A 140,862-nucleotide genomic window follows, 5' to 3' on the forward strand; every position below is an offset into this window, starting at 1 on the left:
TAAATCACAGTTATTGCACTGTACATTATGCTTTTCATTCCTTAGTAACATATTACTATGATCCATATTCTCAAATGCATAATGCTTTCAGGGAGGAAAGGAGCGTTTTTGGATTGTGGCTCTTGCAAAAATATTTTTTCGTCAATGTGGCTCCTGATTAGGACAAGGTTGAGTACCACTGATCTAGAGAATTCAAACAGCTCTTATCATGGCTGCCACTGAGGTACTTCCGGGTCATTCCACTCCGTTAGGAACCTTCCTCAGATAAACTGACAATTCCACCGCACCCCATGTGGGTCATTCCTAGTATTTGGTGCCATTTGAGTCCCATTGACATAATATGGTATATTTTGTGTACAAATGGGCTTCTACTTATTTCTAAACCCTTTTCTTGTATGCTTAACCACCCTCTACCATAGGACACAATTATATGTACACAGGATAAATGAATTTAAAATAAAATAGTCTGATTTTAGCACAAGTACACTAAAATACTATGTCCCCAGACTTGTTTGTGTGACTTCAGTTACATATATAAGTAAGGAAAATCTAATAAATTCAAGGTTTTTCATCATTTCTGTATTGTCTTATTTAAAGTATTTCTCACCAGATGTTATTTTCTGTTATTAATGCATTTTAAATGCTTAAAATCTTTCAAATATGTTATGTCCCTGAGTCAACTGTCCCCCCTGTTACTCTGATGAGAATTCCATAGAACGCATCATCTGACTATACTTTTAGTCACATGACTCTCTAATGTAACAATATTTTTGGAGGGAAAACATTCAAGAAGAAGCAGAGTAAATACCACTCTTTACTCAACATTTATTTCAATGTTTTATAAAGGTTTACTGATGAGGTCAAGCATAACACGTCCACTCTGTTATGCTTGTTTATAGTGGGAACTAATATTTGTTTGTAATTTTGATAATATGGTTAATAAACATGTTAAAAATCGTTGTCAGTGATCATCATGTACTAGCTTGTTGTTCATCAAATTAGCAGTAATGGCTGACTTTAGCATAAAATGTCCCCCGTTACTATCCCTCCTGTTACTGTAATGCACGGTAACAGGGGGGACACATAGTAACAGGGTCGATATAAGATTTACATTTTGTTTCTTTAAGTGTGAATTGGTATGTATTATTAACGTATTATGTATTAATTTGCTGTATACTTCCAAAAAAGATGATTTGAAATAGTATGCATGTATTTGTCAGGGAATGGCGCCATTGTCTGCAGCTGAAAAGCAGCGGCGCTACAGGGCACGTCGTGACACTGACCCTGAGAGAAGAGAGAAATATCTCAATAATGAGAAAGAGAAGTGGAGAAAGGACAGAGAGGAAGGAAGAAAAAAGAAAGTGGCAGATCTCAGTGAAAGACATCAGAGAGCACAGAGAAAGAAATGGCGAGAAAAGAAAAGAAAGCAGAGGGATAGTGCCAAAGGCAGGACGGCATTTGAGGCAATGACCACTCCTCCTCCAAGTCCAGATAATCCCCCAGAGCCAGAAAATGCCCCACAACCCGGACCCTCAAGGTTAGAAGAAAGTTGACAGTTAAATGCTTTGTTGATTTGGTAGATTCTAATTTGAATGATCAAACATGATCTTGCCCTTACAATGTGTGTGTGTGTGTGTGTGTGTGTGTGTGTGTGTGTGTGTGTGTGTGTGTGTGTGTGTGTGTGTGTGTGTGTGTGTGTGTGTGTGTGTGTGTGTGTGTGTGTGTGTGTGTTCTGTGTGCTGTGTGTGTGTGTGTCTGTGTCTGTGTCTCTATCTGTCTCTATGTATGTATGTCTCTGTCTAATGGTCTTCTATCCTTGAACTGGTGCATAGACATTTATCTATAAAGAGTGATTGTTAATTGTGACGATACTGTATGCTTTCTGTGTTTTAGACAATCTGTTGTTGGACGACGGAATGTCAGACAGGGGAGGAGGAGGCTCAATAATGAAATTGAACAACTAAAGGCCTCTTTGCTGAAGGAGAAGAGAAAAAAAGAAAAATACAAAAGGATGCACCAGCGTTTGGGAGGGGGGAAAGGAACAATGAAAATACATCAAGTCCTCAGTTCCTCTCCGGGAACAATTCAATACCGGGACATAACTTGCCTTTGCCAGGCAGACAAAGGTGTGCTGGACTGTGCATGCTATGACCTGAAGGAGGTGAGCATGGGTCAAGAGGCAAGCATGGGTCAAGAGGCAAGCCTGCATTGCACCGAAGGACCATCACGGCCTGAGAACATCTCAAAAGGCAACATTGGTCAGTGGTGCATTATCAATTATGATGGTGAGCCCTACCCAGGCATCATCTTGGAGGTTGAGGATGATGTACAAGTAAAATGCATGCACAAGAATGGCACCAACAAGTTCTACTGGCCAAGTCCACGAGAGGACATTTCATGGTACAGGGATGACCAGGTTGTGTGTCTAATGAAAGAGCCACAACCTCTGAATAAGAGGTCAGTTCAGCTGGAGAAGATGGTGTGGGATTTTGTTGGAAAACACATGGGTTGCTGGTCTGTTCCATAACTGTCTCCGTCTGTGTCTGTCTCTGTCTGTCTTGTTGTTGCATAGTTGAGAGGTGAGAGGTGTGAGTGATTTTTGGTGTACAGAGAGTTTGTTCAATGTGGACATGCATCTACATGAGTTTGTTGAGAGGTGCTAAATGTTTCTTGATGTTGTTCACTGGTTTGATGTCCACCCTGTTACTTCCTGTCCACTCTGTTTCTCCTCTGTCCATCCTGTTACCTGTGTGTGTTTTTTATGTTAATTAAATCAAATCAACAAATGTAATGCATGTCTCTGTGGTTATTTGAAGGGAATGAATCAGCAAAATAAATGTACTTAAAAATGGGTTCAAATTCCATTTATATTCCTTTTAAATCTAAAAGAAATGTGTTGAAATTACATTGTGCCTTAAACTGAACATGGCCTCTTTCAATATAATGCTTGTTTATGCATACTTTCTGAAAATATCCTTGCAGGGTGAAATGAGGGACATTGTAGCTCTTAGAAAATGTAAATATTACTAAAACTGTGCATTCAAAACAGTTATCAAGAGGAATGAGAATGTCCCATAACAGGGTGGACATTTGGCTTACGTCATGTGTGAAGAATTTGGTAAAAAAACATTACAGTATAATATCCATAGCTGGACCAATACATTTTTCTTATAGTTTGAAAATCCCTCTTTCAGATGAAATGTTAAAAACATCAAACATTTTGTATTTTTTGATTGAAAGTTACCATGCTGAAATGGCACCGAATAGTAAGATTGACCCATGTCTGTTTGTTTCCACCTGATAGATTCCTGTTCTGTTTCTTTGAAGCTGTGACCAAAAGCTCTGTAGTTGGTTATGTGGGTCGGTCAGTCAACACACATGTACCTACAGGAGGATCCATTTAGAAAAATGTGAGGGCTTGGAGAACTCCTGGCCTTGGGTCTCTGGTAAAGTGGAAACACTTTAACAGAATTATGCGAATAAAAGCATGACAGGAAGCTCTGAACCATGTTTCCATCTGCTGGAACATTTCCAGCAGCCAGACGTCAAAGGACATTCTGCCTCTACTTTTATCAGAAGGAATTATGTGTGTTCATTAATGTGTGTGAGCTCTTGAGAAACAGACAATAAAACGTGTCATTTCCTCCTTCAGAGGCAGTGATGGGAAAAAAGATAAGCCGCTGGAGCCTTACAGGAACGATGAACAGACTTTAGACTTTCTTTATTCCACTGATGTCCTTCAGTGCTGCCCTCCACACGCCCACATGAGCGTGAATGTGTGTTCCAAGTGTTTGTATAAAGAGCGGGGAGACCTGATCCTCATCACTGCATCACTGAGCTGACACCTGGAAAAACTTCTCCTCACATCTACCTGACAGGTAAGACCCCTGCTGTGTTTCTGTTCAGCGCAGCTCGTGGTTCTGCTCTCCCTCCGGATATTCATCTGCACTTGTTTGTTCTCCACACAGAACAACCAGTTGTTCATCACCATGAAGACTCTCGTGGTCCTCTCCGTACTCCTCTGTGCTGCATTTGCAGGTCAGCGATTAGACAGAACACACACACCATCACACACATGGTCATGAGTCATCAGCAGGCCTCTGACTTAGTGTTCTGCCCTGTGAAGAAGAAGCGTAACTAGTGCACTAAAGTTACTGACAGTGTTATGTTTTACTCTGCAGCTCCAGCTGAAGAGAAGGCTCCAGGTCAGTACTGAAGGACTTTGCTTTAACACACACACACACACACACACACACACACACACACACACACACACACACACACACACACACACACACACACACACACACACACACACACACACACACACACACACACACACACGCAACATTTGGCACTAACAGATAAAACTAATTATCATATTTCAAAATTGAATGTCAAAATCTAATAAAGGGGAAACTTGGAAATGTATTTTGTATGTACTTTTAGTCATGCTTATTCCCATGAGCCTCAGCTGTACTGTGTGTTAGTTATTTGTATTTAATGTTAGCATGATACTGTAACATGCTAAACTAAAAAGGTAAAAATACTTGCTACATCATGAGCATGTTAGCATTTAGGTTAGCAACTGTATACATTTCCTATGTGATACATCTGATCATTATGTTCACTCTTTCTCTGTGCAGCACCTGTGTTTGAGGAGGTAGCAGCACCTGAATGTAGGAGCTATATCACAGTTTTAAACGATTAAATGAAAGTCAAACAACTTTCTTGAAATATCACAAAGAAATCTTCATTCAAACAAGTGAAAGCTCTCTCTTCTGTGTGTCTGCAGCTCGCTTTAACTTCTGTCCTGATGGCTGGTACAGCCATAACTCTCGCTGCTTCATCGTCGCCAATTCTGCCACCGACTGGTACACTGCTGAGGTAACACTACTGCAACACTTCCACAGTTATCGACAGCAGGCAGACACAGTGAGCTTGTATGGGGCTTAAAGAGTGTAGCTGATCCTGTCATCTGATTCACTTTAGTATTAATTCAGTTAGTTACCCCAGAGTCCCATCAGTCAATGAAAGGATGAGCCTTTTATACACTTGTTAGAAATAAATGAAATCACACAGCTGCTTAATTGTATACCCACAAAGACCCCTATGTGCCCCTCTGTCCTACAGGAGCACTGCACCAGCCTGGGAGCCCACCTTGCCTCTGCCACGAATGCCAGAGAGTACGCTTTCCTGCAGGAGATCACAAGGAAAGCCGGTCTGAGCAATGCATGGCTGGGAGGCTTCAACCTGCAGGTCTGCATTTAGATAGAAATACCAGCAGCTAGTCCACATCAGGCCCAGGACCCAGGACCTGGTCCAGAGGGGGTCCTCTGTGACAACACTTCCTTACAGCCATGCTCTTTGTGTTTCAGAGCCGCTGGATGTGGATTGATAGTCAGGGCTTCTACTACCAAAAGTGGTACTCCCAGTCCACCTCCAGCAGCTACGCCTGCGTCTACTTGAACACCGGCTGTGAGTACACCTGTTTGACCTGGCTGCTTACATTCAGTAGCTGAAGTTTTTGCTACTTTTGCCTGCTTTCTTATGTTATTTTCTCACAGTAAATATAACATCAACATAGTTATTATCTTTGCTATTGTGTTGCTTTGCGCAGAAATGTAGGATGTAGCTGTCTACACTGTACTGTAAGTTTGACTAACACATAACGATGCTCTCCATCTTTTTTCAAACTACATGTCAAAATACATGTGTACAAAGAGTTGTGAGAGATGTGAATGTTATACTTTAATTCCTGTATTGTTCTCAGTGAGCAGATACCTGTATATGTCTCCATAAGGGACGATGCCTAGATCAGAGTCAACTCCAGTGAACATTATGGTGCTGTTAACTTTAAACCTGGATGTATATTTAACGTTATTTCCCCACTGTGTTTAAATCACATTTCAGATGGTTGGTCTAACTGCCCATGCACCTCTGCTCGGCGCTTCATCTGCTCCAAGAATCCTTTCAGCTGTTAACATACAGGCTGAACATCTGGGCTCTATTCCTCTGTTTAAAGCCAACCCATGTCTTACTGAATTAACCATTGTGTATATATCACTGTTCCTTAATAAAGACTTACAATAATGGGATTTTTTGTGATCTTTCTTTTAAGGATTAGTTTAAATGGGTTTGTTGAAGTCCAGCTGTAGTCTGAAGATGAATGGTTATTCATATCAGAGTTACTGGAGTCAACAGCTCTCGGTCACAGAGCAAATTCAACAAAACAATTCAAATACTGTCCAGCGAAAAATGTCAGTACTCATGCTCTGACCATGTGTTTTGGTGAATTCCAATAAATCAATTAGGATTTGACAATGTTCTTAGAGCGATAATATAGGGTAAAACTAAAAATGGAACTCTTAACATTGTCACACAGAGCCTGTTCACACCAAGTGTGTGTGCTATATGCACAACTATTGATAGTGAAATTGCTGTGATGTTATTGTTGTTGTAAGAGCCAATTAAGCACACAGTCATATTTGGGGAAACTGTTTGTGCTGGCTTGACATATTACATGGTGCTAAATATTATTTCATTTATACTCTCATTTTTGTATAGTTTTGTATACAGTGATATAGGTCGATTATGCAAAGGTTATGTTTCTGTTTACTACTTATTCATATAAAATGCTAGGTTTTCCTATTTCAAACGTGGAATTAGGGCCTTAAATGCAGCTTTCAAGGCAGAGTTGTAGGAGCTATGCTAGGCTAGTTACATGCTGGAAGTCTGCAAGATTGGATCGCAATACGTTTTTGATCATGTTAGGTGTTACGTGTTTACTGTTACGTGTTTATGGCAAGCCGTTTGAGTATTTATTCCAGATCCTTGATATCAGATGGCAGTTGCCTACACTAGTTAGCTCTTTGACAGAACTTGTTAGATATTTGGTCACACTAGTTTGGCACTTTGTTTTACCAGTTGAACAAAACATTTTACCAGTCATTATTTTTCAGCAACTAGTGGCACTTTTGTCCGACTAGCTCCTACATAAGCCTTACAAGTGACGCCAGGAGCTGCACTAGTAGCTCTAAAGTCCCAACGTGTAAACTTTTTGATGAACTAGTGGCCCTGTGACCGTACTAGTGACGCTAAAAGTCTTACTAGTTAACTAGTGTGCTGCAAAAGCTCTGACATGTTAACTAGTTACAAAAAAGAAGCAGAAAATTGGCTCACTAGTTAACTAGTGGCATACAATTTCCTGCACTAGTTAACTAGTTACACCCAAAATGGCTCACTAGTTAACTAGTAAAGGTAAAAGGTTCACTAGTTAGCTAGTTGACGGTTCTTTTGACCTTACTAGTTAACTAGTGCGGCTCAAAATGTCTACTAGTTAACTAGTGAACCTTGTGCCCTTAGTTAACTACTGAGCTTTACATTTAAATTCAACTAGTTAGCTAGTGGGTGCAAAAGGTTCACTAGTTAACGTGTAGGACATATGTAGTGCATACTAGTTAACTAATGCTAATTTTATCTTTTTATATGTTCTTTTATATTTGCACTGTGGGACTGCCAGAAACGGTATTTCAATTTTCTGTATGTATAGCACATGTGGAAACTTTGACAATAAAGTGGACTTTGACTTTGACTAATGAGGAGAAGGGGACAGAGTGCGCTTGAGGTCTCCTATTGGCCCTAAGCTAGACTGCCCGCCAGCCCACATTTTAAAATAGGTTTTTAAGAATTGGAGCTTAAATACACTGTGATTTCTAAATATGATCATATTTACAAAAATATAAAACAAGTATTTTGTAACTATGATCATATGACTGTATATAAATTAGGTAAGAACATTGAAGAGGCTGTTAACATTAGAAAGTTGCCTTCGGACTGCAGACAGAGATCCTCTTCAAAACATGTTATCAAGGTGCAATTTGAAAGATGCTTGGATTAGTGTAGCACGGTGAGAGGGACTTCAATGATGGATAGAAAGATGGAATAACCGAATCACAGCTTTTCTTATGAGGAAGAGATATCGCCATGACTTCCGTAAATATTAAGTCTAAGGCACTCCGTCTGGAAGAAAAGGGCACAAAAAAATATATGCTTTAGGACAGTTGTATAATAAAAACATTACAACAATCAACTTCAAGTGCTCCAAACTTGCCTGACCCATTCGTCATGGGTGCATGTTCGCCACGCACCCGACATAGCTCAGACAAATCATCTGTTGATTACAGATAGCCATGTTATTGGCTGGAATAAATAGCACTTGCATGACAACTGAAAACAAAGTAGAAACCAACCCGTTTCCTTGATGAGCTGTTGGGCTATGTCCATTCGCAGATGGCTGATCCCTGCTCATCAAAGGGACCAGCCACCAGTTTCATCAACAATCGACAAAATAAGTCCATAATTACCAGTTTCCAGAGTGTCAAGTGTATTTCTTGTACTTGTGCAAATGTAGGGCTGGACTGAGGTGGGGATGTGGACTGAGGTGGGGATGGGTCAGTAATTGCGGATGGGGAACCAGTTTGCCATTTGTGCGGCACACGTGGTGTTGGCTCTATGGCCGAGTTGGTCTAAGGTCTTGCCCTTCTTTGACATTATGTCGGCACCTTTTCCATCCACGCTGACGATTATAAATGACCCGTCTAAACAGCTATACATATATCCTTTGCCACCTAATTAGCTAATTGACTTCATCCAGTTATCAATTTCAATGTCATTGTTACTGTTTTTCCCAATTGTTGGGAACAGCTACAAGAAATTTGTCAATATGAAATATTCAACTTGCTTTTTCAACGTCTGAACAGTAGCTCAGGCCATTAGCGGTAAGGCAGTGGATTAATACCTTTTGAAAGCATGACTGGGTTCGTATCTCACAGCGGCTATTTTCATAGCGTTTGATATGTGGGTCATTTCAGAATTGCGGTTACATTTGGTGTCCCAGCAAAAACAATGTTAATTATTTTCTCCTAAAAAAATATTTTCAGACCCTGCTTTCAATATTATCACTAAATAGACTGTATGTAAAAAAAAAAACAATGTTTGGAGTACATTTTTGCACAATTTATTTGTTAAATATTCATCAAATAATTCCCACACCCTCCAAAACCATCAAAATTGCCTGTCCCAGGACAGAAATTCACATTTTCAACTTGAATAAATATTACATAATTCACCAAAATTTGCAGATTTTTTATGATAAATCTATAAATATGTATATAATCAGTTGCACCGAATGTTATTTTCCTCTAACACAGCTGATCTTGATATTTAAAAAATAAAAAATGTACCTGTCCCAGAGCTCTGTCAACTCTGTTATGTCTGGCATAAAACTACATAAAAAAACCCTATAGCATTCAAATAAAACCATGTGACCTGCACCAAGTGATGTCACTCCCTTTTCCTCTCTTCCTTGGAGGGAACAATGGTATGTTTATCTTTCTCTCTTAATAATTTGTGCAAAATGTTGAGAACAAACCAAGAGTATATTTATTAAGCGTCAACTCTGTTTGTGTGATGTTTTAGTGAATCTCTCCATCATTTCTTAAAAAATATATATATGATGGATATTCATAAAGTTGTGGTTTTAGTCATGGCATGTGTTGTCTGGTTCTAAGATAGCACATGGAGTTAGACACAAAATGGTGGAAAATGTCAACTCTGTTATCGTCAACTCTGTTACATTTTCATGATAACAGAGTTGACAGCGACTAACAGTCACGTTTTCAGTTACTTTTGACCATTTTGCTGTATTTAATATATCATTGAGAGTTATTTTTCTGTAAAGGTGAGATGTGTGATGTCGCTTTCCAGGTCATTAAAATGTAATTGAAGATGGTGTCGGCAGCAGAAAGGCAACGGCAGTACAGGGCACGGCGAGAGGCTGACCCTGAAAGGAGGGCAGCAAATTTGAAAAAAGACAGGGAGAGATGGATGAAGAGAAGGGATGCAGGGTCAACTGGCCAAGTGGCTACTCTGACTGAAAGGGGGAAGAGGCAGAAGAGGAAATATTGGAGAAAGGCTCAGCAAAGATGCAGAACAAGGAGTTATTTGAAGCAACACCAGAGATTTGAAACACCACCGCAGGTCAGTGAAGGAAAAGACATTGCAAATGCCAGGCAATTGTATGACAGTCTGTTAACGGCCCAGACCTCTGTACAGCTGTTCTACATTGAGGAGGAGGCTGTGAACAAAGCAGTGCAGAAGATGCCAAAACAACTCCCTGTGGTTCCATCCACAATGCGCCTCCATCAAATGATCACTGAATCACCAGGAAAGATCATCTACAGAGATGTCAGCTGTCCCTGCTCCACTAGAGGGACTTTTGAGTGTACATGTTACAACTCACAGAAATTTGAATTTCCTGTTCAGCCTGTCCTCCCTGATAGCACTGAAGAACAACCCATGCCAGTCTCCTCTGATTGCACTCAGGCCCGTCGCGTTCAGGTAGGCATGGTAGGCAATTGCCTAGGGCCCCCGAGTAGGAGGAGGCCCCCCAAAGACGACAGGTTAAGATTTTTTTTTTTTTTTTTTTTTTTTTTTTTCAAAATTCAAAGAAAAGTCTGATACAAATGCAACATGAATCAAACAACATGCATACCAATAAGACAGGTCATGTATTCAACAGCAATGGACGATTTTAAATAGCTTCATAATAATAAGCAGTCATCTGTATATGAAGGGGCTCTGCTGCGACTGCGAGGGCAGCAACAGCGCCTCCTAGAGCATGCAAATTCCGAAAACGAAAACGACCCCATGTTAGTTCCCAAAATCCCCCCAGCTCGAGGGGGCCCCCCTTTTTCCCCTGCATTAGGGGAACAGCGTCAATGCAATAAAAAAGTGAAAATTAAAAAATAAAACAAATTATCTCCCGGCAAAAAAAAAAAGGGAAGAAAAAAGGGGGAAGAGGGGGCAAAAAGAAAACAAGACCCCGGGGTAAATTTAGAATATAAAACAATAAACCCAATAAAAAATTGTGCCAGGGGGGGTTTATAAAAAATTTGGGGGGGGGAGAAAACGAGGTTGAAAACGACGACTACTGGGAACCAGGGGTTTTGGGGGGGGGCTAGCCTCCCAAACCCAAAATTTAAAAACTGCTACCTTTGACTTCACTATAAAATTTTCAAAAACGAATCAGCTGGCCAAATTGGGCCAACAAAAAACCCCCTCTAAATACCCCTAAAAAAACTTCACAAATGTTTTCAGTTTTTTAGACCCTTTTGAGCCAACCAGTGAAATAGTTATTCCTGAAGTAGAAAGCTATTAATAGGAATTAACATGGGATTTTTAACAAAAAATTTTTTGGGGGGCTAAATTTCCCAAATTGGGGGGGGTTTTTTAACTTATTTTATTTACTTTTTTAACTTTTTAACCCTCCCGGCGCAGATCAGCCAAAAGGAAAAAAAACAGCCACTTTAGTGCAATTAACCCTTTTCTAAACCTATTTTTGGTTTTTTGTTGTTTTTTGGTCTCCATGATAGCGTAAATACCACGGACCCCCCCTTTAAAAAAACGGGAACCGAAGTTTTTTGAGCTTTTTCTATGGGACACAAACCGTACACAGACAAAACAAAAGACACCCCACGGGTGGGGGGAAAGGGCGCTGAGCCACTCACAAATTAAAATTTCGGGAAAAAAAAGCTCGTCTTGGGGAACTGTATTTTCTTTTTTAAAAAACCCCAGGGGAAAAAGGGGATTTTTAAAAAAGATTTTATTTTTTATTTTTTTTTTTAAATTACTTTTTTTTTTGGTGAAGCAGTGCTTCCCTGTATTTCCGTAAAAAACCCCCCTAAACCCCCCCTTGTAGGAACTTTGTGAAAATGCTTTTAAAAATCAATTTCCCACAATTATCAGATTTAAAAAATGATAGTTTTTCAAAAGGTTTTGAAAAAAACCCCAAGCAAATCATACCCCTTTTTCTTTTTTCCCCAAAGGGGCATTCCCTGAAATTTTCTTAAAATCCCGCTCTCCCAAATTTTGGGGTCTCGGGTCTACTGAAGGTAACGTTTTTTTTACCTATTATTAGTGCCTTCTACAACACCTTGATGTTATCAAAATGATTTTTAAAATTTTTCTTTCAAGCCCAAATTTGTGGGTTTCTTTTCCACTTCCCCCACGGGGAAGCCCTTCCCGGGAATTTTTCAAATATGTGGGACTTTCACTAATTTTAATAAATTTAACTGATTTGTTGAGATCAATCATGCAAAATGTGCAATATAAAAAAAAAAGAATATTTTTTATTTAAATTTATTTTTTTTGCACCAGGCCTTTCAACATCGTCTTCGCACTGTTTTTTTGAGGAGGAAAAAGTGGAAGACAACTTTTGCGGCGCCAAAACCACTTCCCAGCAGGGGGTTTTCAACAAAGGGTTTCTTTAACCCCGGCAAAATTTTCAATTTATCACCTATCAAAGTGACCCAAAGTTATAAGCAAAATTGCTGTGAAAGTGTATTAAAAGGGACCATTTGGCTTTTAAAGCTTTTAACACAAGTGCCCCCACCATACCTTAAGCATTTATTGTCGAACTTCACACTGAAACTTTTCCATAAATTAATTTGAAAAATTACAAATTTTTTTCCACCCAGTCCCCATCAAACTCCATCCCCGACTTAAAAGGAGGAGCAAGGGGAAAAAGCATCCACCCCCTTTTTCCCCCAGCAGGGGTTTCAACAGAAGGGCATTTAAAAGCCGCCCAATTTTCAATTTAAATCACCAAAACACCCATGTGCTATGAAATTTGTTTTAAAGGGGGGGGGGGGGAACCCTTTCTTTTTTAAAGATTATCCAAGTAGATCACCATTCCCTAGTTGTTTTGTACTTACCACATGGAAAATTGGTTAAAATTTAAATTTTGGGCAACTATATTTTTCAACAGTGCCATCAACTCCATCTCCACTTAAAGGGAGGACAAAGAGGAAGATGACATTGACATGGCAGGACCCCCCCCACCACCAGAACTGGGGTAAACCCGAAAGGGATTGCAACAAACCCCTTAAAGGGGATGACCCCCGGATGTTGGGCCCAGGTCCTAAAAGACAGTAACCCCTTTTGGAAAAAGTCAAAAAAGGACCTTCAATTTTATGGAATTGAATTCCCGCAAAACTTTTGCCCAAACCTCCTCGAAAATTAAACCCAAAGGCAGTTACAAAAGAACCAAAGGGAAAAAAGGGGGAGAATAAACATCGTCGTGGCGGTGTTTTCCATCCACACAGATGGGAGTGTTTTTTTTCCCTTTTTAAATGTTTTTTGGAAGCGTTTAGCGGGCAATGCCTTAACACCTTTTTGGGTACGGGGGATGGAAAAAACCTTCCTTTCGCCTAAAAAAAAAAACGAGTGCACAAAAGGGGCACTGTGACAAAGTGAAAAAGTGGCACGACCTTCAGAGGGACTGCAAACCCTACCTGGAAAAGAACAAAGACAATGGAGTTTTTATGCAACTTTAAGTTGAACACTGGGAAAGCGTGATTCGGGGAGTGATTGCCAAGTTTCCCATCTGGCAGAACGCAACCAGGCCTTTTAAGGAGGAAATACCAAATACCCGGGGAAAAGATCGCCAAAAAGGGGGAAATTTTCTGGCCAAAGAGGGGAAATCCCCAGCACAGGGGGTTTGGGGGTCCGGGAATGAATGAACACTAAACAACAATACCCAAAAAAAAGAGACAAAAGGGGCATTACCGAGTTTGGAAATCATTCAGAAAAAGAAATCATTCAAACTGGTCGGAGACAAAATCCTACCGGGGGATTGCAAGAAAAAGTTCACAAAGCAAAAAAACTTTTTCCGTAAACATGGGTTGCAACCCTAAAATCCCGCCCCCCAAGGAACCCAAATTTTTGTTGTTCCCCAGGGTTGTCAACTTTAAACACCTGTTTCTTTGTGAGCATTTTTTGGGGTTTGTAAAAAATTTGGAAAAAAAACAACTGGTAAAAGGGGTCCGTGAAACCTGCTTACCAGTTGGGGAAGCACAACCTCAGCATTTCAGAATTTCCGTGGGCATCAAAAACGACAATGGCAGCAATATGTGGGGCCCCAAACAGGGGTGGGCAGAAAATTTTTTGAGCGAACAACAAGGCGCTATGCATTTCCCCCCCCCAGGGAGTTTCCCCCACTAAATCTGGGTTTTGGGCAATTGGGTGGGCCCAATCTTTAGTGTTTTCCCCTGTCTTTTTTTTTGGGATCGCAAAAGACTGGGTTAAACCTTTTTTAAAATTCCTCTGTGCACCGCTGGGGAATTTTTTAAGAGCATGTGAAGGGGACTCACCCTTAAGCCAAAATTTTAGGACGAGATGGGAGGCCCGAATTTACAGGTGGGAAAGGTTTGTGGGGGGTTTCCCTCCCTGAAATACAACGGGCTGTCACACTGGAAAAACTTATGCTACAGAAAAGGGGGAAATCAAAAAAAGACCAAAAGTCCCAGCCAAAAAAAACTTTTCATGGTTAGCTTTTAAAAAAATGGCCTTTTTTTTTGGGGGGCACAATAACCTTTAACCAAAGTTTTTTTAAACATTAACCATAAAAGAGGCCCAAGGGTCCCTTTTCCCGGCCCCCAAATTTTTAAAGCAAACACTGAAAAAAGGGCCCCCAGGGGTGCAGAGTACCTTTTTAAAATTTCAGGGAAAATTGGGGCCGCATCAAGCCAAACGGAAGCAATTTGGGGATTGGGGAGAAGTTTGGGAAAATTTAGAAAAAAATTTCCTGAGAAAAGGCAACTTAAAAAAAAAGGGGTTCCTTTAACGGGGGGGGGGGGGAAGGGGGTGAAAGCCCCCAAACGAAACCCCGAAGAGGGCCCTTTAGAAGGGACTTCTTCCTTTCCTTTGGGGTTTACAAATGGGCCCTCACCAAGCTAAAAGACAGATTTTTTCCCAGACCCGGAGGGGGGTAAAGCCCTGTAAGACTTCCTGTTCAGCATTTTATATCATGAGGCCACAATCAAGAAATGGAAATTTCATTAAAAGAAACGGAAAGTGGAAACAAACCCTCCATGATTTGATGGGAGACGACTTGGCATTGGAGATCAACTCTGCTGTCCCCACCTTTCCCCTGAAGTATCCAGGGGCCCATTTTTAAAAAGCCGGACTTAAAATATACAGAAAAAGCTGTTTTGGGCCTTACAAACAATTTAAGCATTGGGACGCGCCCCACTTTTTTTACCCTTTCCCGTCTCGGTTGGGGCCCCCGGAAAAGAGGGGCTTTTTCATCTCTGAAGCGCATAAAAATTTTCATGAGGTCCCCATGAGCCCAAAAGGGCTCTCTGGACTGGCACCTTTTCAATTTTAGAGGGGGAGTCCCGGGGGGGGGCTTTTTAAATTGGGGGAAATTTTGTCCCCATTTGGGTGAAAGGGCCCAAGGGCCGCAAGCAGCAGTTTCAGTAGGAAATAAAAAAAATAATAAAGGCTACTTTTCAGTGTATGTTTGACCTCTTTTGTGATTAAAACGCACAGAATTGCGGAATTTTTTTTTTTAAAAGGCCCCCAACAACTTCTTTGCCTAGGGCCCCCAAAATCCTAGAAACGGGCCTGATTGCACTGAACAGCAAACAGCAGAAATCAAGTGGGGGAGCAAAGACATGATGATTGGACAATGGTGCGTCATTAAATATGACAATGACGTTTATCCTGGAACCATTCTTGAGGTCAATGAGACGCATGCAAAAGTCATATGCATGCACAAGGCTGGGAAAAATAGGTTCTACAGGCCAATTCATGAGGACACTTTATGGTATCCCTTTGATGATGTCCTCAGAATCATCCCACAACCTACCCAAGTGACAGCGCGCCATGTTGAAATAGACAAAGAAATATGGTCTGAAATTGCTGAATAATTCTTACTGCAGGGACTGGGGGCAGGGTGCATTTGTTATTTTGTTGCATTCTTATTGATCAAATCAATGATCAAATCAATGATTTTATAGATGAACAGGATGGTGGGGTGGAGGGGGGTGTTATATTGTGATTTTGTGATATTGACAACATGTAAACAAATTAACAACTTAACATTTTCAACTTTATAGATGTTCTGATGCAGTCTACCAGTTAATGTACGATGTGTTCACATTTTTGAAAGACAAGTTTTTACAATTGCAATGTTACTGGTTTGGACTTTAGTTCATGGTGTGTCAACTCTGTTATGTCAACTCTGTTCGAGTCACGTCAACTCTGTTTGTCCTATGTTTTGTTAAAAAAAAAAAGACAATTAAATGCATTTTATTGTCAACCAAAAAACAGAAGATGTGTCATGACTAACTTACTCATTACAGGACATTTCTAAGCATTTGATTAATTTTTAAATCTATAATTATGAGAAAATGAAAGGGCCCTTGGCAACTTTTCAATGAAACGTCTCAGTGTTTTAACTCCTGAAAAAATAATATTAATCCTAGAAAGCTTAAGTTTTAATTAATTGATATAGGGACAAATGTTCTCTCAGGGAAGACATCATTTAAACATGTATTGCATTTTAGTACAATAAATATTCAACCCACTTTGTCCATAACAGAGTTGACAGATTTTACTCTTAGTTCACCGATTATCTGTTAAAATATTAAAATTATTACATGATTAAGCGTGGCAAATACTGGAAGAGTAAAATATAAAGTATTCTCTCTGAGAAATGAAAGAAAAAAATACAGAAAAAAACTTTTTTTTTTCACTCTTGTCTAAACTCAAAATGTACCCACAATTCTGAATTGACCCATGTGCTGTGTAATGGTCACTATATGCACTTTTTAAGGCTAAAAACAAACCGATATCCTTTCAGATGGCCAAGCTGGTGTTTTGTCCGTAACACATGGCTTTTGCATTCGTTTTTGAGGCTTGCGTTGGCAGCGTCTGCCTGTGTCATATTGTGAATATCACCAGTTAACATGGGTGGGGTTTATTTCATCCATGTTAAACGGTGATTTGTAAACAGCTGACAAGAGCTGACAAGACTTATATGGTTCAAGCACGGTATTATTCGAACCGTTCTGTGGCGTAAAGAGTAACATTCATGGCTGCGATTTATATTTTCATATTTACGGGTTCGAATCCCGTCGGTGGAGTTGGAATGTTGTATATATATTTTCTATTTCTTGGCCAGCATATTTTGTGTTGTTGTCTGTAGGTGATCTCCACATGCACATTTACATTAAGTGATGCTTACGTTTTTTCGCCGAGGTTTTTTTTTTTTTTTATGATGTCTGGTCACACTTCAGAGACACACAAGTAAGGTGAAAATGACGAACCTGGCAACCACATATGATTCGGCCCGTACAGCGTCATATGACGCTCAAGGAGTGGAAAACGTAAACAAACGCCACCAGTTGAACCGGAATCCAGTTAAACTGGAACACCGGCACCCGCGACACAAAGTAGAGGATATGATCGAGGCACATTTGAGCAGCAGTGCTCGTGAAATTAATAAAGTTGAAACACTGAGCATCTCTTAAAATCAGGTAAACGATAGACCCGCATAAACAACCTCTCCATATTTGCCTTAGACTTACAATTTACGGAAGTCACGAAGAACTCTCTTCCTCATAGGAAAGCTGTGATTCAGTTATTCCATCTTTCTATCCATCATTGAAGTCCCTCTCACCGTGCTACACTAATCCAAGCATCTTTCAAATTGCACCTTGATAACATGTTTTGAAGAGGATCTCTGTCTGCAGTCCGAAGGCAACTTTCTAATGTTAACAGCCTCTTCAATGTTCTTACCTAATTTATATACAGTCATATGATCATAGTTACAAAATACTTGTTTTATATTTTGTAAATATGATCATATTTAGAAATCACAGTGTATTTAAGCTCCAATTCTTAAAAACCTATTTTAAAATGTGGGCTGGCGGGCAGTCTAGCTTAGGGCCAATAGGAGACCTCAGCGCACTCTGTCCTCTCCTCCTCATTAGCATACAAGTGCACACTAGTTAACTAGTGGCACTACATATGTCCTACACGTTAACTAGTGAACCTTTTGCACCCACTAGCTAACTAGTTGAATTTAAATGTAAAGCTCAGTAGTTAACTAGTAAGGGCACAAGGTTCACTAGTTAACTAGTAGACATTTTGAGCCGCACTAGTTAACTAGTATGGTCAAAAGAACCGTCAACTAGTTAACTAGTGAACCTTTTGCCTTTACTAGTTAACTAGTTCGCCAATTTTCTGCTTTTTTGTAACTAGTTAACATGTCAGAGCTTTTGCAGCACACTAGTTAACTAGTAAGACTTTAAGCGTCACTAGTACGGTCACAGGGCCACTAGTTCATCAAAAAAGCTTACATGTTGGGACTTTAGAGCTACTAGTGCAGCTCCTGGGGTCACTTGTAAGGCTTATGTAGGAACTAGTCGCGCAAAAGTGCCACTAGTTGCTGAAAAATAATGACTGGTAAAATGTTTTGTTCAACTAGTAAAACAAAGTGCCAAACTAGTGTGACCAAATAGATAGATAGATAGATAGATAGAAAGACAGACAGACAGACAGACAGACAGACAGACAGACAGACAGGACAGACAGACAGACAGACAGACAGACAGACAGACAGACAGACAGACAGACAGACAGACAGACAGACAGACAGACAGACAGAGAAGAGATAGATGGATAGATAAAAGATAGATAGATAGAATCGGAGGATGAAACCCTCTTTATTAGTCACATACAGTGGGGCAAAAAAGTATTTAGTCAGCCACCAATTGTGCAAGTTCTCCCATTTAAAAAGATGAGAGAGGCCTGTAATTTTTATCATAGGTATACCTCAACTATGAGAGACAGAATGAGAAAAAAAAATCCAGGAAATCACATTGTAGGATTTTTAATGAATTAATTGGTAAATTCCTCGGTAAAATAAGTATTGGGTCACCTACAAACAAGCAAGATTTCTGGCTCTCACAGACCTGTAACTTCTTCTTTAAGAGGCTCTTCTGTCCTCCACTCGTTACCTGTATTAATGGCACCTTTTTGAACTCGTTATCAGTATAAAAGACACCTGTCCACCACCTCAAACAGTCATACTCCAAACTCCACTATGGCTAAAACCAAAGAGCTGTCAAAGGAGACCAGAGACAACATTGTAGACCTGCACCAGGCTGGGAAAACTGAATCTGCAATAGGTAAGCAGCTTGGTGTGAAGAAATCAACTGTGGGAGCAATTATTAGAAAATGGAAGACATACAAGACCACTGCTAATCTCCCTCGATCTGGGGCTCCACGCAAGATCTCACCCCGTGGGGTCAAAATGATCACAAGAACGGTGAGCAAAAATGCCAGAACCACACGGGGGGACCTAGTGAATGACCTGCAGAGAGCTGGGACCAAAGTAACAGAGGCTACCATCAGTAACACACTACGCCGCCAGGGACTTAAATCCTGCAGTTCCAGACGTACTGGCTTAAGCAGCGGGACACATGTCCAGGCCCGTCTGAAGTTTGCTAGAGGGCATTTGGATGATCCAGAAGAGGATTCGGAGAATGTCATATGGTCAGATGAAACCAAAATAGAACTTTTTGGTAAAAACTCAACTCGTCGTGTTTGGAGGAGAAAGAATGCAGAGTTGCATCCAAAGAACACCATACCTACTGTGAAGCATGGGGGTGGAAACATCATGCCTTTGGGGCTGTTTTTCTGCAAAGGGACCAGGACGACTGATCCGTGTAAAGGAAAGAATGAATGGGGCCATGTATCGTGAGATTTTGAGTAAAACCTCCTTCCATCAGCAAGGGCACTGAAGATGAAGCGTGGCTGGGTCTTTCAGCATGACAATGATCCCAAACACACCGCCAGGGCAACGAAGGAGTGGCTTCGTAAGAAGCATTTCAAGGTCCTGGAGTGGCCTAGCCAGTCTCCAGATCTCAACCCCCATAGAAAATCTTTGGAGGGAGTTGAAAGTCCGTGTTGCCCAGCGACAGCCCCAAAACATCACTGCTTTAGAGGAGATCTGCATGGAGGAATGGGCCAAAATACCAGCAACAGTGTGTGGAAACCTTGTGAAGACTTACAGAAAACGTTTGACCTCTGTCATTGCCAACAAAGGGTATATAACAAAGTATTGAGATGAACTTTTGTTATTGACCAAATACTTATTTTCCACAATCGTTTGAAATAAATTCTTTAAAAATCCTACAATGTGATTTCCTGGATTTTTTTTCTCATTCTGTCTCTCATAGTTGAGGTATACCTATGATAAAAAATTACAGGCCTCTCTCATCTTTTTAAATGGGAGAACTTGCACAATTGGTGGCTGACTAAATACTTTTTTGCCCCACTGTACATGCACACAGCAGAGCACACACAGTGAAATTTGTCCTCTGCATTTAACCCATCCTAGTGCTAGGAGCAGTGGGCAGCTATTGTGCAGCGCCCAGGGAAATATCTAACAAGTTCTGTCAAAGAGCCAACTAGTGTAGGCAACTGCCATCTGATATCAAGGATATGGAATACATACTCAAACGGCTTGCCATTCGTGTTATATCAAAACTTCAAGTCGGTATTGGACCAGACAAATTGTAATGTGGATGAAAATCACGTAACGTTGTACTTATTTTGAATAAACCGTCGTTCAAGTTTTACCTGCTTCCCGTGACTACATTTTGTCTTCACCAAAGGTTTGGAATTAATTGGAACACGAGTCAGAACCAAGATACATTGCAAACTATGTGGCCTAGGAACTTTGGACATTATTAAAACGGCCACTATAGTTGTGTGTTACTGCTTATTTTGCAAGTTAAATTTGGACGAGCCATGTTAAAGGTAAGAGTATATTTTGTATACCAAAATGTCTATAATATGTACCACCGTATATAGCACCTGCCTCTTTCTGAGGCTTCAAACCCAACCACATAATATTGAGGATTTTATCGCACTCAAACAGAAATGGTATTTGATAACAACTACTATAATTAGAAAATTGTTTTAATGAGATGTAATCAGTATTATGCTGCCCTTATGCGGTGCAGCAGATTGCCAGCCAATGTCTAGCTTTTAGCACTCATATATGAGATGGACATTACAAAGGTAGTTTATCAGCAAAAAAAATGTTTCAAAATGAAGAAAGCCACTTGGACAGAAAATGCAGTCACATTACAAGAAATTAGCTACTACTAGCAGTTTTTTAGATGACAGTCATGAAACAGGAACAAGCTTTGATGCTACCACAGAGCTAGCAAGCGGGGCAGGCACAAGCGAGGCTAGCACCCTGCCTCCCACTATCTCCTCTCCCCTGTCCTCCAACAACACAGAGCCGGGCAGAAGTTTGGATATGTAAGCTGCCCTTCAGCCTTCATTTTGGAGATTTAAGCTGTGTAATTCAAGATGACCTAGGAGTGGATGAACCAAAACAGCTAGCCTACTCCTGAATTGTTTTCCAGCTTGGCTCTCAGGGGGAAAAAAAAACACTTTTGCCGCTACATGGTACCAATACAGACCCTTGTAAACAGTTAAAAGGCTTCAGAGACTGGAATCAAGCCCAACAAAAGATAAGGGACTTAACAAACACCACTTAACAAGGATATATAGTGTGTGAGAAACTTTTGAGAGAATGCAAAGTGTGTAAGTAGGCCTAAGCCAGGAACATATCATATAGTGGAGACTGGGTTGTTGTCTTCCAGCTCTTATGCGGATAAATTATCGGATATTTTCCAGTGATTTTTTTAAACTATGAGTTTGCCAGTATCATTAGCCGCACACAGTTTTTTTCAGACACATTTTTTCGCCTGTCACTGTTACGTAAGTAGTAACGTAAAGCTGTGTAGGCGCGGAACTCAAGCATCAAATTTGCAAGGCGGCGTCACAGAGCCAATCAGCGTTGAGAATCGCTGACTGTCTTACAGGACAAAAGTATGAAATATAAAAACCACAGACTGTCTATGCAGCTGAATAAATGAATAACTTTTAGTAACTGTTAGGGGCCCAAGCGCAGAAGTGTTAGACATTGTCCTCTGCTGTCCCTGCAGCAGGAAAACTGTGGCAAAGTAGGCCTGGACGTTTTTACCGCTGCAGGTTTAACGACAAACTGGCGAAGACTGTAGATGAGAATTGGGATTTTATACAGGTGCGGTGAGTAGAGGCAATCAGTGGGATGAGCTGCAGCTGAGGAGGTGTAGAGGCGGTAATCCAAAAGTAGGTAGAACACGCAGCCAGGGAGACATAGACAAACAGACAGACAAACACAGAAACCAACAGGGAGGCAGTACTGTGGATCCTCGCACCAGTGCCGCCGCTCCCATAACGCGCATTACGCGCTGTGCGTAGGGCACCAAGTGTCGAGGGGGCACCACCAAAAATAGCCTAATGAAAAATCGTCATAATAATTATAAGGCCGAAATTATTTCAGTAGGACTATAGAAATATGAGGCACTTTTTAGGCATACTACTCAAAGGTACCGATGGTGCCCCCCTCTCCCCTCCCCCCCTCCCCTCCCCACTCACTCATCACAACTCATAATGTTTTTTATTGGGGGGGGGGGGGGGAGGGCATCATGAAGGAATTATGCTTAGGGCACCAAAATGGCTAGCAGCGGCACTGCCTCGCACAAACGAGTGGAGTGAATTGTCACATGGCGTCCGGTGTGAATGCACCATGAGACTTAAGCCCCCGACAGCTGTGTATGAATAGTAAGATTTATTATGGGTTAAAATCTTTAAAGTTATTTATCATTCTTATTCACGTAATGTGACCCAAATGCAGCAGAACAGTATGAGTGTAGGTCGGAATTTATTTTTTAAATGAAACCTGATCTATTACGTGTGAAAATGAGATGACATTACAACCTGCTAGAATAAACTCAGGTTTCTGAACTGTGTGTGTGTAACAGTCACAGAGCTTGTTTATTGGGAGAAAGAAATCCATAGAGGTCCAGGTTATTGTTCATTTTGTTTCTACTATATCACTGCTGGTCCAAAACCGGGACAACATATTTGCTTTCTCCAGAAAAAACAACAGCATTTCGTTATGTTTTTTAATATTAAATGCATGGAAAATGTGCATCATAGGTGTATGACATGAGTAAGAAAAACCAATATTTTAACTTAAGAACCCGTTGAAATAATTAGTCGAATGTGGCACCATTCACTTTTATGTTCTGGCCTTTTTTTTTTTTTTTGTCGTTATTTAATATTACATATAAATACACTCCCCAATTCAGATGGAAAGGTTAAGAAAATCAGGGACACATACAGTACTCATCAGGAATGTAAAGGATGACAAGGATCGATATCGATATTGATACTTTTTTAAAATGATGTGTTTAAGACTTATTTCCAGTTCCTCTAAGCAGGCAAATCATTGCTATTGCAGGTATTTTTAATTGTTCACAAATAAATGTTTTTTATTTAGGGTTGGGCAACAGTATCTCATTTCCCAGAAGGCAATTCTACTGATGAAGTTCAGGGAAACTTTTTCATTGCTATTTCCTTAACTGAGTCAGCCTCATTACACCAACACTCTGAAGATGGAACAGTAAACATTACAGGGGAGATGGTGTAGGAACTGTTTCTTATTTTCCATAAGGAAGTCTCAATTCTTTCCTGTAAAGTTATATTCTGCCTGTTTCCTTGTCTAAGTCAGCCTCATTACAGCTTTTAACTACACCCTGAAGTTGGCACAATAACTGTATCGGATTTTCGAGAAGGAAGCATCAATGAATTCTTTGCTGAAGCTCATGCAGATTTACTTAACTGTTTCTTTGTATGAATCAGCCTCACCTAACGTAACTTCACTAACAATTTAATCAGTCTTATTCAAACAAAATATTTTCATTCCTAAATGTTTCCCTCTTTAACAGTATTCTTGTTATTTTTATGTCTGTCAGTTAATGCAAATGGGAATGGAAGAAATACATGGAATGGTGTTTCACAAAGCTTATTTTTTTACCAGTAATTCAGGTGTTTAAACCTTTGTGTTATCCTGACTGCTGTATTAAAGTCACTGACAGAGCCATACACAGACTTTAGTAAAAGCTAATAGCTAATGCTAATTAGATTTTTCATGTTTGTGTGATACATGTTTATTAAATGTATTTATTTAACCTTTATATAACCAGGTACGTCTCATTGAGATTAAAAAACTCCCAGATAGGCAGCAGCATGGTCACAAAAAACACATAAAAAACAAGAACACAATACCAGTGCTGCCTCTGGCCAAATTGGGGCCCTACATGAAATGTTATTATTGCCCCCCCAGTTCAAAGTCAAAAGTCAAAGTCCACTTTATTGTGTTTTCGTACACAAAACTCCCAATCGCACCCCAAGGTGAACCTGATTGGCAATATTGCAAAAGGTATAAAAACTGAGCATTATGAACTGTAGTATGGGGGGAACCTCGGACCTCGGACCTCGGACCTTGGGCCTTATGGCGGGGAAACTGTGGGCCGCATAATTGCGACGCATTTGCGCATAAGATGAGGCCCCCAGCGCAATATGAGGCCATACGCACTTTGCGTGTTCTGCGTATAGGGAGAGGTGGCCTTGCAAAGAACATACTGTTTATGGTCACAATCAGAAATAACCTCATAAACAGCATACAGGCAGAGTTTTGTCCAATTCTCAGTCAAGAAGAAGCATCAAACTGAATACCCTTTTCCCCAGCTCAGTGTGGACTTAGTCAGTAAAAACAAGTCATCGGAGCAAGCCAATGAAGTCAATGGAAGTATCTCTTGGTCAATTCTTTTGCAGATCCATTGTTATTCCACAAGATTTGAGATTTCTTTATTCTGGTGAAAGGGTTAAACAGAGGATATGTACGCTTTCCATGAAAGGTAAGCAATTTCAACACTCAATTTTATTTTTCACCCTCTTTGATGGGAAGTGATGGATAAACATTGCTGTCTTCCTGCAACAAAACTAACGCAAGAGGTAAAGTCCACATGTTTTATTGTTCACCTTCACAAAAAGTAGATGACTCAGTGACTGACAGTGTGTATAAAGATACCAGAGCCTCCTGTCTGATACCTGAAGAACCTTCACATTTACCTGGATGCTGCTTCTCTCTGTAAGTCACTTTACTTCAGTGTTGCTTTTTCTCTGTTAGTTTATTTTCTTACCTTTTCCATGCTTTACCCTTTCAGACCTGTGAGCATTCACCTTCCTCCAGACGTCACCATACGGTTTCATCATGAAGATTCTTCTGATCCTCTCGGTCATCCTCTGTGTCACTCTGTCCATCAGGGCTGCGGCAGGTGAGACTGTGATGCACTACTTGTACAATTTATACAATTGTGAAAGGTATATTATATATTGAAAATGTATGTCTAAGGAGAGAGATCTTTAAAATAAAGGTAATGGGATGGGGACTGGGAACATATTTGGTCAACTAATTTTAGATTTGCTCATAGTCTTAATTAGGTCTGGTTGATATCGAGAAGGTTATATATCCCAATTGTTTTATACCAATGCCTTTGATCACCTTTTTGTGACTATGTTGTAGGGTTGATTGTTGGCTTTTACAAAAATATTAACACAATGCATTGAGTAATAATTCATCACTTGTATTGTGGATATATTTACTAACTGAGTAAAGGCAAATCAAAGAAGTGTCTGTTACTACTTGAGTGAAAGTAGAAATACCAGAGTGTAGGAATACTCTGTCACAGTAAAAGTCCTGCATTCTAAATGTTCCTCCAGTGAAAGTAGAAAGTACTCTCATCTAAATGTACTTAAAGTAGCGACAGTAAAAGTAGTCATTGTTTGATTGGTCCATTTCAGAATAATATCTCCTATATGTTTTATAATTATTGATCATTAAAGTGTTCTCAGAGCTGGTAAAGGTGCAGCTAGTTTGAATGGCTCTGTATACTGCAGGGTAGCTGCTGGATTTACTGCAGGTGAACTAAAGTCTGATTTAAGGGCTGATTATATTTACCATCATTAATCCAAATCTGTAAAGTAACTAAAGGGGTTAAATAAATGTAGTGGAGTAAAAGTACATGATTAACCTCTGAATTGTAGTGGAGTAGAAGTACAAAGTAGTTAAAAATTGAACTACTCAACTAAGAACAAGTACCACAAAATTGTACTTCAGCATAGTACTGGAGAAAATCTACTTAGTTACTTTATATCACTGCATGTAGTTAAGTCCTGATTGTCCTGGGATAATATTGAGTGGAAACGGTGTCACAGATATTGTTGATTGACATCAGTATTGGAATTTGGGAGAAATTAGAATAGTCGTTTGACATCCCTGATACGTCTCTGGTCCTGTTCTCAGGAGTTCTCGCTTAGAAAGTACCTTTGTACCTGTAAACCACTGATCTACATGACCTCTTTACTTTCCCTCAGTTGTTACCGCTGATGCTGATGCTGCTGCAGTAAAAGAGGAAAACAATTCTTCACTAAAATCAGGTTTTTCAACTTTTTTTTTTAACTTAAGTTCATCAGTCAGTTTACAGACCAACTTTTTGTAACATGAAACATATTATATCATCACATCAGCTGTTTTAAATGTGTTTTTGAATTATTCCTGTGAATCAGTAAACTGAATATCAACATTTTACAGTACATAATTACCTAATTCAGTCTGCATTTTTACAACTAATCTGCCCCTGCTACCGTAGCTGGGCAGGAAGATAACAGCTTCCCAAAAAAAACTCTGCTTCAGGACTTCCGTTAAAGTTTTAAGCAGAAAGCACTGTAAAACTGAACACACAAGAAAATGTACATTAGTTTCATGCAAACAAATCATCACACTTCCCACGTGTGATAACTGCTAACAACTACATAATAAACACATTAACTTCATGCTAACCTATGCTATGGGAAATTACATTGACACGCTAGCGGTTAGCATACATAAATGTAACTATGAATTTACAGCAGTATTTCCATTATTTATCAATGTGCCCCTCACACAAACTCTTTATAAACAACACTGAAATAACAGAGCATGAACATACGTATAGGCATATGTTTTCCTAGACAACAATGAGAAATAGAAACGTCTGAATGCGAGACTTCTGCATAATTACGGCAACACTGAAAGACAGATAGAACTCAAAGCATTGTAATTACCACTTTTGCCCACTAGGTGTCCTTTTGACCTACATAAACGACTGGGCAACACCATAACTAATATGTCTGATAAGCAGTCTGCTGCTCTTTATCAACTGTAATTTCAACGACGTTTCGTTAATGATGCCATGTTCAGGAATACTTTCAAACTGTCCAATAAACTGATAGAAAAATGAAACACACTTACCTCTTGACATTTACGTAAGTTTAACTTTTTACCGAACTTTGTCTAAACGTCATTGTAATGTGACAAGGGCAAGTTTATTTATATAGCACCTTTCAACACAAGGCGATTCAAAGTGCTTTACAAACATGAAAGACATTAAGAGCATTTAAAAATAGTGCAGCTGAAACACATTATAAAAAGGCATTTAAAAACAGTCATTTAAGAGCAAAGATAATGAAATAAACACAACAGGTATAAAATACATGAATAAAAGTCACAGTGCAGAATAAAAGTCACAGTGCATTGTTAGATCAGAACAGTTCAATTCAAAGCAGCGGCAAAAAGAAATGTTTCCAGCCTGGATGTAAAAGTAGTAAGAGTTGCAGAGGACCTGCAGGGTTCTGGGAGTTTGTTCCAGATATTTGGAGCATAATAACTGAACGCTGCTTCTCCATGTTTAGTTCTAATTCTGGGGACAGAAAACTGACCCGTCCCAGATGACCTGAGAGTTCTGGATGGTTCATAATGTAGCAGGAGATCATAAATGTATTTTGGGCCTAAACCATTCAATGCTTTATAAACCAGCAGCAGAACTATGAAATCAGTTCTCTGACAGACAGGAAGCCAGTGTAAAGACTTCAGAACTGGACTGATGTGATCCACTCTCTCAGTGTAAAGACCTCAGAACTGGACTGATGTGATCCACTCCCTCAGTGTAAAGACTTCAGAACTGGACTGATGTGATCCACTCTCTCAGTGTAAAGACTTCAGAACTGGACTGATGTGATCCACTCTCTTAGTGTTAGTGAGGACTCGAGCAGCAGCGTTCAACACAGCTGACAAAAAGAACACCTAAGTGAACCTGACAGACTTTACGTTGCTTGGTTTGACAGGGATGAATGCTGACACGGCTGTTCTACCTCAAGGTAAAATAATCTCCCGACAGTCGTGTCTGATTCTGAAGAGATCTTCTTTTCCTGAGATTCCTGATCAATCCCCTAAAATAATCACAGGGTAAAATATGTTTAAAAACATTTATCTTTTTTTCATCGTTCCAGCTCGTTTTTCTTTCTGTCTTGATGGCTGGCTTAGTTTCCGTGGTAACTGCTACTACTTATCCAACAATGTTGACACCTGGAGAAATGCAGAGGTAATGCGAAGTGAAATAATAAGTGTGAAGCTCTTTATTAGAGCTGCAACAGTCAAATATAATAGGAAAATAAATGAATTAAAAATGGTCTCCTCCTGCAGAGCTTCTGTGCTGGTTACGGTGGCAGTCTGGCCTCCGCGCACAACATCTGGGAGTACAACTTCCTCCAGCGTGTAGTCAACACGGGGGGGCACACTTTTGCATGGATTGGAGGTTACTTCTTCGAGGTTTGTTAACAGTAAAAGAATGTTACACCCCAAAAAACTACATCTGACTTGAAATTACTTAAAAATAGATTGAAAAATATATGTAATGTTGTACTCAACTTTAATTTAAAGTAATTTGGTACACCACTGAAGAATTTGGTTTAGTATACGTTTTTTTAAATTGAATATACTATGATTGTATTGATCATATTTTAAATAATTCACATTGTTTGTAGTAAAGTTAAACTATTTTAGTGAAAATCGATGCAGTTCTTTTTTTGAGTTCTTGGAGTCGTGTGCGTTAAGGTCACACACATTTGCTTTAAACTACGGTGTACATGTAGACACTGAACACACACTGACTGTGTTTGCTAGGGTGACTGGAGGTGGGAGGATGGCTCAGAGTTTAACTTCCATCACTGGGAAACATTGAGCTCTACTGACCATTACCAGTGCCTGCAGGTCGACTCTCAAGGTGACGATAGAAAAACACACACTGTCATTTACGGGTCATGATGGAAAAAAAAAAAAAAACAAGACACAGGACCATCAGGCCTGTTTCTACTTTACTTTGTTGCTGATGATGCTGATTTCTTTTTCTTCAGGGTCCAGAGGCTGGTCCAACCATGGCTGCAGCATGAGCTTCCCCTTTGTTTGCCAGGTGAAGCCAAACTGTTAGTCATCACCGCAGCAGACACTGGAGCGGATGTTGGTTATTCAAAATAAAATCATGTCACTGTCAAGATATTACACAATGTAGAGGTTGTTGTTGTTTGTATTATCATTGTAAAAGGCTGTATCTTTTCTTAAACAATAAAAATGAGTAATAAATATTCATTTGAATGTAATAGTTATTATTAGAAGTACAAGTAGTGGTTTATTACTCAGCCTAGATAATAATAATTATCTAGGCGACACACACGCAAACACACACACACACACACTGACTGACAGCTGCTTATAGGGTAAAATAAAGAGGGTTCAACGTGGGGATAGCTGCTAAATGTCTGACAATATTCTAACTGAATTATAATGTAAATCAGGCAATATTCTAACACTATGATGACATAATTCAGACAATGTGCCAACCCAGGACAGAAGGAAAATATATCTACATAGAGTATATATTTATAAATATATACATATAGCCTATATACATCTCGAAATTGGTTGGTATGGCCATGACTACATCATGCCCAGACTATCCAGGTGATGTAGCTGCTACAGGGACTGCAGTGCAGGGGATGAGTCTGAAAAGCTTTTAACTCCTTGTCTAATTCTAACAGCCAGTGGCTCCGAGCAAACAATGAAATATTAGTTTTTTTTAACATTTGTATTGTATCTTTCAAAGCACTACTATGTTTTATTGGACATGATTTGAAGCTGGACTTCAACAAACACATTTAAACCAAGCTCTAAAAGAAAGATCACACCAAATCCCATTCTTACAAGTCTTTATTAAGGAACAGTGAAGAATACAAAATGATAAATTCAGTAAGACATGGGTTGGCTTTAAACAGAGGAATAGAGCCCAGATGTTCAGCCTGTATGTTAACAGCTGAAAGGATTCTTGGAGCAGATGAAGCCCAGAGTAGAGGTGCAGTCTGTGTTCATCCAACCATCTGAAATGTGATATACAACAGGGGGGAAATAACATTGACACTAAATCCACCTTTGAAGTAAAAATACACTATGAGGTTTTAAAAAAAAATATATAACAGCATTTTCCTTTTTAAACGAAAAATGTAGGTAAAACTTCAGCTACTGTATGTAAGCAGCAAGATCAAACAGGTGTACTTACAGTCGGTGTTTAAGTAGAGGCAGGCGTAGTCGTAGTAAATGTAGTACCAGTTTTCGTAGTAGAAGCCCAGACCATCAATCCATATCCAGCGGCTCTGAAACACAAAGAACATAGCTGTAAGGAAGTGATGTCGCAGTCTCTTTATTTGCTCTGGTGTAATCTCAGGACCCCCTCTGGACCAGGTCCTGGGTCCTGGGCCTGAAGTGGACTAGCTGCTGGTATTTCTATCTAAATGCAGACCTGCAGGTAGAAGCCTCCTAGCCATGCGTTTCCCAGACCAGGCTGGTACAGTGCTCCTGTGGGACAGAAGGGACACATAGGGGTCTTTGAGGGTATACAATTAAACAGCTGTGCGATTTCATGCCATCATAGACTTATACCAAATGGAATCAATAGGAAAAAGTCATCCTTTCATTGACTGATGGGACACTGTGTTAACTAACTGAATTAATACTAAAGTGAATCAGATGACAGAAACAGCTACACTTTTTAACCCCATACAAGCTCACTGTCTGCCTGCTGTCGATAACACTGTGGAAGTGTTGCAGTAGTGTTACCTCAGCAGTGTACCAGTCGGTGGCAGTATTGACGACTGTGAAGCAGCGAGAGTTATGGCAGTACCAACCATCAGGACAGAAGTTAAAGCGAGCTGCAGACACACAGAAGAGAGAGCTTTCACTGAATGAAACACACTCTGTACAGCCTGCTGCACACACACAGCTGCTCTACTGACACCAGCATCAGTCTGTGTGGACCTCATGTATTTAGAGAACAGTTAGCAGGGCAGTAAAACTAGCAGTTATTAGCCTGACATGCACACATACTGCTGTGGTGCTTAGAACATGATGAATTAGTGGACTTTATATATATGACATATTAAATTAAATATATATAGAGAGAAGTGCTTGACTTTTATTATAATGTTTTCTTTTTGAATTGTAACATGCTGTAGATGTTGCCATAACAATCTCAATCTTGAAGGGCAGATAAAGAAAACATTAAACCTGTGTGCAGAGTGTTGGTTTAAACGCCTTATTAACCTTGTTACTATTACAACTATGTGGAACAGAGAGTTAGAAGAAGTATAACTGATAAATATGTACATTAGCTCTAAGTTGACTCTGAGACACAGTTTATTGTGAGTGACCTGAGTCTTTGTGATTACCGTTTCTGGGAACAGGGACAGAATCTTCTGGAACAAACTCTTCCTCAACTTTCTTGATCTCAGCCTCTGAAACAACAACAGCTTCATCAGATCTCTTTTTAGATTTTAGAGATGTTTTCAAATCAGCTACATTAAATCACAACTACAAAAAGATAAAAGATGTATGGTGTAAAATATATTAACATCAAACTGGCAAAAGTAGAGCCAGACTAACACCTACAGCCATGCTAGCAGGTCAAGAAGACATTGCTAACCTACATGCTAATGTTAGAATGCAAACATGCTCAGACTGACAATGATAACATGCATTTTTACCACAATTACCATTGTAGTTTAGCAAGTAACAGTATCATGCTAACATTTCATTAAAAGAACTAACACAATGTATAGCTGAGGCTGATGGGAATTTGATAAGCCAACATTGCCGTCCCTCCAAAAATGCTGTAAACGTGACTAAAAAGTACATACTATACACTTCTAAGTTTTCACCATGCCACAATTTTACATTTAATAGTAACCATAATGACTGCTATCTTATCTTTAAGTGTCCAAATGTCACTATTTAACGCATCTGTATGGTTTAGAACAGGGGTGCCCAACCAGTCGATCGCGGTCTACCAGTCGATCGCGGGCTGAGTTCCAGTCGATCGCGAGAAAATGTTGTGTGTAGGCTATCCTCCTACCGTTGTGTAAAATAGGCTTACATTAAAACTTCCAACTTAAAACATCTTAAATAGGCACAATGAACTGCTGATGACGTGAAGCAGTGTGTAGATTTGTACAGCTGTAGTAAAGTAGATCAGGCATAATCAAAGAAAAAATCTCACGTGCTTCTTTCTATCTGCGCGCGCAGGGTATGGTTGCTTGGTTCTAACTAAGGACTCGGAAGGGCGCGAGAAGCTTGACTAGAGCGAGTGGATACTACCATGGCGGCAGAAGCGAAAACATCTAAAACTTATAATTTTCATTCAGAGTGGGAGGAGGATTATTGTTTCGTGTATTCCAATGCCAAGTCCATCTGTCTTATCTGCAATGCAAATGTGGCTTTACCAAAGAAAGGCAATTTGGAGCGGCATTTGAAGACGGTCCACAAGAGCTACGATACAAACTTCCCAGCTAAATCACCACTGCCGCCCGAAAAGTCAAGGAATTGAAGTCAGCCAGCAACACCACAGTCCATTTTTACCAGGCCCAATACCACGAGTAAGGCTGCAACTATAGCTCCTTATCGTGTCTGTCGTGTTCTTGCAAAAGGAAAGAAATCTTTCAAGGATGGTGAGATTGTGAAAGAAGCGTTCATGGAAGCCGCAGATGCGCTTTTTGCCGATTTTAAAAATGGAAAGGAGATTGTGTCTGCTATTCAGGATGTGCAGCTATCAAGAAATTCTGTTACACGGCGATGCGAGGGATGGCGGAGGATGTTGAACAGCAATTGAGGAATGATATTGACACATGTGAGTGTTTTTCTCTGCAATTCGATGAATCCACTGATGCTGTGGATGTGGCTCAGATATGTGTGTTCATTAGAATGGTTTTCGACAATATGGGAATTCTGGAATCTAATGCAGAAAGAGAAGTACCTCAACCTCAGACAAACTGCAAAGAATTGGATCAACATTTTGTGTGAGTCTGCCTTTTCACATATGAAAATCATTAAGTCAAAATACAGATCCACCATGACTGATGACCACCTTGCGGCCTGCTTACGGCTGGCACTGAGCTCCTACTGTCCGGACTATGAGAGACTAGCTTCCTCCTCTCAGTGCCAGAAGTCCCACTAAGGTAGAGAACCACTTTTCCAACTTAAATTAGGCATTGTATTAATTGGGTTGTATGTTGTTGTGTTGTTATGGGCCAGTCCCAGGCCTACTTGTGCTTATTCTTTGCACGACGTACATTTACTTCAATAAATGTATTATTATTGTTAAAACTTGATCTTTGTGTCAGAACATTGTGTTATTATATAGGTGCACAATTAATTGTGGCTACGCTATGGCTTTCGATATGGCTTGGTAGATCTCGACACACTATCAACTTTAAAAGTAGATCTTGGTTCAAAAAAGGTTGGGCACCCCTGGTTTAGAAGATGACAGAAGATAAAGATACAAACTGACAGAAGTTACAACAACTACAGCCATGCTAGCAGGTCGAGGAGACATTGCTAACCTAAATGCTAACGTTAGCATGCTAATATGCAGATTTTTAGTTACAACATTTTTAGCATTATGTTTACCTTTTTTTTTAAATAAAAAGAGGATAAAAACCTGATTTTAGTAAGGAATTGTTTTCTTCTTTTACTGCAGTATCCACAGCCGGAACAACTATGGAAAGAAGGGCAGAGTGGTCATGTAGATCGGTGGTTTAAAGTCACTGATTTGTGTTCTAAGCATATACTAGATAAAAGACCTGTCTCATGGATTTCTTTTCCTATTCTAATTTCTCCCAAATTCCCAAACTGACAGTTAACAATATCCACGAGCATGAGGCAACTCAACTACATGAATCAAATTTAATCCAAATCTCTGTCTCTCTGAAAATAATTACAAAAATGCGTGGAAGATGTCATTTACATGAAGATGCTAACAAAATGCGAATAGAGATTGGAGACATTGTTCAATTTCTGTTAAGACGGGTGACTGCCGAAAGGCTGACCCATCCGAGTTGTTTATCACCAAAACACACACACACACACACGCGTTACCCAGCACTGCCCTAGTGGTGGATAAGATATTTGGATATTTGATTTTCTCCATATCAGCCTGCCCTAATTAAGTTTAGGATCTCCAACCCTCATCCCATGATGACCCATATTTTCATTATCTCTGTCCTCAGACATTATTTTTCAACAAGTTACGGTTCATATATGTGTTGAACTTTCCTGTCACTGTCCCAGACCGTAGTCGAGGAGAGCAGGGGAAGACTCTCTGTAGTCTTCCAGGGTCGAGGTTCAATAACCCACTTTGCAAAATAAGGCAGGGAGGCTAGCTTTTCTTGGGAGGCCGTGGCATTTATTCAGGTTCTTAACTTACAGGAAAAACACTTCATGGACATACTTTTTCTGCTGCTTCCTTTTTATCTTCTCCAACACAACCAACCGACGCTCGCTCACCCCTTCCTCTACCATGCCCATCCACACATGCACGCGCCACACCCCTCTCTCTCTGTTAAAGGGATAGCAATCTGACTGCATGACCCTTATAGCATAACAAGATGTATAAATTGTGTAATTGAAACGGTATGTTAGTAAGTTAGTGCATCCGTCTCACCTGTCGCAGCCCTGATGGACAGAGCGACACAGAGGATAACCGAGAGGATCAGAAGTATCTTCATGATGAAACCGTTTTAACGTCTGGAGGAAGGTGGATGCTCGCAGGTCTGTGAAGTAGAAGCAAAGGTAAAACAAATAAATTAAACGCTACACGCTACACTCAAAATGACTTATAAAGAAGAAGCAGCGTTAAGGTCAATGTGAAGGTTCTTCAGGTATCAGACAAGAGGTTCTGAGATCTTTATACTCCCTGTATGTCATTGAGTTCTCTACTTGTGAAAGTTAACAATAGATGGGTGGACTTTACCTCTTGCGTTAGTTCTGTTGCATTAAAACAGAACTGGTTATCTGTCACTTCCAACCAAAGAGTAAATAATTAAATCGATTGGGTCAACCGAATGGTGAAGTTTTCCAGCCTAATTTTCATGGAACGCATCCTCTGTTTAACCCCTTCAATGGAATAAACAAATTTAACATCTGGTGGAATTACAATGGATCTGCAGAAGAATAAACAAAAGGATACTTCCACAGATGTGTCCGTTCAGTATCGTGCTTTGGTTGATATTTTGGAAACATGTCCTGTTTTTCTTTCGAAGTCAGAAGGAGACATCACTTAATGGTGATGTTTGTATGAATGTATCATCTACTGTATATTCGTACGCTCTTTGGATACCATCTACCGTGGGCATTGAGGTTAATTTCAAATCTCAAAACCATTCCGCACCTTTGGTCCTCGTATGCTCGGGTTGGATGATCTGCTCGAACCATTGTCACACCCTTATTTTTAAGGCTATTCTTGGTGCTTTTACCTCTTATTTGGGCCTGTATTGAAACTGTATTGTATTGCAAATGCACTTTATTTCTATGTTGTTGTGTTTTTCTTTTTATTAGCTGTTATTTTTTGATGTATTCATGTGCAATGCCAATTTTAATATTTAGTAGGTGAAGTCACATTTAATGGGAGTGAAACTCACACAGGCACAGAGGCAGCTCAGGGGTCCTTCAGGTGAAACGCAGTAGAGACATCACTCATTAGACAGTGCCGAGTGTATGCAGCTTTGTGCAGTGATGTGCTTGTGCTTTTCTTAGTTTTTGAATGTTGCTTTAATGTAAGTGTGCAACAACCACATGTTGGAAAAGTAAAGGAACCCATCTGCCTGGCTCTTGGAACTGGTTTTTACTAACTGTCCCCATGTCCACACTGAGCTGGGGAAAAGTTGGCTGCCCCATTTACTTGGAACCAGCTGCAACAGGAACTGAATCTCAGGGAGCTGGTCTCTCTGGACAGATTTAAAGTACTTCTTAATGACTGAGAAGCAGACCACTCTGCCCGTAGATGCTTTGTGTGATGACGTTTCTGGTTGTGACTACGATACGTTCTCTGTTCTTGTTTTTGTTCTATGTTCTGTAACCGTGTTGCTTCATGTCTTGGATAGGACTCTCTTGCAGAAGACATATTTGATCTCAATCAGGCTTTCCTGGTCAAATGAAGGATTAAAAAAAAAAATGTTTAAAAGATGGTTACACATAAAGATGAAGAATAATAAATAAATAATATCAGATTACCATTAGCTATTAGCTTTTACAGAAGTCTGTATATGGTGTTTAGGTAATATTTTCCTCGGCCCATAACTTTGCACCAGTATCTGTTTCTACTGCCCTCGCTGAGCACAGGCCTGTGACCTTGGGGTGCTCAGTGTTTTGTCTCCTTACTTCTGCCTGTAGGCGTCTGCTGATAGAGGGGTTATAGTCCTTTGCCTGTTTTATCTTGTTATGCAGCATGTTGATTATTCTCTCAGAACCAGCTAAATACATGGGACCGGGGTGAGAGATCTTCAGAATTGGTCGGGAAACTGCTGTGTCACCTCATGTCTGTAGCACATGTCTTGTCAATTCTCCGGCCGTTAACTTCATAATGAACCTTCAGAACCTTCATCAAAATCTTTGAACAATTATAAAAACCTGCATTAATATGCCTGTGGTAGCTTACATGGACTGGAAATAAGTGTTCAACACAACAATGACGTATAATCACTTTTTAGTTTTTACAGTAAAAGCAGCAAAATGTACTTCAATTACCAAAAGTACCAATTAGATTAATATGTGCTTTATCACCATGGATTTTACTACACAAACAACTTAGAGGGTGAGAGTAAGGTGTGTGAACTGATTGCCTCACAAGTCCAAGTACATTTATATTTCTAATAGATGCACATTTCTACATTTTTCTTATTATTAGCCCTGCTCCTATAGTTGTTCCGAATGACAAACATCTGTAAATCCACATTTTTAAGCTGATATTTGAAATAAAAACATTAGTTCTAAATTAATTGTCATGCGGATCAACTAACCTCTATACCTAAGGTGTTAGAGGCTAGCAAATCATTTAGCTTGGAAGTAATTGGACTGAGTTAAGCTAGTTTGCTATATCTTTTGACTCCCTCTATTATTTTAGGCTCTGTCACTTTTGTTTGAAGACCTGTAAAAATCAGTTCACCATACGATTTTAAATCAATACTCAGGATTACATAGAACTTTTAAAGATGGACATCCTTATCTCTTTCTCTGGAGGATAGTGTTGTTTTAAGAACAAATGTTCTCTCAAGATAGCCTAAATATTAACTTAGTATCCTTCAAATCCCACAATACTGGTGTCAACACTACATTCTCGCAATGTACATGTATGATAAAAAACATAGCTCATGCCGAGTAAATAAAGGAGAAATGAGTTTCCTCAAATTATATTTATATAACAAATTTCACACAAGATTGGCTTAAAGGAAAGATATTTACAGATAATAAACCCATGTCTCACACATCATTGTGGAATGGTCCCAAATCTGTTGCATAAATAACCAATGATTGTTTCTCAGTGTGGTTAAAAATTATGCACAGATGGTTGGGCAGTTATTTTTCTCCTTTCATGTACACGAAGGGGGGAAAAAAAAAAAAAATCAGTCTTCGCAACAGGTGGCAACCAGTTTATCAAACATGAACAGGGACATGACACACAGCAGATGGTTCAAATTGTGAATTACATCATTATTTCCAATTTTAGAAATGATAAAAAATTAAATCTAAACCAACTTTTTTTCCTGGCTTATTTGTAGTAAAATTGTATGATTACAAAAATAGTCAAAAGGTACCAATAAAGATTGCCATAAACATCTGGATAAAGACTTGACCATGGTTTCAGGCGTATATTAACATCTTAATAATAATGGGAACATTTGTTACGAGACTTGGGGTGCACCCTGGGATAACGTCAGGTTACACAGCTGTCTACACAATCCCCATAATAGAGGGGTGTAGCAGTGCAGAGGAACAACTTCAAGCTCCTCTTTGGACCTTTGTGATTGTTATATTTGGCAGCCATTAGCTCCTAGCAACATATCAAATATCATTTTGTTTCTCTAGGATTTAACATACTTTCTATAGCAGCAAAATCAGGTCATACCATTACTTTTGAGATGTTTCACTGGACATTATTTGTTGAATTTCACTATATGACCCAGAGCTGTTGACTCCAGTAACTCTGAGATTAATAACCATTCTTCTTCAGACTACAGCTGGACTTCAACAAATACATTTTAACCAAGCTCTGAAAAAAAGATTACACAAAATCCCATTCTTGTAAGTCTTTATTAAGGAACAGTGAAATATACACAATGGTTAATTCAGTAAGACATGGGTTGGCTTTAAACAGAGGAATAGAGCCCAGATGTTCAGCCTGTATGTTAACAGCTGAAAGGATTCTTGGAGCAGATGAAGCGCCGAGCAGAGGTGCATGGGTAGTTGGACCAACCATCTGAAATTTTAAGGAAAAACAAAACAATAAATATTTAATTTAACAAGAGATGCACCACAATGTTTACTGCTATGTTTTTCCTCTCCAGAAAAAAAGTTAGTAAGTCAGCACTCAAAATGATGGTCTCTATCTGGACACATAAATGCATCTACTCTCTCGGACCAATACAAGAATCCACATGTTTACCATTCCATTTCCCAGCTCGGACAAAAAAATATTACTGTATCACTGCAGTCAAATCTGACATGAATTGATGCTGCCCTTTTTAAACAAAACAGCAAGGCACAACATAAACATATAGTTAATAAACCTAACTAGCACAATGGCAAAGGTAATATCTAAGTTTTATGTAAGCAGCAAGATCAAACAGGTGTACTTACAGCCGGTGTTTAAGTACGTGCAGGCGTAGCTGCTCGAGGAGGCCTGGGAGTACCACTTTTGGTAGTAGAAGCCCTGACCATCAATCCACATCCAGCGGCTCTGAAACACAAAGAACATAGCTGTAAGGAAGCGTCTGGTTTTATCTTGTGTGGGACCCCCTCTGGACCAGGTCCTGGGCCTTTCTCTCTAAATGCAGACCTGCAGTCTGAAGCCTCCCAGCCATGCACTGCTCAGATCGACTCTCTTCGTGATCTCCTGCAGGAAAGCATACTCTCTGGCGCTGGTGGCCGAGGCCAGGTGGGCCCCCAGGCTGGTGCAGTGCTCCTGTGGGACAGAGGGGACACATAGGGGTCTTTGTGGGTATACAATTAAGCAGCTGTGTGATTTCATTTCTTCATTTACTTCCTTAAACAATGGAAAGGATATGAAAGTTCATCCGTCCTTTCTAACTGAATGAATACCAAAGTGAATCAGATGACAGAAACAGCTACACTTTTTAACCCCATACAAGCTCACTGTCTGCCTGCTGTCGATAACACTGTGGAAGTGTTGCAGTAGTGTTACCTCAGCAGTGTACCAGTCGGTGGCAGTATTGACGACTGTGAAGCAGCGAGAGTTATGGCTGTACCAGCCATCAGGACAGAAGTTAAAGCGAGCTGCAGACACACAGAAGAGAGAGCTTTCACTGGCTGAAACACACTCTGTACAGCCTGCTGCACACACACAGCTGCTCTACTGACACCAGCATCAGTCTGTGTGGACCTCATGTATTTAGAGAACAGTGCAGTAAAACTAGCAGTTATTAGCCTGACATGCACACATACTGCTGTGGTGCTTTGAACAAGTCATGGTTATACTCAGTAATTTACATCTACATTTTCTACATGGAATTTGTGATATTTTGAGAGAGTTGTTTGACTTTTATTTAATCTTTTTAAATTGTGCCATTACAAACATGAAAGGAAAATAAAGGAAAGATTACAACTATTGTTTGGGTCTTACATTCCGGTGCTTCTGCTTCCTCAAACACAGGTCCTGCACAGAGAAAGATTCAACACAATGATCAGATGTATCATGTAAACAAAAAAACATATGTAGATACCGTTATCACATTTTGTTAATATTGGGTGCATATTGCTGTTTAAAAATGTCTTTATGAAAATTAATATTGTTACTAATAGGCTACAACAATAAGTGGAACTGTAGATCAAGTATAACTAATAAATATGTACATTAACTCTTAGTTGACTGACAATATATTTTTAGTGACGCGAGTCTTTGTGATTACCGTTTCTGGGAACAGGGACAGAATCCTCTGGAACAGACTCTTCCTCATCATTCTTCAACTCGGCCTCCATCTCTGAAACAACAACAAAGTATTTCACATCAGCTAAATTAAGTCACAACACTTTTGCTGTATCAAATGTACATTTCCCCGCTGTGGGAATAATTAAGGATTTCTGAACTACATAACTTAAGGATGTATGGCGAGAGTTTTTCAATCTTACAATAATGACACCATGCTAACCTACAGCCATGCTAGAGACGCTACGGGCATCTCTAATGTTAATGTTAGCATGCTAAGATCTATTATAAATTGTATTTCAAATTGACGTCAGCTACATTATATCACAACTACAAAAACTCAAGGATGTATGAAAAATAACATTAGCATCAAACTGACTAAAGATTACTATAGGCTCTATGAGGTGGTATTAAACCACATGCTAACGTTAGCATGCTAACGTGCGCAGAACAACGGCTAACATACTGATGTTCAGCATGCATTCTTACCATGATTACCATTTTACGTTTGCCTGTTAAGGTATTATGCTAACATTATATAAATAACTGACAGAGCTAAGGCTAGTGGGAACATTTCTGTCCCTCCAATAAGGCTTTAAGCGCTAAACTAGACAAGCTATACACTTGCGGGTTTCCCCTATGCCACAATTTGACATTCAGTTTGGAATTATGATAGTTACTTTCATCTTTCAATGTCCACAGGTCACTATTTAACTTGACAGAATCTGAAGGAAAAGAAACCAAATACACTCTGATGTGTCAGATATAAAGTCAGTAACAGCAGATCTGGTGGGGAGTTTCAGACTCCACAGAGATCCTCTCTAAGAGCCTCAGTAGCTGCTGTAGCTATCATGAACCAGAGCAGCTGGAGTTGTTCTGCTCCCTTCTGCAAAGGGAACTGCTGTATGTCAACATGTGTCAGGATTAAAATCCAACACAACTATCTTGTTCTGTTCTGATCCTTTATTTAGTTAATTTTCTCACATAGCTGAGTGCAAGAGGTAAAACCTGAAATAAAGAGGACACTAACCAGGTGCAGGAACCATCTGCTCCTTCAGGGCAGCCACTGCTGCTTCTGTGGATCAATCACATTAATGTTGTTGTGAGATACATTTAGGGTTTACTGTGTGAGTGTGTGTGTGTGTGTGTGTGAGTGTATTAAAGCAAAGTCCTTCAGTACTGACCTGGAAGATTCTCTTCAGCTGAAGCTGCAGATAAAATCACAATACTGTCAGTGCCGCACACTAAGTCAGAGGCCTGCTGATGACTCATGAGCATGTGTGTGTGATGGTGTGTGTGTTCTGTCTGAATGCTGACCTGCAATTGCAGCACAGAGGAGAACGGAGAGGACCACGACAGTCTTCATGATGATGAGCAACTGGTCGTTCTGTATGGAGAAGAAAAAAGTGCAGATGAATATCCGGAGGGAGAGCAGAACCACAAGCTGCAACCTGCACTGATGAACAGAAACACAGCAGGGGTCTTACCTGTCAGGTAGATGTGAGGAGAAGTTTTTCCAGGTGTCAGCTGAGTGATGCAGTGATGAGGATCAGGTCTCCCCGCTCTTTATACACACACCTGGAACACACAGTTACGCTCATGTGGGCGTGTGGAGGGCAGCACGTGCCTGTGTTTGTCTGTGACTCAGTCCTCTCTGCGGGAACATGATGCCGTGGGTCCATAAAGATATAAACCATAACTCTGATATGTGTCCTTACAGCAGCAGGTCAACAGTTTGCACAAAGCTCTGCATTGTTGTTGTGAGGTGAGGTTAATGGGTTAAGAAATCAAACTGGGCCCAATACCAACACACAAAGTGTATGTATTCTGCTGTTGTATTTTAAAAGACACATTTAATGATAAAGTTACTATACATTCTAAATTATACTTGGGTAAAAGTACAGAAGCATAAGCAGCAACATATACCTTAAGTATCCTGTAGTATTCATCATTACTTTTTATGAGGAATGGTTCCTGTGTATTAATGTAACAATATACATGATACTATAGCATTATTATTACTGATGCATGTGACATTTTATACATGCAGCTGGTTGCGGTAAAATATATATATTTTTTCTGCTGGGCAGTTTAATCCCTATAGAGTGGTGCGGTGATGACGTATTTTTGTAGGCCAGCTCCAGAAGTCAGCATCGCAAGGGCACCTGTAACAAAATCCAATGGAATGTCCCCATTGGAAGAAAATAAGCTTTGTGGCAAACACACAGTCATGGTACCTACACGTTTTGTTCAGCAGGATAATCTCCACATTTTAACACCACTTGGTGATTTTTGAAGTGAAAAATGCAATTGACAAGTGTGTTCAAAAGACTGTTGACAATCAGCAGAAAGAAGTCGGCCAACCAGGCTTATCATTCTTCCCATCTCTGCCTGAATCCTTGAAGGAAGCAATGACATGTTTAATTGTCTGTTTCTCAAGAGCTCACACATTTATGAACACACAGAAAAGTAGAGCAGATAACAGATCAGCAGTGAAGGACAATGGATTTCAAGGTCAAATATTTACTCGTATAAAGAACAATGAAGGACTTCCAGTAAAACATGATATACTTTTATTTTATGCTATCTACGAGGGCTACTTTTATGATTCCCAAAGAAAATAAAACATTTCCCGCATTAGATCTAAATGGTCACAATCTCTCTGAGAAGGGTTCCAATCATCATGTCATTGTGCTGTATCAGTGATTCTGCCACTGACAGTCTCACTTTTGATTTATTCACTTTTAAAGTTTATGTGCAACCTAATTCCTATGGTGGCGGACAGGTGCAAACACGCTACAACAGTCCAAAACAATTCCAACAAGCATCAACCCTTCATGACAAGCATCTTCAGTACTTAGTAGAACACCCTGTAGCTGTTCTGACCTGCTGCAAACGTGATGCACAGCCACACACAAGCTTCTGACAGCGTTCCTGAGGAAACTTGGCCTCCAGTTAAGTAATATTCTTGGTCGTGTTTACCATGTGCACCGCTAATAAAGACTCACGTAAATGATAGTTCAGTCAGACAACTCACATGTTTCATTAATACGTTTATTAGAAACAGTTTATCATTTGAGTTTGGCCTCTAGGCTCGGGCCTCATCACTCCACATATTAACATAGAACATAGGGCAGCTATTGTGCAGCGCCCAGGCTTTGCCCCATATATTTGAACTCACGTGTATTAGTAGATAACACAACAAGCGGGACCCCCTGCGTAACAGGTGTCAGCAGGACCCCAGACAGGTCAGAAACAGGAGTCGACGGGACCCCCAAGGGAACAGGTGTCTGCGGGACTTCCGACGAGACAGGAGCGGAGACGGGTGGGCCACACCACCGACAAAGCATGGATACTGTGACCGGAGCTGGAAATATGGCTTCTGGGACCGGAGCTGGAAGTATGGCTTCTGGGACCGGAGCCAGAAGTATCACTGCTGAGACCGGCGCCAGAAGCTAGGCTGCTGGTTCACGGGCTAGTAGAGGCTTGTCTGCTGGATGCATGGCTACTGGGGGCATGGAAGCCAGGGCTGGGGCTGGGCCTGGAAGCATGGAGGCTGGGGCTTGGGCTGGAAGCATGGCTGCTGGATGGGTGGAGGCCAGCAGTCTGGAAGCTATTAGGTTTGCGATCCACAAAGTCCTTTAACCAGCTGGCAAAAAGGGTATGGCTTTCATTGAGCCTCCCGGCGTGCCAGTCTTAAGGCTGCTCTCTTGAGGCCCTAAGTTGGGGCCTTCTTCCACTCCCCGTGCCAGCATATGAGGTAGTAGGACAGCTCAAAAACCTCCTCTTCAAACAACTTGTGCGATGGGTCCATGGTGTTTGGTGGGATCCAATCATCACGTCATTGTGCTGTATCAGTGATTCTGCTTCTGACAAAAATCCAACAAAATGTCTCACTTTTATTTTATGCACTTTTTAAAGTTTCTGTGCAACCTAATTTCTAGGGTGGCCGACAGGTGCAAACACGCTACAACAGTCCAAAACATTTCCATAAGGAGAAACGCGCTGCAGTTTAAAACCACTGTAAAGAGAACAAATAAAAAATACAGATGAAGACGAAGAAACAGCTTCACCAACTTGACGGAACATACGCAGCGTTAACTAAATGTGCTGCATGCAGTTGTAATCAAAAGGATTCAACCCCCATTGCACGTTAGGATTACTGTCAAAATACAACATTTTTGCAATAAACAAATTACACAAGATCTGTTTAAGTAGTTCAATGAAACTAATAATCCAAGGGTTTTATCCAAATTCAACAGAAAGTGCAACTTTAATGACTACTGCTGTCTCCAATTGATTCAACAAGCATCTTCAGCTTCTGACAGCGTTCCTGAGGAATATTAGCCCATTCCTCATGGGCAATGGCCTCAAGTTCAGTAACATTCTTGTGCATTTTGCAACCGCCTTCTTCAAATCCCACTAGAGATTTTAACAGTACATGAAACACAAAGTGTGATAAAACCTGCAAAATGATGTTCAGATTTGAATTTATGATCAGTTGTTCAAGGGTGTGGAGTGTTGGGAAACAATGCGGTGCTGAAGAAAGAGCAGATATGAGATCTTAAGTGTCAGACAATTAAAGAAAAAGTTATAAACAACAGTGAACAACTTCCAGTAACACATGTATCCTTCCATTTTACAGCTATGATAACTGATAAGCTGTCTATTTCACTTTTTATGATTCCCAAAGAAAATAAAAGTGTTTCCCTGAGTAATTTCGCCGCATTAGATATAATGTCACAAACTCTCTGAGAAGGGTTCCAATCATCATGTCATTGTGCTGTATCAGTGATTCTGCTTCTGATTTTCCAAAACATACGTGTCATTTTCACATTAGTTTAATGCACTGTTTGCTGTTTATCTATTACCCTGCTGTAATGAGCTGTAGCTTGATTTCCTTGCAGCAGATTTAATAATGAATAACAAAGTATAGATATCATAAATCACGTATAAAAGGTTACGAATGGTTGTATTGATTAACAGAAAATAACAACTTGTCATAACCATAATTTGATTGCCATATTTAAAGTAGTCCCATAATGTGAAAGGTGCTATTGTTAGGATCTCAGTTGTTGTATTTATAGTTTACTGTTTTATTTTGAAATGTATCTTGTTTTGTCACTTCCTGTCTTGTCTAGATTACTTCCTGTCTTTAGTTTCCCTCCTGTCTGATTGTCTGATCGTGCTCACATGTTGCCCCTGTGTTTCACCTCTCCCTTCCCAGCTCTGTCTAGTCCTGTGATTTGTCCTGGTGTATTTAGTCCTGTCTTCCCTTTGTGTTCCTGGTGGTGTCATCTTCAATATATGGTCGTCACTCCTGTAGGTACCGGTCCTGTGATCCCCAGTCTGTTCCGCCCGTCAGCCTCCCTTGACCCGGTTTGTTCATTTATTTGTTGCTTTTGTTCTCTGGCCTGCCCTTGCTGTGTTCCCTGTTTTTTATGTACAGCTTTTAATAAAGCTCGCTTTTTGTTGGAACCCCGCCCTGTTCTGCTTACCCTGCTGCACTTGGGTCCTGTTAACGAACCTTGACAGAACCGTGACAGAACCACAACACCAGAAATGAACCCAGCAGTATTATTTGAGGATGCCGTCCAAAGACAGGAGGTCATGATATCTACATTAGCCACCAGGCAACCCCAACCCATGTACAAGCAGTGGCTGACATGGTACAACAGCTAGTCCCCATAGTTGCTATTGTACCTCCGCCCGCAGCTCCGGCACCTGTTCCAGCTCCTGCCTGACCGGATACGCTCCGGAGCCTCGTGCGGGAACGGCGGAACGCTACGCTGGTAAGCCTGAGGGCTGCAGCCCTTTTCTCACAGACTGCTCCATGACGTTTCCAGGCCTTGCCCCAGCCCTTGACCCTGCCTCCCTGACGTTTCCAGGCCTTCCCCTGGCCTCCAATACCTTTCCAGGACATGCCCTGGCCTCCCTGAAGTTTCCAGGCCGAGCCTCGGCCTTCACGTTCGTTCCAGGCCGAGTTCCAGTCGCCACAATTCCAGGCCCATGCCCGGCCGCCATGCTTCCATCTGCGGTCCCGCCGACATCGGCTCCTGTTCCATTGGGGGTCCTGCCGTCACCTGTTCCGATGGGAGTCCCACCAACACCTGCTCCTCTTTCGTTGGGGGTCTCGCCGTCACCTGTTCCATTGGGGGTCCCGCTAACACCTGCTCCTGTCCTGTTGGGGGTTTCATGGAGGCCTGTTATGCCGGGGGTCCAGCCGACATCATGTCCTGCTCCGTTGGGGGTCCTGCGTTCACCTGTTCGGATGGGGGTCCTGCCAACATCTGCTCCTGTTCCATTGGGGGTCCAGCCGTCACCTGAGCCACCTGGGGTCCCACTAACACGTGCTTCTTGTCCGTTGGGGGTCCTGCCATCACTCGTTCTGATGGGGGTCCCACCAACCCCTGTTCCTGCACCGCCTGGGGTCCCACCAACACCTGCTCCTGTCCTGTTGGGGGCCCTGTGGTCACCTGTTCCGATGGGGGTCCCACCAACCCCTGTTCCTGCTCTGTTGGGGGTCCCCCCATCGCCGGTTCTGATGGGGGTCCCACCAACACCTGCTCCTGTCCGGTTGGGGGTCCCGTGGTGACTTGTTCCTCTGGGGGTCCAGCCGACATCCTGCTCGTCACCTGTTCCGCCGGGGGTCCTGCCAACAACTGTTGCTGGTCCATTGGGGGTCCTGCCAATACATGTCCCACCGACTCGAGCCCCTGACTCGTCAGTGGTCCGCCTCCTGCTCCAGGTCCTCCACAGCGGTCCTGCACCCCTCCAGGGCCGCCCTCCAAAGGGGTCCCACCGCTGCCTACACCGGCCTCCTGCCTGTCCTCCAGAGGGGTCCCATCGCGGGTTCTGCCGCCCTAAGGCCCGTCCTCCAGAGGCGTCTCACCGTCCTCGAGCATGGTCTCGGCGTCCTCCAGCCCGTCCTCCAGAGGCGTCTCGCCATCGTCCAGCCCCTCTTCCAGAGGCGTCTCTTCGCCCTCCTGCGCGGCCCCCAGAGTTCCCCCGCCGTGGCCTTTGGCCCTGTTTCCGGCCCTGCCTCCGCCCCCCAGAGTTCCCTAGCCTCGGCCTTCGCCCCTGTATCCGGCCCCCAGTGTTCCCTCGCCATGACCTACACCCCTGTCTCTGGAACCTATCGGCCTCTGCCTTGCTCCCGGGCCATCCGCCCTTTCCTGTTCTGCTTACCCTGCTGCACTTGGGTCCTGTTAACGAACCTTGATAGAACCGTGACAGCTATGGAGTTATGGCCCGCTGTACAGGGACTTGGTACCCACACATCACAGGATCAAGCTCTTAAGGGATTTTTGTAAAAGGTTTTAACCCAAAAAGTAAACTATTAAACAGAAAGATGAATGTTCAATAAATGAGTACAATGAATACTAACAATTTATGAATGAAAGTGAACCACGTGAGACCAGGTAGAATCAGGGATTGATATCTCTGTTTGAGGATAACTCATTCAATTTACCTTTATTAGCAGGGGTGTAAAGTAACTAAGTACATTTACTCAAGCACTGAACTTAAGTTCAATTTTGGGGTACTTTTACTATTTGCGACTTTGTTCTTTTACTCCACTACATTTATTTAATACCTTAAGTAACTTTGTAGATTTAGATTAATGATGTGAAATATAATCTTAAAATCTTAAATCAGACTTAAATTAGTACTTTTGGTACTCTAGTAAATTTTGATGCTAATACTTTTGTACTTTTACTTGAGTAACATTTTGAATGCAGGACTTTTACTGTAACAGAGTATTCCTACACTCTAGTACTTCTACTTTTACTCAAGTAGATTACTACTACTAAGTAGAGTACTCCCGATTCTGTTTATGAGATTAATGCAGAGAGGAGGGTTTAAGAAGGACCGTGAAAGATTGTGGAGCAATTCTAATATGAATTCTTCTTTTTGGGAGTTTTTCGTTTAAATTCTTGCAATTAACTGGTCAAAGAGTATTAAATTATATTTTGCAAAACAGCTTACACAAAGCAATGTCTCCACAGTCTGCTTTAATAGTTACAATGAATACATGCTCAGTCATGAGACACTGACCCATGACCCTGTCAAAGGACAAGAGACCCATGATCAGATCAATGGCCACCCCCTGTGTGGTCACATGGCACCTTGTGACTGACCATCTACCTGCATTCTGTTCTTTGGTAATCATAATTTCCATTACAGGGTATAGACCTGATGAATGTTAGTTTAAAAACATAAATAAAACATCTCATTTTAAGGTGAAGAATCAACTCAAGAATGAACATGTATTCTATCAGCTTCTGGTTCTGATAGCCAGATGAAGTTGTGTAGGTCATCTCACCCCTTGTGTTGGGGGGAGGGAAATAGTTGCAGGTTTGTAGCTTTGAAAAGCAGAGGAAGAACAGCCAGCAGTCGAAGAGGCAGAAGAAGAGTGTGTGAAGTGAAATACTTTTTAGGCTTCTTACCAGTGGGTCCAGGGTCAATGTGGAGAGCATCTTTTAAACGTTCTGATTTGATTCCTTCATCTTTTCAAAATATAAAATTTCATATGTCTTTGTTATATATTTACCTGTCCAAAGAATGGTGCAATAATTTGATTTGATCCAAACCACTGATTTGATGGATTAAAAATGCATAAAAAATAGAACAGAGGCCAGTCGGTGTTCTCATGAGTATATAAGTCTATAAATGCACATGTATAGATCCATGCACATAAGTGAAATACATGAAAACAATGCAGCATGGCTTGGCTTCAGGGATCTTCACGTGTGGACAAAGGAGAAAGATGAGGAGGGAGAGAAGGTTTGACACCTCCATGAATCGTGATCCTGTCCTGTTTCAAACTCCAAAAGTTAAACTGATGTTTCTGTTATTAAAACTATTTAGATTACAATTGAAATACTTTTTATTTGCATTCAAACTCGGTTTCTTTGTTAAAAGTTGGGAATGACCCATGGATGGTTTTTTTGTTTTCAGTTCAGGAATGAGTGAGGGTCATAAAAGGGATTTTTAAGCAATTTGTACCTAAAAAATGTTCCTTCAGTTTCTGCTGGCCTGTCCTGAGGAATAGCTGAATATTCTATAAGAATGAAGCTGCAGTCACCAACATCCGCTACCAAAGAAATACATCAATTCAAAGATTCTCTCAGACCTGATCTTAGGGAGGCTGTGGCACAGTGGGGAAGACCAGTGCACTAGATCAGTCAGCTGGTCTTCAGATCAGGGGAGCACTGGTTCAATCCCCACTGCAGTCAGCATGTCATTGTATCCTTGGGCAAGACTCTTCACCCCAAAATTCTCCTCCGAATGTAGGTAAAAGTAAAAGCATCTAAGAAGTGAAAAGCATCTAAGAAGTGAAATGCTACTTGGTATTGCAACTACAGAAACTTAACAAATTACTACTTTAATTGTTTCTCTGCCCTCTGAAGACTGATGATAATTTGTGTTATCTGCTGAGTACACTGTTACAATTCTTTATCTCTACATGTATGGCAGCCGAGGGGTTAACCATGTGACTCACTGACAATAACCCGGACTGCACATCAAGCCTGCACTTTTGCACGATAACTTTTACCCGTATCAATCAATGTAAATATATTCAACAATCCGTATACTAAATGTTTATATGTTCACTGAAGTCCTTAATTCCATTTTTTGTCTTAACCTGTACATCATTTTAATCGTTTTATTTTGGTTTTTATCCTGTGTGAACCACACTGTCCTGTTTTTCATTCTTATTCTGTTGCTGCTTTAACTACTGAATTTCCCCACAGGGATAAAGGAAGGTTCATCTTATCTTATCTTATCATATCTTATCATTCCAGTCTCTGATGAAATTCAACGCAGAGAAATGTTATCAGTAGTTTATAGAATACAATAAAAATAAAAAAACATTTAACTAAAAGACAAACCTATAAATAGTAAAACCAGAGAAAATGATAATGCTGAAGTAGTCTCTTAATTTTTTCTGGGGCTGTATATCCTTGCTGGAAGAGTATTCACCAGCTCCATGATTGGATAAGGTTTAAACATCAATGCTGGTGTTAATGTTGCTCTTATGGTTGGAAAAAACTAAAACATTATTAAGTGTACTACACATTTTAATTTCATTTCAAAACGTTTGCACACATGCCCTTCTTTGACATTCATTCTTAGTGTGAAGTGTAATTACAGTGACCTGCCTTGCCACCAGGTGACAGCATCACGCCACTCTGGTTGTTTGCAATTCTCCATGAAACAGAATGAAATCAGACCTGAAGCAGGGTCAACAGGAGTGAGTGTGGAAGTGTTTAATGAATGATGCCATGAACTCAGTGACACGCTCCATCTGTGTGCTCTGTATTCATTTGTGTGTATATACAGTGGTGGCTGACTAAATACTTTTTTGCCCCACTGTACTTGTTTTCTTTTTTCCACACTCCATTCATTGTTGCTTCTTGTCACATTTTATCTATTGCCATAATTTAAAAAATGTACAATGCTGAAACTCTCTTGCTTGTAGACTCAATGAAGAAAACAATCAATATGAAAAAAAGAAGAATAGAATTATATATAACACTAAAATATAAGAAATAAAAAGAAATAGATATGCATTAAAGGGGCCCTATTTGTTTCAGGTTCATACCATGTAGAGTCTCTCCTGGGACTCCGTGCTTTAATGTTCAAAAAGCTCTTTATTTTTCTCATACTGCCTGTGCTGTAGCAACTGTTTTCACCCTCTGTCTGAAACCAGAGCCCAGTCTGCTCTGATTGGTTAGCTGGCCGGCTCTGTTGTGATTGGTGAACCGCTTAGAAATGACAGAAGGTCATTATTTAAGTGTATTACTTTTTGGGGGGCACAGAGCCTTATGGTAAAAACACTAGTTAAGTTTAGTTTCAGTGCGTGTCCACCCTGCTAGCTTTGGTTGCCTGGCGAAAGGACAGCGATAACTAGGTAAAAGTTGTGCTGTTGAGCGGTGTGCATCACCAAGGTAGGCACTTCCGCCTAGTTGGGCGACTCTGCTCTCTCCATAGGAAAACAACATCAGTGCAGAGCTACTTTACCAGGTGAAAGTGTGAATGCAGCTTTAGACATGTTGACTGCAGGAGCTGGGATTGAACCAGTGACCCTCTGATTGGAGGGCACCTGTTTTACATTACATAGAGAGAGTGGTAGTGAAGCTTCTCCCCTCCATTTCAGATCGCAACTTACTCTCTGATGGAAAAGTGTGTGTGTCTCATGTGTGTGTGACTTTTTATATAGATAATCAACGTGCCTCCACTTCCTCCTGCTTTACAATAGTGACGACAAAACTTTCCCAAAACAGGCTTCTATCTTCAGTCTGTGGTTTTGAAGCACATTGCAAATTCTACAATAGTAAAGCTTTATTTACATAGCAATGGCTAGAAACTGAGGTTAAATCTGTGAGTAGGATGACATAAATGAACCTCTGAACCCACCTATGCAGATGACTTCAAACACAATGAGTGCTACTTTCTCAACTTCACTTAAATAGTACTCTGTGACCTTTGCATTTGACATTATAAACATCAGCTCCCACTGCAGGAGTCGCACAGTGAGACACATTGTGAACAGATAATCACCAGAACAGTGTGTGACTGCCTTCATGGCCCAGTGATGCACGTCACATGCTTCCATACTGATAAACACTGATGTTCTTTTACTTTAAAATAACAGGAATCAGTCTTTTAATTCAATTCCAGCTTTATTTATACAGCCAGATAGCACAAAGTACACATTTGCCTCAACAGGCTTCACACAACATTCTTTATGCATGCATTTTAAATTGCTACCGTGTATCTAGTATGAATGCAGTCTATCAGTAACTGAAGCAGTGTTGTCCTCTTCACATGAAAAATTTGAGGATCTTGGCCTTGGAGAACTCCAACTTGCTGCCGTCCATCACTTTCACCCTCTCCTGGGATCCCATGACGGTCTGGTGGACTTCATCAAACAGCTCCTTTCCAATGGCAGCCTGCACTCTGTCCCGCCATGCGCTCAGCTTGGGTCTCCCTCCAAACACATCCAGGCCGGCGGCTACAGGCTGGGGATCACAGAGGAGGCCTGTTAGTTTGGAACAACCTCAAACCAACCTTCAATGCCAGCCCATGTACTGCAGGTCATATTTTCATTACGTAACACTAGCTAGCGCTCTGATACATTGTACGTGACATGCTAAGGTGCGGGAGGTCTCTGAGCGGTTGACCAATCACAACAGAGCCGGCCAGCTAACCAATCAGAGCAAACTGGGCTAAAATCTTTCTTACGTAAAAGTATCGATATGAAAATATACTTAAAGTAACAACATTAAAAGTTAAAGGCCTCTGGGAGCGTGATCTAGGTAGCAACATTTCCGATTATCAAAGGAGTGACGTTCTCAACCTAGTCCATACATCATCTATCTGTGCTAGACATGGTCTACTCCAGTGCAAGGTGCTCCACAGAGCTCACTTTACCAAAGCTAAGCTGGCTAAAATATTCCCGGACCGGAGGGATGCCTTTAACAGATGCAATCAATCTCCAGCTGATCATCACCACATGTTCTGGACTTGCCCGAAGCTGGACACAATTTGGTCTGACATATTCGGAACCATTGAACAGGCCTTTAACACGAAGATAGACCCTAATCCTATGACTGCATTGTTCGGCCTCCCCCCATCTGAGAATATGCCCACCACTATACGCCGTGCCATTGCCTTCACCACTCTACTAGCTAGACGTTGTATTCTCTTCAAATGGATACATGCTTCCCCACCAACACATGATCAGTGGATACGGGATGTCTTACAGTGCCTGCAGATGGAGAAGTTAAGATTCTCATTAAAAGGATCTCTGAAATCCTTCCGTACTACCTGAGACCCACTATTAGGCCTTATCAAAGATATCCCTATCACTCCCGACACTGAGTCGCAAATAGCTCTCTGAAAGGAAAAGAATAAAATAAAAGTGACCATTCATATTACTGCTCTTCCACCATGACCCTTTGTCTTTTGCCCCGGACTACTCCACTATATTTCCTTTTCCCTCTTACTGAAACTTTTTGTTTGTTTTTTAATTTCTCACCAGGACGACAATGTCTACTATTATTTTCTTCCCTTATATCAGATTCTTACAGACTGATTTTGCTTAACTTGACTTTATTCTTTTATTTATTTGAAAAAAAATAAAACATGTTTTTATTTAAATTTAAATTTTATTTTTTTACTTATGATTTCATCTGACTTATTCAGTAATGTTATTATCTGTGGCATAACCATACCTGTGGGTGGGGGGTTGGGGGTTGGGGGGTTTAAAATAAAAAATAAAATTGTAAACAAGGACTCTCTACAGACCCTGAAGTGATTATGGAGCATTTTTTTTTCTTTAAATCACTTTTATTCCCCATTGTCTTAATTTTATAATTGGTATACACCTGCACTGTTTTGTATTGACTATAACTGTTCTTACTTCCTGTCATTGTCTGGATTATGACTTGTTTGCAATAAAAAGATTGGTACAATTTTTTTTTAAAAGTACTCCTTTTGCTTAATGGCCCATTTCAGAATAATACATATTAAATGACCGGATTATGATTATTGATGTTAGTGTGCTGGTCATTATTATTAAATAGAATTATATTTATTCTATCTAATATTCCACACCTTTCACACTTATTGTACATATTATATCCTGCTTTATATTTTGTTTTTTGTTTATATTTTCTGTAATTCTTTTGTCCGAAATGTATATTTTTTACTTTCTTTTTAAATGCTATTTTATTTTATTGTAATTACATTGCCTTGTTTTTACGCTGCTGCAACGAAAAAAAATCCCAAATTGGGATCATTTATCTATCCATCCATCCATTATTATATTCTTATAATTATATATCATAGTTCTTTTAATAATGAATGTGTCAGCTTATAATCTAAATCTAAAAAGTAACTCAAATCCGTCAAATAAATGTAATAGTGAAAAGTACTATATTGGCTTCTAAAATGTAGCAGAGTAGAAGTATAAAGTAGCATAAACCGAGAATACTCAGGTAAACTATGTCAAAGTACATCAAAATTGTACTGAGGTACTGGACTTGAGAAAATATACTCTATTACTATCACCCGGAGCTCGTAAACGCCCTTTCACAGGCTTCTCTCTCGTCTGACAGTGTACGCCTTTAGGAAAACAACAAGGACTATCGTGCACACAAGCAGCTTCTCTCCTCAGGCAGTCAGGCGCATGAACTGCTCCCTGAAACTCCAGCACAGACAAATCATGTTCTGACTTTTTTTGTTTTTTTCAGAAGCAGAAAGGAACAGTAACTGCATTCAGTTGCACACATCTGTTTGGAACAATGTCAAAAAAATGATCCTTATGTCATTGCTGGATTGCCTAGAGGCTTAAAGTATTTCAAACGTATTAAGACTTTATATTGGAACTGAAAATTCTCTAGGGAACCTTAAAACGCTCACACTGTTAGTCTCAAATCTCGAAAACAAATAGAACGTAAATAGGAGGTGTAAACACTATTTGCATGGTTCTGTCTTTAGAGAAACGGACCATTCGCACTGCCAAAAAAAACCTTCCTCACCTGCATGACCTCCACAATGGCGACCAGGTCGGCCAGTGAGATGTGGTCTCCTGCGATGAAGGGCCTGTCCTGCAGAAACTTCTCCTCCAGGAGTTTCAGCGAGCCGTTCAGCTCCTCCACGGCTGCGTCCATCTTCTCCTTCGGGACCTCCACGTGCAGAACCTCGGGAATCATCAGCTACAACAGGAAGTACAGATGAAATAACACATTACTCAACTCGGTCAATGAGTTTGTCGAGGTCTTCTTTTTCCAGGAGAAGACAAAGCAGATGCAATGACTGAGCAGATCATGTGAATGCTTTGGACCATGCAAACCCTTTCTCCACACTCATTTTAAAGACAGTGAAGCCAGGACAGGGTGATCACATGGCTATCACACTGACACATTACATACTACTGTTTCCTTTGTTACATGCAATCATGCCTTTTCCTGTCATTTGCAACACATCTATTTAGCCCACGAAAAAGATTTTACACTTAAATCTTTGTTTCAGGCACAAAAATCTCTGGTGAGGTCACATGGGTGTCAGGACATACTGACGTAGGTACAGCTTTAACATTAACTGCATTTAGACTGAACGTGCTTCCACATTAAAAGGTACTGGTGTTGGAGCTATTCATCGATTTATATTATTTAATAGTTCAATAATAATTAATACTTAGTCATTAAGGTTGTTGCTGGTTTGTTAATTGTAAATAAACATGTTATTTAGTGTAATTATTAAGTTAGTTTGAGTTATGCTTTTATTTTGGAGGGCCCCGGTTATTAGGTATGGGGACAGGTGGAGGTGGGATTGGTGCACCACAAAAGGCATACGGTTCTGTACTAGGGAAATACTAAGGAAAAACAAAAAGGGAAGATAAAGGAAAGCAGTTGTTGTACTGTTGGATATTTGACAATTGGAACAAACTTCACAAACACTACATTCTTGTCTGGATTTTGGATCGTTTCCCTGAGTAAGATTCCCTATCTGGTGCTCCAGCAGCAGTTTTATTCTGATTTACTTCTTTATGATTTTGTGTGAAGTAAGTTTCGAGAGGTATTGAAATACATGCATGGAGTATGACACTCCCAGACAGGCTTTTCAAACCATGTTTTCCCACACAACAATAACCTCTGTCGAAGTGTTCATCAGATGGTAGAAATAAATCTATCACGTTACGAATGAACCCAGCAGGAATGTGCACTATGGCATGTTTGGATTTTGCAGATGGTGTCATATTGCTTTGAGGCAGAAGATTAGTAAAATGCTTGAAAATGTGCAAGTATAATTACTGTGATCCCTTGCCACCAGTTTGTTTTCAATTGTGTTAGATGTTGTACCTTCTGAATAAAAGCCTTAAGTGTAATCTAACACTGGTCATGTAAAGAATGTGTTGTTATTCATTTGTCTTCCTGTTACTGTGACCCTCTCAGTTTGTGCAGAGATGAAGAGGGGAAATGAGCGCCAGACAGCTAGATTATGTTTCTCTCTGTTCTGTTTAAAACTCTTATACTGAAGGAATCGTGTGAGAGAAAGTGATGTGATGTCCCTGAAACTGTCTAAGAAAAGTGAAAAAAACAAAAACTGGTTTCACAGTTCATGTTTCCACAGGTTTATATTGCTCACTGTGTTATGATCAGTGTCAGTGAAGGGTGAGAAAAACCCTGACGTATCTAACTGCACACTCAGCAGAACATGGAAAGCAGAAGGAAACCTAAATCAGATGAACTCTGGACAAGAGAATTTCCTTCAAGCTGCCTTCCCTCACCCTCAGTCTGGAGGAAAGCCCAGCTTAAACCAGCAGGAGACAAGAGGAGGTGTTAACAGTGGTGTAATGTAACTAAGTACATCAAGTACTGTACTTAAGTACACTTTTGAGGTACTTGGGCTTCACATGAGTATTCCATTTAATGCTACTTTATACGTCCACCCCAGTAGAATTCAGAGGAAAATATTGTTGTTATTTTACTCTTCGACATTTATTCACCTTAAGTTACTTATCAGATTTGGATTAGTGATAACAAATATAATCATCAGTTAATTAAGACTTTAAAAAAAAGGTCCCACAGAGGGGAAATACATCCTGCATTTGACCCATCGTAGTGTTAGGAGCAGTGGGCTGCCAGTATGCACGGCCCCTGGGGAGCAGTGTATGGAACGCAGCCTTGTTCAGGGACACCGCTTATACTTAAGTACAAGATCAGAGTACTTCTTGGGTGTCAGTGAACCTACCTTGAGCCAGAACACCTTGGATCCATGCAGACGGATGGCGCAGTGCTGCCATGACAGATACTCGTCGATGCGAGCGCACTGCTGTAGGTCAGCTGGGTACCAGTGGTCCGGAGTCTTAAACTTCCGCGCCAGATACAGCAGGATGGCAGGGCTGCGGAGAAACACCCAGCTGGTGACTACACACAGGACACACACAGGGTTGTAACCTTAGAATGAAGGGGATCATGAGAATAAACACCTTTCAGCCAGGCAGAAGTCTCCATCTTGCAGAGCAGGGACTTTTCTTATCAGGCTTACCTTTCCAAAGTCCTCTCTATGCTGCTCACCTGAAACCAACACACACACACACACACACACACACACACACACACACACACACACACACACACACACACACACACACACACACACACACACACACACACACACACACACACACACACACACACACACACACACACACACACACACACCAGGTAGAACGTCAGTAGCTAGCATAAGATTTGTTGGTACTAACTAAAACGGTTCCTTTTGCACTGATCGTGAAAAAAACAGTCCAGTCTCGCCTTGTCAGATTCCTCTTGTTTACTCATCATGTGATCAGATCCTGATTTAAAACCAAAGTCAGAGATAATCCTGCATGACAGAAATTAATGTTTTCTTTCTCATCCTCTAATGACCCCCCGGGGATTGAGGGACACACATAAGTATCATTTTGGTACCGTAAAAAAACAAACGCATTGTTTTGGTAATAAAGCTGTGGTGGAATGTGAAGTAGTGTACTTTTAACTTCCTTTGAGGCTCTTTCTTTTTCTCACTTAAAACTTTTACTGCACTATATTTCAGAAAGAGAGAAGAGTTGATAAAATACCATGGATTGTAATCATACAAAACAGAGAGAGTTGCATCATAACAATGATACCACTCACATAAACCAAAATTAAAAATATAGGTCTTGAATTTACTTTGAAATATTCCAAGGGAATTTGCTGTTCTAAGATCCAAGGGGAGGCGGTTCCACAGTTTGGGGCCATAAAAACAGAGAGCAGCCTCCCCAGATTTCTATGAAATACTTCAGGTATGAAAGGCATTAGAGGATCTGAGTGTTCAGGGCCACATATAGATAATCATATGTAGGGCTGGGCCCCTCACTAGAGGTACTGTATATTGCCTCATACGTTCAGTTATGAGTTGACACAATCAATCAAATGTTGGTACATTTTGCATGATAATTAAATATACTTAAAAAACAGCATCTCAACTTTCCATAGGGTTTCATTTATTTTTACAAAAAGTGTTGGCAGCTCATCCCTAAAAACAGAAGACACAGATTGCTTATAATAAGGGGAAAAGTGAGGGGTATATTTCATGCTGGTTATGCAAATACGTTATTGGGCTGAAAGTATTTGAAAAGTGGGCTTATTAACACATGAATACTATACTAATTTCTGGGGGCCAATTAAAAACTAACCACGGGCTGCATATTGGACACCCCTGCTTTAAGTCATATTTTACGTCAAAAATATTCAGCATTTGCATTTAATTATTTTACTTTTAATACTTTATTTATCATTTAAATCTTTTATATATATATATATTACTTCTGAGCTGATTACTATTTAACAATAATAATTCATGGTATGCATTTAGGGCTTTTCCAAGTGTTCAAAGGGCTTTACATTACAATACATGTTACTTTTTTAGACATGTAATATATTCAATACTGACGAAGATACCCACAGTATGTGAGAAGACTGCACTAAACAAATTCTAACACACCCAGTCCTATTTATATTTTTATCAGAAACGTCCTGTTTCCCAAAAAACGTTGAAACTTTCAACGTTTTTGGGGAAACTTATAGCCTGTTAAACTCATGCCTGTAAAGTAAAACCTCTTCCAGTTTAATGAATCACAGTTCTGTTTTACAACTGAACTAAAAGAACGTTTCCAAATGCTGCCACCTTCAGTGCTGTGAGATAAAAACCCTGTAAAACAGAGCAACCCTTGGATTCAGTTCTCTAAAAAGTTAAAGAATATGCAGTAAGTGTACAGGTCCAGCTGGGCATGGAATCTGGAAACTTCTTTACTTTATGATCAGCATAGTGTATGCTGCAGACCCTTCCCCTGTGCAGAGCAGGCTGACTGTCAACAGTGCAGAGGGGATTTATCCCGACAGAGTGGGGGCTTCACTCACCGTCCATCAGAGAGACCTGCTTCACTTCATGGGGAATGTTGTTCTTCTTCGCGAAGATCAGAACTGAGCGGCAGGGCTGAGAGAGAAGGTCCAAGTAAAGCTCCACTGCCATCGCTGCTGCTGCTGAACACACTCCCTGCATATTCCGCTGACTATAAGGAATCAAAGATCTGTTATTTAGCGAAGATGGTTCACGTCACGGCAGCAACAGACGGCTGACTGTGTTCCCTCCTCTTCACCAGTCTCTGACCAGCCCCAAACCCCAGCTACACTGCCTGCTTTTACAGGCTCTTCCTTCGGCAACATGTTAAACATACAGACTGTGGGAATCTTGAGCAATTTACCTGCAGAGGTGGGAGAAGTACTCAGATCTTCTTAATTAAAAGTAGAAGTCCTGCATTCAAAATGTTCCTCCAGTAAAAGTAGAAAGTATTCTCATCTAAATGTACTTAAAGTAGCAACAGTAAAAGTAGTCATTGTTAGATTGGTCCATTTCAGAATAATATCTCTGATATGTTTTATAATGATTGATCATTAAAGTGTTCTCAGAGCTGGTAAAGGTGCAGCTAGTTTTAATGGCTTTGTCACTTTTGCTGTAACGCTGTACCTTTCCCCGCTGTGGGGTTAGAAAGGAATTCTGATTCTATCTATAATAATACAGATAATCCCTACTGAGTCAAATGTGCACGTCATTAGTAAATTCATAGTCAAGAAATAAGCAATAAGCGAGTTTTTAAAATACTTATATTCCATATTGAAGTATGAGAACATGTTGTTTTGACTTATTACCTTCTGATGATTGTATAAAGCGTGAAAATGATGACAAAAAAGCAAGTCACTCTTCAAGATGAATTGAACATGAATCACTACAACAATCAAAGTTCACCATGTTCGCAGAACTGTCACCCCCTCAGGCATTTAATCAGAAAAAATGCATCAAAACGGGCAACTACCAAATCCTTTACACACAGTAAAAGAAGCATTGTAGGTCATGCAGAAGGTAAACAAATGCAATTCAGATTTTATCAGACTGTAAATCATGCAAAGGTCATATGGGACTCAAAGACCAAACCAAAAGGTATTGTGGGAGGACATTTAAACATCCGAAGCATTATATCAAAACAAGATCAAGTTCAACACCTACTAACAGACTCTAATTTGGATTGTCTATGTCTAACTGAGTCATGGCTAAATTGTAATATCCCAACACACACGATTGATGTACCTGGTTATGTCTGCTTTAGGAAAGACAGAGTGTCGGGCAGGGGGGGTGGAGCACTGATTTACATTAGAGATCATTTCAAAAGTGTTGAAATTAATTTGGATACGCCTTTAGAATGGGTGGCCATTAATGTAATGTTATCAACAAAAATGAAATTTAATATTGTGACTCTATACAATCCTCCTTCACGGTGCTTCATTTTACCAGGAATTGGATGAAATAAATTGTAGCTGTGAAACTCATTTTCTAGGAGATTATAATATAAATTGGTTGGACAAAGGCAGCAAGCAAAAACTAAAAACAATGTATTTGAAATATAATTTCCAGCAAATATTTAAAGAACCGACAACACTTACTGAAATCAGTGAAACTCTCATTGATTTGATTTTCACAAATAGAGCTGAAAGAGTGACAAAGACGTATCATTTAATTACAGGCCTGTCCGACCACAACATGGTTTTAATTGTTACTACAAGAACACTCGTTAACTACAAGAACACATACAGACATACTTATTTTTAAAGGGTTAAGAAATACAGTAATTAGGGAGTTGCGTAACGCAGAAACCTCTTACTTTATGAAATTAATTACCGAAAAGGGAAAAGCTCGGTTAACTGGAAACATCTCAATATTCTGACTAATCGAATTCCTAACCCCAAAATATCTATTGTGGAACTGAACATAAACGTAATAGTTAGTAACAATAATGTGGAAATTGCAAATAAATTTAATTCATTTTTCATTAAGTCAGTAGAGGAACTGGCAGCAAACTTTCGATCAGTTAAGGTAAAAGACACACAGAGAGAACTCTCATTGTCTTTTCATATTAAAGAGGTAAATCAAAATGAAATTGGTGAAGTTATAATGCAGTTAAGGCATTCTAAGGCCAGGGATCATTTCGGGATGGATACCTTATTTATTAAAAAATACGGTTCTTCTCTTCAAGTGCCAGTGACACACCTGGTTAACTTGTCTATCAGAGCTAATGAATTCCCGAAGCCCTGGATAAAGGCAATTATAACTCCCATTCACAAGTCTGGAGCACCTGACCTGGTCTCCAATTATAGGCCAATTTCCATCTTACCCGCACTATCAAAGGTTCTTGAGAAAACAGTTGCTAAACAACTTGTTGATTACATTGAAAGCAATAATTTACTGCACCCCAAACAATTTGGGTTCAGAGCAGGGTACTCAACAGAGTGGGCAAACTGTTATCTCACAGAATCTATAAAACAGTCATTAGATGAAAGAAATGTAGTGGTGGCAGTGTTCCTGGACTTGAAAAAAGCCTTTGACACTGTCAACCACGAAATTCTTCTAAATAAACTCAAAGCATTTAATTTCTCAGATGAGACAATTACTTGGTTTCGATGTTATCTTGAACACAGAGAGCAATGGGTCAGATCTAACACTACCCTGTCAACGGGCCAGACTTGCCGTATGGGAATTCCACAAGGTTCAATTTTGGGTCCCTTACTTTTTAGTTTATATATTAATGACTTACCTGATACCTGCAAAACCGACACAATTGTATATGTATCTGCAAAAACTCCACAGATGGCCGCAGAATTACTGTTAGAAGAAATGTCTGGTGCGTCACAGTGGCTTCAAAATAATCATTTAACCTTGAATTATAACAAAACTGTGTCGATGTGCTTCTCAATTAGGAGGAAAGCCAATGAAAATTCTGCAATAAAGATGAATGAGATAGAGATAGACCAAGTAGACGAGTTCAACTTTGTAGGTTTCATTTTAGACTCTCAATTGAAGTTTGATCGACATGTAAAGAGTCTGAGTAAAACTATCAAAACCAATTTAAACTGCTTTCATCTGATAAGACAATATATACCCCTTAAGACAGCACAACAGTTCATGCATGCAATGATATTCTCCCATTTATCATATTGTACAACCGTTTGGGGTCAAGCTAATCAAACAACACTGGCACCAATTAGGGCATTATATAAACCGGCACTGAAAGTAATGGATAATAAACCTGCTAGATGGCACCGTTGCCAAATTATCAAGAAACATAATATTTTAAGTTTTGACAGTTTTCTAGGCCTCTCATTTTAAAAACTGACTTTCAAGTGTGTGAACAACCTTGCTCCAGAAATACTCTGCCAACTAGTAAACAAACAAGACAGTGGAATTAGAACTAGTAGTGTAACAAACAATAATTGTAGAACAGTGAAACGCAGGACAACATTCGGACAGTCATCCTTCTCAGTAATAGGTACCAACCTATGGAATACATTACCACCTGCAATAAAAACATTGACAGAGCTCAAGGCCTCACCTCACAATGTGTTTCTAAACCACAAACACATGTGGAGTAGATGTCAGAGAAAAGAGAGCTGGGGGGTGTCAACCAGGAATCCTCTTGCTACCTCTCTGTACTCTCTGGTCTAGTGTAAGGTGTAAAGTTTAACTAAATATCCAACAGGAGACGTTGGAGCACTGGGTGGAAGGTGACAGGTTACATAACTCAGAATGATCTAGAGGCTGTCTTTAAAAGACAAGTTAGTGGTTAAGCAACATTGTATTATACATGTTTTTCACATGTAAAATATGATCAGAAATAGCATTTCATTATACTGATTAATCATTGTGAATGATTAGTATGTGGAGTATTGTTTTTACGCTCAGTCACAGAAAGTCTGTCGACATAAATGAACACAAAAAACAGGAAATACATATATTAGAGGTAAGTAACCAAGGGTCAATGGTCTGAGCATGACCCAAATTCGTCTCTTGACATTGTCATGATCCTTGTTTTGTGTTTGTTGCGTTGTGTTTTATTTTGAAAATGTTTTCCCCTCTTGTGTCATGTTTAGTTTCACTTCCTGTCTGCGTTTCCCTCCTGTGCCTGATTGTGTCATTGTGTTCGCCTGTTGCCCCTGTGTTTCTCCTCCCCTCTCCAGCTGTGTCTTGTGATTACCAAAGCCCGTCTACGGAAAGCCCCTTCACTCTCTATTCACCCCCATTGTACCGAATTTGGCTGCAGTTCACCTAGGGGGCGATCGCGGGCGAGTGCAGAATACATGGACCCCTATGGAGCTAGGTGGCTAGCTACATCATTCTCCTAGCATATCGTCTACAAAATCCAAAATACTACTGTGGTTTCCGAGAGGTCGACAGGGATTTTTCGTCAAAAGTGGAATAATCTGGGGGTCATAGCCTTTTGTTTTCTTACAGGTTGGGCAGTTGCGACCCAGGTTCTGCTAGCATCTGGCTAATGAAAGCCGATTGGTCAATGAAGAACTCACGACTGGTTACGACCGAAGAATACGCTTTGTGGTACCTGTCCACAGAACATCAACAACGCTCTTAAGGTGCCAACCGCCGTTAAAAGAGAAGAAGAAGAAAGCTCTTAAGGAGGACTCTGAAAGGACATTACAATCGAACTTTTTTATTTGATTATGGTCAACTTTGGATGTACTGATCCTACCACACACATACATTGTATTGTAAAAATAAATTTGAAAGTTAACTGATTACGAGCATGTGTTTGTTTTCTTACCTTGAGCGTATGTTCGATATTGCTATATTGCTACCTTAAGGATAAATCCCGCTTTCTAGAACATTAAACATTCCGTAAAAAAAAGTTGATTAAGATAAAGATGCCGCGTCAGTGTGCTGCAATTAATTGCAAAAATTCTCAAAAAGGACTGTCCTATTTCAGCTTCCCCAAGGATGATGAAAGGTAACATGTTTTCCTTCTATATTCAGTTATATCTGTACTATATGCAGCCTATCTGCGCTCGGCTTCGCAAGAAAGCCGGTATTTAAAAAATTTGGAGGGAAAATCTGCGCAATTGTCAATGCCTGAAGGAAGTTGACAAATGTGACTAGAGACATCACTGATTGTACTTTGCTCAATTACTTCATAAACACAGGTCTGCGAATAATTTGTCAAATGCTAAAGGAGGTGTGCCTTCAGGGTAATCTTAGGATTGATTGCCCATCATCATCCTAACACAGACAAAAAAAAAGCATGCATCAGCCTTGTAACTGGACTGATTTTAATGACTTTTATTTAAAACACAAACACATACACACACCACCCAGAAACATGCCAGCTAAATGAGGCGATCTCAATTACATAATTTACAATGTGCAGGCTAAGGGCCGAGATCAGAATATGGAACAGGGACGGGGGCCTCTCCATGAAAAAGGTGGCAGAGAAAAAAAAATGTCAGCATTTAGGAGCTCAACACATGGTCTTCATGGATGTCATTACTCCATACATAGATAACATAAATACATATATATATATATAGATACATAGATAAATACATACAACTGCAGACTTCAAAGCCTTCGTGAATGAGAGATTACAAGAACAGAACAGAAGAAAGTAATACCCAATTCATTGTACCCAATTGAAACGTGCAAAAACACCTATAGAGCTCCTGCGGTCACGTGACTTTTGGTTGGGAGCCACCATTTTGGCAGTCAACATGACCACCGGTGCCAGTGTTTTCTTACCGAGCGAGTATACTTCTCATTTTAATTCAAGTGAAATTCGGCTTTATAGTACAAAATTAGAGAGATTAAATATAAGCGACCCATATAATTCACCCGGTGTGCTTTTCAAGAGCATAACCTCCTGCTCTGAAGACGATGTACCCGACTTGCGCTACGCAGACATCCACAGCTATCTTGTAAGCTTTCCATCAGTGTACTCAGGAGACTCCCTCAGAGCGTACAAAAGCTTGGAGGCTTACAAATGGTGTCAGTCCGGCTTCGTAAACAACATTCAACTGTGGAGTCTTACATCCAAAAACTTCGGCATCATCACTGCAAGGGTAAGTATTAAATTATTCCAGTTTGATAGGCAGTGTCACGTTAGCATTGTTTGTTTATTAGCTTGGCTAGCTACGGAAGTGTCACGTTAGCATGTTTTTTAGCTTGGATTTTATCTTTAGCTTTTTGCAGATATCTTTGCCTGCTCTACTTTGTGCAGTTTAGCCTTCTGCCTTCTGTTAAAAACCTCCAGTCTCGTTTTATGTCTCCTCTTCTCTGGAGATGGAAGGTAATCGAAAATTGAGGGGATAAAATCCGGACTCAACGGATTATCACTCTTTCTCCCTACAAAATAAGAAGGAATATTTCAACACGGGTTTGTTTACCACTAGCTTGCTACAAGCTAACTTGCTAACTGGCTAGGCTGCGCCAGAGCCACACTTGTTGAGTTAAAAAGGGACATCACAGTGTCCGTTAGCTATAATAACTGGGTGCTACTTCTTAAATTAAACTAATTAAATTTAATTAAACTGACCAGAAACTTTTTGTAGCATTGTACTGTATTCCTTCACCCACCTGATATGAAGTGATCACTGCATAAGCGAAAGCCAACGGCCGGGGGGTCCCATCTTTCAGTCTTTTTCTGAAGGCTCCTGGCTCTTTTAATCGCTCCAATCCACTTCTCCCTCCTCTCCGCGTCTTTAGGAATGCGATAATACGATACACCTTTCTTTTTCCCACGCCTATTTGTGCAACCTGGTGCACAGCAGTTATCCACCATCCTTGACAGTCTGCCAGTGCCTGTCAATTTACTGCCGCGATGACTGCCAAAATGGCTGCCCCTGTCGTATCTCGTCACGTGACCAGCATATATGACATCATCTGCAGGAGCTCTATACAGCTAAAAACTTAAATGAAGGGGATGATGTGAGCGGTCTAAAATAGGAGAGAGCAATTTAACAAGAGAACACAGAGAAGAGAGCACACACACACACACACACACACACACACACACACACACACACACACACACACACACACACACACACACACACACACACACACACACACACACACAAGTAAACAAAACAATACAGCAAACAAAGTTGTGGCTGAACAGAAACGGAATGAAAACCAAGACACCTACAACAGAACACAGGTCCAAAAAGACTACATTTAATCAGATTTCACTTTCAGGAGGAAAAGATGGCTCATTAATATCAGAAGGGCTGACCTCAGACTTAGTCTGTCCCATGCAGAAATGATGCAGGGAGGATATGTGGTGTGTGAGCTACATTTTGAGGAGCGCTTTCTTCGAAAAGTGAGTTGTGCTGGTGTGTAACATTAGTGAAACATTTTTAGTCAACAGTGACATTACTGTCCTTGACGATGTCCTTCATGTTCTGTACTAGTCTAATGGAAGAAAAGCACTCACACAAGAAGCCCCACATTGGTGAACTGTGGAAACCCACCACTGCTTGCCTCTCCTCCTCTGAAAAGGCAGAGAATCAACAGAGGTAAGATGACAATAAACGATGAGTTAACAGAGTTCATAAATTATCATGACAGACTGACTAATATTAACATTTATAAACTTTCAAAAGATGAAAAGAATAAGGTGCAGGAAAGGGAAATTGTAGCTCTTGAAGGAGCTCTTGAAGTACAAGGGACAGAAGAAGGCACTGAAGGAGAAAGAACAGAGGAAAGGGCAAATACACAAAAAGGGACAGATGAAAAGAGAGAGAAAGGACCAGAGGAGGAGCAGTTAAGACAGGTAACCATCTCAGTGAGCAGATTCTGGAAGAAAAACAAGAAAAATGAGGTTGAATTGTTCAATGATGTAGCATTTCACTATTCAGTTATGAAGTTATGCCTTTGTGTCTTTTATAGAGAATTAAAGAACTGGAGGCTGAGGTGGCGCTGCTTAAAAGAAAGGGTGCAGGTCAAAAGGCAAAGGCAAAGCGTAAAAAGTCGAAGGGACGAAAGGCTAAACAGTCAAAGTAAGGCCAACAAAACAATAAGGGCAGAATTCTTCCATTTGCAAAAGTTCAAAAGTGCATAGCTGTGTGCTTTTCAGCCTGCACGCATTTTGCAAAAGTCCTAAGTCTGTTGCAAGAATACACAACTGGCCTTATGACATTTTAGTCACAGACTAACTTGACCTAAAAGGTGTGCAGGTAAGCACATCGGAAAATTCTGCCCTAAGTTAATAAGATGAGGTTTCATTAGTGTAAGTAAAACACAGTCACAGAATAAGGTGTACAATTACAGAGTACCCACTTGAAGTCAAACTTAAAAATGCCCTAACTTTTCCATTCCTTTTCCTGATCTGAATTTCTATTACTTTTTCCTGTATATGTCATATACACAAAATGTATTACCAAAGGTCTACAACAGCATAAAGGTTTTGACTTTTGGAAATAGTATAATGTAGCTGTACACACTTGTTTTTTGGACTTAACATTTTCTCCCCATGTAGCCTTAAAGAGATCCTGCCCAACTGCTCAGAAAAGTGCCGTGATTTCATCCGGGCCCAGCTGTCAGAGGCAGGGAAAAAGGGTAGAGGGAGGAGATTTGGAAGGACTCTGAAGGAAATGGGGCTGCAAATTCTACACAGCAGCCCTAAGAATTACAGATATTTGCGCAGTATTTTTGCACTGCCCTCACCTACAACTCTTCACAGATTCGTTACGGCACGAGTCGGATACTTCTCTGTAAGAAAGATGTTATTTCAATAAACATTTTGCAATAAGTCATGTGAGACATTATCATTGTAGAGACCAAATTTAGAAAAATGTATAAAACAGACAATCCCAATGAAGATTTCAAGAATACAAGGTTTTGTCTGATATGGCGCACTTGCACACTGACTAGATCTAAACCCTGTACTGTAGATAATCTATATATTATATAAATATTGCAAGGATGCATCTAGATTTCTAGGCTACAACAATAATACACCTTATTATAGACCTATATCAAATCAGAACAGTGTGAGAAACTAGTGATGTTCTGTGGGAGATGGATGGATAGATTTTCAGTTCAATTCATCTTCCTCTCCTCTGATCGGTATCCAATTTAGATTTTGGCTTTTTTTAAAGTAAATGAAGAACTTACACATTGATCTCCAACTCTGATTACATCCCCAACAGCCAGGTTACCTCCATGGGATTCTCGCCCAGATGAAACTGAAGGTCTCTTCTATGACATCTGCCGAGAGGCTATGCACACTAATTTTTGACGAAATGGCCATAAAAAGGCAGTTCGATTACAACAGAAAAACGGACACTATTTATGGGGTGTCCGCTAACGGAAATGCCGCCAAGCAGGCAATGGTCCTGATGACCAGGGGAATCCTGGGGAAGTGGAAGCAGGTAAGCTACAACAATTTATATTCTATTCCATTACTTAGAATGGAATCATTCATTATGTGAGAAACATACCTAACAAGCACTTTCCCAATGTCTTCCAGCCAATTGGATACTTCTTTTCCTCCAGCTCCATGCTGTTGGAGGAGATTGCAGACACCATCAGGGGAGCCATTCACCACCTGCAGGCTATAGGCCTGACAGTACGTACAGTACAATGAACACACAACTCAGAACCATCTCTTTTGCATAACATACAGCTTTCACCTTTATCCTTACCATGCATTGATACTTTTCTACATGTTAGGTTCAGGCAATTGTGTGTGACCAAGCCACCACCAATGTCCGGGCCTTACACCTGCTTGGGGCCACTCTAGACCCTCAGGGGGGGGGGGATGACTCCCACTGTGTGGAGGCAGAAGGGCTGAAAATTCCCATCATCTTTGATGTCCCTCATCTCATTAAGTCCATCAGGAATAATTTCCACAAGCATGGCCTGAAGGTAAGAACTTTACTTAAAGCAAGCAACATTTGAAATGTGGCTTAAAATGTGAGTGAGTGGATACATAAATAAAATGTACTTACCTTTTTCAGACGGAGGGAATAAATGTTCTTTGGCGCCACATCGCCAATTTCTATGAGATCGATCGGCAGCACACGATCCGAATGGCTCCCAAGCTCACACACAAGCACATCCATCTCCCAGCTTTTTCAAAGATGAGAGTGAGCTTGGCCACTCAGATATTCAGCCATTCAGTCTCTGCTGGTATGGTTCAGACACATCTTCACTTTCAGACACATTCCACTCACTTTTCCATTTCACTCACAAAACTTACCATAGTAGCATCTTCTCTCCCAGGAATCTCTGCAATGGTCACACTCAACAGACTCCCACCTGAGGCCAAGGGCACCGCGGACTTCATTGACAAAGTCAACAGACTTTTTGACGTCCTAAATTCAAGGTAGAGCGTGAAAAGATAACTGCTGTTTACCACCTTCAGGGGGTGGAGTGGGTGAGCAGGGCTGGCCAGTATAGAGCCTAGACTGTTCAGTGTTCTGGCCCCTGCCACCAGCTGGCCTTCCTGATGAGCTTGTCCACTCTGTTTTTGTGAAAAAGCTTCAAATAGCTCCAGACACATCTCTGTTAGCACAAAATAACCATAAATCACGTTCATACCTTTGTAACCATTTATTCGCCTGTCTCACTGATGCCATGTCTTTATAAACAAGATCTGTTAGGGACTCTAACCCGTGGAGGAGGCCCCTTGGTGCTGGAAATCAGGAGAAGGAGACCTTCCTGGCCAGCTCCATGGGTTGGATAGCAGGATGGCAGTTCAGGTAGATCTTCAAAAAATCTAGTGAAAAAGTAAACAAATAAACAAACATGGCACAGACATCCTTTTAACTATATGAACTATTGAAGTATATGAACTATTAATTCTCCCCAAATATTAAACTGATCCCCAACAATTAAACTGATCCCCCTTTCACTCACCACTAAAGGTCCAAGCGCAAACCTCCTTGCCAGAATGGCTTGATCACCACCATCAGGAGCATTCTGTACATTGCAAAGCAATGTACCACAGCTGCTGGCCTGAAATATTTGTGCACCTCCAAGCTCAACAAGGACTGCATTGAGGTAATCCAGTGGATACCTGAACTTAAACATACAACATAATTAAGACCAGAGAGCAGCATTAAGCAATTAAAATCACTAACAACCTTCTCCTTCTGTTGTGAGTAGAACCTTTTCTCTCTGATCCGTGGCAAAGGAGGGCACAAATACAATCCAAGCGCCATGGAATTCACGGCAGCATTAAGGGGGCTGAGTGTGTCGCATATCATGACATCACTGTCGAACACCTCCAACTGTGAGGAAGATGCCGGATTTCCTCTTCTGGCCAACCTTCAACTCGCCGCTCCACCTTCCAGGACCAATGAGGATATGGAGGTGCAGGTCATTGTAGACAACATTGTTATTATGATAACAATAACTATGGGTCAGGAATAATACAAAGTAAAATACAAATATAATGATACAAACTACACTGATATATAACTAAAATATAAATGCACAGGCTACAATGTGCAATACAACCTAAATATGCCCTTGCATGTCTTGCGTGTGAATTAACATTAGTTCCACTTACCTCCATAGAGTGAAATGTTACCTCAGCCCACCACTCCATCCCCCGGGGACCACAATCCAGCCACCCTCACTCTCCAGCCCAAAACACTGCCTACAGAGGGGACCACTGAGGAAATGGTGGCGCAGGATATTGTGGAGGACCAGGTCATCTGATTATACAACCAACACACAGTCACTGCATTTCACTTGCATAAAATCCTAACTAACTACATTATCAATACACTGATATATTATTAAAATATAAATGCAAATTGACAAGCTACAATATGCAATACATCCTATATATGCTCTTACATGTAAACTAAGATTTTTTCCGCTTACCTCCATAGACCATTGGTGACTGTATCCTCGAAGAGGGGCTATTTTATGTTGCCGGCTGGTTGGTCAGGATGCTGCAGAAGGATCAAGCCATCCAGGTCTGTCATCACTGTGAAGTGCTGCTGCTGGGCTCCACACTGCATGATCACAGTTACGCGTCTCCACAGGAGCACCCATTTCTGGAAGCCAAACGCTTCACTCCCAACGCGAATTTGATGAGGCCTTCAACCAGGTTCTTTAATGCGGTGAGGGATAGGGATGGGAATCGAGAACCGGTTCCTGTTGAGAACCGGTTCCTTGTGTTTCAATTCCATGGAACCGTTTGGCAGCTCGTTAAACGATTCTCTTATAGATTCCAGACCGCACGGTTTATGTAACGTTATTTACGCAGCAAGGTACACACGAATGATTCAGTAAGCTCGGCTTGACGTGGCGTAGTTGCTTGGTTACGCAGGTGACGCTCGTGATTCTTTTTACAAGTCTGAAATGGCACCCCTAAGGTTAAAACGGTCCAAAGTGTGGCTTCATTTCACATTACATAAGGATGGCAACAGGGCGTTTTGCAACCACTGCAAATTGTTGATAACATCGGCGGGAGGGAATACTTCAAATATGCATAAACATCTGCGCACACAACACGGGATAAACTTTAACGAGTGTCGCGTTTTTGATGCCCTTCGGAGTGACAGCAGCCAAGCTTCTACGACCACCGCATTCCTAGTAAATTATGTACCACGCCATTTCTGGAAATAAACCCATTTCCTACCTCTCCTTGGGGTAATTAAGGGAGTTTATGTTTCTGGTTAATCAAGCCGTTCCTTGCTAGCATGTTTAATTAGCTTACTTGATGGCAAGGCATCCGTAGTTCTAGGGAAGAATTCTAGCTGTTGCTATGTAGCTAATGAAACATGCTAGTAAGTTGCGCCGCCGATTCAGGGAGCCAGAGAAAGGTGACGCTCATTTATTTAAATCAAAGGGAGGTGGGAAATTAGTTTATTTCCCGAAATTGTACAGTATTGCTTTTTCATCAAACAAATGCCTTCTTCGTTAGATTTAGAACAAGATGATGACCGGGACGAGACGGGTAGTCTGGCTGACTCAGAGGCTAGCAGCACTTGCTCCCGTTTACCTCTGGCTTCTATTTTCGTCGAGGCAGGCAGAAATAAAATGTCCCAGGCAAAGGTAGAAGAATGTCACCGGGCAGTTACCAAATTTGTTGTTAAGGGTTTGCACCCATTTTCTACAGTAGACGCCCCTGAATTTCGGTAGGTGAATGTGAGGTTGTTGTCAGATTATCAAATGTCAGATTAGAATAGAATAGAATAGAATATTTTCCTCCTCATTAAACAGATGTTTACACTCATTCATTTTCATATGTTTTCTAGGGAGATGACAAAGGTTCTCAATCCAAAATACAAAGCCCCCAGCAGGGAAAGCTTAACCAACCACTTAATCCCTGCTTGGTATGGTGTGGAAAAGGGAAATGTGATCTCTGAACTGAAAACAGTGTCAAAGGCAGCTATCACGGCTGATGGGTGGACAAGCTTTTGTCAGGATCATTATCTCACGGTTACTCTGCACTACGTGAGCAATGGCCAGGTAAAGGAAAAGGTCCTAAAAACCAAAGCCGTGTACCAATCTCAGACAGGCTCAGCTGTAGCAGAGGAGATTGATTACATTTTAGAAGAATATGGTGTACGGGAAAAGGTTGTGGCAGCAACTGTAGACAATGCAGCGAACATGGATGTAGCCATCAAACAGCTGCAAATTGTCAAATTTCCATGCTTCGCTCATACGCTGAACCTGGGAGCGCAAAAGCTGTACAACTGCACTGCCATATCCAATTGGGCAGCACGAGTTCGAGCAGTTGTTGTCTGGATGAAGAGGTCCCACATGGCAAAAGTTGTTCTTAAAGAGAAACAAGACTTGCTCAGTAAGATACTCTCCTTACAGTACATTGCAAGCATTATACTATGAAAATATACATGTATAGGTATGTGTATGTAAATTATTAGATAATAAATATTTACATTGTGTTGTGTATATGTGAACCCTCAGAGCTGCCCAAGCACATGCTCCTCCTGGATGTAAGGACCAGATGGAATTCCCTCTATTTGATGATGGAGAGATTCACCGAGCAGTTCCCTGCTATCCAGGCTGCAGCCATAGATCCACGCATAAGAAGACCCATGGAGAAGGAAAGGTGATATATATTTTAAATGATAATATGACTTAAACTTTTTTTAAAACTTTGACTGGTTTTGTTTTTGTTTATTTGTGCTACATACATCTTTTTCTGTTTTTATTTACATTGTAGGTTGGACAGAATAGGCAACGAGGACTTAAGGAAAGCAGAGGAGTTTGTGCATCTCATGCGGAAGCATTACACCTCCACACTGGCCGTCTCCAGCGACAAAAGTGCAACCTGCGGTGAGATTTTGCCCATCTTGCAGAAGCTGGAGCAACAGTACACTGTGCAGGAAGGTGACTCTGCGTTCACAAGGAGCATCAAGGAGAACATTTGGAAGGATCTCTCCAAACGCTACCAGGTAAGCACAACTACATTTAATCTTACCTTGATGCTTTAGGCCAATTTGTACCACTAGTCTAATGTCATCCTATCCTCCTTTTTGAAATTGAAGGGAACTGACATTCAGAGATTCCTGGAGGAAGCCACCATCTTGGACCCCAGATTTAAATACAAAGTGAAAAGTGATGCAGTCTGCGACAGGATCAGGGAAGCTGCAATAACAGCAAATACAGTGGCAGCAAGAGATGAGGTATTTTAATTTCTGTTTAAATTCTGTTTGTCTTATCATTGCATTTGATTCCATTGTGAGTGAGACCTTCTACGGCTCTGTGTTAAAAGTTATTAATGTGTTTACATCACTTCTCAAGCTCCCAGGGGAAGGAGAGACACAGAGGGAAGGCTGCGAAGATGGGGAGGAGGAAGAAGTAGAGGAACACTATGTAAGTTAACTCATTCATTTGTAATGACCTTTGGATGCTGTTTTGTCATGATTATTGACTTATATATGTATTTTTTTTACTTCATGTTCATTTAATTTCAGGCACTGCCACCACCATCAAAAAAGACAGCCTTGGAAGAACTATTCGAGGAGGAGGACAACGAGCTGCAGTCAATCCGTGAATCACAGCCCCGTCTTTCCCTGGCTCAGAAGGTGGATCAGGAAATCCAGTTCTACAAAAGCCTGCCCTCCATCCCCTGCAGGGATAGCGCCGCACTGTGGTGGTGGAACAAGCAGGATACGCTGCCCTTGCTATCTGGACTGGCTGAAAACTACCTCTGTGTGCAGGCTTCCTCCACCCCATCTGAGAGGGTGTTCTCCACGGCTGGAGACACCATAAGCCCCGAAAGATCCCGTATCCTTCACACACACACACACACACACACACACAGTGCTTGTGATTACATTGTTCTTGTAATTACATGATTCAGTATTTGTTATTTGTTGTTATTTGTTACATTTTCTTGTACAGAAAAGCAGATATGTTCATCTGCAAAAGAACTGTTAATTTTTTTTACACACACACACACACACACACACACACACTACTTGAGTGCGCGCACACACACACACACACACACACACACACTTGTTATTAGAGATTAATAAGTAACTGTCACAATAGAATATTTTTCATTAAAACAAAGATAAATGTTACATCAAACTGTTTATTCTCCTTTTTCCCCCAAATTGGAATCGATAAGAGAATCGATAAGGAATTGAATCGTTTCACAGAATCGATAAGGGAATCGGAATCGTAAAAATCTTATCAATTCCCATCCCTAGTGAGGGATCTGGAGGAGGCATTTGGAAGAAACATCAATACCTTCTGGCCAAAGAGTGGGGTACGACAGAACCTTGAGAAGACACTGGAGGGAACAGAGGCCTTCAAAGAGTTCCACAGAGACCACCCGGAACATGCCCTTTTAATCGAGGAAATCTCGATTAAAAAATGTACAATGTGTAGGCTGGGGGCAGAGATCCGGATAAGAAACAGGGGCCTCTCTGCCATCAACGAGAAAAAGGTGGCAGAAAAAAAAGTATCTACATTTACAAGTTAATTAATACAGTATAAATAAATGAATGCAGGCTTGTTTTTGACTAGTCTGCAACAAACCATATCAACCTTTCTGTGTCTTTTCTCTTGAAGGTTTTTTTGTTTTAACTGCTTTGATAACAGTAGCTCGTCATGTCTATGACTGGTGTAAGTTACACAGAACTATGAGCATGTACATGAATGATATGTGAATGTGACAGAGATAAAATGATAAGGTCACATGGCGCCGGGAGCACGAAGATCTATGCATCTCGTCAAATATCGTTTAGCTTTAGCCTAGCTCCCATTTCTGATCTCACTTACAACTTTGGATGGATGACTAAAACAATATGTTAACATTATATAATCGACAAACTGTTTTCATACACGCTTGTATTAACTCGTCAGCATCATACTTTCACCAGTTAACCACACACTTTTATTGTCAAAGCTTTTTTTTTCTGCTGACCATATCTAACGTTAGCAAAGTTCCCTCTGGTAATAGTACTCACAGTGCTAATATAGCCAACTGAAGCAACCAAATAACGTATTTTTTAAAAAACGACATATTCACATCAGAAAGTCTTCATTAACACTTAATTGTTTGTTAAGATTTGTAAATTATGAGTATCAAATAATGTCACACCTTTTCAAAACATGTAGAGCCGAGTTCAAATCAGTCCCAAGGAGCCAAATCAGCTGCGATCGTATGCAGCTGTTGCTGCGAGGGAAAGGAAAGGGAAGGAGAGACACAAGGTGCCGTAAAGCAATTTATCACGCATGACGTCATCCGATTTACAAAAACCTAATTTTAGTCAAAATCAAGCGAATATAAAATACTAGCTATGTGTCGTTTGTGAGGATTATCCATTCCATGTTTAAAAAACTATAGCAGTGATTTAAAAAAAAATTATATCCAAAGAAATGTAGGAATCTATGGGTGGGGCTCCATAGGACCACATTCATTCTGCACTGGCCCACCAGCGCCCCCCAGGTGCAGTACCATACCGGAACGGTTTTGAGAGTGAACGTTCTCGTCAATATTAAAAGTTCTCTGTGATTACCCATGTGTATTTAATCTTAGTTCCCTTTTGTCTCTTGTCCGGTCGTCGCATAGACTGTATATTGATGGACAGAGGTTCGTCCGTTAAAAGTGAAGCAAGCGCTAGTCCAGAGCCCCCTGGTGGCTGGCTGCAGTACAATGCGTAGCTCCGCCCATTCCCATGTATTTTCAATGGGCAAGTAACCAACTTTCTATGTCACTTTTCTCACCTAAAACAAATTTTGCATCCACAACTTTTTATTCGAAAAAATAGCTTTCAAGGTGCTTCACATCACACCATTTTTCTTTTTCCCGAGAAATTATTTTCTTTAATGTTATTTTAATAAATATAAAAGGGGCGTGGTTACACTTTGATTGACAGTGCAGCCGCTTGCAACCTCCTTCAACATTTCATTTCATTCAGAGTAGCTGTAGGCTCGGCTGTAGTGGTGTTCTTTTGTCAGGCAACTCATATTTGTTTTATTTGCTGTTATTACTTTACATTTATATATTGACAGTCATGTCGTGTTGTGCTGTTGATTGTACTAACAGGCCATCTCAGGGGAGCTCTGTGCAGTTTTTTCGGTAAGTGAATATTAACTTAATATTAGCTAGCGAACTCATTAAAATGACGGTAGCGATAGCTTAGCCGCTAACGTTAGAAAGTTAACTTAATTTGACAGTAATCTATAGATTTTCGGACATCCTTGAAAGGATTATGGTCATATACCAACGAAAAACAGATAGATTTGTATGTTGAAGACGATGTTGTATAGTTTCAGCCAGTTTAGCCCCAGAGAGTCGGACTCGGCCTGTGTGTGTGGTGGGGAACGGATGGAGAAGGGGGCGTGTTTCACTCGATAAGGGGCGTGTTTCACTCGATGAGTGGGCGGGTCTGATCGCGACCTCCTCTTCACTGCGCATGCTTCAGATTCTACTGCGCAAGCGTACTTCGAACTGGCTCCAAATTTTCAAAGATGGCGTCGCCTCGGTTGCTTCAATTCTATAGAACACAGCTGAATGGAGCCACTCTGTCCATCTATATATACAGTCTATGGGTCGTCGTCCTTCATGTGTCAAGCTAAGTATTTTTCATGTCCTGTATTCTCTTAGCTTAGTATTTTTGTTAACAGCTTTTTAATAAAGCTTGCTTTTAGTTCAAACCCCCATACCTGCCTCCCCTTGTTTCTCTGCATTTGGGTCCTGTCACCAGACCCTGACAGATGTGAGATTTCATATTCTCATAGTCATTCGAAATTTTGATATAGAAAAAAAACAACTCCCAAGATCATGTCATAAATTCAACAGAATAAAAACATATATTCAGGGATTCAAAGATACAGAATGTTTGTTTCATTGTGTTTCAAACAAAATAGAATTCCTTTGAACTTTATCTGAGGTATAAGCTGAATGCCGCTATTCAAACTACCCTGCTGTGGGTAACAGAGATATAAACTACAATTTGTATAGTTGTTATAGGTAATGCATTACTGGAGAACTTGCTTCAATCCAATCAACAGAGTAAAAAAAAAGGTTAAATCCTAAATTGAATTGACTGGATTATAGGTGTAAGCAGTGGCGGCTGGTGAACATTTTTTTGGGGGGGGCGCAGTTGGGCGGCACGGTTTAAATAGCACTTTTTTAGAGGTTTAGCTTAAGACATTGGTTAGGTGGCTGCGGCCACATTCGTGCTTCTTACATTTTTGTGTGAAGTGCTTTAGATCCTTCATCCCGGTTGTAGTCCAAAGTGTTTCAGTCCCAGGACTTTGAAATAACAGACAAGGGAAACAAAAAAAGGCATTGCTCACTGTACAACCAGCTAACCAATTCCGCTTAGCATACAAGTTTGAGGAGAAAGTCCGAGTGTAGGTTCTCCCGCGATCAGTGGTCGTCTGTTGAATGTTTAAATCCGGACGCTCGGGTCCCAAGTCTTTCAATTTCTTCTTTTCGACATCTGATAGTCGATGAAACGGTGTTTTAAGTAGAGCTTGCACGGAGTTCTCAGCCATCGATGTCGCCATATTCACTCAATCTAAGTTTCAGCTAGCTACGGTGCTGCTCTTTACGCTTGTGGTTAGGGAATGATAACGATGCTGATTCGCCGAAATAGTCCAGTCGCGTATCTAAGAATGTCACATTGAACTAAGAAACAATGCCATTGGCTGTGGGCGCAAAGATTTGCGCCCACAGATCTAAGTTTCATCCCCCAATGAAAAGCTATCCTTGCTAAAATGACTGAGAAAAGTATAAGCTCTCCTATAGACTCCCATGTTATCGGCGCCCACGGACGGTAGCCGACCTGCCTATTCTCAGAAAAGGCGAATGGCAATATACAGTGGGGCAAAAAAGTATTTAGTCAGCCACCAATTGTGCAAGTTCTCCCATTTAAAAAGATGAGAGGCCTGTAATTTTTATCATAGGTACACTTCAACTATGAGAGACAGAATGAGAAAAAAAAATCCAGGAAATCACATTGTAGGATTTTTAAAGAATTAATTGGTAAATTCCTCGGTAAAATAAGTATTTGGTCACCTACAAACAAGCAAGATTTCTGGCTCTCACAGGCCTGTAACTTCTTCTTTAAGAGGCTCCTCTGTCCTCCACTCGTTACCTGTATTAATGGCACCTTTTTGAACTCGTTATCAGTATAAAAGACACCTGTCCACAACCTCAAACAGTCATACTCCAAACTCCACTATGGCCAAGACCAAAGAGCTGTCAAAGGAGACCAGAGACAAAATTGTAGACCTGCATCAGGCTGGGAAAACTGAATCTGCAATAGGTAAGCAGCTTGGTGTGAAGAAATCAACTGTGGGAGCAATTATTAGAAAATGGAAGACGTACAAGACCACTGCTAATCTCCCTCGATCTGGGGCTCCACGCAAGATCTCACCCCGTGGGGTCAAAATGATCACAAGAACGGTGAGCAAAAATCCCAGAACCACTCGGGGGGACCTAGTGAATGACCTGCGGAGAGCTGGGACCAAAGTAACAGAGGCTACCATCAGTAACACACTATGCCGCCAGGGACTTCAATCCTGCAGTTCCTGACGTGTCCCCCTGCTTAAGCCAGTACATGTCCAGGCCCGTCTGCAGTTTTCTAGAGGGCATTTGGATGATCCAGAAGAGGATTGGGAGAATGTCATATGGTCAGATGAAACCAAAATAGAACTTTTTGGTAAAAACTCAACTCGTCGTGTTTGGAGGAGAAAGAATGCAGAGTTGCATCCAAAGAACACCATACCTACTGTGAAGCATGGGGGTGGAAACATCATGCTTTGGGGCTGTTTTTCTGCAAAGGGACCAGGACGACTGATCCGTGTAAAGGAAAGAATGAATGGGGCCATGTATCGTGAGATTTTGAGTGAAAACCTCCTTCCATCAGCAAGGGCACTGAAGATGAAGCGTGGCTGGGTCTTTCAGCATGACAATGATCCCAAACACACCGCCAGAGCAACGAAGGAGTGGCTTCGTAAGAAGCATTTCAAGGTCCTGGAGTGGCCTAGCCAGTCTCCAGATCTCAACCCCATAGAAAATCTTTGGAGGGAGTTGAAAGTCCGTGTTGCCCAGCGACAGCCCCAAAACATCACTGCTTTAGAGGAGATCTGCATGGAGGAATGGGCCAAAATACCAGCAACAGTGTGTGAAAACCTTGTGAAGACTTACAGAAAACGTTTGACCTCTGTCATTGCCAACAAAGGGTATAAAACAAAGTATTGAGATGAACTTTTGTTATTGACCAAATACTTATTTTCCACAATAATTTGAAATAAATTCTTTAAAAATCAGACAATGTGATTTTCTGGATTTTTTTTTCCTCATTTTTCTACAGGCCTCTCTCATCTTTTTAAATGGGAGAACTTGCACAATTGGTGGCTGACTAAATACTTTTTTGCCCCACTGTATTATGTCCGGACACATTTTAGCGGTTCTTGACAGTGGTCTCCCATACACATTTAACCCATAAACACGGTACATTTATTATTTCAATTATGTTGTATATATAACGTTTTTTAACTCAAAAAGTCAGGGTGGGCGCCCAAGCGCCCACTATTGACGCACCGCCACTGGGTGTAAGGCATTTCTATTCATCAAATGTGGATAAAGAAATCAAACCGTCACATCTTACTTCTTAAGAAGGTTCAGTCATACAGAGCGCAAACTGTCTGCAGAGTGAAAGAAGAAGAGTATGGATTGCATATTCAAACACAGAGAGCAGAAAGGGGGAGTTAATAATGAAAGGATCATTCTGGAAATTTAGGGAGGCAGTATCAGGATGGTCTTAAAAAGGACTTTTCATAAGCTTAGCAAAGAGATGAAAGCCAGTAAATAGGCTACAGATAAACATTACCAAGTAATACTCACATAATGATATTATTAAAGTAAGTAGGGGAGCAAAATAATTTTCTGTTACACAGGTTAAGGAAGATCTTGGCAAACTTCAAACTGACACTTACGCTGCGTACACACGGTTCTGTAGCGTTGACGCTTGCAGGTGGGCGTGTCTGGCACTTGTGGTTAGCCCGACCAACAACCAATCACATTAATCTCCCGCCCCGGGCACACATACACGTGGTTTGATTGGCTAGCACTTGTGCAGGTCTATTTGCATACGCGGGATTTGATTGGCTGGCACTTCCGTCGACGGTTGAAAACTTGAACTTTTCTCCACTTTCACCGCAACGGAACCACAATGCAGTTCGGCAACGCTTGACGTCACCCCATTCAAAGTGAATGGGAAGGTGAGTCAACGGAACCGTATGGGCTGGCCGTTAGTTTATAGCAATTTACTTAGTGCTATTGTCTAGGTTAGACTAAAATGGGAACTCCCAGTACAATACTCACAATCTCGTTTCTTCAGTAATAAGTGACAAGTGATTTCAGGGATAGTAACAAAAGCAGCAAGTCTTTTAATTATTAAAATAGAAGCAATCAGCATCACGTTTTAATGCATGGACCATGGACAGTGTGCCTGGGTATTACATGAATACAGTACCTGACCTTCATATGACTATCTTTACTTGTTACTTTACGTGTTTGTTTTATACTGATTTACTCTGTCTTTCCTTCTTTCAGGATCACTTTGTGTAATGTCTCCATCCCAGCAACGTCTTTTACAAGAAGCTCATGACGGTCCCCTTCTTGCCCACCTGGTGAGGCTGCAGCGTGTGGAATTTAAGGGCAATCCTGTGAATTAGAAATAAGCTCAATGATTATGCAGTACATTCAAATATAAAAATAATAACGCTGTTGCTCTCCCCCTTTGAAAAAAATCAGTTAAATGATTATCCGTGAGAATCTGATAGCAGAGTTGATTTTGAACTGATACCCTCTTTCCTACCAAACCGGTTCCAGTCCTAGTGCTGTTTTGGTTCGGAACTAGTTTGCACTTTAGGAACCAGGTGTGTTTCCCTCGCCCGGTGCTTTACTGGGCAGGCTGAATGGACACTGTTTGGCATCATAAACCCGTTACTAAAGTTTCTATAGTATTAGATGGGTGATTTTAGCATAGCAACCAAAGCTTATCTGACTATAATGACTAGATGTTGCAAAAATATTCCAACCATGAACCGGTTTTTGGGGCCTAGAACTGGCCAGGAAACGGGAAGAACTGGTTTGAAATCAGGCACTAGCGCCAAGCTGGCCCTGGAACCGGTTTGGTAGGAAAGCGGTATTTAGAGTAGTTCTACTTACAAAAATAGTACAGTCAAATTATTAATAATAACAGCAGTAAAGACCAGGACAATAGACACTTGCTCTTCCAGGTGAATTTGAGTCCACCTGAATCGTGAAACACTTGACATGCAGAGCAGAGCGACTGGAAAGACTATCGGCAATGCTGCCCTCTGAGGGAAGGGAGATTCCAAACTAGAAGAAGCTAGTGTAATAATTGGCTGCTCTGCTGGAGTTTAAACTGCCCAACAAAGAGTGATGCAGGAATGAGTCCTAAAATCTAAAATTGATCCAACATGTTAGCACTTCCGATAACTCCCTCGTCTCAAAGTCGGCGTCTTTTTGATCGTGTCTTAGGTTAGTTGCCTGAAATAAGATCTGTGGTTAACACAAGCTGAAAAGATGTTAATGTTTTGTTCAAAACTAAAAGTATTTCATACGTAAATGTTTACATTTCAAGTCAGTCATCAGACAGGAGATAATAGAATATGTTTGTCAGTTAAAAAACACACTATTTGTAATAAAAAAGGGAACATCTCTACAGCAAAGCCGCAGAACGCACGGTAAAGCTTATTGATGGACTTTAATGACGGTCTTGTACACTTCTCTCTGCTACTGGCCAAATCAACAAGGCCGGGACCCCCACTGACCCTGGTGGGATCCGTAATGCTCACCTGTCTTCAGTCAGACTGAGCTCTCTGGTCAGGAACTCGAAGATCTTGGCACTGTGCTCCTTGTTCTTGTCAGCGGTGTCGGTCCCACTGAAAGCAGACATTGACAGAATCACACACGGAGAGCAGGAGCAGGCTATCATCATCGGGAACCCAGGCTGCACCACCAGGTGCATCCTCTGAAGGGGAGCAGAGTAAATATGGATCAGCAACACAGAGGGAAGTGAGTGCAAATACACTTAACTTCATTTAAAGGCCACATCCACACAGAGCCTGCTTAAGTGTCCTTGAGCAAGGCATTGAACAGTACATTTATTCGAACAGAATGATTATGTTAGGGAGTTTCTCTGCCATGTCATTTTTATAGACATGCAACCATGATATTCTCAAAATAGAAAATAATAAATAATATAATTCTTCACGATGTAGCTACGACAAATATCTTATTTCAGTTGTATACAACTATAGCTAAAGTTACTAACATTCAAGATACCTGCGTCATTTCATGTTGTCACATTTGCTGCATGTGAGGTTGTGTGTTATATTTTACATGAAGTGAGTTTATACATATATGTGCATTAAATTACCGCTGAAGGGAATAGTCGCTTAGCCAGTCACTGCACTTTCCTACATACTAGCAGAGGTGAGAAGTAGATTTACTCCACTAATGTACTCAAGTACAATTATGAGATACTTGTACTTTATATATAGTATTTTCATTTGATGTTACTTTATACTTATACTCCTCTACAATTCAGAGGTACATGTATTTAATACCTTTAGTTACTTTACAGATTTGGATTAATGATGGTAAATATGATCAACCCTTAAATCAGACTTTAGTTCACCTGGAGTAAATTCAGCAGCTACCCTGCAGTATACAAAGCCATTAAAACTAGCTGCACCTTTACCGGCTTTGATAACCACCATGCATGTAAAACTAGTAGGAACCTTAATCCTGATGAAAGCATGAGGCACTTGTGCGCATACATAATGACATGCATGACACACGGCAGGACTAATGCAGCCCAGCTGAGCCTCACACAGAGCGGTGCTCCTGCAGCTGCTGTCCGGGAAATGTACTCACCTCCTCCGGCTCCCCCAGAGCAGCAGCGGTGCAGGAGCACAGCTTCTTCAGGAACTCCTCCGAGAAGGAGCTGGCCGGTAGGTTACTCTGAATGTCGACTAAAGGCATGCTGAAGTTTGGTGAAGTCAAGTCTGCCCCGAAACTGTATGGAGTAGTGGTGGGCGGATCGATCTAAAATATCGATGTATCGATACCGGCGTTTGTATCGGTATCGATCGATACTTGCACGATGAGATCGATACTTAAGGTTCAGTTTCTCTTCTTTAGATTCAGTACACTTCTCCCTTTATATGATAGTGGTTGTTGTGCATGTGCAAACACCGCACCTCTCGTCACTCTGCCCCTCCCCTGCTAAACTGTGAGTGTCTTTATTTGCACTATTGCCTTTATTTTTTACAAACACTTGTATGTTATAAAAAGGATATTTTTATGCGTTTTTATTGTTGACATTGTTAAGTTGTTATAGTTGTAATTCCCACTTTAGTTTGTATGGTGGCGTGTCAGGATAACAAAGATGTGGAAATGAATGTCAAATAATGAGTTGTTTTGATCATACAAAGTAAAATACTTTATTGTTTAGTTCCACCTGAGATGCACTTTGATCTGTCATGAAGCATTAAATTGTTGAAATTGCGCTTATTTTTGTTAAGGAATGTTGGGTTGTTCATGCTGTTTCATAAAAATATTTCATTCAATGTGAACAATTAAAGAATGTACTGCACTGAAACAAAGGAACAATCTGGAGTTGTGGTTATTTAGAGGTTATTATGCTATGATTGTACTCTTCCGGCCCCCTTGAGATCAAACTTGTGGCCCCTGGACTAAAGAGTTTGATGTACACTCATGGTCCAAAAGCATTCACATGATCTGCTCAGTCATTGCACCTGCTTTGTCTTCTCCTGGAAAAAAAGGAAGTAAAGTAAAGTACACTGTAAAAAAAAATCTGTTGATTTTACGGTTAATAACTGGCAGCTCAGTTGCCAGAGCCTCACCGTAATAACTACGGGAAAATACCACCTGTTTATTTTACGGTAAATAACCTGCAGCTCGGTTGCCAAAACCTCACCGTAATAAATACGGAAAAATACCAACAGTTTATTTTACGGTAAATAACCGGCAGCTCGGTTGCCAAAACCTCACCGTAATAAATACGGAAAAATACCATCTGTTCATTTTACAGTAAATAACCGGCAGCTCGGTTGCCAAAACCTCACCGTAATAAATACGTAAAAATACCATCTGTTTATTTTACAGTAAATAACCGGCAACTTGGTTGCCAGAACCTCACCGTAATAGATACAGAAAAATACCATTGACCTATTTACGGTAAATAACCGGCAGCTCAGTTGGCAGAATCTAACCATAATAAATACGGAAAAAATGTCATCCTTTTTTAACGCCGAAATACCGGCAGCTGGTTCCAGAACCTTACTGCACCTTACTGTTTTTTATTTTAAGGTGAAATACCAGCAGCTGGCTTACATAACCTGTCTGTAATAAATACAGTAAACAAACTGCACTTTCAACAGTAACAATGAAGATTTACACTGAAAAAAATTCACCAAACATACCATTGCCATAATTATAGGAAAAAAAACATTTTATTCCTTGTACATGAGCTTCAAATACAAAAAACGAAGACGGCCTATTCTACAATTAAGTCATGCATACAACTCTACTACAAGTTCAATGTGAAGAAGGGTTTGTCAAACACAAGTGTTTACTGTGAAGTCAATATACCAATAATATGTCACATATTTTAAACACATTTTGCCATAACAAACTCCAAGTTAATAGGTACAAGAACAGTGGCATGTTTGAAAATCAAATTGATATCAGTGTGTTGTCATCACTGTTTGAAATTATCTAAATGTACAACTAATAACAAATCACTTCCATCAGTCAGTTTAAGGTCAACAATATTGACCTGCGATATATAGAGCAGCTTTGCGCCAGTTAAAATGTCTCCTTCTGTTGGGCCTATATCCAAATTATTGGTTGTAATTAGAAAATATGATAAAATAATCGTATTTCAACATGGGAGTCAAAACGTCCATCAGATACTGGCAATCAAAATCATATAATGTACTCACTGGGTAGCATGCAAGGTATCTATGACGAGAGCATAGTAACTGCAAAAAATGTGAACAGTATGTTTGCATGAAAATGAGTTCCCAAAACAGAGTTGCTTTCCATAGCTTGCGAAGCAAAAAAGTGGGCCGTGCAGCGTGGTGAACATCACGAATCCAACACAAGGAGGCAATCTGATCATTATAAGGAGAGAGCACAGAGAACACAGGTGTCAAGTAATGAGATTTAGAGTTTCTAATTCATATAATGAAAGTAAGACAGCAGAGGCAGACTAATATAAAAAAGTAGTTGGGAAGAGATGTCTTTCAAAAAAAAGGAATGAGCTAGAGAGGATAAAGTTTGATGAAGTTGTGCAAGAAATGAAGGGATACTTACCACAGTTTGCAGAAGACAGGAAAGGTTGAGAACACAGTGCAGTGGTCATCAGGAAGTCAGGCTTACGGGAATGCTAGAGAAGAACCACTTCAATCCTCTCTGGTGCCTTTGTTGGGATCCAGAACATCTGCATAAGGAGAAAGAAGAGGGAACACTTTTTGCATACATCTGGAGTTTCAAATAATGAGAGGGGAGAAAGATAGCAGTGGCAGACCTAGGATGATGAAGTAAGATGTAAAAGCTATACAAACAGATAGAAACAAAAATGAAGGGATACTTACCAGTTTTCAGAAGACAGGAAAGGTTGAGAACACAGTGTAGTGGTCATCAGGAAGTCAGGCTTAAAGAACTACTTAAACCCTCTCTGGTACCTTCATTGTTTCAATACTTGTTCTAACACTGCATGTTATACTCACCAAATGGCCATGCCTTCTACACTTCAAAAACAACAACAATCAATTACATTTGAAGCAAATACTTTAATGTTTTAAAAGTTTTGCCAGAGATAAAACATTTCAGTCAATTTATTGCTGCCAATCCTTTGCTCACTCCTGTGAGTTGCTAATTAAGGGTTGGGGCTTGTAATGTACGCATAGTTCAATATCTTTTTTTTTTTTTTTTTGCTCAACATGTTAAAGTTTGTACTTTTTTCTGTAAATTACTAAAACATCAATATCCCAAAAACTGGAATACAACCCTCTGAAGTGATCAAGAAATTGTCACCACGGAATACTTTTCCGAAATAACACTAACTACAATCAAATTACATGACCTGACTTCGCTCAGATCCATTATCAGCAGTGAACCATAACTAAATGACCAACTCTTTCACATTCCCACACTGGCGCTCACAAAGGGGAACTGTGCAATTCAAAAACGCTGTGGCCAAATCCTGAGAAATTAATGATTTACCAGCATGATGGTGATAGTAATGAGCTTTAAAAGCAGGATACTTGGAAAACACCCGCTTGCAGCTAATGTTAACACACTTGAAAAACGCGCGGGGTTCATTGCGATGGAGCTTCAAATGGACAACATGTGCTTTTACAGATGGAAATGATGCACCACAAATGCAACACGAATACATAGCCAAGCTAGCTAACTAGCCAGAATCTGCTAAGATTAAGCAGCTCAGCCATATAACACAGCAAACATCAAAATTTTTGTGTTCTTGTGTCAAATCTGCCAACTCACAGTAGTGCTAACGTCAGATTTAAGATATAGAAAGCTGCATGCAAAAGTTAGCTTGTCTATCACGGTAACGACTTGATAGGACTACGGTCAGCAAGCAACAGCAGTGACCAACTCAAATTCACGTGTAAGAATGCACATGGGAGGAGCACAGCACGGTCGACTGAACCAAAGAGTTTCCCTCCCAATCATCCGAAGGGAAAACATTAACAATACATTTTCATTCCAACTCCAAACCGAGGGTCTAGATCTCTCTGTAGACTGCTAGATACCCAGCCCTGCCATGCAATATCGACACCAGCCCCAACTACTTAAAATTTTAAATCTTACCAAATGAACAGTTTATCGTGCACTTGTAGTCTCTGTATTTCTCTGCCGTCAGCTAGCTTGCTGCTGAGGTAAAATAAAATCCAAAGCGCGAGAAGGTGGAGGCGGAGTTTGCGCGGGGGTGGGGGGTTAAATCGTAAAATGCCACAGACGTTTGTAAGATGCCAGTTGCACAAAGCACCTTAAGTTTTGTCCCTGAAGGACTTAAATGTAAAACTTTAATTTAAACTGCAAATTACCTAGCAAGCTAAATAGCATAGACTCATTATTAAGTTACTGAGTTGCTAGTTCTTGTTAGAATTGACAGCATTTATCTGCAGGTTCAGTCAGCGCAACAGGGTAATTCCACCCTGAGTGCAGACATATTTCTAATGTATCCGTGATCCTTGAGGTTTGAAGCTTTCCCAAGTAAATATATGCAAATTGTTTCTAGAATGCCAAGTTTGTTCATATGATTATTGAATATAGAATGTGGTGACAGCTACTAACATGGGAGGAGCACGGCACGGTCGACTGAACCAAAGAGTTTCCCTCCCAATCATCCGAAGGGAAAACATTAACAACACATTTTCATTCCAACTCCCAACCGAGGGTCTAGATCTCTCTGTAGACGGCTAGATACCCAGCCCTGTCATGCAATTTCGACAAAAATACCCCAACTACTTAAAATTTAAATCGTACCAAATGAACAGTTTACCGTGCACTTGTTGCCTCTGTATTTATCTGCCGTCAGCTAGCTTGCTGCTGCTGAGGTAAAATCCAAAGCGCGAGAAGGTGTAGGCGGAGTTTGCGCGGGGGGAGGGGGTGGGGCGTTATATCGTAAAATGCCACAGACGTTTGTAACTGTAAGATGCCTTTAAGTTGCAAAAAAAAATAACTGTAAGATGCCAGTTGCACAAAGCACCCAAAATGTTGTCCCTGAAGTACTTTAATTTAACATTTCTGAGTATAACTAACTTTGGCAAGTTTGAGGGGTGACAGCCAAACACAGCACACCTTAGAGCAGTGACGATGTCCACGATATTAGCTATAGTTAATGCACCTAGCTAATGTTAGCAATAACTCAACTGGTTCAACAGACACTAGCTTGCTAGTAAGTTATGCAATCCACCGAACACAATAGCCTAAAGCTTAATGATCCTATAATCTTTATTTAATAATTGTCTGTGACATTTATCCATTCATCAAGTAAAGCCTGACACGAACTGAACAATACATACTAGCTAGCTAGTTAGATATTATCCTGACCGTCATCAGTGCACCAAAACAAACATTCAGTGATGTTGCCTGGCAAACTGAACCAAGGGTAGGCTAACAGTTAGGACATCCGACTTATGTTACCACAGGTGCAGAGCCATACAGGTCTAATAACAGTAGTCGCCTAGTAGGCATGTTTCTGATAGGCCTATTTGATAGAAGAGTAATAATATTGATGTGTGCCTGTGCTTTTGACGGCCAGTAAATGTATTTTTAACTGCCAGAAAATGTAGTTTTTAAAGAGAAAATGTTTTCAAAATATTGTTACGGTATTTCGCTGTCAAAAGTATTTCAGCCCTGCAAAAGCTGCCTTTTTACGGTAACAAACTGAATTTGTTCAAGAAAATAACCATAAAAATGAACATAGTATTATGTTATGTATGTATTATGATTTACGGCGTGTGTCTGTGCTTTTGACGGACTGTAAATATATTTTTTAAAGAATAAAAAAGTTAAAATTATTGTTCTGACCAGTATATTTATTTACGGCGTGTCCCTGTCTATAATAATGTTTTAAACAATTTTTTACTTTACGGCATTTTACCGCAGCGTTTTGACATTTTTCCACCGTAAAAACTACGGACATTTTTTACAGTGTATCCTCCCAAGGAAACTTTGACATGTTACTGAAGAGGCTGGGGATTAAACTACTGACCCTCTGAGAGTAAATACTGATTTTCCCCCTTGAGCCAAAGATGCTATACAGTACATAAAGCTGGTACCTTAGTACAGTGTGAAGACTGGATCAGCAAGCCTGGCTCTGTTCAAAGAGGACACAACCACTTGCAATATCCTATAGTTCAAGGATTTAATGTTACACCTGTTGTGTTTTGTACAAAGTGTAAACGTACAACTGCAACATTTTACATTGCTTGCTGGCTGGCTCCAATGACCAGTGGGGAGTAGTTACAGCATACCCAGTAGCATTATGAGTGAGAGTAAAGTAATTCAACATGCATCTCTACCATTTAACAAAAAAAATGAGGGGGCTAAAAGAAAGTCAATCCAACGAATAAGATTTATTAAAATGTATTTATGTCAAATCATGCCAGAATATTTTTATTTTGGAAGTTCGAATATCTAGGTTGGATTCCCAATGGTCTCCTTATCCTGCACAAAGCTCCTGCAACTACAAAGGGACAGTCAAGCATGGAGGATATCTTGGCATATCTGCCTAAATTTGGTTTACTAAAACCAACTGGTTAAAAGACAAACGGCAAATGTATTCATTGAGTACGTTTCGTTAAAGGGTTGAAGGAAAGTTGAGACACAGGTGTTTTATCAAAATGAGAATTAGTTTACTGTGAACCACGATGTGAGGCAAAGCTGCGTCAGTGGGCCAGTGCTTTGTTACCTAATAGATTATGTTCAGCAACTTCCAATTCCAGCCTTTAGTATTTGCCTTTGTTTTTATGGTCATCGACTACATTTATTAATCAAATAACTATTAAAAATGTAACACTATCAAATTGCTAACTATGTTTTGAATCCTGTCAGAATGAGCAGAGGGAGGTTAGCCGATACTGGAGCAGCATTTAGTTTTGCAAGCAAACATCAACGTTACTTAAAACAAATATCTCAGAAATGTCAAATCTTTGCTTTCACAAAGATCTGTACTGTCAGTGCCGCAAGCTCAATGTACACTAGTGAAATGTGGTTACGTTGTGTGCCTCGGGCTGCAGCTAGAAGGGAGGCATGAGCAGGATGTATGCATGTTTGCACGTAAACAGTTGGTGTCTGCATTGTTGTTTTAGCTCACAGCAACAGTATTTGGTAACATGTACTTAAAATATAGCTTTAATCAATATCAGTCAGTATACAGTGGGGCAAAAAAGTATTTAGTTAGCCACCAATTGTGCAAGTTCTCCCATTTAAAAAGATGAGAGAGGCCTGTAATTTTTATCATAGGTACACTTCAACCATGAGAGACAAAATGAGAAAAAACAATCCAGGAAATCACATTGTAGGATTTTTAATGAATTCATTGGTAAATTCCTCGGTAAAATAAGTATTTGGTCAATAACAAACAAGCAAGATTTCTGGCTCTCACAGACCTGTAACTTCTTCTTTAAGAGGCTCCTCTGTCCTCCACTCGTTACCTGTATTAATGGCACCTTTTTGAACTCGTTATCAGTATAAAAGACACCTGTCCACAACCTCAAACAGTCATACTCCAAACTCCACTATGGCCAAGACCAAAGAGCTGTCAAAGGAGACCAGAGACAAAATTGTAGACCTGCACCAGGCTGGGAAAACTGAATCTGCAATAGGTAAGCAGCTTGGTGTGAAGAAATCAACTGTGGGAGCAATTATTAGAAAATGGAAGACATACAAGACCACTGCTAATCTCCCTCGATCTTGGGCTCCACGCAAGATCTCACCCCGTGGGTCAAAATGATCACAAGAACGGTGAGCAAAAATCCCAGAACCACACGGGGGGACCTAGTGAATGACCTGCAGAGAGCTGGGACCAAAGTAACAGAGGCTACCATCAGTAACACACTACGCCGCCAGGGACTTAAATCCTGCAGTTCCAGACGTGTCTCCCTGCTTAAGCCAGTACATGTCCAGGCCCGTCTGAAGTTTGCTAGAGGGCATTTGGATGATCCAGAAGAGGATTGGGAGAATGTCATATGGTCAGATGAAACCAAAATAGAACTTTTTGGTAAAAACTCAACTCGTCGTGTTTGGAGGAGAAAGAATGCAGAGTTGCATCCAAAGAACACCATACCTACTGTGAAGCATGGGGGTGGAAACATCATGCTTTGGGGATGTTTCTCTGCAAAGGGACCAGGACGACTGATCCGTGTAAAGGAAAGAATGAATGGGGCCATGTATCGTGAGATTTTGAGTGAAAACCTCCTTCCATCAGCAAGGGCACTGAAGATGAGGCGTGGCTGGGTCTTTCAGCATGACGATGATCCCAAACACACCGCCAGGGCAACGAAGGAGTGGCTTCGTAAGAAGCATTTCAAGGTCCTGGAGTTGCCTAGCCAGTCTCCAGATCTCAACCCCATAGAAAATCTTTGGAGGGAGTTGAAAGTCTGTGTTGCCCAGCGACAGCCCCAAAACATCACTGCTTTAGAGGAGATCTGCATGGAGGAATGGGCCAAAATACCAGCAACAGTGTGAAAACCTTGTGAAGACTTACAGAAAACGTTTGACCTCTGTCATTGCCAACAAAGGGTATATAACAAAGTATTGAGATGAACTTTTGTTATTGACCAAATACTTATTTTCCACAATCATTTGAAAATAAATTCTTTAAAAATCCTACAATGTGATTTCCTGGATTTTTTTTTCTCATTCTGTCTCTCATAGTTAAGGTATACCTATGATAAAAATGACAGGCCTCTCTCATCTTTTTAAATGGGAGAACTTGCACAATTGGTGGCTGACTAAATACTTTTTTGCCCCACTGTATGCCTTCAAAAGCTCGTCATTAGAAAAAAGTATTTATTGTCGCCACTCTGCAGGTTCCCTGACATTCATTGCCGCCACAAGGTTTATTGACAAAGTTGCAATCAAAGAGGAGGTGCATGTTGGATAATCTCAACTATATATTTCTTGTTTTTTTTAAATGTTTCAAATGACCAGCCTGATAGTTAGTACTTTTTTTTTTTTTAATTAATGAAGGCTAACACATTCAGGGTGTGCTTGCTAATATTTGCTGCTGAATTGTTTTGAATTTTATTTAATATTTTGCCCTCTCTTTCTACAGAGCTGATAATCCCTTATGTCCATTTCCCTCCAAGTAAATCCTAATAAAAATAAAAATGTTTGGATTTGAGATCCCAAACAATTTTTGTCATAACGACTGGTTTTGTGAGGGCACTCCTTGCCCTCAAACCATTGAGAGATGGAAACAACATTTTTAGTCAAGATCTACATCTCCTCTTTTATCTATGTCACAGTGGGGGGTGTTGTCTCAAAAAGGTAGAAGTCAGGGTAGAGGAGCCTGCATCTGGGTTGTACTTCTAGTTTAGTGATTTTTATCTCTGTACAATTGCTGATCCAACACCTCCATTAAAGTATGTACACAAGACATAAAAGGCCACCAATATGTTTTGGTGCCTGACTGGGCTTTAAATATAGTATGACTCTTCACTTTCTTACAATAGGAAATAAAGGAATAGCTGAACACTTGGTGTATGTTTATTGTATAGTATTTAACTTTGGGCTTAAGCACAGGCATAGTAACAAAAGCAGCAAGTCTTTTAATTATTAAAATAGAAGCAATCAGCATCACATTTTAATGCATGGACCATGGACAGTGTGCCTGGGTATTACATGAATACAGTACCTGACCTTCATATGACTATCTTTACTTGTTACTTTACGTGTTTGTTTTATACTGATTTACTCTGTCTTTCCTTCTTTCAGGATCACTTTGTGTAATGTCTCCATCCCAGCAACGTCTTTTACAAGAAGCTCATGACGGTCCCCTTCTTGCCCACCTGGTGAGGCTGCAGCGTGTGGAATTTAAGGGTAATCCTGTGAATTAGAAATAAGCTCAATGATTATGCAGTACATTCAAATATAAAAATAATAACGTTGTTGCTCTCACTCTTGAAAAAAAATCAGTTAAATGATTATCCGTGAGAATCTGATAGCAGAGTTGATTTTGAACTGATACCCTCTTTCCCACCAAACCGGTTCCAGTCCTAGTGCTGTTTTGGTTCGGAACTAGTTTGCACTTTAGGAACCAGGTGTATTTCCCTCGCCCGGTGCCTGACTGGGCAGGCTGAATGGACACTGTTTGGCATCATAACCCCGTTACTAAAGTTTCTATAGTATTAGATGGGTGATTTTAGCGTAGCAACCAAAGCTTATCTGACTATAATGACTAGATGTTGCAAAAATATTCCAACCATGAACCGGTTTTCGGGGCCTAGAACTAGCCAGGAAACGGGAAGAACTGGTTTGAAATCAGGCACTAGCGCCAAGCTGGCCCTGGAACCGGTTTGGTAGGAAAGCGGTATTTAGAGTAGTTCTACTTACAAAAATAGTACAGTCAAATTATTAATAATAACAGCAGTAAAGACCAGGACAATAGACACTTGCTCTTCCAGGTGAATTTGAGTCCACCTGAAACGTGAAACACTTGACATGCAGAGCAGAGCGACTGGAAAGACTATCGGCAATGCTGCCCTCTGAGGGAAGGGAGATTCCAAACTAGAAGAAGCTAGTGTAATAATTGGCTGCTCTGCTGGAGTTTAAACTGCCCAACAAAGAGTGATGCAGGAATGAGTCCTAAAATCTAAAATTGATCCAACATTTTAGCACTTCCGATAACTCCCTCGTCTCAAAGTCGGCGTCCTTTTGATCGTGTCTTAGGTTAGTTGCCTGAAATAAGATCTGTGGTTAACACAAGCTGAAAAGATGTTAATGTTTTGTTCAAAACTAAAAGTATTTCATATGTAAATGTTTACATTTCAAGTCAGTCATCAGACAGGAGATAATAGAATAGGTTTGTCAGTTAAAAAACACACTATTTGTAATAAAAAAGGGAACATCTCTACAGCAAAGCCGCAGAACGCACGGTAAAGCTTATTGATGGACTTTAATGACGGTCTTGTACACTTCTCTCTGCTACTGGCCAAATCAACAAGGTCGGGACCCCCACTGACCCTGGTGGGATCCGTAAAGCTCACCTGTCTGCAGTCAGACTGAGCTCTCTGGTCAGGAACTCGAAGATCTTGGCGCTGTGCTCCTTGTTTTTGTCAGCGGTGTCGGTCACGCCGATAGCAGACACTGACAGAATCACACACGGAGAGCAGGAGCCGGCTACCATCATCGGCAACCCGGGCTGCACCACCAGGTGCATCCTCTGAAGGGGAGCAGAGTAAATATGGATCAGCAACACAGAGGGAAGTGAGTGCAAATACACTTAAGGGAATAGTCGCTTAGCCAGTCACTGCACTTTCCTACATACTAGCAGAGGTGAGAAGTAGATTTACTCCACTAATGTACTCAAGTACAATTATGAGATACTTATACTTTATATATAGTATTTTCATTTGATGTTACTTTATACTTATACTCCTCTACAATTCAGAGGTACATATATTTAATACCTTTAGTTACTTTACAGATTTGGATTAATGATGGTAAATATGATCAACCCTTAAATCAGACTTTAGTTCACCTGGAGTAAATTCAGCAGCTACCCTGCAGTATACAAAGCCATTAAAACTAGCTGCACCTTTACCGGCTTTGATAACCACCATGCATGTAAAACTAGTAGGAACCTTAATCCTGATGAAAGCATGAGGCACTTGTGCGCATACATAATGACATGCATGACACACAGCAGGACTAATGCAGCCCAGCTGAGCCTCACACAGAGCGGTGCTCCTGCAGCTGCTGTCCGGGAAATGTACTCACCTCCTCCGGCTTCCCCAGAGCAGCAGCGGTGCAGGAGCACAGCTTCTTCAGAAACTCCTCCGAGAAGGAGCTGGCCGGTAGGTTACTCTGAATGTCGACAAAAGGCATGCTGAAGTCTGGTGAAGTCAAGTCTGTAGAAGTCTGCCCGAAACTGTACGGAGACCAGAAAACCACAGGAGGGCAGCCGAGTCTACTGCTTCCGGTTGTAACTTTCAAATTATGTACGCTGACTTCAAACAAAAGTCATATTAACCGCAAGCACAATGGTTATACTATTTCTAATTATTTGCTATGTTAAATGAACACTTTTGTCCTGTTCTCTACTGACAACAATGCTCCTACATTTCTAATACAAACATATTGTCGTTTTGACAATGCGTTTCAACAAAATGAAAACTGGTCAGAATAACAAAGAATATGCAGTGGATTAAACCCAACTAAAACCCAGCATGATAAGAAAACAACTCGTGAGGTTTTATTGTGAAAGCAGAACCGGATGTACCACAGCTGAGGGCAATGTGCCAACTCTAGTCAGGCGGCCAGTTCTCCTTATATAAACAGCCTGTTCTCCTCCGCAGAACTACAGCGCCCCTGCTGCTTCTCTTCATTTATTACAGAAAATGAAAAACATATACATACTGTTCATATATTACAAAAAATGTAATCCTTCAAGAACAATAACTAGTTACATGTCAAACAATGTAATCAGTAACTTAATCTGAGTATCGAAATATAAAAGTAATGTATCCTGATTACTTTCCATTAATTTTGGATGACCTCAATATCAAATGCAATGCAAATAAGACCCAAAAAAATGAATAACAATGAAGAGTTTTTTACTTAACGATAACAATGTAAGATCATAAAAGAAGATTTTTATTTCATACCGAATATGTAGTAACAGTAGGAGTTTACACAAATACAGTTTAAGCTTAATAGGCCTACATGAATCAAAAGCATAGACTGTATTTTGGTTTAATAAATCAGGTATCCGCCTACTGCATTAAAACAATGTATTTAAAATAAAAAAATAATTAAAGCAGCCTAAATGTAAACCATAAAGAAAATTCATTCAGTACGTCTTCCTATAATATATCCATCTTTATTTCAGAATGCATTGTAACACTGTAATCCTGCTAATAATCTTTATTTATTTTTCTTAACAATAATCAAATACAGTTAACTTTTTTTTGTGTCTTGATTACGTAATTTTGTTTCATGTAATCTATTACTCCCAAAGCCTATATATATATACAGTTGAGGCCAAAGTTATTAGCGCCCCTTATGAAATTAGACAAAACCATTGATTTCTCCATGGAAAAGACCATTAACAACAAGTGTTTATAGTGTATTTGTTTCCAAAATAACAAAGACAAAATGTCCACTAAGTTTGATTAGGATATTTTATTCAGACACTGAGTTGAAACAAGAAAGGGAAAAAATGAGACATCCAAAATGATTAGCCCTCTGGCCATTAATAGTCAACAGTGTACCCTTTCTGAGCCACCACTGACAACAACCTCTTAGAGTAGTTCTTTACTAGGTGGGCACAGGTCTCCTGAGGGATTTGGCACATTCTTCCATTGCAAATTGTTCCAGCTGGTCCAAATTGCGTTGTTTCCGAGCATGGACATTCACTTTGAGCACCCTCCACAGATTCTCAATAGGATTGGGGTCTTGGCTCTGTGCGGGCCACTCCAGGACCTTGGATTTGGTATCCTTCAGGAACTGTTGGACCAATTTCGATGTATGCTTTGGCTCATTGTCTTGTTGGAAGACTCAGCGATGACCTAACGCTAGACTACGAGCAGAGTTCTGCATATTATCCCTCAAAATTTCAACATCATTTTCTTTTTTCATGATGCCATGCACCCGAACAAGGCTCCTTATGCCTGAGGCTGAAGACAGCCCCACAGCATGATGCTCCCACCACCATGTTTAACTGTGGGAACTGTGTTCTTAGGGTTGAAGGCCTTTCCCTTTCTTCGCCAAACATAAGCAACGTCCATGTGTCCAAACAGTTCCGGTTTAGTCTCATCAGCCCAAAGCACAGACTTCCAAAACCCATCTTTACATTTCAAATGTTCACGGGCAAACGTCAGTCTGGCTTTGATACGCCGCTCTTTGAGTAAAGGGGTTCTTCTGGGACGATGGCCCTTAAGTCCACCATGATGGAGAGCCCTCACAACTGTGTTCCTTGAAACATCAACTCCAGAAGAGGCCAGGTCAGCAACAATCCTCTTGGCAGATGTCCGGGGCTTCTTGCTGACATCTGACTATTTTCCTCTCAGGAGTTCTTGAAATCTTGCGCTTACGTCCACGCCCAGGTTTGTTTCTTACAGAATTTGTCTCCTTGTACTTGGCAATGATGCAACGTACAGCGGTTCTAGACACTGTGAAACGCTTGGAAATGGCAGTATAGCCTTTCCCCTTATCATGAGCCTCCACTATCTTCTGTCTGAGCTCAAGACTGATTTCCTTTGTCTTTGGCATGGTGAGTAAAAGCAGTCCCTCTCAATAATGAGTTCAAGTGCCATGTTCCTTGGACTCCTTTTATGCTGATTGAATGCTCAGGTGTTGTTAGGAAGTCCATTGACTGCACAGGTGTGGTTTGAAAGCTGATTGGTTAATTAGGTGGGTTTTGAAAGCAAACATTCACATGGGGGGGTAATATTATTGACCACCCTATCATGGGGGCTAATATTTTTGACCACCCCATTTTTCACTAAGTTTGATATAAAGCAAGCCTAAAAATGTATTTTATATTCCAAAATGTACAAAAAGCTACTAAATAGCACTGGTGAATGTTTGATTATATCAAGTTTTATCACTGCTGCAAACATTGGGAAGAATTTTAGGAAAATGTTCCATAATTCCTGGGGGGCTAATAATTTTGGCCTCAACTGTGTGTATATTTAGTGTAGAAAAGATGTTTGACTGAAAACACGACATGACAGAAATAAGGACAACACACTGACATTATGTGCAAGGTCATAGCAGCTATTTATTAAAGGTTCTTGCCTGTACATACCAAAAACATTCTGTACATTATTCTAATGTATTTAAACATTACACGGTCATCATCAACAAAACCAACATGCTCTCTGCCCGAGGTATGTTCACATTTACGAGTTAGTATGCGGTCATGTCTACAGTAAGTTTCATTATTGAAATGTGTCCGACTTCACAGACGACCACCATCCTTCACACCAGCGATGTCACACCTACAGAAAAAAAAGAGATTTTTAAATCAAATGACGTTGTCTTATGTCCAAAGAATTTCTGTAGCTCCTATGGAGAAATCATACTACTGTAAAAATGTATCATCAAGTGCCAGGAGAATCAAAGCAGTAAGTGTTTCCCATGAAGCGCACAGGAAGAATGTTCCAGGGTTTCCCGCAGCACTTTACAGTTTAGGAGGCCGCCGAAGCAAGCACGCCTGCCGCCTTATCTACTTAAAAACTTAACTTAAAAAAATATGAGCGATATTCGCCGTGTTACTCTGTACTGTTTTCTGTCATTCCACACCGTGACCAACGCCAGCCTCCCTTCTCTGCAGAACGCATTTAAAAGAAAAATGCACCCAGGCACCCACTCCCCCCCAACAGAGGCTGTACCCTGCGGACCCCCCCCCCACCCGGACAGCCCACCACCTTAACTAACACATTTTCTGCAGGAAACCCTGTGTTCTATAAAGACAACCGATGAAGTTTCATGCCGCTCTATCCGTCCTTCAGCACACTCACCGTGGGAGAACTTGCACTGTTTGAGAGCCTCGCTGAAGCCCTCACATAGACTCAGGTCAGACTGGTTGGTGGCACAGTCCAGGAACTGTCTGACCTCAAAGTTACAGGGGCCGGGCTGGGCCTGAGCAGGCCGGGGGGGCTCCTAGGATGATATGGGAAAAAATGTGAATTCGACATTTCACACTAAAAGTAATGGATGGGCTTAATGGTTAAGGACACACAGTCATCAGCTTCGCTTGCAACAACTTGTCAAGCAACAATGGGTATTACTTTCTGTCAACAAGAAAAACATACTTGGTGGATCTCTTGTTACTGTTTCAACAAGTATTCATAAAAGAAACTCAAGTTTTTAAATGTCAAAACACAAGAAGCAGTGCAAATATTTCTGCTTAATAAAATGCAGACTAACGTTGTCGTAATTATTGTTTAAATTAAGAACCACCTGAGAAAAAAATAACTTAAAATGAATCTGTTCTAAACTATTAATTCCAACTATGATACTTTTTGATACTTTTATGATTTCCTTCTCAATATATTGTGTCTCCATATAATATGACAAAATAATCATATTCATCTAGCATGGTTCAGGGTTCTCTAGGGTTTATCTTAATGAATAAATTCCACTAAAATCAGTCTTGCAATGTAAGATGTTATCTTAGCAAATTATGATTCATTTTCTTTTAATGAGATCATTTAATTGTTTTAATACATATACACATGCTTGGCCTATGACATTGTCCTCATGAATTTCACTTTACTTTGTTGTTTCAGTGCATCGTTTTATTTATTGTTTATAATATCCAACACCCTATGAAAAAGGAGGTTAACTCCCCTGCTGCAGATTGGTATGTAATAGTATTGATGATCTTTGTACTCAAATCTCTACCAGTGTCTTAACTGACCGAGCTAAACCTTAAACAAAAAAGCCCAAAGCAGGAACGCATTTTCTTTGCAGGGGCTTTACATTTCAAATCATTTGGCCAGGTGGAGGAAATTCTGCTTGTGAACCATTGCAGAGGAAAACACACCAAGACCAGTCAGACTTAAACCCAGACAGAAAGTCCTCCAGGAAAACTGATGACCTGATTTGACTTGTTGGAGTCCAGCTAAAGCCTGTTATCCGCCATCTTAATCCTGCGTGTGATTATACTTCACCTCTTACCTGGTATGTGGGCTTGGCTGGCTCTGGGCTGCTGCTGCTGCTGCTGCCGCTGAATGCTCCTGTGAGGGCGCTGCCAACCACGTGGCCCACAGCGGAGCCCACTGCCACCCCAGCAGCTGTGGTGGCCATCTGGGCCATCAGGCCAGGGCCCTGGGATGGAGCGGGAGTGGCAGGCGGGGCCAGGGCGGCGGGAGGCGCATGAGCTGGAGCCACATGAGCTGGAGCCGGACCATGGGATACAGGATGGCTACAAACAAAAGCAAAAACAGGCAATTTAATAAGGCGTTAGACAGGCTTAAAAAGACATGACGTATGGAACAAAGCCTGTGGTTCTTTATGAACACAAAATCACTGTAAACCAACGTCTTTCTTTCCGATCAGATGTATAAGAAATTTAAATTATGGAATATAATTATGAATTATACCTTAATAAAATGCACTGCAATAACACTACTAATATATATTAGTCAGGGACTTTCAGCCTCAGCTGTAGTCTCAATAAAAGGTTAAAAGTGATACAATTTTAAGTCAAATGTCTGTTACAAGGTACCAGACAGTGAAGCCATAAATTGCTGGAACCTGTGTTTATTAATAACAAACCTTCTAAATGTTACAGTATGTTCACACCGGAGAAGTAGGAAACAGCTGCTGGTGATTGTTCAGGTAAGGAAATCCCCTGCAAGCGATTAGGATAGACTAAATAAATGATTGTCTATCTGTCTTCTCAGGATCAATACTCAAGTTAAATTGTATTCACAGAGGGCTGAGACAAATTCTGTCATTCACATGTTCTCTTTAATTTATTTATTTTATTAACACAAAGTCAGTGTTGCTCTCTTCAAAGCAGAACGATATCAAGGTGAACATTAAACAGGCAAACTATTCCTCTGTGTTGAGTAAGATTACATTTCTGTTACACCCAAATCACAACCCAATGGTGTAAGGTAGCTAAGTAGATTTCAGCCAGACAACTCACGCGTTTCATTAATAAGTTTATTAGAAGCAGTATATAGTTTGAGTTTGGCGTCTAGGCTCGGGCCTCATCACTCCACATATTAACATAGAACATTGAGTGATGATGAAATAACTATCCCCCGAGCCTACAGATGAAAGCTGGGGAGGAGCTGGGGTGGTGGTGGGACAGGCGTGCATCGCCAACGTGAACGCAGCAGCAGCAGTGAGGTGAACACATTAGCAGCGTGGAAACAGCAGTAGCGGCAACAGCATTAGCGAGGTATATCCAACAGCTTAAATAAAGTGCCAGATTTAGGAGACTATGTTTGGTTGGTTGCAAGAGTGACGAGGGCGTTCTGTGCGAATGTTTCATTGGTGCTCGAGTTGACTGCCTGAACTAGCTCCCAGGCTTCGCCCCATTTACTCAAGTATTTCAATGTTTTGCTATGTTGTACTTTTACTCCACTACATTTATTTAATCCCTTCAGTTACTTTACAGATTTGGATTAATGATGGTAAATATAATCAGCCCTTAAATCAGACTTTAGTTCACCTGCAGTAAATCCAGCAGCTACCCTGCAGTATACAGAGGCATTAAAACTAGCTGCACCTTTACCAGCTCTGAGGACACTTTAATGATCAATAATTATAAAACATATCAGAGATATTATTCTGAAATGGACCAATCAAACAATGACTACTTTTACTGTCGCTACTTTAAGTACTTTTAGATGAGAGTACTTTCTACTTTCACTGGAGGAACATTTAGAATGCAGGACTTTTACTGTAACAGAGTACTCCTACACTCTGGTACTTCTACTTTTACTCAAGTACAAGATCTGAGTACTTCTACTTTGACTCTGAGTAGCTCTTCCATCACTGCCATTGATACAAATAAAACTTGACGACAAACAAACCACGTCTCTATTTGACTTGCCTAAAATAAGCATTATGTTTTATTTAAAGTAGTGACCTTGCCAAGACCCAACTTCACTCTGACATAACGTGGTCTCAGTGACGTATGACGCAACAACAATCAGGATACATATCTAAACCATCCTGTGCATGATGTAGTTATAAACCAGACTACTGACAAACTAGGATGTAATGTCAATGTAATATCTGTTTACAGTCTGAATTACTGCTACCTGCAAACAGGACACATGAGACCATCTGCTATATCCCACCCTCAGGCTGCTTGCAGTTTCCTGTACATGTGTTACTAATAGACAGTATATATATATATATATATATATATATATATAAGTGTTACCTGGCTGGAGCTGAGGGGCGGCTGCGGCTTCCTCTGGCCATCTTTGAGACAGTTGGATAATGATAACCCGGACTGAAGAACCGGAGAACTCTGTCGCTGCTTCTAGAAAATCCTTCTCTAACTGACTGCTGTGGTCACTCCCGGTATATTGCGCGTGCACGTGTTACTGACCTTGTGTCTTCTTCTCTGTGTTTAATGTCGGCAGAACAGCAGACCTTCTGGGCGCATTACCGCCCCCTGCTGTGCTGGAGTGTGGACACCTCTTCGTCTTTTTCGGCAGATCGGGCACGGTGAAGCGCACTGCTGCCTCCTATCGTTATATCTTCTGATATAGAACTGTGGTCTTAAGCAAAACAGTCATATTAAGCACCATATAGAATTATTTAATTAAAGTAAAGTTATATTTGTGTGTTCATCACTTCAATGTTGCCCTTAGGAAAGGTGAGGTTTATTTGAATTACTTTTACACTACTGGGTAGCTTAATTTATAATATAATGTGTGTTGATTTTGGGATTAATAACCTAGTAACATAAATCTACAAAGTAGCATGAAAATGAAAAATTAAGTACAAGTAACTCTTACTTAAGTCGGGTAGTTGAGTAAATGTACTTAGTTACATTAGTCCGCTGTTGATACCAGAGTGTACAGTAAATGTCTCCTGAATGTGAAACTACACTGTAGTTACTGTGGGGCAGATCCGCTCCTGAACAGAGGGGGCGCTGTGGTAGTGTAGTTATAGGGAAGTACTGTGAAATATTGCCATTGTGCAACCATCATATCAACAAGACTCACACACAGCCTGTTAACACTTTTTATCCGATTATTAGACCAAGTCAAAACATCTAGCTATACGTTTCAGATTGCACGTCAATGCCTCAGAACTGTCCGTGTTGTTTTAAGGAAGCAGGTTTTTAAATTTGATCAAACAGCCGAGTGTTTCAGGCTCGCTGATATAATGTCGACCTCCGCGGACTTCCACTCTCAGATCGCCTCCATCGTGGAAGTGCTGGCTAACGCCGCTGTGGCGGAGATCTGTAAAGTTGTGGACGACGGATACACGGTGGTACAGCTGCAGATGTCCCGGAGCCAGAAGGAGAACGAGTTCCTGCGACGGAAACTCAAACTGATGGAGCTGCAGATCGTCAGGTACCGGGCGGAGAGGGTGAGGGGAGCGGAGGGCTTTACCGGCGGCCGCTTTCCCGGGGTCCGCCCCCTCCACCGGCAGAGCAGGGACTCAGTTTCCGGTAAAAAGCCCCGACGCCTGGAACTTTAAAATGTTGACATATTGCTGAATAATAGACAGACCATAGCATGGCTGTTGAATATGTGCTCTACGGAACACAATTACAATTATGCCTTTTTTTCTCAGAATTCTGAGATTCAACTCAAAATGTTTTTTTTAGTTTTGGTTAAAAAAAAAATAATCTAATGTGGAATCCTTTTCTGCAGTGTTCGGTTATACATAATTCTATCACTTTTAATAAATGATTGAATTATCGTGGAAGGATAAATTGTAAATAAAATCCCAAAAGGTTTACAGTTCTGAAGAAAAACATTTTCCCGTCCTTATCTGTTCTAGCTGTGTGAGATTATTTATATTGCTTTCATAAAGGCATTGAAACAATCATTAATAATCATTAACGCCGACGGAAAGCAGCAGCTTTGAAATAGAAATTCTAGATGTTCTACAGGGGATTGATGTTCACATCAGGACATTATCCAACACTCCAGCATGGCCGCACAACACCTGCTCTTTCGCAGTGAACGTTATATTAGATTAGTTTAGTCATTTGTAACCAATTAATGTGCTTCTGATTTCCCAGCAAGCCCCATGCTGCAGGCCAGGACCAGGTTTCTGAACCGAGACCCAGCGACTCAGCATTCTGCGAGGAAGATCCAACCCATCAACCTGGACCAGGACCCTGACCAGGAGGTGGTCACCACTACCAAAATTGAGGTAGATACCAATCCCAGAAAATGTTTATTTATTGGCCTGTCTTGTTTGTTTCTTGAAGGGGGACGTATAGTACATCCGCCATGACATTGTTCTGGTTTGTTTGCAATTATAAATTATTAGAGACATAGGGGGCAGGTAGCAAATGATTTAAATAAGTAGTGTAGTTTAATCATAGTACAAAAACTAAACTCATATGACCCAGCTCTATACTCATGAGTTCATCCTGGATCTCCTTTACATGAGTCCATAGTCACAAAACATTGATAGTGGATTGATCATCTAAGAAAAGGAAAGCTCAACAACTCAAAGGTCCGCTGGTGTCACTTTCTCCGGTTTGTAGCAGGTGTTCCCCTACAGTTATTTAGACACTTCTTTTAACTCATTGCTGGCCATTTTGCTCCAGCAGGAGAAGCAGAACATTTAGACAAGTAGAGGAGTACAGGAGTATGCTAGTTATTTAAATTGTTGTTATATGTTGAAATGAATATAGTAGGCGACTGTACTCTGTGTGGAGAAACCCAGAGGTAAACCTATGACTGTCTGCGGTGTTACACACCAGTCTTCCAAAACAACTCCCTTAAAATGTTTAAAAGTAAATTAAAAACCTATCTTTTTACTATGGCTTTTAATTTGGGTTTCAATCCTCACGGGTATCATTGTCCATGTTTTACTGTATTTTTTCTGTTTTGCTTTTATTTTACATTTTATTTTTTTAATTGTTTTAATTTAACCTATTTTAATTTCTTGTCAGCTTCACTTCAAGGGAAATTCATTGGATAAGATAAGATTAGATGTACCTTTATTAATGGGGAAATTCAACCGTTTATGCAGCAACAGAGAAGAGGAAAAACAGTAGAGATTCACACAGGGATATGAAACACAAAATAGGATCACTGTTGATGTTTTAGATTGTTCTTTATTTATTTTAATATTGTTGTTAATAATATTGTTTTTTCTTCTTGTTCTGTAAAGCACTTGCTGCTGCGAGTGCATGAAAGGTGCTATACAAATAAAGTTTATTATTACTGTTATTATATCTTCTGTATAACAGAGGTGTGCCCATCATTATCTCAGAAAAAGGTCATTCAACATGATAAAAGCATTAAAAACACGATAAATCGACTAAATAAATCTTAGTTGACAAAAAACAAAATGAAACAACAAGGCAGCCCTAGTAGCCAACCAAAACATACAGTAAGTGACCTGTTAATCAAAACATCTGGTATACTTTATCATTTAGTATTATACTATAGGCAGCAGTTTTATCCTATTAGTAGTTTTATAACATCATTATTTTAATCAGTGTGTCCTCTCAGTCAGCAGAGCCTGAGGAGGAGGTGGGGCTGCTAATCGTCAAGGTGGAGGGAACAATGGAGACTGGAACCCTCAGCCAGGAGGCAGCAGCAGACATCTGCAGCGGGAGAGGAGATGCCAACCCAAACCCCGCCACCCCGATGGATGCCAGATGCCATCGCGAAAAGGAGGTCAGTGGATCTGACATCGTCACATTAGTTGTCGGCAGGACAGCTGTAACTGACAGCAGTGACACGACCCACAGTTCCCAGCTGATGCTAACAGGAAGTGATGTCAGAGCAGGGGACAGTGAGCTGCTGGACTCCGGTGCCGGCAGTGGGGTCGCTCCTTGTGCTGACGAAACAGACATCAGGAGAAATAATAAGGCTGCTTCAGACAGGTCCTCCCGGACAGAGGTGATAGTCATTGATGGGGAGGCGGCATCAGAGCGGGAGGAGTGTGTGTGGTCAGATGCAAACAAGATGAAGAGAGAAGCAGCAAGAGAGAAAAACGGACAAGATCAAACTACATCACCCAGGATTCAGTTGGGTGCTGGGCTGGAATCAGTGCAGGTGAAGTCCTCACTGCAGGAAGGGTTCGTTCTCCCTCGAGGTGGCATTCCCGGAACATCTAGTGGTGGGATTACCTCTGGTATCAACTCCTCCGTGGATCTGCACCGCCCTGCAAGCCAACACCACCCCCTCCACCACAGCCACTACAAGCCCTTCTCCAGTAGCTTCCACCTGGCCTTCCACCACGCCGTCACCATGGAGCGTCCGTACGGCTGCACCATCTGTACCAAGCGCTTCTTCCTGGAGTCCGACCTGCAGAAACACATGGCCCGGCACACCAGGGAGAAGCCCTACACCTGCCTGCTGTGCGGCAAGAGGTTTGTGTGCCAGAGCCAGCTTGATATCCACTGCAACGTGCACACCGGAGAGAGACCGTTCAGCTGCTCCGTCTGCAGCCGCCGCTTCTCCCATCCCAGCAACTTGAAGAGGCACCAGAAGATCCAGCATTCAGAGAGTAACCCCCCGCCGCCCCCCAGGATACTGCTGCACCAGAGTTACCAACCAGGGGGAAGTTATCCCTGAAGAGGATGAGACGACGCTTTTCAAAGCAATACTTACACTCTTTAACCCTGATGATTACTACTCCATCCTGTGTTAGAAACAGAAAGAGGTGGAAGATATTAGAGAAGAAATCTAATGTGATGTAGCGAAACTCCACTGAAGGCTTCTCCAGTTAATTTCTTCATCCACCATTACAGTTTAATTTGAATTAAATGCAATTCCAATCTAGAGCAGGGATGGTGGACACAGCTGAAAACTACAATAAGGAAAATGACAGGATGTTTGGCTGTTGCAGGAAATAGACAATGAATTGTTCTTAAAAATGTCTGACATAAAACATTTAAAGAAATATATATCCCACACAGTAAGGTTTATTGAGATGTATGAAGAAGTATGATACATGTGAACATTCTGTATACAGATGATAACGAACATGTAGATTCACTTTTACCAAGGTTACAAAACAACCAGACCTCGGTGGCTGCATGCTGCAAGAAGAGGGAGGTCAAAGTAACAATTAGAAGTCCTTCTGGCAGTTAGTGACACACCTCCAGAATTTCACAAACACACAAACAGCTGGTAAGAGTTAGATTATATTAATACCATCAAGAGGTATAACAACAAGAATCATCTTGACACTAAGTCAATCTGTCAAATAAAAGCCAAAAAGCTCTCCAGGGCGCGTGAACACACACACACACACACACACACAAACACATATACGTACACACACACACACACACACACACACACACACACACACACACTCACAGAGTGTGTAGGCCACAGTTGTTCTACACTGCACAATCATTTCAGTAAATGACACAAAGTTTGTAATATATTTATTTAAATTTTAAATTTGATCTCGTATCTGAATAACAAACCAAGTATGTAAAAGCCATGAAGTGTGTAACTGTTTCCATCTACAGTATATGGGTGAGGAAAGTACAATGATGAAACACTGGATGAGCTCATTCTAAGCTTCTTCTCATGACTCTGAGAATGCAAGAAGTAAAAATGATATTTGTTCTTCTTTATCTACAGTGGCAGAAACGGGCAAACGCATAACAGCGGCCCAAAACACTTCCATTTGGAGAAATGAGCTTCAGTTTCAAAAATGATTCAAACAAAAAATCACAAATTTACCAACAGACACTGAAAAGTGACACAGCTGGGAGCGGAGCGCTTATTGATGTTCAGGATTAAAAAGGTGGCCGACTTTCACAATCACTGTTACCTAAAACATTTGAGGTACTGATTCCTTTAGTTATTATTGCAGATCTGCTGTAAGCTAGCTAGCTAACTTAGTCATTTAAAATGTACTGACAAAACCCTTACAGTTATGAAACAGTGACAGTTGGCCAACACATTTTTGTGTTTATATTTGCATCGTTTTGGAAAGTGTTTCTGCTTATGGAAGTGTTTTGGGTAGTTGTAGCGCATTTGCACCGGTCAGCCGCCGTAATAATCCATAGAACACGTAAGAATTAGGACTCCCAGAATTACCCTAAGTAAACATCTTGTCATTTAATGCACTTTCTGTGTCACAGATCAGGATTCAGTGACTAACGTGTCTAAGCGACTCAGCCTGAGAGACATGAGAACTCTCCTCCTTTGTATGAGGTCTCTGATGTGTGTCTGAGGGACTGATATCAAGTTATTTTGCTATTACTGAGAGTGCCTCAGTCAATGAGAAGAATCAAATCGAGTGTTTGGCTATTTTTTTATTCTGTTGTCCATGTTATTAATAAAAATGTGTATAAGACAGATGAATATTTTCCACGTATCATTGCATGTGTTTTCCAATAAGGGTTCCTGTTTCTCTCATCATATAAACCCCAGTTGTGATGTTACTGTTTGCTAAATTTCTAAATAAATACAGCATGTGGTCGCTCACTGTTTGTTTCCTGCAGCAAACTGCCTTAAAACCTCTGAAGGTTTACCCATTGCGCTCTACGTGGAGCACTTTTTTACCTTCGCTCACATAATCACATGTACTGCATGTTTGACCTTTTTAATCGTAGCATATTTAGAGCTATGAGCTCAGCAAAGAAGAGAAGGAAATGTTCAAATGACTGTGTGCTCATACAGTTCAGTGTAAACATGCCAATAAATGATGTTTTTATTGTATGGTGTCATTTCACACTTTATTTACTGTTCTAACATAAAGTAAATCACTGAAATCACAAGTGTCAACCCATCGACTGCTTTTCAGAAATAATGATTGTTGTTCTGCCAGAGCGTTGTGGGTTCTTTGTGCTAAATGCCTGCCTCCTCTTTGCAGGGCCAAAGACGTCTGGAAAACTCCAGCAGCGCTCAGTGCAAAGAGGAAGAGATGCGGGAAGAGCAAGGTATCACTGTTCACATCATTCACCTAGCAACTCCAAACAGTAGAGATGTATTTTGACTACAGGTTAGTCATCACCAAACTAAGTGTTAAAATGCCCAGCTGTTCTGTGTTGCTTCAAATCAATAGATAAACGAAGGGAAAACATAATGCTGATATATCTATCATATTATTTTAAACCAAAGATCTGTTTGTTAATCCTTTCGGAGTTCTTGAGCACATTGGTTTCTGCTAAAGAATGAAAAAATGAAAGGTTCAGTCATTTCCTGAAACAGCTGGTCACAAGTTTTTATTAACCAGAATGATAATGAGTATTTGTTGGGGTCTATTTTAAGAGGTAGACTTTTCCTCATTTAGGATCTAGTGAGTGTTTGTTGTGTGGGTTCATGGAAATGTTCACCTAGTGGAATACAGTTTTTACAAAGCAATTCTAAAAGTACAATAGAGCTCAAAGGTATTCAAGTACTGTTTTTAAGCACACATTTGAGGTACTTGTACTTCACATATGTTTTTCCATTTCATCCTCATTTATACTTAATTCATTTTTACTTTCTCAATTCAATATCAGATATGTATTAGCTGTTAATAAACAAAACTGCACTACATTATATTATAACATTTACATGTTATTTTATTTCCATATGACACAAACAGTCGACATGGGTGGGGAAGCAGGTCAAAAGAATGGATGCAGAGTCACTGTTGGAGGGTTTAAGAACTTCCTGTTGGAGGTCTCAGTAACTTCCTGTTGGGGGGTTTAATGACTCACACTCCCCACTACTTTGTTTGGAACAACACTTCATGTGGTGGACCCTCCATGAGAAGGCACAAAAGGAGTTCAAGTGGGGAGGGAGAGGCTGAAGGGGCCAGATTGGACCAGCTGTGTCAATCAACTCACCTGTCCCCAACCCAACACACTCTTGGGGGAAGTGTGTGTTGGGTTGGGGACAGGCTAAATTCCAACCAGTCTCACCCCCACAACAGTTTGTTTGTGAAACCCTGTGTATGTTGGTAAAAAAAAAACAGCAAATATTCTTGTAATTCTGTTATCTTTGCATAATCAGGTGTGACCCCAGAGAAACACAGTCCTTTCCAAACGCTGCTGGGATGGCAAGAGAGCAGTCAGCCTGAAGATAGACGGCGGCAAGCTTGTTCCACAAACACAGCAGGAACTGTGGCATCAGACGCATCATTTATCCATGTGAGGACAAACACGGCCTCTAGTTTCTCCACAGCTTCTAAAAGGCCTCAGAGCAACATGGACCAGGCTCACACTGTGATCAAGTCACCCCCCCCTGCAGCAGAGGACCGCTGCGGTAGGTTGACGTCTCAATCGATGAACAATGAGCCATCCAGTGAGGACATGTTTGGAGGTGAGGCTGATTTGAACCCCCCCCTGGCTGCCATAGACTCCCAGCAACAGCACAACCAGCATTCTTGGTCTGGGATCCGATCAATGGACAACTTCTCCAGTCCAAACCACCTTCATCAAGCATCCAGCAATCAGAATCAGGAGACTGGATCAGCTCTGCCCGACCTGCCCTACGCCTGCACTTTCTGCATGCGCCGTTATGCCCACCAGTGCCAGCTGCGCATCCACGAGCGCGTTCACACGGGGGAGAAACCATTCCGCTGCGTCCATTGCGGGAAGAGCTTCGGCCAGGTGTGCAGCCTCAAGCGCCACCAGATGGTGCACACGGGGGAGAGGCCGTTCCCATGCCCTCACTGCCGGAAGCAGTTCTCCACCTCCACCAACCTGAAGGTCCACCAGAGCGTCCACACTGGGGAGAAGAGGTTCCACTGCTCCAAGTGTGGCAAGAACTTCTCTTTCCTCAGCAACCTCATCCGGCACCAGGCTCTGCACAGTGCCAAGTAAAGCATGAAGGGACAAAATAACATGAACAGCATTATGACATTGACATATTATTTTATGACATAATGGATATATGAGATATGTCTATTTCAACAGCCTTAAGTCATCATGTCCTTAAACATTTCACATTAAGTGCCATTTCCTGTATGTCAGTGCTGTTTGGAAGTACTCATGCATCGCTCATTAAAATGATCTCTGATTTGATGAAGAAGAGTGGTGTAAGTGATAATTTGATCACATCTGTGTTTACAACATTTAAAGAGGCTCACTTTTGGGGGTTTTCCCTTTCCTGTAGTGTGTTATATTGTTTTTGATGCATGTAAATGATCTGCAGAGGCAGAGTGAGTTTCCCTGCCACTTCCCTTTGCTCATATCTGTACTTTAGGGAAAAACAAGCTTTGTTAGTTAAATTGATTTCTCAAGTCACTGAAAGATGTTCTTCCTGTATTACAGGATACATACTGTACCTACATACAGGAATAGCTGGAAGACAACAGCAGCCATAGCAAAGACGTACCAGGGGATTACACGTTTAAAGAGGAGGATAATATGGATTCCTTTATTCGTAATGGTGTTTCACGTCCGAAGGAGTCTAGTGGCCAATGGTGAGGAATTTAAGGGGTTTGTTAAAGCTGCCTTCAGGGGTTCCAGGGTAGTTTTTTGTTTATCTTGCCAGGTTGGTCAAGTAGGTTGAAGGTGTTCTTTCCAACAGTCAACTTGACACCAACAGTTTGTTTATTTATTTATTAGCTGTTATTAGTGTCTGATTAGTGCTGTGCGTATGAAACTCACAACAGAAAACAGAAAACAGAAATATTTTTTTACTAAAGAAATTTCCTTTAATGACTTTAACTCTTTTGTGTTTTTAAAGGCTAAACTCCTTCAGTATGGATTGAAGCAAATTATTTGATTCGATTAAATATGTAGATTTTTAAATGATTACAATAATCTGTTTTCAATACATTTTGAATCCTCTGGTAGGTATTGGACATGTTTGGATCACAGACAAATGACCAATGTTTCAAAATCATAAGGGAAATAAAACAAAGGAAACAAAGACCCAAAAAGAAATGATATACTGAATAAAACCAAAAAATCGGCTATAATGATGTCTTAAAGTTCACCTATTATGCAGAATCCACTTTTACATGTCTTTTATACATACATATGTGTCCCCTCTGTGTGAAGAGATCCGGAAAGTTTCAGGAACAAAGACCCCTCTCTTTTTGTCCTGATCCATGTCTATAAAAACCTGTCTGAAAATGAGCTGATCAGATTTTGGCCATTTTGTGATGTCACAATTGTTTTGGGGGGCTGGGCAAACCATTAGCCAATAACCAACCAAGGTAACATCCACCCACCTTATCACCTGAATCTCCTCCTAGAGCACCATTGTGTTTTTTTAAACCAATCACTTCGCAGATCGGCGTGGCCAGCAGAAGCTCATTAGCATTTAAAGCTACAGACACACAGTGATCTGTTTGGTGTTTCAGCCAAACACTCCAGAGACGTGTTTAATATATATCTGAGAACTATAATATATTGTTGGAAAAGAGTTTAATCAATTTAAAAAAGAAGGAATTTAGCGTATAATAAATGAAATGTGTCAGTAACATTTAAAGTTCAAAATGACCAATATTGTCCATGATAATAATAGTATCAGATATTTTGCCACAGCAATGATTATCCAGAACACTTGGACAAAAAGTCGTTATTTAAAATATTTGTTTTTATTTTGACAAAAGGGCTGAATCATTGATGATAATGTAAAACTAGATTTTGTAAACCTTTTATTCCTTGAAAAGAATGACCCAGCTGTCTGTGAAGTGATGCTGAACAACAAACTGACGTCATCAGGGGGCGACTCTCGCACCTCCAGAGCCACAATATTCAACATAACAGCAGGCAGACAGAAACACTCAGCACTAATATTATATCATACACCAGCGCGTGCATCTGTTGACGCCCGTGCACCGCAGCAGCCGCCTGCCGCGCGCGTCTGTCCGCGCGGAGCTGGCAATGATGGCGGACTGTGTCGGCTTTCAGGCTCAGATCGCCTCCATCATAGAGATCCTGGCCAATTCGGCTGTGGCGGAGATCTGCAAACTGGTGGACGATGGCTATGCGGCGCTGCGCTCACAGATGGACCAGGAGCGCGAGAGGAGCGAAAAGGAGAACGACGCGCTGCGGCGGAAACTGCAGGAGATAGACGTGAAGATGAGGAGCTATGAGAGGAAGATGAGGAGACGGAGTCAAAGGGAGGAGATGCATGCCGTTCATTTTAGGCCACCCGAAGGTAAATAGATGGAGGAGGCAGGGCTGCAGCTGGCCTATGCGCTGCATCGTCACATACATTTGAAGGAGTCACCAGAGACCTGTCAGACAGAAACATGCTTATTCATCAGCTGGTGCATTCACACACACTGTGCTCCTACAGCTCCTGCACTACTGTGGACCTCAACATCATGCAGACTAAATATCACACCTGAATGTACCATGTGCAGGCTGCTGTTCATGACATTTACACCACAGTCATATGGAAATAGTGTTAGTGTCATTTGCAGAACTCTTTAAGATCCCCCCTGCTCCTTCCTCTCAGTTCAAAGTGTCCAGTGGGCTCTCCTGGAGTACGTGGCCTCAGTTTGTCTCGGGTAATAAGAGTAAACAGTGATGGCACGAACTAAAAAAGTACATTTCATAATTTAAAGCTGGATAGTCATAAGGTTCAGGACAGATGTTCAAAAGCTGGCAACTAAGCAGCTCACACCTTCAAAAATAGGTTTGCAGCAATCACATGCCCAGATGTTTGTGCATAAACATAAGAAGACTTTTTGCAACAATGAGCAGTTTTGGTGCTCTCCTTCTTTTAATTGATGCTTGGGTGAATGTTAGTATGACATCTTAATCATATTATGGAATCACTACATCTTCATAGCCACAGATTGCAAATCAGATACTAATTACTGGAGCAGTCAAGATGTTGCATATAATGATGACACAGATGGCAGGTAACACGCCAACAACATTTTCTGCTCTGTTTCTCAGGAGCTGATGACCATCCTCCTCTGGTGCCGTCTCTTCCTGCTGCTTCTGAAGACAAACCCATCCATCACATTTCAAAGGTAAGGATTCTTCAGCAAAACGGTTAGTCTTGTGCGCAATGCAAGCTATCCCATCTTGGCAAAACAAACTGCTGTCCCAAGCTAAACTGTATAAAACATGCATGTACCAATAGGTTTCTGAGGAGCCATTGGGAAGCTTAAAGTGGGTGGCTCTGGTCTGTGCCCTCGTGGCAGTGCTGACTCCGCTCCGAGTCGGATCATCGGTGGGGCGGAAAGCTAGTGGCTAGCATCCTGTCATTGCACATACTGTACATCAGAATCAGAATCAGAAATACTTTATTTATCCCAAATTGGGAAATGTTTTCTTTATGCACATGTCACCTTAAAGCAGGAACAACAACTTTGTTGCATAACTTTAAGCCTTAACTTATGTTTCAGGCTGGGTAGTAAAAAAAGCCTCAGACCCTAGCTTGGTTAACTTAGCTTTCATCTCAAATGTTCCTCCTGTGTCCGTAACAAAATGGTAAATGAACTTCATATAATGCTAATATGTCTATATGATGTTCAAACTGCTTTTCATTGTGTACTAGCAGGAGGAGGCCAAGGTGTTGCCCCTGGTGAAGCAGGAGGAAGTGGAAGGAGATGACTGCAACCTGGACCTCAAGGTGGAGGTCAACATCAGGGCGCAGGGTGAGTGCGGCTCTGTTCATGATTATATCACGTTCCATTGTTCTGAATGTTTCAATGTTTCTCTGTTTTAATATTACAATGCAGAATATAAATATAACTTAGAGGATAGCTGATGAAAAGTTTACACAACATCAGATGATTATTCTGTTTTCACCTTTAATCATAGCAGGCATTTTTACTCAACGTCCAGCTCGTAACTTTTTTTATGTTATGAACTAAGAGGAAGGTTGGCATTGTACCGTTTTCATCCCTGTCACCTTCTACTGTTATAAACACACACAAGAGATGTTGCTACAACAACTGATGAACCTCACCCACACAGCCTGGAGCAGAATTTTAACACTCCCAGTTCCCTCATCTCAAAGTGAACGTGTACTTTAATGTGTTTTTTGGTGAGATGCCTGAAATAAAGTCGGTGGTTAACACAAGCTGAAGAGATTATCACACATAAAATATAACACTTAACAAGCCTAACGTTAGCTTTTTACTCTGGGCGTTTACATTGAAGCTCCAGGAATCATAAAGTGGTGTTAAGATGTGGAGATCATCCTGCTGAACGAAATGTGTACGTATTATAAAAGTTAGTTTTCCACAGTTCTTATTTTCTGAGAAAATCCAAACAACTTTGTTTATTTTTTAACAAATCCTTTATTTATTATCTACACATTTAATTTGGTCATACATCCCATCAGTAACGTCTGTTCAATGATTTCCTGATCGGATTCACTTCATCCACACAACCAATTTGTTTATCCAGAATCTCAGCTTTGTGAAACCCAAATAATAAGTGATTTACTTATTGATTATTATCATGATAACTACATTTATACCAAACATCATAGTGATAAGGCAACAGCAACAGTTAGACTGCACATAATAAATGTAATAATATGGGGATTTTTTTCCCACACAATCAATTTGTTTAACCAGAATCCCAGCTTTGTAAAACAGAATAATAAAGGATTGACTTTTTGATCATAATGGTAATTAATATCATTTTAAATTGACATTTTCTGATAAAATATGTTTTATAAAAATCAGAGTAGCTCATTTGATAATCGGTTTAGGCAACAACTATAACATTTACTGTCTCAATAAAAAATGTATTTATAAATGTGTCTTTTTTTCCCCAGAGTAGTGAGACTAAAGTATCTATAATAGAATAATATCTGATGCTTTCTGTCAAAGAGAGATAAGAAAATATAAATGCATCAATAGAAATATTCAACAAATATTCAGAGCAAAGTTTACATTTCCAAGCAGAGAAACATCAGTTCAGGTTAACAAGAATCCTCCTGAGCAGTGACAGCCTCCATGGCTACACAGACACAGGAAGGAGCCTAAAGGAAATCCAAAATCCAACAGAACAGCTCATGAGAGGATGTTGAAGCCCCCCCATAATGTTTGATTGACAGCTGATCTCTGAACAGAACAATCAGCTCTGATGGACACACGGTGGCCTTAAGAAGTAGAAGAGCACTTTGAATGACTTCAGGCTATTTCAGTTTACACAACTCTGTGGTCCCAGAATAAAGCTAAAGTCCAGCATGTAGCGGCTGAGTGAATGTGGTCTGCACTCTGTGGAGCCATGGGTTTCAGAGACCCAGATAATAACAGCAGTGTGAATGCTGTGTTTGTATCCAGTGTGATTTCCTGTGAATATTTTAAGAACCCAGCTCTGGTGGTGGGTTCTACTGGTGACGGTAAAACCTCCACTTCAGTCGATGAGACGTCTGTCCATTGCTCTCTCAGGACGTCATGTAGTTTGTCTCTGACTGCTGACACGCCCGCCGTCACATCCTCAAAGTAGCTCAGAGGACAGATGTTGGTGCTGAATGAGTGTGTAGGTTCACTGAGGGCTGGCAGTGAGGGGTAGCTGTGCAGTCACTGGTTGTGGTCCTCTGTGTGTGACAGCAGCTTCAGCTCAGTGTCTCTCCTCTTCAGCTCAGAGATCTCCTGCTCCAGGTTCTCCGGAAGCTCTTTGACATGACTCACTTCCCTCTCCTGCTGGGATCTGATCTGCTGCTTCACATCAGAGCTTCTCTTCTCCATGAGATGGATCAGCTCAGTGAACGTCTTCTCACTGTCCTCCACTGCTTTGTCAGCTCCCATCCAGCTCGCTTGGCCTCTCAGTCCTCTCTGCTGCTGCTGACACTGTGTCATGGCCTTGATGTTACTCCAGACAGCAGAGAGAACAGATAAACTGCTGATCAGTGCGGCAGAACATCTTCATCACCTCGTCGTGACGAGAGCAGATGTTCTCCTGGAGCTTCTTGGAGGGCTCCACCAGCTTGTGTTTTTTAAAGACAGGCAACTCATAATGAAGCTGGAGGTGTTTCTCACAGTAAGAGGCAGGACTTGCAGGCCTTCAGTTTTCTCCCAGTGTAGACATCACAGGCCACATCTTCAGCTCCAGCATAGCAGTGATCAGCAGGAGCAGGAGGGGGGTCCAGTCTTCTTCAGCTCCTCCACTAAAGCTGCTAACATGGTGTTTTTCAGCAGGACAGGCCTCGTTGTGAAGCTCTCCCTACACTGAGGGCAGCTGTGGATCTTCTTCTCATCCTCTCCATCCCAGAAGCCTTCAATACACTTCATGCAGTAGCTGTGTCCAAAGGTAGTTGTCACCGGATCCTTCAGTAGATCCAGACAGATCGGACAAGAGAAGACTTCCCGGTCCAGCTGAACTCCTTTCTTTGCCATCTCTCCTCTCAGTGGCAGCGAGTGTCTGAGTTTCACTTCCTGAGAGCTGAAACTAGTGTGAGCTGTAATCTGAACAGCATGTGTGTGTGCAGTGAATGTGGTCTGTCAGCTCTTGTTCTTTACCTGCATGTGGTTACACCCATCCTCCTCAGTGTAGATCTAAAGAGGAGGAACCAGGAAATACAGAGTGGAGCTGGCTGTGTGTGAGAGCAGGAAGAAGAGGCCGGGCTTATCAAACTCTGATTCATTCCAGGACGAGGAGCAGCGCTGACACTCTGAACTGTTTGCTCATTTACAAACTCAGCCTGGCTTACAATCTGCTCTTTTCAGAATAGACTTCAGTTGTAAATATTTCTTGTAAATTCAGGCTGCTGTAGCACACAGCTCCTCACTCATGGTAGCAGTGGTGTAAGAAGCATTCAGATATTTCACTGAAGTAATACAGAAACACACCCACCAAGTGTTCAAGGACCAGCTGTTCTCAGGATGAGCGTTCTCTTGCGCAACATAAACCAGTGTTCTTGTTTATCCGAACATTTTTAACAAGTTCTACTTTTAAAAAGTAGTGGGGACATGTCCCCAGCATAGATGCCCCAGACCCAGCTCCAAGCTCCACTCACCACAGTCTGGTAAAACACTGAACCCTGGGTAAAGCCTGGCAGGCTGGCTGTCAACAGGAGAGAAGTGCGAGACCCCTCCCCTGGTGATTTAGCTTCCTCATACCTGATGCCCTATCACGCCTCAGTCAAGGAGAATATCTTTGGTAGGGTCTTACCTCGACCCTGGTCCCTGAATCGGATTTATTCACAATTTTTAAGGTTATCTTAATTCATTGTGCTCTGTTCTTTTCTCTTCAGTTTTGGTCTGACTTTATAGAATCCCTCAGAGTAATGTTTGATTCTCTCTCTAACTCCACTCTCCCTGTACCTGTCTTTATGTCTTCAGCTATGGAGCCCAGTGAGGACCCCATCCCGAGTGAAATTGTTCTTGACACCAACGTCTCCTGCTCTACCTCCCAGCCTTCCCCCCCCCCCACTATGGCCACAATGAACCTGACCTGCAGGCCCCGAGCTAAACGTAAAATAGCTTGGCCTCTGGGCAACAGTTTGACAGTCAGCAGTGGGGGGGTCACGGACCCTGAAGCTGCTTGCAGGGACTCAGAAGGAAGCCTGACAGATGGTGCTCTGAAGCCGGAGGTCCAGACAGATGAGGCTGCAGAGGAGGAACTTCAGGCCCCTGAAGCCTCGGACGAGCCCAGCCCCGAGCGCCTCAACAGCCTGGGCCTGGACCTGGCCTGGATGCAGGAGAGGGTCAGCCATCTTGGTGCTGCGTATGCAGTTGCACAGCTGGGTTTGGGGAACACGGACACCGGCCATCCCTCTGCCTCCTTCCCCCCGCAGGGAGGGGCAGACAGTCTGGATGGGCCTCCCACCATGCTCTTCACCAGTGGCGCTCATGAAATGACTGCTTTCGCTGCCTCCTTCGACATGGCAGCAGCAGCCGCCGCTGCCACCGCTGCCACCGCTGCCACTGTTGTGTCTGCACCACCTCCCCCACCTCCTCCGCCCCCTGCCCCTACAGCGCCCTCTGCCACCTCGACCAGCCCGAGGCGGCCCTACAGGAGCAGTGTAGCTGCTAAAGAGCCTGCGGTGTGCACTGTGTGCGGTCGTCTCTTCCCCAGCTCAGCAGCCCTGGAGCAGCATCAGCGGGTGCACACCGGAGAGAGGCCCTACACCTGCCCCCACTGTGGAAAGGGCTTTGCACAGCCCAACAACCTGCGGGTCCACCTCCTCATCCACACTGGGGAGAGGCGTTACCGCTGTACGCTGTGCGGGAAGAGTTTCATCTCCTCAAGCCACCTGAAGAGGCACCGCACTGTCCACACGCAGGAGAAACCCTACAGCTGCTCGCGCTGCGGACAGTCCTTCAGCCAGATGTGTAGCGTCCGCAGACACCGGCAGCAGTCACAGTGCGGCCTGTAGACAGACCACGGGGGGGGAGGGGGGGGACACACACCTGGAACTGATCCTCAGACCGTTTGTGTTTACATGGGAAATATAGCATCTTATGTAAGCACTTACAAAAAGGCAAGCTGTCTCCTGTGGTTTCATGGCATGCACAGTTGATATTTGTCCTAGATCATAGCAGTAAAATGTGAATTATGTTCTAAAGGCGGAGGGAAGGATGACCCCTGAAGCGATCTCCACCTTTTCTTACTCTTACTGTGTTTTAAACTGAGAGAGGTCACTGAGTAGACTGTGAAAGAGTGCCTGATACAGTGTTGGTAACACTTTATCCATCAATTTGTCATTAAGTTTTGTTTTGGTCTACAAACCTTCCACACATAAGCTGATCCAGGAGGATGAGGAACATGCACAGCAATGATCACAGTGTAACGCTCCTAGAATTAATGAAGGTGATTTTTTCAATTGTCTGACATACTTTCAAAACGTATTAGGTGTTAAGCAGGAGTTAGAAAATAACATGTGTTATTGCCTTATTTTACTGTGATTCTAAATGTTAAAGATGTAATATGAATTGTTTGGAGGACTGCTGTCTTTACTAAATGTAGTTTCTCACTCTGTGCAATATGAAAGGATGCTGAGGTGCCGGGACGACGGGAAGAAAGGGGAACCTGCTAGCGTAGTTAGCTTAGCTCAGTCAAAAAGTAAACCTATATAAATGATAACAACTATAAAGCTGTCTTAGTGGCATGTTGGAATTGATGTAGAAGAAACTTTGATTTGCTGAGCAGAAAGATGTTAGTGTTAACAATACCAGCGGAAGGCATTTCTTAGTTTTTGATCAGAAAACTGTCGTCCTCAAAGAGGCAATTTGTGGTACAGCACACCCACAGACACTACACCAAAAGGAATTGAACAAAGACCAGACTTACTATGATAAAGCCCAGCTTGAAATGTAATGACTTGCTAGTAAATAAGATTCAACATAAAAATAAGAAAGCTGGAGGTGTTGGGAATTGGTTTTTAAAACGTCTGCTTCATGGAGTTTTTCCCCCCTATCCTTCATTCTAGAGAGAGTATAATTTCTTGTTCAGATTTTCTAATGTCTTCCCCAAAAACCCTGAACTCACCCTTGTATAACCCCTGATATTTGCTCTGCTTCTGCTCAAACGGCATGCTTGCAGATCTATTGTAGCAGATTTCCCACATTGGAGCTCCAGCCCTCTCCTCGCAGAGTGCAGTGTTGGGGTTACAAAGTACATTTAGTCAAGTAATATACGGGAATAGTATTTAACACATTTCTACTTTACTTGAGTATTTTCATTTATTGCATACACATCATTTTACTCCACTACATTTATGAAACACTCATAGTAACTAGCTACTTTGCACATAAGTACATAAAAACACATGATGTGATGCAGTGCTGTATGTTTTAATATACACAGTGTTTTAAAAGAATATATGTCAAATATCTAAAACTGACTCCACATTAACAAACTACAACATTAAAATGATTCAACATGCATAAAATGATAAAAGTGCTAATGATAAAAAAATGTGAAATACTATGCCTTTCTGTATGCACCGTACTTATAGTAAGAACACTTCTGTACTTCTACTTAAGTAGCATTTTCACTTAAGGATCTTCACTTGTAGTGCAGTATGTTATTGGTTTTGGTTTTGGCAGAGAGCAGAACGCTTTTTCAAAATCTGAACAAGGAATCAAAGGCTCCAATTGATAAACACACTAAGAAAAAGCTCCTTACTGCTTCCCTATGCCTGCAGTCTGTGTGCTAAGCTAGGCTAACCGCGCCCTGGACCTATCAGTAACATCCGCCTCTTCTTTCCTGACTGTTGCTGAGATAACGAGTAGTATACTCTGCAACATGTCAGACTCTTCCATTCAAGCACTTTATATATTCCCATAACTTTTCATGGAGGCGATCAGAGGCAGTGTTAACACACTTTGTTTCAACAGATTTGTGTTATCTCATAAAGTCCACTCTGCTTCTCATATTGCTACACTGTCCTTTAAGAGTGGCCTTCTGGAGGCAGCATGCTGTGAATGGGAAATGCACCTTCTTTTGTATGATCATGCTCATTTGTATGTCACATTGATTGTAAGTATATTTATTTGCTCTGATTTTTTTTAAAGAATAGAAAGGAAAATGTAATGTACTGATATCCAGAAGATTGAAGAATTTCAAATAAAAATGTTTTCATTTTTTAGATACAAAGCCCAAAAGATGTAGGCTCTGCAAAACTTCAGTTCCCCTCTTTTCCCTGGTTGAAGCCAGAGGAGTTACCGTCTTTTTTAATGTCAATCCTCCTTTTTCTTATTAAAAAATCAAAGAACAAAGGCCTGTGAAAAGATGTAAAGTAAAAACATATATATATATATATATATATCAGAGAGTCGTGTTTGTGTGTGTAGGTGTTTGTATGTAATGGGCTCTAGCTGTAGGTTGCACAGCAAACAGATGTGTTGCCTTTCAGTTCTCTTCCAACACATGTTCTGGTGTTTTAAAATGTATTGCTATCATTAAACATGTAACATGTTTGCAAAGAACTTGACTTTGCTGTGGTCTGATCTCGTTGGAAGGAACAGGATTTCCGTAAGCATCTAGACACGTCTTTGTGAAGCCGTTATTGTTTCAGAAAGACTGACAAAGAAGGGATGTTTGAATTTGACTTGACTTGGCAAACCTGATTATCAACAATGCACAAAACGTAAGTATGACTAACGCTGTTATTCTGACCCTAAATCACACCAAAAGTGTTCCTCACAGCTGAGCAGCTGTACCCACAACAAGAGGGCCTGGAAGATTAACAAGACACATCCCTTGCTGACACTGGAAAAGTTGGGTCCCTTTTTTGGCAAATTGTCTAGAAATTATCAAAATAAAGCCGCACATGGTGGAAAACATTCAAATGTGTTTGTTTTTAGTTGTCAGGTGTCGCCCTCAAAGACAAAAACCATGTCAGACCAGGTATTGTTCTATACAGCAGTGATACTTTAGATCTATGGGTTGAAGAGGTCAGACCTGATAGGATGGAGATATGCACACACTCGATATCCAGGTTAGACATGTACTGTGGAAAATGTGGAAAATATATTGTATTGCACTATGTATGTATGAAACAGAAAGAGAAAAGGTAAATGAGAGGCAGGACAGAGGTGGAACCTGTTGGGGAACTGAGACCCAGTAAGAGTTAGAAGGCACTGTATATACTTATTTGAAACAGGGCTGGTAAGAACATTTTTAAATAGGTCAAATAAATCCTTGAGTTATGGTAATGGTAGTGGTAAATTGACATGTTACACACTATTGATTTTCAATAAATCGAGAGATGATGAATAATAACTAATTATTTAACCCAAATATTTTTACATCTTTATACATCCTGTTTATCTTATTCTGTTTACATGTTTATAGACTACTGCATTTAATTACTTAATATTCTCTCTGCAACATTTAGCGTATTATACAGCCGCGGAAAAAAATGAAGAGACCATTCAATTTTTCTTAAATCTTTATTGAAATAAATTCCCAGTTTGGTATAAATAAAGTATTTCTGATTCTGATTCTGACTTGTTCTTGTATGGCAGCCATTCCAGTGTGTGTTGAATTCCAACACAGAGGAAAAAACGCCAGTAGTTTACAGAATACAAAAAATAAATAAATAAATCATTTAACTCAAAAGACATACCTAGAAAAAATAAAACAGGAGAAACTGATAATGCTGAAGTGGTCTCTTAATTTTTTCCGCGGCTGTATACATTTTTACATATAATATATAATGTATATAATTTACTTCACCTGCATTACATTGGTCTCGCAAGGTAATCTAGCACTGTTTTATTCTACTCTGTTTCTTCTTGCACTATTTAATTGTTTTTTAAAATGTTTTTTTGTTTTAGATCTTATATATTATGTATTGTTAGAGGAGCCTGGGACTTCTGGGCAATATCTACTACTGTGTATCTAGAATTCATACTTAAAACAATGCATTTGTACTTTACTCAAACTGAGTTAATTAAGACAAAATCTCAATTCCTTATTTATTTCTTATTTATGTTTGATAATGGAATGGATCATTCTGGTTCACAATCCAATACAGTAGGTGGCGATAATGCACCTAACGCTGGTTGTCACCCTCACAAAGCGAAAAAAACAAAACCCGGAAATGACGTCATGTTTTGCGGTCGGAGCTTCCCACTGACGAGCAGTGGAGGAGAGGCTACCTTTGGTTATTTTACCAATTCAACATTTAAATACACTTCCACTGGAATTGTTATGCTTTGACTCAACCCCTAACACCTCCTATTACTGCTAGAGGAGTTTACCGGTGTTTTCAGAGCCTCGTAGCCGCCTGCGAGCACCGGCCTGCAGCAGGATGTCCCGCCTGGCCTTCCAGACACAGCTGGCCTCCATCATGGAGGTCCTCGCTAATGCAGCAGTGGCGGAGATCTGTAAGCTGGTGGACGATGACTATGCGGTGGTGAGTTTACAGATGTCGCAGTGTCAGAGGGAGAACAAAGCCCTAAAGAGGAAGCTCCACCTGCTGGAGCTAAAGATGGCCCGGGGAAACGCCGAGAGGAGGCTCCGGGAGAGCGCCATGAACAGCAGCCGCTCCAGGGTGCAGATACACGGCGACAGGCTGCGGGAGTCCTCGCCATCCTCCGGTATAACGATAACTCTGCAACTAAAATGAAAACATGTCAGTCTTTGCCTTCAAACACACACTTTTAATAAGGTTAAAACTGCATACTGCCGCTGAGACAGGTAAACACATAAACATAGCATGACAGAAAAAAACAAACAAACCACATTTCAGGGTTTGGAATCACCCACACTGATAACTGTTTATTACCATGATGTATTCTGATGGAAGACGTTTGGTGTATAGTACTTAAACTCATTAAAGTGTCCCAGCAATGCAGTATTACCAGTATATCAAGCAACAGAAGTATACAGACCTATGTAAAAGTACTAATACCACCACGTTTCAAGAAAAGGTCCTGCATTGTAAATATATACAAGAATAGTTAGGTCAACTTACTTAAAGTATTACAATTATTAATTGTGTAAAAATCCTTATAGTTGAGGAAATGGAAACATTACTTTTTTTTTAAGTAATTTGTTCAAATACACAGCTCTGGAATAATGTATTAGCAGTTCAGTAACATTCTTCTTGTCAACAGAAGATACAACTTTCAATTGGACCAAAATGGGACTATTTGTAGTCCTGGATTAAAATATATCAGTCTGCACATTGTACAAATAGTAGCATATTTTCATCCTGGGTTTGATCACTCCCCTACCACAAATCTGTCCCAATGTCAAAGCTTTGGCTAAGGTTCAGCCATCCCCAGAGAAGTTGTCTTTGTGAGGCGAAGACACAAACACTGATTTAGTAAATTTGCCTGTTTAGGGACATTGTATTCAGTGTTTAAGAGGCCTTTACTTTCACTGCAGAGGAAACTAATCTCTCATCTGCTGTGTGTTTGCAGAAAAGGGAGTGCCCAGTCACTTTTCATATTTATTCTTTTTGCCTTTTGTTTATTTTTAAATATGAAAGAATGAGTTGCAGTGGGACTTGAGCCTTCTCATTGTAAGAGGTATTTGTAACCATATTTCTTATAAACCTATTCTTAGTATTGTGAAAGGATATTCTGTGAAGGGAGTTTCATACTAAAATAAGGTTCATAATTCTTGTAGAGGATAAGCCAACGCCCATGAGGATCTGCTATATTTGAGGTAATAGACGCACAATTAAACTTGTCAGGTGACTAAAAATACGATACAAAGTTTCCAGTGGAATATTCTGTCATTTTGTTTTCTCGCAGGTTTGTCCGGTATACGTATTTCCATTACCATAAAAATGACATGCAATACAATAACTTTAAGTCGGTGTGTGTGTTTTTATGTGTGTCTGCCCAGGCGTGTGGTGAAAAACAGTTTGGCCTTCTGGTGGAGCCCTACTAAGCAAACACTGGTTGCGATTTCCTATCGAGAGCTCTAATTATTTTAGGATGTATTTGTTTCCCTTGCACAAAAAGGAATAATCAACAATATTAAAAAAAGTAAAACACCAGAATTGGCCAATTTGGTATACCAAACATCGGTATCAGCTGGGAAATATAATCTCTGTTTCAACATCATCAAACCGAATAAACTGATTAGTATTTTCTGGGAAGTTGTAACCACATTTAAGTTTAATATAATCCAGATTACTGAACTAATATATTACGGTCTGAACTAAAAAAGGCAAACTTACGGTTGTCAAAAGAAGATCCATCTTGCAGACACCAGTGTGTGTTTGTGTGCTGATGGTTTGAGACCCAACCAAATTAAGAAGAAATATTACGCCGCTTTTATTAAGTTTGAGGGGAAGATACATTTTTTATTTGCAGAAATTACTAGAGCAAATGTTTTGGGATTTTTATTCTGTTTTGAGGGAGCTCGACAGATACTTTTCTCCAAGCGGGAAACGTTGGTGTAGTGAAAGGGGGGGATAAGCCCAAAAAGCTGGATTGTTTTGTTCGCACCACCAGACACCAAATCTAATTTCTTGTATGTATAGACGTACCTGGCATTGAACTTGATTCTGATCTCTATCCCCTTTCTATCTTTGAGTAGCCATGAAACTAAAATGGTTGATCTCAGCCTTATTCACACCAAACTGTCCTCTTTTATGTTGACTTACATTGTATGATTTTCAACCAAATGCAACACATTTCTTCAAAAAGTCCCACATAAAAAAGATCAGCTGTTATAAAGTGTGAACCCTCCTAAGACAAAATGCTTGGCTCTTAACAGTGTTCTGACGGCCATACAGTTACTGTTTTCCTAACGCTGCTTCCACTGGAGTGACAATACTGAGCATAGAAATGTACACACAGTTGTTCTGAATAGAAGTTGTTCTTGTTTTTATGTAGGTGTGTTTGAGAGGCGGATAGAGGTAGCAGTGTGGCCGGGTAAAGCTGCTGCAGGTCGGCCAAGCGTCAGGCCCGTCCATTCTGACAGCGTCCAGAGTAAGGTAAGCACTGTGGTTTATATTCACCTTCTATAGCCCCGCCCCTTTCCCCACCTCCCTTTCAAACGGTTGGTCTTAGTGAATCCGGTTTAGCACTATCTGCATTATAAACAATGAACTTTATTCGAGATAGAGATAGGATAGTTTTACAGTACCACATCCATCCTCTGTAAGGGGAGACAAAGGTCCACTTGTGTTAAACTTTACAAAACAATGTCACCTAGAGACTGAACTCAATGAACCCGTCATTGTGCTATTCAGCTAGCAAATGTAAGCCATTTAGCTTCCAAACGTTAGCCAACTAGCGATCGCTTTCTATCTCTCTGTAAATCAAGCTTTTCCCCTGAACATACTGTTATAACATAACAACAGTTCATTCAAATGCTTAAAATAGTTTCTTTGTCTAGTAAAGTTGCATAAAGCGGTCGATGCTATGTAAAGAAATGGAAATTACGCTTTATCCAGAAGTGTTAAGACATTATAAGGCAATGTGGAAGCTCTCTAGAGCCGGCAAAGCGTAGGGTGAATATACACGACTGAATGTTAAAATTCCGATTGGCTGCTGAGTGTTGCGTGGTCCATATGTATAGATTACTTTGATCTCAAAGCAGAGTGGAAGAGAGCTTGACATTTGCCTAAAAAAAAGGCCCATACCTTACACTCCTGTGACGTCGTTTTGTTGATGAAAGCGTAGGAAAACCTATAAGCAAAGAACTTTTTTTTTAAATGCCTCGTGAGGGCAAGGAAGTAATGACCATAAACAGAAATGTAAAAGGTCCATTTCTCATTCAGAACAATGGAAAGGCTCTCCTTTCACTGTTCACTGCACATCTCCATGGAAACCGTTGATCTCTGGGCTCACACACAGGTGTTGTGAGTAGGTGCTCAAACACAAACACACTGTCTCAGCCTATTCTACTGTCTGATGGAAACTTCATACAGATGTTCCACATGTTTTCTACATTATTGGCGACTTTGTGGTTTCAGTTCTAAAGTTTGCAGTTAAAATATTCTGCTGCTTTTTCATGCATTCAAGCCCCCAGTGTTCATGAACCCTTTAAAGCAGCCAGCCACACCGTGTTGATACCAGGCGTGACTGTGGCTCTGTGGTACTGCATTTGTCTTTCAATCAGAAGGTTGCTGGTTCAATTCCAGCTCATGCAGTCAACATGTCATTGGTTTTATACCTCTCTACAAATGAGAAGCTAATTAACGCAGGATAACACATACTTAGTGGATATTTAGAAACTATTGAACATCTTTGAAACATTTTTGTAAAAAGTAACTTTGAAATCCAGCAATGCACTACAGTGTCAGCTTTTCAAAATAAAAACGTATGTGTATTGTTAACTTTTTTCAACTTGTTCATATTTGGTTGAAATTTGTAATTTAACCATATCTGTATTCGCTGATGTATTGAAAGTTTAGATCTTTACATTTTTCATACATTGGGAGTTTCATGAAAATAGTTTTAACATAATGTGTATTACTCAACTTTTTCTATGACGTTCATTCATATGGAACCCATTCCCCGTTAGCCAAATATTCCTGCCTCTTCACTTTCATCTTACACGTTAAAGCCAGCATTGCAGTTCAGTGTCAGCTTTTCAGCATACAGCATTCCCACAGCAAATTCTTCAGGAATTACATTCTCTCATTCATAATGGCCCATTTCAGAGTCTGATATATTATATGACTGCATTAATTAATGTGTTGTGAAGGTGGAGCTACCTTTGATGACTTGGTATACTGCTGGATCTCTTAACCTGTAGTTATACTCTATGTACATGTTTATTTACTAAATGATTTATATTGTGTTAGCTAATATTTCAATCTGTAAAGTAGCTAAAGCACTCAGATTATGTAGTGGAGAGCCTCTTTAAAGCAGCAGAACATGTAAATCCTCAAAAAAAGTACCTCAAAACTGTAATATAGTACTTTGTTGAAACTGAGTGAGAGCCCTGTGTTGTTGTGCAGTCTCCAGACGTGGAGCTGGTGGAGCCAGAGGTGCTGCTGGTGAAGGAGGAGAAAGTGGAGGCCAACTTGCGGCTTGAAGAAGCAGAGGAAAACTCGTTCATAGGAGAGGACGGTGAGTACTCAGGGTGGCTGCATGTGTATTCGAGACCAACAGCGGGTAAAGCTGAGGATTAATAATCAATCTCAGGACCCCCATTAGCATTAGCATTAGCTATTCTTCCTGGGGTCCTACACTCATAAAGTCAACAAACACAAAACAAGGATGGAAGTGATCATAATGGTCATCCTTTAAACAATAATTAAGCCAAACACAAAATTAAGTAATTTAATCAGATAATTAGTTTATTTATATATCCTGTGTTTCAGACATTCCAAGAAAACGCTTTTCAAAATAAATAATAAAGTAATTAAAAAACGTTCCATTCCTGGGGAGATTTGAACTTTTCACCCCTTTTTACTTTGTTTTCTTACAGTATAATTGGTAGTATCTATACATAAGACGCAGTTCAGTTTAAGAAATGAAGATACTGTTTTATTCAAGGGTTAGGTTAGGCTCTGTACAATGCTGTTCCAGACTTCAGGGTCTGTAGCATGGAAAACAGTTAAGGTTTTCATTTAATTTGAATTCTTAAACAGTGGCAGGACTTCATTTACCTTCGCTGCGGAGAGGACTAAGCTTTAATCAAAAAAAGGACCAATTTTCAGACACCCTTTTTAGCTCGGTCTGACTTACTATAAAAACCTTGCAGGGATGATATCCTTCCAGAGAATCAGCAGCAGGACGTTTTGTAGGTCGTTGATAAGGATTTTGCTAAATGGAAATAACTAAAAAAGTCAGTGAATAAAACAGTATTCTGTCCAAAAGGAAAAGTGAATTGAATGAGTGGTTTGGACATGTATGTATAAAAAGAAATTAACCATAGCTATGAATGTTTGTTTATTAGTAATTGATTCATAAATAACAATGACAACAAATTATTTTATGTTGTACACCTAGCAGCATATGTGTAGGAACCAAATTTAGCTGTTATTTATTGTTTTTATTATCATCATTAATTGTTTACACAGCACACAGCTAATGTCACCTGGGTTACCAGTTCACCTGTTGTGTTCTGGGGTGTGGATAACAAAGTGGGTGACCTTATAGTCCTGCTTATTTTATTTATTTTTTACACACGCTTTCTTTGGAACTCGTCAAAGTGATAGGTTTGGCCTCTTTGCAAATGATTTTATTGGGAGTTTAGTAACTACATAGTGGGGCATGAATACTTAGTACTTATGGCATTTAAAAACAGTAATTAAAAAGCAAAGAGGATAAAATAAACATTAAACTATTTAATGTAGAATTACACATGTTTAAAATACATGAATACAAGTTACACTGCAGTGTCAGATATATAAGGACCTGCAGGATTCTGGGAGTTTGTTCCAGATATTTGGAGCTTAATAACTGAACGCTGCTTCTCCATGTTGAGTTCTGACTCGTAGAGACCCGTCCCAGAAGACCTGAGAGTTCTGGATGGTTCATTATGTAGCAGGGGATCAGAAATGTAGTGGCACTAAACCATTCCATACTTTATAAACCAGCAGCAGAACTATGAAAATCAGTTATTTTACTTTGATTCTATGAACTGGAGTGAAAGAGAGAAAAGCACTGAATGTTTATTTTCCATTTTTTGTTCTCCTGGTCTCTCTGAAGGCGTGGTGGAGGGTGGAGCTGCAGGACAGGACACACAGTCCACTTCCAGTCAGACGCGGGGGCAGATCCAGAGCAGCAGGACGAGACACACGGGTAGCAGCAGCCGAGGAGTGGAGGTCAGTGACTCCTCTCCTCTCCTTTCATGTGAACTCAGTGCCTGTGTCAGACACTCCCCACAGCAGTATGTTGACGACGCAAGCAGCGACTCACATTTTGACGTGTTGTGTGACAGTGATAAGAGTGCAAACCTGTTGGTGGAGGAGTTTTTCGACGAAGTGGAAGTGAGGAAGGCGTCTTGCTCGTACTCAATGGCAGCGGCCGATTTCCCCTCAACCTCTGCCAGTATGAATGGCTGGATGCGTTACGGACCCGGTGCCCCCCCGTCCCAGCCCATCAGTGGTGGCGGGCCAGTGCAACGACGACCCGGCACCAAGGAGAGACTGTTTGTCTGCAGCTACTGTGGCAAGGCCTTTAACCGCCCCAAAAAGGTGGAGATCCACCAACGTGTGCACACCGGGGAGAGGCCGTTCAGCTGCTCCACCTGCGGGAAGATGTTCTCCGAGGCCGGGAACCTGAGGAAACACCAGAAAGTTCACACCGGAGAGAAACCGTACAGATGCTCGATCTGTGGCAGGGGATTCGCCTGGATAAGGAACCTGAAAACACACCAGCAGAAAGGCCACCCTGAAATCTCTGCCGAGACCTGGGAGCAGACCTGAACTGTGAACCAACCGGAAGATACTGAAAGATGTTATGATCCGGAAAACACTCCATGATGATGTTGAACATTTCATGAAAGATTTTTTTAATGTGACTTTGTGAAACCCAAGACATTCCACAAAATGCTGAAGTCCAGCTTTTGGACTTTAGAATAAAAATTTGATTATGATGTCTTTTCTCTTTACATCAATTGTGAAAGTTTCTGACAGATCATGAAGGACATATTTCTACTAATGTTTAGCCTAAAGTACTATCAGTATAAGTTTAGTAAGTAGTATTACTATTCATCCATGATGTTGCTGCGCACACTTCAGCAGCTTTTCTGCTGCAGTGGAGACTCTGCCTGGTATAAACACATTTCATGCTCTGACACAAAGCAACATTTTGTTGAGGTGTCTCTCAATACTCTCTGACTGATGCAAAAACACCTCACTAATATAAAGTTTACTAATTCGCTAAGCAAAAATACTCTCTGGTATATAAAAACAATGTAATAGTTATTTAAATTTCACACACAGAAAAGTTACACACCTATATTATGTTAATGTTATGTAGAAATGCTAAATTGACGGGGTTGCCAAGTAGTCTTCCACTGGCACTGACACGGTTCTGGACTCGAACCTGCTTCCCTCTGGTTACCAAGTCAAGTCACGGTCCCTTTATCAAACATCACCAATGCATCAGTGTGGCTCAGTGTAAAATAGTTTTGGGACAAACACAGAGCTCTTTGGCTCACATGAATGACAGCAGGCTTTGACACTTGTTGTAAGATCAGTTGAAGATGGGACGTGATTACTTTAAGAACACCACCACACTGCTGCCAAGATAATGTTTTCTCCTACACTCCCAGCCTTATATCCACTGCTCACTTTCGGTACCAGAACTCCCAACTCCCTCGAAAGGTCACACAGGGATTTTAGCCTTTGTTGTCCATTTGAATTCACTAAAGCCTATATAACACACTGATTGCAAGTCTCTACAGCAGGGGTGTCCAAACTTTTTTCACTGAGGGCCGCATTCAGAAAAATATACGAGAGCTGGGTCACTTATAGAGGTGAATATTGACTCAAAAGTTAAGTTATAAGTTAGCAAAACAAATCAAATGTAGGTGAATGAATGCGTGATACTTGAAAACGCGTTCAGAAAAGAACAGCCTACATCCCGTCTGTCTTTAGGGTTTCATTAATTTTGCTGGCAGCTCAGTAAATATGAAGGTTACATTTCAAGCTTGTTATGGAAATAAGTTTTTTATCAACTCAGATTTGTTAGAAAATGTTTAACATTTTAAATGACTGAATTTACGTGAAAATTGGGATCATTAATATATGTTAACATATATATTTGAGAAGGACAATATAAGACAAGCAAAAGTTTAATTTGTGGGCCATATTGCATTATACTTTTAGGATTTTCAGAGGGCCGATTCAAAATGGCCTGCGGGCCGCATTTGGCCCCGGGCCGTAGTTTGGACACCCCTGCTCGACAGGATGTTTCACGTGGTGCTAGTGACGCTTCTCCAGACCAATCGGTGGTCTGCAGTGTTGTAACCCGCCTTCTAGTATCGGCTCCTCTTGCTTGAACCCGTAGATTGTATATATAAAGCCTGAACCTCAAGGTGTTGCAAAAGAGGAACAAGGTCCTATTCACAACCTGTGAGACCGGTAAACTCAAATAGAAAAGCATTACACGGTGCACATTGTGTTTCCATTGGTTATATGGTGGGAATGAAGCCAGTATTCACTCACTGCATTTAAACATGGTATCCATATACTCCCAGTAAATGTTCAGAGCTTTGTCATTCCAAATGTAACTCATTTCATGTATTTTAAAGTTGAAATATTTCCCGTTTTATAAATCATGTAATTTATGGAATAAAATATGCTTCTTAAAACACTGTTAAGTCTGTTTTTTACAATGTTTTTGTATCGCTTTGAATCTCAGATTAATTGAATTGCTATGAAAAAACATTGATCAGTAGTTAAGCACAGCATTAGGTACAGTACACACACACACAAACACACACACACACACACACACACACACACACACACACACACACACACACACACACACACACACAGAAACCATTCCAGGAAGATGAAAATATGAAGAAATAGACGCGGTTTTTCAAAAAAGCCAACAAAGAGGTGAAATAAACAGCTGGAATTGTAGCTGTTCAAATGAATGTTGATTTAAAAACAGTAACAATAACTAACAATGTTTGTATACAAGTCTGGTGTTTTTTTTATTTATCGCACTTCAAATACAAAGAATATTGAATAGGTATGCATGAAGTAGGTTATTATTAGAGGGGGGATTATTGATTTGTGTTAAAATCAAGATTATCATCAGATAGTGAACACCAAAAGTTCTAAAAATCCTCTTTTTCTTTTATATAATAAATAAGTTAACCAATAATTTGCCACAAGGCACGTATTAGCACTGTGATTTTGTTTTGAATCAGGAAGTGTTTAAATTTAAAATCTATCCATCCATAAAATATCTTTAAGACTACATTAGAATACATTCCCAATAAACCAAATGAATACAACAGGAAATATAACTCTATAGTACGGTTCCTTTGAATAACCGTTGACTTTAAATGTAGATTTGATGACCCCAGTAGAAGAGGTGAGCTGCTGCCTCTATTACATGTTGCACTTTTTAAAACGCTCTTCATGTAAATATACATTTGAGTTGTTGAAGGTCACTGTTATAACGGCCTTCAAATACCTGTATTGGGTTTGCAATTATGTTGCTGCTGACACTCACACTGTGCACATCCTGTATCCTGTCTCTGTATCGTGCTCTTGTCCTGTGTGTCTACGGTGCAGAAACATTGGATATTTCCTCTGTGTGTGCAGGAGGAGGTGGAGCCAGATGTGGTGCTTGTGAAAGTGGAAGAGGGGGAGCCGGGGAGCCAAAAAGGCTTCAGCATACAGGAGGGTGAGTGTACACCCCTAACTTTCATTTCAAGGAGTTGCCACACTTTGAGGTCACCGACATGAGGGATCTGCTGACCCTCTGCACAATACAAAGTATATATGCCGGTACAGAGTGGTGCAGCGATGACGTATTTTTGTAGCCCGACGCGGAGGTTAGCATTTCAAGGGCTCCCTTGACAAGAAAGCAATGGGATTTTCCTGTTGGATTTCGGAATAGCATGATAATCTACACTTGTGATTTCTGTAAATGCAATCTCACAAAGTAAAAAGCTAACATCACGGTCACATGACTTCACGTCACCACCGCTAAGCTAAAGGCGGCTAATGTTTGGCGTGATGGCGTTTAGTACTCTCATGTAGCAGCCAATACTTTGAAGACGCATAGAAGTTTTTATACTGACTTATGTTAAGTCATAACACAAAACCTTAATGTCTGTCCACAGACCTTGTTACAGGCTTCCAGCCAAAAACATGCTCAAAAAACTGATAGGTTCAAGATGAGGGAACCAGAACTGTTTAAAGGCTAACCCATTCCTGGGTTTTAGGACTTATTCGTGCACCACTTTATAGATTTCTCTTACCTAGCATAACCACTTGTAAATATCTACCAATTTCAAAATAAAATGCCAACTTCCTGTTCAGTGGCAAGCCAATTAAACATCCGTAAAGCAACTGGAACTGACATGTGCATATAACTTTTAGTACACCAATGATCCATGTTTGTTCATACCCTCACACAAAAGGATGTAAAGCTTTCCCATCTCCTGGTAACCGATCAAAAAGATTAACAAACAATATTTATCTGCGCTTGTTTTAAATGTTCTTTAGCAGCTGCTGTCCGTCAAAACCAGTTTTATGAAAATCCTGAAATGCTACATCTAATTGTTTCCAGTTCAAACAGAGTGTGTCTCTCTGTGTGTGTGCAGGGTTGGTGGAGTCGAGCACAGACGACTACAGAGCTGTTCTGCCGTTTGAGGACATCACACAAACCACCAATCAGCTGTCCGACCTGCAGGAGTCTGGGCGGGGCTTCTCAGAGGTCAGCTATGGGCATTCTTCGCTGTGGACTAACGGGGGGGTTAGTTATTGTAATGACGACAGCCTCCCGGGGCCGTCTTCCCACTGTGCCCCCCTCTCATTCCCGCCCAGCACAATTGATGCTGAGCATTCAGAAGGAAGGGGGTTGGCTCTTGAAAGCTCTAGAGGCTTCCACACCTCTGGTTCCTTTGGTCAGCAGAACCCTGTTATCGATCTGTCGGAGGATTCCGGCCCCAGTGAGGTGTCAGGTCAGATGCAGGAGCCCCAGCTCTTCCTGGGCCCGGTACCCGAGCAAAGTCAGGGTAAGGGCAGTTTAAATGCTGAGATGCAGCAGAAATCCCAAAGGAAGAGGCTGTGCATCTGTAGGTTCTGCAGTAAAGGGTTCAGCTCCCCGGCAAATCTAGAGTCCCACCTCAGGACTCACACAGGAGAGAGACCGTATGGCTGCACCGTCTGCGGCAAAAAGTTCTCCCAGTTCTGGAACCTGAAGATCCACCGCAACATCCACACCGGGGAGAGACCGTACCAGTGCCCCCTCTGCCCCGAGAGGTTCTCGGACCCCAGCAACCTGAAAAAACACCAAAGGAGACACCACCCACAGACGTAGCTATGCAGTCAGGGACATCTCAGTGCTAAAACTAAACATGCTTTTATTACTCCAAGTCCCCTTAATAACAAGTTAAAAAATCAAGCAAGGTTTTCTTTTCAAAACTATCCAGATTGACAAACAACAATACATGGTGGTCCCTTTAGACTGATTAATTGTTAACAAACTGTAGAGGATTGCAATTGCCTTGAGCTACTTAAATGGTTCACATGTATAGTATCCATTTCCGCAGCACCATTCACACCAAGTCAGCCGGTGCAGCAAAAACGCTTCTCATTGACTTCAGTGCTTGGGCAGCAAGGAGGGTTTTAATGTTAAACAGTTTAGTTTGTATTGATATGGTCAACAGCAAGACTAAAACAACATCCAAAGTAAAAGCGATTGACAGTTAGAGGATGAAACAGTATTTGAAAAGTAACTCAGTAGATTTATATGATAGAGTGAGGTATCACTAACAGTGAGGTATTTCAAACATGGGAAATTAGAAATAAAACAACGAAACAACGCACAGCTGATGAGACATTTGGACAGTGCAGTGTGTCTGTGTGTGTGTGTGTGTGTGTGTGTGTGTGTGTGTGTGTGTGTGTGTGTGTGTGTGTGTGTGTGTGTGTGTGTGTGTGTGTGTGTGTGTGTGTGTGTGTGTGTGTGTTTTAAATGCAGTCTGTTTTCCTGTGTGCATTTTTATTGTTCTATTATAATTATAATTTTATATTTTTCTTTTTTATCATGTCCTTTATTTTTTTTAAATGCCTTCAGTTTGTCCTAATAATACAGCACCTCTTTTTTTATCTAAAACTATTTACATATTTTATTCATGTTTAAAATGTGACGATTATGTAAACTAAAGCCATCGTAGCATAAACATTTAAATGTAAATGTAACATTAACTTTTCTATTGTGTCACAATTATGTTCAATGCTGCCTAATGTGGACAATTTGCAATGTAAATCATTAAAACTAAAGAAAGACTCAACATGCGTATTTTGTTTTCTTTATCATAAATCATACATTACAGAATTGTGACACAATATTATAATATTCTTATTTTCTATATGTAGAGATCTTTAAACTATATTTGCCTCCATGTAAAGGTGCATTAAACCACATTTCTGAAGCACATGCTGAACAAATTTCACCATTACGAATACATCTTATATCATTTCAAATTCTTTATTCCTAAGTACAGAAAAATAACAGTTAACAGAGTTAACAGTTTGTAAAACAGTATATCATTTGTGTTTAAACGTCAAGTGACCAGTAATGAGCCCAAGAGCTGAAGAAGGATTTTAGTCTTAGTGCAGCTGGTCGGATTCTGTCCAAAGTAAAAATAGAAACTTTCAAACACATCTAAAGCAGCATTTTATAATTAAAAAATCTATTCATTATGCAATACTTAGTGAATACAGTATAATTTTCCTGCTACACACATATCCAACGCAATACATTATGATAAAAATAAACTTCAAAATTTGATCCCCTGCCGATTTTGTAAGTTTACTCACTTACAAAAACAATGAAAAGTCTGTTCTTTTAATGGTAGGTTTATTTAAACAGTGAGAGACAGAATATCAAAAGAAATCCAGAAATGTACATTAAAAAAAATATATAAATTAATTTGCGTTTCATTGGGGGAAACAAGTATTTGATCCCATTGCAACCAACAAGAATTCTGGCTCCCACGGACCAGTTAAATAAGCCCTCTCACTTTAAGAAAGTACTCCTGATGTCAACTCATTACCTGGATAAAAGACACCTGTCCACAGTCAATAAATCAGATTACAACCTCTCCACCGAGGGCCAGACCAGAGACAGGTCTTGTGATCATGGTGGAACTAATGTCTAAGGACATCAGGGACCAGATTGTAGACCAGCACAAGACTGGAATAGAAGACAAGTCCTCCAGCAAGCAGCTTGGTGAGAGAGAGACAACTGGTTAAGCTAAGCTAATCGGCTTCTATTGTCCAGAATTAGTTATACTACTGCACATGAACAATATGTCGCCCCTCTGACTACTCCTTCAAGCTAAACAGCTGAATAGCACGTCAATGCTACATTAAAGCTACATGGTATTTCCACTTGTATATTTGGTTCCCCTGACAGTTTCGCCTCTGGATTGCTCTCTTTTACACCTCACACCTCCCTAACTTCAGGATATAGAGGAACCTCCAAGACTTTTTTTGAGTAGCTCTTCCAGTTTCATCATGTAGCAAACCATCTCAAGTTATTTTAACCTCAGCTGGTTGTTGTGCTTTCTCCTCTAAATCTCAGCGGGAAAGTGAAGAAGCATATTTCTCAAAATGTCCAACTAAGTGTTTGGATCTCCTTTACCTTAGTAAGATGTGAGTCATTGACCCCTGGTCCTAACGCACCTCTCTCCCTCTCCCCAGTCTGCAGCAACTCAGTCAATGGCGGACCCCGGCAGTGTAGCGGCGGTCCAGCTGAGGGTACCGGACACCATCTCAGCAGCTAACTCCAGAGCACAACAACAGCAGAGATCCAGCACCAGAACCCCCCCCAGCTCTGAGTACTCTCTGTTTGAGCTGGAGACTTTCTTCACCCGCTGGGCCCCGGACAGTGACTCAGGCAGCAGTGGCCCTTCATTTCCTTTCCCTGCTGATGACTCAGCAGAGTGTGACCAGAATGGAGTTATTATAGTAGAGAGTGAAACACAGCCTCAACCTGTGGCAGCACCAGGCGCCGCCCCCTCAGGAGAGAGGATGGGTGTGTGGCAGAGTTCCTCCTCCAATCACATCCAGCCGTCTGTGTCACACGGTGAGACTCTTAAGAGACAACTTTTCTGGTTTATTACATTTTTATTTAGTTTTTATACTACAACAGGTTAAAGACACCCTATAATGCTTTCCTGTAGTTTTCTTATATAGGTTTGTGTGCATGTAAATGGTCTGCAAAGGCTAACATCCGTGTGTTCCCTCCAGAGGGAGTTTCTCTCCCACACACTCCACCCCCCCTGTCTGAAATGGCTCCACTGGACTCCTTTGTTTACTTCTGTTACATAATGACATCCCTATGTAACACTCGCACTTCTATTGGCTAACGCTCCAACACATTGTACATGACAGGCAAAGGGGTGGGACATCTCTAAGCTGTTGACCAATCACAACAGAGCCGGTTAGCCAACCAATCAGAGCAGTTGGAATTGGTCAGCGTTTCCAGGTTTACGTTGTCAATTAATCTTCAGCTTCACAAGCAATCCCCCAGTGAGTGTGACGGGCATTGAAGCAAATGATGGTATATGCCAAACATGCGTGTATAAAGAGAACTGAATTGCTGCCTCGAGAGCATAAGTGCATGATCTGGGCCCATACATCATGCACACTCGCGTTTTTCCTTAAGCCCTGCCTCCAATCTGCTTCATCCTGTCCCGGAAAAATTAACTTTGGACCCATTGACTTCACATTGCTGACCCAGAAATTGTATTACCATTGTTTGGCCATTACTAAAAAATCCATTCAACCCCTGGGTCACTTTCTGGGGCATTGTAAATCACATGCTTCCATTGAAGCCTTTATGGATTTATACATTTGAGGAAATCTTAGTGGACTATGTGTTCTGTGAGACGCAACAGTAACAAGTGAAAACGATCAAGTGAATGTGTCTGACTCCTTGTTGTTTCTGCTCCTAGGCCCGTCAGCAGAGACTTCTGCATCCACACCTCTGAGGGTGAAAGCTCCATTGTCCCAGCCACCGTGGAGCAGGAAAGCAGTCCTGATCAGAGGAGCGCAGTCTGAGCTGCAGCAGCATGGGGACAGCAGCAGAGCCTCTCAGCAGCAGCACAGCCTTCCCTCTGCACAGACCTCAGCTGCGGTCAGTAACACAAAGATCTCCTCTATCAGCTCCACAAGTAGGACTATGAGCTCCACAGTGGCTCCATATGTCAGGAGGTTTTTGGGCAGAAAAGAGGTGCCCAGCGCGGAAGAGCATCGAGTCAGCCTCCTGGCTCACCACAATATAAGCCAGGCTCCCGGTATTTTGCTCAGTGAGCATCGCAAGAAGGGCTACGTCTGCAGAGCCTGCGGTAAAGCGTTCACGGGCTTATCCAATCTGGAGGCCCACGAGAGAGTCCACACAGGGGAGAAACCATACCGCTGCGACACCTGCGGGAAACGCTTCTCCGAGGCCGGGAACCTGAAGAAGCACCAGAGAGTTCACACTGGGGAGAAACCCTTCAGCTGCCAGCAGTGTGGGAAGAGGTTCGCCTGGATCTGCAATCTGAGAACACACCAGCAGTCTGCCACAGGCTGCGGCCTCCAAGCAGGGGGACGGCTGGGCCTGGGCTGATCCCTTTGCACTGTGGGGGACCGGAGTAATGCTAGTGTTATTTAATTCACACATACAGACACAAATTGCAATTCATTCATTCTTAAAAGGGGATGTTGCAACAAAACAAAGAGTGTTATGTCTTTTATAAATTTCAGATGTTTTGTCTATGATAAAATATTGTTTAACTATTAGCCCTCCATTCAGGTAAAGTGAGGATTGATTTGAAGGACATCAATGCAATACCACGCAAAAATTAGCCAACTTATACAACAAATGCATTATATCTTAGCTTTTTTAGTGTCTACATGTGGATTTTCATGCTTTACAAAGTATCTGACACTGCCTGGATGTTGATGAAAGCAAATTAAAATATTCAGCTGACTTTGTCATACCATTTTGGAAAGTTCTTCGGATATTATTCATACTTTACTTGTGTTCAATAAGTTAAAGTGTTATGTGCTCGTCTTTTATCTTGTTCTCAAAAACTCCCAGGTTTTATGACTCCAGTGTGTAGAATGAAATGACGAATGGTAATATAACTGTTCAGCACATTTGTAAACAGTAAATAAGCACACAGTGATGTAGTGATGCATTCCAGGTGCTACTTCAAGACGATATTGTCTTATTTTTGTAACTATGCGTCCCACATGAGCCTTAGTCCGTGCCTGGATTTAGGAAACACTGTTTGAAATGACTTGCCGTGCAAACACAGGTTAGTACGTTTTGAGATGTTCCAATAACGTATGAAACATCCTCACCCTTCATGTTGAGTTCTACCAGCCTACAATGTTGAGATGATGTTTTGATGGCCATTAATGGTCACATGCAATAAAGTAAACAATACATGACTTCCTGTGTGTGTTGAGCCCACTCACCAATCTGTTTTCAGATTTCCAGACTAATCAGTTCACTGTTTGTAGGCAGGGGTTAAGTAATGCAGACCACGTCAAAACAATCACACACACACGCAGTGTTTCTAGGTATTGATAACTCAGTTGGAACGCTTGTATTGTACTTGATTTGATCCGTTTGTCTACCTGCACACCACTATTCAAAACTATTCAGTATTTGCAAATTAACAGTACAAGGAGTTAAAAGTCTGTGTCCTGCAGGTGTGGCAGCACTTTTTATTTATCAAATGTGGGTTCCTCATTGCGCGGCTCGCCAAGCTTCAATTGGTGGCTCGCATGGCAGTAGGCTAAATACAGGGATGAGAGATACAGTGGTATGCAAAAGTTTGGGCACCCCTTAGGAAAACCACTGCATCAGTTTGTCACTTGCTGAGCTTTTGAAGCAGCAACTTCATTTTAACATATGTTATACCTTATGGTAACAGAAACATCTCAG

The 140,862-nt window shown here is 40.9% G+C and overlaps 12 protein-coding genes, 1 long non-coding RNA gene and 1 pseudogene across 19 annotated transcripts; 7 read left to right on the plus strand and 7 right to left on the minus strand.

The window, feature by feature from the left end:
* The first annotated feature begins 3,682 nt into the window (after nt 1–3,682).
* On the plus strand, nt 3,683–6,098 carry LOC134864931 (ladderlectin-like). Of its 2 annotated transcripts, XM_063884275.1 has the most exons (8): nt 3,685–3,878; nt 3,969–4,038; nt 4,182–4,205; nt 4,647–4,679; nt 4,796–4,887; nt 5,134–5,259; nt 5,379–5,478; nt 5,914–6,098. In XM_063884275.1, the coding sequence occupies exons 2-8, from the start codon at nt 3,990–3,992 to the stop codon at nt 5,982–5,984; spliced, it is 495 nt and encodes a 164-aa protein (XP_063740345.1). In that variant the 5' UTR covers nt 3,685–3,878; nt 3,969–3,989; the 3' UTR covers nt 5,985–6,098. The 2 variants fall into 2 exon arrangements, with proteins under 2 accessions (XP_063740346.1, XP_063740345.1); XM_063884276.1 differs by lacking the exon at nt 4,647–4,679 and having other exon boundaries at nt 3,683–3,878.
* An 18,706-nt stretch (nt 6,099–24,804) lies between these two features.
* Nucleotides 24,805–29,287, plus strand: LOC134864927 (ladderlectin-like). Of its 2 annotated transcripts, XM_063884268.1 has the most exons (8): nt 24,806–24,913; nt 24,990–25,100; nt 26,200–26,262; nt 27,988–28,020; nt 28,153–28,244; nt 28,346–28,471; nt 28,826–28,925; nt 29,056–29,287. In XM_063884268.1, the coding sequence occupies exons 2-8, from the start codon at nt 25,037–25,039 to the stop codon at nt 29,127–29,129; spliced, it is 552 nt and encodes a 183-aa protein (XP_063740338.1). In that variant the 5' UTR covers nt 24,806–24,913; nt 24,990–25,036; the 3' UTR covers nt 29,130–29,287. The 2 variants fall into 2 exon arrangements, with proteins under 2 accessions (XP_063740339.1, XP_063740338.1); XM_063884269.1 differs by lacking the exon at nt 27,988–28,020 and having other exon boundaries at nt 24,805–24,913.
* Nucleotides 29,288–29,953: 666 nt separating this feature from the next.
* Nucleotides 29,954–30,606, minus strand: LOC134865260 (snaclec alboaggregin-D subunit beta-like). Its single transcript, XM_063884745.1, has 3 exons — nt 30,492–30,606; nt 30,252–30,345; nt 29,954–30,072 (listed from the first exon to the last, which is right to left on the minus strand). The coding sequence occupies exons 1-3, from the start codon at nt 30,567–30,569 to the stop codon at nt 30,002–30,004; spliced, it is 243 nt and encodes an 80-aa protein (XP_063740815.1). The 5' UTR covers nt 30,570–30,606; the 3' UTR covers nt 29,954–30,001.
* Nucleotides 30,607–38,307: 7,701 nt separating this feature from the next.
* On the minus strand, nt 38,308–41,821 carry LOC134865258 (ladderlectin-like). Of its 3 annotated transcripts, XM_063884742.1 has the most exons (10): nt 41,666–41,821; nt 41,496–41,565; nt 41,363–41,386; nt 41,209–41,253; nt 40,162–40,233; nt 39,876–39,908; nt 39,438–39,529; nt 39,072–39,197; nt 38,873–38,972; nt 38,308–38,492 (listed from the first exon to the last, which is right to left on the minus strand). In XM_063884742.1, exons 2-10 carry the CDS (start codon nt 41,542–41,544, stop codon nt 38,422–38,424), a joined length of 612 nt encoding a protein of 203 aa, XP_063740812.1. In that variant the 5' UTR covers nt 41,545–41,565; nt 41,666–41,821; the 3' UTR covers nt 38,308–38,421. The 3 variants fall into 3 exon arrangements, with proteins under 3 accessions (XP_063740812.1, XP_063740813.1, XP_063740811.1); XM_063884743.1 differs by lacking the exon at nt 41,363–41,386 and having other exon boundaries at nt 41,666–41,810; XM_063884741.1 differs by lacking the exons at nt 41,496–41,565; nt 41,666–41,821 and having other exon boundaries at nt 41,363–41,465.
* A 10,025-nt stretch (nt 41,822–51,846) lies between these two features.
* Nucleotides 51,847–59,307, minus strand: gstt1b (glutathione S-transferase theta 1b). Its single transcript, XM_063884728.1, has 5 exons — nt 59,138–59,307; nt 57,181–57,268; nt 56,943–57,093; nt 54,728–54,904; nt 51,847–52,204 (listed from the first exon to the last, which is right to left on the minus strand). Exons 1-5 carry the CDS (start codon nt 59,277–59,279, stop codon nt 52,007–52,009), a joined length of 756 nt encoding a protein of 251 aa, XP_063740798.1. The 5' UTR covers nt 59,280–59,307; the 3' UTR covers nt 51,847–52,006.
* Nucleotides 59,308–62,830: 3,523 nt separating this feature from the next.
* Nucleotides 62,831–63,857, plus strand: LOC134864952 (uncharacterized). Its single transcript, XR_010165881.1, has 2 exons — nt 62,831–63,066; nt 63,284–63,857. It is a non-coding gene; the product is annotated as an uncharacterized LOC134864952 (long non-coding RNA).
* Nucleotides 63,858–71,663: 7,806 nt separating this feature from the next.
* On the plus strand, nt 71,664–74,755 carry LOC134864178 (E3 SUMO-protein ligase ZBED1-like). The gene is made up of 7 exons (XM_063882976.1): nt 71,664–72,208; nt 72,329–72,876; nt 73,002–73,146; nt 73,261–73,492; nt 73,586–73,723; nt 73,842–73,913; nt 74,015–74,755. The coding sequence occupies exons 1-7, from the start codon at nt 71,979–71,981 to the stop codon at nt 74,396–74,398; spliced, it is 1,749 nt and encodes a 582-aa protein (XP_063739046.1). The 5' UTR covers nt 71,664–71,978; the 3' UTR covers nt 74,399–74,755.
* Nucleotides 74,756–80,937: 6,182 nt separating this feature from the next.
* LOC134864998 (D-dopachrome decarboxylase-A-like) lies at nt 80,938–83,758 on the minus strand. Its single transcript, XM_063884377.1, has 3 exons — nt 83,482–83,758; nt 82,398–82,573; nt 80,938–81,237 (listed from the first exon to the last, which is right to left on the minus strand). Exons 1-3 carry the CDS (start codon nt 83,587–83,589, stop codon nt 81,165–81,167), a joined length of 357 nt encoding a protein of 118 aa, XP_063740447.1. The 5' UTR covers nt 83,590–83,758; the 3' UTR covers nt 80,938–81,164.
* A 9,103-nt stretch (nt 83,759–92,861) lies between these two features.
* On the minus strand, nt 92,862–95,532 carry LOC134864221 (D-dopachrome decarboxylase-A-like). The gene is made up of 3 exons (XM_063883034.1): nt 95,110–95,532; nt 94,377–94,552; nt 92,862–93,216 (listed from the first exon to the last, which is right to left on the minus strand). Exons 1-3 carry the CDS (start codon nt 95,215–95,217, stop codon nt 93,144–93,146), a joined length of 357 nt encoding a protein of 118 aa, XP_063739104.1. The 5' UTR covers nt 95,218–95,532; the 3' UTR covers nt 92,862–93,143.
* A 2,556-nt stretch (nt 95,533–98,088) lies between these two features.
* chchd10 (coiled-coil-helix-coiled-coil-helix domain containing 10) lies at nt 98,089–103,387 on the minus strand. Its single transcript, XM_063884544.1, has 4 exons — nt 102,245–103,387; nt 100,018–100,264; nt 98,856–98,997; nt 98,089–98,333 (listed from the first exon to the last, which is right to left on the minus strand). Exons 1-4 carry the CDS (start codon nt 102,283–102,285, stop codon nt 98,314–98,316), a joined length of 450 nt encoding a protein of 149 aa, XP_063740614.1. The 5' UTR covers nt 102,286–103,387; the 3' UTR covers nt 98,089–98,313.
* Nucleotides 102,935–111,682, plus strand: LOC134865118 (zinc finger protein 235-like). Of its 2 annotated transcripts, XM_063884540.1 has the most exons (5): nt 102,935–103,489; nt 104,069–104,202; nt 105,519–105,686; nt 108,853–108,919; nt 109,980–111,682. In XM_063884540.1, the coding sequence occupies exons 1-5, from the start codon at nt 103,201–103,203 to the stop codon at nt 110,789–110,791; spliced, it is 1,470 nt and encodes a 489-aa protein (XP_063740610.1). In that variant the 5' UTR covers nt 102,935–103,200; the 3' UTR covers nt 110,792–111,682. The 2 variants fall into 2 exon arrangements, with proteins under 2 accessions (XP_063740610.1, XP_063740609.1); XM_063884539.1 differs by lacking the exons at nt 108,853–108,919; nt 109,980–111,682 and having other exon boundaries at nt 102,945–103,489; nt 105,519–108,696.
* A 1,024-nt stretch (nt 111,683–112,706) lies between these two features.
* Nucleotides 112,707–122,067, plus strand: LOC134865119 (zinc finger protein 853-like). 2 transcript variants are annotated; one of them, XM_063884541.1, is made up of 4 exons: nt 112,707–113,084; nt 113,834–113,910; nt 114,441–114,540; nt 118,186–122,067. In XM_063884541.1, the coding sequence occupies exons 1-4, from the start codon at nt 112,808–112,810 to the stop codon at nt 119,220–119,222; spliced, it is 1,491 nt and encodes a 496-aa protein (XP_063740611.1). In that variant the 5' UTR covers nt 112,707–112,807; the 3' UTR covers nt 119,223–122,067. The 2 variants fall into 2 exon arrangements, with proteins under 2 accessions (XP_063740611.1, XP_063740613.1); XM_063884543.1 differs by having other exon boundaries at nt 114,444–114,540.
* LOC134865120 (E3 ubiquitin/ISG15 ligase TRIM25-like) lies at nt 115,187–117,470 on the minus strand (annotated as a pseudogene).
* Nucleotides 122,068–123,387: 1,320 nt separating the features above from the next.
* si:ch211-89o9.6 (zinc finger protein with KRAB and SCAN domains 7) lies at nt 123,388–140,363 on the plus strand. The gene is made up of 8 exons (XM_063884538.1): nt 123,388–123,894; nt 126,151–126,251; nt 128,226–128,337; nt 129,925–130,040; nt 133,509–133,590; nt 134,516–134,628; nt 137,622–138,006; nt 138,878–140,363. Exons 1-8 carry the CDS (start codon nt 123,606–123,608, stop codon nt 139,531–139,533), a joined length of 1,854 nt encoding a protein of 617 aa, XP_063740608.1. The 5' UTR covers nt 123,388–123,605; the 3' UTR covers nt 139,534–140,363.
* The last annotated feature ends 499 nt before the right edge of the window (nt 140,364–140,862 follow it).

Source organism: Eleginops maclovinus, chromosome 5 (assembly GCF_036324505.1).
Source record: "Eleginops maclovinus isolate JMC-PN-2008 ecotype Puerto Natales chromosome 5, JC_Emac_rtc_rv5, whole genome shotgun sequence".
NCBI lineage: Eukaryota > Metazoa > Chordata > Actinopteri > Perciformes > Eleginopidae > Eleginops > Eleginops maclovinus.

Excerpts from the sequence above, each read along its gene's own strand:
- LOC134864998 (XM_063884377.1), bottom strand. The coding sequence starts at position 83,589 with ATGCCTTTAGTCGACATTCAGAGTAACCTACCGGCCAGCTCCTTCTCG. Across the intron at positions 82,574-83,481 it reads CTCTGGGGGAGCCGGAGGAG|AGGATGCACCTGGTGGTGCA; the intron begins GTGAGTACATTT and ends GCTCCCCTTCAG. Across the intron at positions 81,238-82,397 it reads CTCAGTCTGACTGAAGACAG|GATTGCCCTTAAATTCCACA; the intron begins GTGAGCATTACG and ends TCTAATTCACAG.
- LOC134865119 (XM_063884541.1), top strand. The coding sequence starts at position 112,808 with ATGATGGCGGACTGTGTCGGCTTTCAGGCTCAGATCGCCTCCATCATA. Across the intron at positions 113,085-113,833 it reads TCATTTTAGGCCACCCGAAG|GAGCTGATGACCATCCTCCT; the intron begins GTAAATAGATGG and ends TCTGTTTCTCAG. Across the intron at positions 113,911-114,440 it reads CCATCCATCACATTTCAAAG|CAGGAGGAGGCCAAGGTGTT; the intron begins GTAAGGATTCTT and ends ATTGTGTACTAG.
- LOC134864931 (XM_063884275.1), top strand. The coding sequence starts at position 3,990 with ATGAAGACTCTCGTGGTCCTCTCCGTACTCCTCTGTGCTGCATTTGCA. Across the intron at positions 5,260-5,378 it reads TGGGAGGCTTCAACCTGCAG|AGCCGCTGGATGTGGATTGA; the intron begins GTCTGCATTTAG and ends TTTGTGTTTCAG. Across the intron at positions 5,479-5,913 it reads CGTCTACTTGAACACCGGCT|ATGGTTGGTCTAACTGCCCA; the intron begins GTGAGTACACCT and ends ATCACATTTCAG.
- chchd10 (XM_063884544.1), bottom strand. The coding sequence starts at position 102,285 with ATGGCCAGAGGAAGCCGCAGCCGCCCCTCAGCTCCAGCCAG. Across the intron at positions 100,265-102,244 it reads CGCCCCTCAGCTCCAGCCAG|CCATCCTGTATCCCATGGTC; the intron begins GTAACACTTATA and ends TTTTGTTTGTAG. Across the intron at positions 98,334-98,855 it reads ACAGTGCAAGTTCTCCCACG|GTGTGACATCGCTGGTGTGA; the intron begins GTGAGTGTGCTG and ends TTTTTTCTGTAG.
- LOC134864927 (XM_063884268.1), top strand. The coding sequence starts at position 25,037 with ATGAAGATTCTTCTGATCCTCTCGGTCATCCTCTGTGTCACTCTGTCC. Across the intron at positions 28,245-28,345 it reads ACACCTGGAGAAATGCAGAG|AGCTTCTGTGCTGGTTACGG; the intron begins GTAATGCGAAGT and ends CTCCTCCTGCAG. Across the intron at positions 28,472-28,825 it reads TTGGAGGTTACTTCTTCGAG|GGTGACTGGAGGTGGGAGGA; the intron begins GTTTGTTAACAG and ends TGTGTTTGCTAG.
- LOC134865260 (XM_063884745.1), bottom strand. The coding sequence starts at position 30,569 with ATGTGTCCCTTCTGTCCCACAGGAGCACTGTACCAGCCTGGTCTGGGA. Across the intron at positions 30,346-30,491 it reads TAGGAGGCTTCTACCTGCAG|AGCCGCTGGATATGGATTGA; the intron begins GTCTGCATTTAG and ends TTTGTGTTTCAG. Across the intron at positions 30,073-30,251 it reads CCTCTACTTAAACACCGACT|ATGGTTGGATGAACACAGAC; the intron begins GTAAGTACACCT and ends ATCACATTTCAG.
- LOC134865118 (XM_063884539.1), top strand. The coding sequence starts at position 103,201 with ATGTCGACCTCCGCGGACTTCCACTCTCAGATCGCCTCCATCGTGGAA. Across the intron at positions 103,490-104,068 it reads GAGCAGGGACTCAGTTTCCG|CAAGCCCCATGCTGCAGGCC; the intron begins GTAAAAAGCCCC and ends CTGATTTCCCAG. Across the intron at positions 104,203-105,518 it reads TCACCACTACCAAAATTGAG|TCAGCAGAGCCTGAGGAGGA; the intron begins GTAGATACCAAT and ends GTGTCCTCTCAG.
- LOC134864221 (XM_063883034.1), bottom strand. The coding sequence starts at position 95,217 with ATGCCTTTTGTCGACATTCAGAGTAACCTACCGGCCAGCTCCTTCTCG. Across the intron at positions 94,553-95,109 it reads CTCTGGGGAAGCCGGAGGAG|AGGATGCACCTGGTGGTGCA; the intron begins GTGAGTACATTT and ends GCTCCCCTTCAG. Across the intron at positions 93,217-94,376 it reads CTCAGTCTGACTGCAGACAG|GATTACCCTTAAATTCCACA; the intron begins GTGAGCTTTACG and ends TCTAATTCACAG.
- LOC134864178 (XM_063882976.1), top strand. The coding sequence starts at position 71,979 with ATGCCTTCTTCGTTAGATTTAGAACAAGATGATGACCGGGACGAGACG. Across the intron at positions 73,147-73,260 it reads AGACCCATGGAGAAGGAAAG|GTTGGACAGAATAGGCAACG; the intron begins GTGATATATATT and ends TTTACATTGTAG. Across the intron at positions 73,914-74,014 it reads AAGAAGTAGAGGAACACTAT|GCACTGCCACCACCATCAAA; the intron begins GTAAGTTAACTC and ends ATTTAATTTCAG.
- gstt1b (XM_063884728.1), bottom strand. The coding sequence starts at position 59,279 with ATGCAGGGAGTGTGTTCAGCAGCAGCAGCGATGGCAGTGGAGCTTTAC. Across the intron at positions 57,094-57,180 it reads GACTTCTGCCTGGCTGAAAG|CCCTGCCATCCTGCTGTATC; the intron begins GTGTTTATTCTC and ends GTTTCTCCGCAG. Across the intron at positions 54,905-56,942 it reads CCAAGGTGTTCTGGCTCAAG|CTGATGATTCCCGAGGTTCT; the intron begins GTAGGTTCACTG and ends TTCCTGTTGTAG.
- LOC134865258 (XM_063884741.1), bottom strand. The coding sequence starts at position 41,456 with ATGCTCATGAGTCATCAGCAGGCCTCTGACTTAGTGTGCGGCACTGAC. Across the intron at positions 39,530-39,875 it reads GGAAGCAGAAGCACCGGAAT|CTCGCTTTAACTTCTGTCCT; the intron begins GTAAGACCCAAA and ends GTGTGTCTGCAG. Across the intron at positions 39,198-39,437 it reads CCGACTGGTACACTGCTGAG|GAGCACTGCACCAGCCTGGG; the intron begins GTAACACTACTG and ends TCTGTCCCACAG.
- si:ch211-89o9.6 (XM_063884538.1), top strand. The coding sequence starts at position 123,606 with ATGTCCCGCCTGGCCTTCCAGACACAGCTGGCCTCCATCATGGAGGTC. Across the intron at positions 130,041-133,508 it reads GCAGCAGCCGAGGAGTGGAG|GAGGAGGTGGAGCCAGATGT; the intron begins GTCAGTGACTCC and ends CTGTGTGTGCAG. Across the intron at positions 138,007-138,877 it reads CCAGCCGTCTGTGTCACACG|GCCCGTCAGCAGAGACTTCT; the intron begins GTGAGACTCTTA and ends TTCTGCTCCTAG.